At 44.3% G+C, this 143,129-nt stretch overlaps 7 protein-coding genes and 1 long non-coding RNA gene across 12 annotated transcripts; 5 read left to right on the plus strand and 3 right to left on the minus strand.

Annotated features, from left to right (window-relative positions):
- Window positions 1–14,217: 14,217 nt before the first annotated feature.
- LOC115178509 (ATP-sensitive inward rectifier potassium channel 12-like) lies at window positions 14,218–22,463 on the minus strand. Its single transcript, XM_029739724.1, has 4 exons — window positions 22,211–22,463; window positions 16,402–16,603; window positions 16,127–16,194; window positions 14,218–16,042 (listed from the first exon to the last, which is right to left on the minus strand). The coding sequence occupies exons 2-4, from the start codon at window positions 16,491–16,493 to the stop codon at window positions 14,568–14,570; spliced, it is 1,635 nt and encodes a 544-aa protein (XP_029595584.1). The 5' UTR covers window positions 16,494–16,603; window positions 22,211–22,463; the 3' UTR covers window positions 14,218–14,567.
- Window positions 22,464–31,114: 8,651 nt separating this feature from the next.
- Window positions 31,115–42,488, plus strand: LOC115177924 (TRIO and F-actin-binding protein-like). Its single transcript, XM_029738918.1, has 17 exons — window positions 31,115–31,231; window positions 32,856–32,992; window positions 33,218–33,396; window positions 33,592–34,207; window positions 34,805–35,131; window positions 36,337–36,502; window positions 36,611–36,736; window positions 36,883–36,951; window positions 37,053–37,142; window positions 38,056–38,165; window positions 38,706–39,177; window positions 39,590–39,824; window positions 40,019–40,130; window positions 40,315–40,474; window positions 40,811–40,924; window positions 41,678–41,764; window positions 42,018–42,488. The coding sequence occupies exons 1-17, from the start codon at window positions 31,115–31,117 to the stop codon at window positions 42,162–42,164; spliced, it is 3,264 nt and encodes a 1,087-aa protein (XP_029594778.1). The 3' UTR covers window positions 42,165–42,488.
- A 10-nt stretch (window positions 42,489–42,498) lies between these two features.
- LOC115178744 (uncharacterized) lies at window positions 42,499–43,971 on the minus strand. The gene is made up of 3 exons (XR_003872692.1): window positions 43,773–43,971; window positions 43,012–43,155; window positions 42,499–42,753 (listed from the first exon to the last, which is right to left on the minus strand). It is a non-coding gene; the product is annotated as an uncharacterized LOC115178744 (long non-coding RNA).
- Window positions 43,972–44,393: 422 nt separating this feature from the next.
- LOC115178740 (putative RNA-binding protein Luc7-like 2) lies at window positions 44,394–49,918 on the plus strand. Its single transcript, XM_029740018.1, has 9 exons — window positions 44,394–44,971; window positions 45,458–45,552; window positions 46,215–46,313; window positions 46,534–46,644; window positions 46,893–47,036; window positions 47,381–47,557; window positions 47,720–47,913; window positions 48,020–48,202; window positions 48,655–49,918. The coding sequence occupies exons 1-9, from the start codon at window positions 44,911–44,913 to the stop codon at window positions 48,959–48,961; spliced, it is 1,371 nt and encodes a 456-aa protein (XP_029595878.1). The 5' UTR covers window positions 44,394–44,910; the 3' UTR covers window positions 48,962–49,918.
- A 333-nt stretch (window positions 49,919–50,251) lies between these two features.
- LOC115178741 (centromere protein M) lies at window positions 50,252–63,418 on the plus strand. Of its 2 annotated transcripts, none has more exons than XM_029740020.1 (6): window positions 50,252–50,600; window positions 50,822–50,901; window positions 51,140–51,235; window positions 51,346–51,425; window positions 61,299–61,390; window positions 62,539–63,418. In XM_029740020.1, the coding sequence occupies exons 1-6, from the start codon at window positions 50,544–50,546 to the stop codon at window positions 62,686–62,688; spliced, it is 555 nt and encodes a 184-aa protein (XP_029595880.1). In that variant the 5' UTR covers window positions 50,252–50,543; the 3' UTR covers window positions 62,689–63,418. The 2 variants fall into 2 exon arrangements, with proteins under 2 accessions (XP_029595880.1, XP_029595879.1); XM_029740019.1 differs by having other exon boundaries at window positions 50,258–50,600; window positions 51,137–51,235.
- A 3,350-nt stretch (window positions 63,419–66,768) lies between these two features.
- Window positions 66,769–70,039, minus strand: mb (myoglobin). Of its 2 annotated transcripts, XM_029739596.1 has the most exons (5): window positions 69,960–70,009; window positions 69,387–69,545; window positions 67,965–68,050; window positions 67,420–67,639; window positions 66,769–67,212 (listed from the first exon to the last, which is right to left on the minus strand). In XM_029739596.1, exons 3-5 carry the CDS (start codon window positions 68,045–68,047, stop codon window positions 67,072–67,074), a joined length of 444 nt encoding a protein of 147 aa, XP_029595456.1. In that variant the 5' UTR covers window positions 68,048–68,050; window positions 69,387–69,545; window positions 69,960–70,009; the 3' UTR covers window positions 66,769–67,071. The 2 variants fall into 2 exon arrangements, with proteins under 2 accessions (XP_029595456.1, XP_029595455.1); XM_029739595.1 differs by lacking the exon at window positions 69,387–69,545 and having other exon boundaries at window positions 69,960–70,039.
- Window positions 70,040–73,275: 3,236 nt separating this feature from the next.
- Window positions 73,276–76,032, plus strand: LOC115178053 (serine hydrolase-like protein). Its single transcript, XM_029739078.1, has 8 exons — window positions 73,276–73,329; window positions 73,442–73,461; window positions 73,591–73,860; window positions 73,984–74,063; window positions 74,234–74,268; window positions 74,375–74,451; window positions 74,605–74,692; window positions 75,065–76,032. The coding sequence occupies exons 3-8, from the start codon at window positions 73,790–73,792 to the stop codon at window positions 75,203–75,205; spliced, it is 492 nt and encodes a 163-aa protein (XP_029594938.1). The 5' UTR covers window positions 73,276–73,329; window positions 73,442–73,461; window positions 73,591–73,789; the 3' UTR covers window positions 75,206–76,032.
- A 5,155-nt stretch (window positions 76,033–81,187) lies between these two features.
- LOC115178301 (neuronal-specific septin-3) lies at window positions 81,188–102,120 on the plus strand. Of its 3 annotated transcripts, none has more exons than XM_029739416.1 (10): window positions 81,188–81,323; window positions 89,910–90,173; window positions 92,874–93,002; window positions 93,613–93,694; window positions 93,980–94,117; window positions 94,904–95,021; window positions 99,109–99,204; window positions 99,615–99,711; window positions 99,913–99,964; window positions 100,139–102,120. In XM_029739416.1, the coding sequence occupies exons 2-10, from the start codon at window positions 89,912–89,914 to the stop codon at window positions 100,266–100,268; spliced, it is 1,104 nt and encodes a 367-aa protein (XP_029595276.1). In that variant the 5' UTR covers window positions 81,188–81,323; window positions 89,910–89,911; the 3' UTR covers window positions 100,269–102,120. The 3 variants fall into 3 exon arrangements, with proteins under 3 accessions (XP_029595276.1, XP_029595274.1, XP_029595277.1); XM_029739414.1 differs by lacking the exon at window positions 81,188–81,323 and adding an exon at window positions 82,276–82,334; XM_029739417.1 differs by lacking the exon at window positions 81,188–81,323 and adding an exon at window positions 82,343–82,484.
- The last annotated feature ends 41,009 nt before the right edge of the window (window positions 102,121–143,129 follow it).

A 143,129-nucleotide genomic window follows, 5' to 3' on the forward strand; every position in this document is an offset into this window, starting at 1 on the left:
GCGTGCTGATGGTGAAATGATAGAGGAGAAAAAGAAAAAGAAAGAACGAGAGAAGGAAATAGAGAGAGATGGCTGCCCTTTTGTGTTGGCCTCAGTCCATAGAAGAGTTTCACTGGGAAATTCCTGAAATCTGACGAGAGAGAGAGAGAGAGAGAGAGAACAAGGGAACATGGACAGCGGTCAACATATTCATGCAGTGGGTCACATTCTGCGTTCGACTGTCGTGTGTATAATTGAGGGAAAGACAGTCATTCCCATGTCGATGGACACGTAGGGCTGATGTGAATGGTGCTGTTTGTTCAGAATGATGACGCACTCAATAGAAGCACAGAAATCATTTGACAAGGAGGGACTGTGTATATTAGCACGTTTGTATTTGACAACCTATTACTTCCTGAGTGATGGAAATATTCTGACCTTACAGTCAGAGTTAGCTTATACTTGTTTGGGGTTTTCCCCCATTAATTGCGACGCTTTGTTGACACTTCAATTTTACAGTTAGCAACAGGTAAAAATATGTAGTTCAAAATCATTTCATCAAATACCTATTGGCCAGAACATCTGTAAACAGGTTTGATGTCAATCAGGGTTCAGGACAATTCAGGAATGAAACTGTTCTCACGGACAAATTTCACATCCAAAGCAACTAACAGGAATTCAAACATAATCAACCCTCTCCAACTGTGACCCAAATCTCTACAGCTTTTTAACAACTCTAATTGATTAATATCACTTCTAAAAGGAGAATTACATAACACCATAAACAACCAGGCCATGTGAGTGACAACATGGTATCATTCATGCTGGGAAATGGAGAATGTGGATGGAAGGCCCCAGCCCACGTCTCCATGGTTCACATGTAGCCTTTACCCTCCATGGTTCAGATGTAGCCTTTACCCTCCATGGTTCAGATGTAGCCTTTACCCTCCATGGTTCAGATGTAGCCTTTACCCTCCATGGTTCAGATGTAGCCTTTACCCTCCATGGTTCAGATGTAGCCTTTACCCTCCATGGTTCAGATGTAGCCTTTACCCTCCACGGTTCAGATGTAGCCTTTACCCTCCACGGTTCAGATGTAGCCTTTACCCTCCATGGTTCAGATGTAGCCTTTACCCTCCACGGTTCAGATGTAGCCTTTACCCTCCACGGTTCAGATGTAGCCTTTACCCTCCATGGTTCAGATGTAGCCTTTACCCTCCATGGTTCAGATGTAGCCTTTACCCTCCATGGTTCAGGTGTAGCCTTTACCCTCCACGGTTCAGATGTAGCCTTTACCCTCCATGGTTCAGATGTAGCCTTTACCCTCCACGGTTCAGATGTAGCCTTTACCCTCCATGGTTCAGATGTAGCCTTTACCCTCCATGGTTCAGGTGTAGCCTTTACCCTCCATGGTTCAGATGTAGCCTTTACCCTCCATGGTTCAGATGTAGCCTTTACCCTCCATGGTTCAGATGTAGCCTTTACCCTCCATGGTTCAGATGTAGCCTTTACCCTCCATGGTTCAGATGTAGCCTTTACCCTCCATGGTTCAGGTGTAGCCTTTACCCTCCATGGTTCAGATGTAGCCTTTACCCTCCATGGTTCAGATGTAGCCTTTACCCTCCATGGTTCAGATGTAGCCTTTACCCTCCATGGTTCAGGTGTAGCCTTTACCCTCCATGGTTCAGATGTAGCCTTTACCCTCCATGGTTCAGATGTAGCCTTTACCCTCCCATGGTTCAGGTGTAGCCTTTACCCTCCATGGTTCAGATGTAGCCTTTACCCTCCATGGTTCAGATGTAGCCTTTACCCTCCATGGTTCAGATGTAGCCTTTACCCTCCATGGTTCAGATGTAGCCTTTACCCTCCATGGTTCAGGTGTAGCCTTTACCCTCCATGGTTCAGATGTAGCCTTTACCCTCCATGGTTCAGATGTAGCCTTTACCCTCCATGGTTCAGATGTAGCCTTTACCCTCCATGGTTCAGATGTAGCCTTTACCCTCCATGGTTCAGATGTAGCCTTTACCCTCCATGGTTCACATATTTACTCCTTGTTACATTATGACACTCAGCCTGCCCTGGACACCATCTTAGTAATTATAGTTTTTACCCCCAAGCCATAAGACTCCTGAACAGGTAATCAAATGGCTACCTGGACTATTTGCATTGTGTGCCCCCCCAACCCCTCTTTTACGCTGCTGCTACTCTCTGTTTATCATATATGCATAGTCACTTTAACTATACATTCATGTACATACTACCTCAATCAGCCTGACTATCCAGTGCCTGTATATAGCCTTGTTACTGTTATAGCCTCGCTACTGTATATAGCCTCGCTACTGTTATTTTTAACTGTCTTTTTACTGTCGTTTTTATTTCTTTACTAACCTATTGTTCACCTAATACCTTTTTTGCACTGTTGGTTAGAGTCTGTAAGTAAGCATTTCACTGTAAGGTCTACACCTGTTGTATTCGGCGCACGTGACAAATACACTTTGATTTGATATATCCTGGGACTAACATTCAGATGTATTTTATACCACGTCATACAGGATATATTTTATTAGTAGATCATGTCCAGATATACAATTTGCTCTGATTAATTGAAACAGTGTTCTTATTGATGCCAGATGCAGTGCATTCGCAGAGTAGTCAGACCCCTTGACTTTTTCCACATTTTGTTACGTTACAGCCTTATTCTCAAATGGATCTAATTCTTTTTTCCCCTCATCAATCTACACACAATACCCCATATTGTCAAAGCGAAAACAGGTTTTTAGAAATGATGGCACATTTATAAAAAACAAAAACAGAAATACCTTATTTACATAAGTATTCAGACCCTTTGCTATGAGACTCGCAATTGAGCTCAGGTGCATCCTGTTTCCATTGATCATCCTTTAGAGGTTTATACAACTTGATTGAAGTCCACCTGTGGTGAATTCAATTGATTGGACATGATTTGGAAAGGCACACACCTGTCGATATAAGGTCTCACAGTTGACAGTGCATGTCAGAGCAAAAAACAAGCCATGAGGTCAAAGGAATTGTCCGTAGAGCTTAGAGACAGGATTGTGTCGAGGCACAGATCTGACAACCATCTCTGCAGCACTCCACCAATCAGGCCTTTATGGTAGAGTGGCCAGACGGAAGCCGTTCTTCAGTAAAAGGCACATGACAGCCCACTTGGAGTTGCCAAAAGGCACCTAAAGAATCTCAGACCATGAGAAGCAAGATTCTCTAGTCGGATTAAACCAAGATTGAGCTCTTTGGCCTGAATGCCAAGCATCACGTCTTGAGGAAACCTGGCACCATCGCTACGGTGAAGCATGGTGGTAGCAGCAGCATGCTGTGGGGATGATTTTCAGTGGCAGGGACTGGGAGACTAGTCAGGATTGAGGGAAAGATGAACGGAGCAAAGTACAGAGAGATCCTTGATGAAAAACTGCTCCAGAGCGCTCAGGACCTCAGATTGGGGCGAAGGTTCACCTTCCAACAGGACAACGACCCTAAGCACACAGCCAAGACAATGCAGGAGTGGCTTCGGGACAGGTCTCTGAATGTCCTTGAGTGGCCCAGCAGGAGCCCGTACTTGAACCCGATCAAACATCTCTGGATAGACCTGAAAATAGCTGTGCAGCGACGCTCCCCATCCAACCTGACAGAGCTTGAGAGGAGCTGCAGAGAAGAATGGGAGAAACTCCCCAAATACAGGTGTGCCAAGCTTGTAGCGTCATACCCAAGAAGACTCAAGGCTGTAATCGCTGCCAAAGGTGCTTCAAACAAAGTACTGAGTAAAGGCTCTGAATACTTATGTAAATGTAATATTTAAGTTTTTAGGTTTTGAAAAATTTGCAAACATTTCTAAAAACCTATTTTTGCTTTGTCATTAAGGGGTATTTTGTGTAGATTGATGAGGGGGTAAACTCTTTAATCCATTTCAGAATAAGGCTGTAATGTAACAAAATGTGGAAAAAGTCAAGGGGTCTGGTTAATTTCCAAATGCACTGTCTATGCCCTTCAGCAGACACTTTTTGTAAAGAGACTATTAGTAGTAGTACGTACATACATTTTCATATGGGTGGCCTCAGTGGGAATCTAACCTACAATCCTGACACTGCAAGTGCCATGCTCTACCAACTCAGCCACCCAGGACCACTGTCAGACCATACTGATGCCATATCATACTGATGCCATGGCTCCCTGTGATTCATAGTTTAGTGATTTAGTGATATAGTGATTTAATGTGCACGGCCTCATGCAGATTCCACAAGGATGAATAAAAAATGATGCTGCTTGCTGACCTTTGTCTCTCCTCACCCATTTTTTGCAATGAATCAGTGCAGCTGCGCAACACTTAAATGGGTCCCCCTCTCTTCCCGTGAGTGTCTGTGACTAAAGCCATGAATCCTCTCTTTGTGTTCCATCTGCAGAATTGCCCATTTCTTGCCCTCTCTCTTTTTATTTGGGAAGGGGGTTGAGGTTGGCTTCGGTTGCGATAGTGGTGAGGGTGGAAGTTTGGGGGGGGGGACTGTGTGGAGGGGAGGGGGGGACTTGTTGGACCGCATTCCTGTGCAGCTGTGGAGGCTGGTGGAGGTTGGGGAGGAGGGGGGCGCGGGGGGGGGGGGGGTTAGAGAGAGCAGGATCATCATTGCATTTGCAAGGCATCATGAATGGCCTATTGTTCGCCCCTGGGTCCGTATCTACACTGGCCCGAGTTACCTCAATTGTGATGGAGGGATGGAGAGAGAGAGAGAGAGAGAGAGAGATGGGACTAGAAAACAAGATATCGAGAAATTGAGAGAACGAAAGAACGAGAGAAAGAAGAGAAAGAGAGATGGGGAGAGATGGGTAGAGTGAGACAACTAGAGAGAGAGATGGAATTATGGGACTGAGTCATTAGCAGGAGGTTGAAAATGATGGTATTAAAATAATGTGAAGGTGGACAATGGCATCTGTGACTGGCTGGCAGTGGCCCCTCAGTCATAGTGTCAGCACCGGGCTAGTCATGGCATTTTGTCACACAGACATGTAGGATGTTGACTGTTTATTTAGCTTAGCCATTCGTACAATGTATCTCTCAGTGTTGCTACATCTGAAATGATTAATAATCAAAGATATCCCAATTACCAACAAGGAAGGAACTGGGTTTCATGTTTTGTCATAATATTGTAGTCTGAGCACTTAAAGCAGCAATCAGCAATTGAAATAATAACAAAGCGATCTCGCTTTCAGTAAAAAGCTGAGGGATGTGGCTGGGGAAATGTAACCGCTCTCAAATTCATAGACACTGGTATGGATGCAAGGACTGACCATCCACAATATCAAAATTATAGTTTTAACCTTGTTTTCAGGCACATTTCCTTTGTTTACAAACAAAACCTCATTCCGTCAGTACAGGATGCCTGGTTATTCTTTAAAAGTAATTTCCTCACCATCTTATATAAGCATGCCCCATTCAAACATTTTTGAACTAAGAACAGATATAGCCCTTGGTTCACTCCAGACTTGACTGCCCTTGACCAGCACAAAAACATCCTGTGGCATACTGCATTAGCATCGAATAGCACCCGCGATATGAAACCTTTCAGGGAAGTTAGGAAAGCAAAGGCTAGCTTTTTCAAACAGAAATTTGCATCCTGTAGCACAAACTCCAAAAAGTCCTGGGACACTGTAAAGTCCACGGAGAATAAGAGCACCTCCTCCCAGCTGCCCACTGCACTGAAGCTAGGAAACACTTTCACCACCGATAAATCTCCGATAATCGAGACATTCAATAAGCATTTTTCTACAGCTGGCCATGCTTTCCACCTGGCTACCCCTACCCTGGTCAACAGCTTTGCACCCCCCATAGCAACTTGCCCAAGCCTCCCCCATTTCTCCTTCACCCAAATCCAGATAGCTGATGTTCTGAAAGAGCTGCAAAATCTGGACCCCTACAAATCAGCCGGGCTAGACAATCTGGACCCTCTCTTTCTAAAATTGTCCGCCGTAATTGTTGCAACCCCATATTACTAGCCTGTTAAGCCTCTCTTTCGTATCATCTGAGATCCCCAAAGATTGGAAAGCTGCCGCGGTCATCCCCCTCTTCAAAGGGGGAGACGCTCTAGACCCAAACTGTTACAGACCTATATCTATCCTACCCTGCCTTTCTAAAGTCTTCGAAAGCCAAGTTAACAAACAGATCACCGAACATTTCGAATCGCACCGTACCTTCTCCGCTATGCAATCTGGTTTCCGAGCTGGTCATGGGTGCACCTCAGCCACGCTTAAGGACCTAAACGATACCATAACCGCCATTGATAAAAGACAATACTGTGCAGCCATCTTCATCGACCTTGCCAAGGCTTTCGACTCTGTCAATCCCCGCATTCTTATCGGCAGACTCAACAGCCTTGGTTTCTCAAATGACTGTCTCACCTGGTTCACCAACTACTTCTCAGATAGAGTTCAGTGTGTCAAATCGGAGGGCCTGTTGTCCAGACCTCTGGCAGTCTGTATGGGGGTGCCACAGGGTTCAATTCTCGGGCCGACTCTTTTCTCTGTATAAATCAATGATGTCGCTCTTGCTGCGGGGGATTCTCTGATCCACCTCTACACAGACGACACCATTCTGTATACTTCTGGCCCTTCTTTGGACACTGTGTTAAGAAACCTCCAGACGAGCTTCAATGCCGTACAAAACACCTTCCGTGGCCTCCAACTGTTCTTAAATACAAGTAAAACTAAATGCATGCTCTTCAACCGATAGCTGCCCGCACCTGCCCGCCCGCTCCAGGTCATCTATAAGTCTTTGCTAGGTAAAGCCCTGCCTTATCTCAGCTCACTGATCACCATAGCAGCACCCACCCATAGCACGCGCTCCAGCAGGTATATTTCACTGGTTATCCCCAAAGCCAACTCCTCCTTTGGCCGCAGTTCCTTCCAGTTCTCTGCTGCCAGTGACTGGAACAAATTGCAAAAATCACTGAAGCTGGAGTCTAATATCGCCCTCACTAACTTTAAGCATCAGCTGTCAGAGCAGCTTACTGATCATTGCACCTGTACACAGCCCATCTGTAAATAGCCCACCCAACTACCTCATCCCCATATTGTTATTTTTTTGTTGTTGCTCCTCTACTTGCACATTCATCTTCTGCTCATGTATCGCTCCAGTGTTTAATTCCTAATTGTAATTATTTCGCCACTATGGACTATTTATTGACTTACCTCCCTAATCTTACTACATTTGCACACACTGTATATAGATTTTTGTATTGTGTTATTGACTGTACGTTTGTACGTTTGTTTATCCCATGTGTTACTCTATGTTTGTGTCGCGCTGCTTTGCTTTATCTTGGCCAGGTCGCAGTTGTAAATGAGAACTTCTTCTCAACTGGCCTACCTGGTTAAATAAAGGTTAAATATATATTTTTTTTAAAGTTCATTGGAGTAAAACAAGCTTATATTTTGGGTTCTGATGGAGTACGACAGTTGAACTAAGATCCTGAGGCATTTCTAAGTTATATTCTCCACGAATCAATGGGTACATATCCTTAATTTATGTCCAAAAATGGACGAACAACTGCAGATTGCCCCTTTTGTCATAATTTCACCATAGATAAAGAAACCTATGTTTTTCTATCTGTCCCTATTCAAATACACAATGAATAGATAAGTCAAATATTTACGAAAAATGTGAAGATTTGTCTCAAATAGAAAAATGTATTACATATTAAGTAAACTACACTATATGTACAATAAATAAATAAAATGTATGAAATGTATGCATTCACTACTGTAAGTCGCTCTGGATAAGAGTGTCTGCTAAATGACTAAAATGTAAATGTAAATGTAAATGTACAAAAGTATGTGGACACACCTTCAAATTAGTGGATTCGGCTATTGCTGACAGGTGTATAAAATCGAGCACACAGCCATGCAATCTCCTTAGACTCCATAGAAAATTTGCCTGTAGAATGGCCTTACTGTAGAGTTCAGTGATGATGCCACCTTTCCAACAAGTCAGTTCGTCATATTTCTGACCTGCTAGAGCTTCCCCGGTCAACTGTAAGTGCTGTTATTGTGAAGTGGAAATGTCTAGGAGCAACAACGGCTCAGCCGTGAGGTGGTAGGCCACACAAGCTCACAGAGCGGGACCACCGAGAGGTGAAGCGTGTAGCGCGTAAAAATCATCTGTCCTCTGTTGCAACACTCACTATCAAGTTCCAAACTGCCTCTGGAAGCAATGTCAGCACAAGAACTATTCGTCGGGAGCTTCATGAAATATGTTTCCATGGCCGAGCAGCCACACACAAGCCTAAGAGCACCATGTGCAATGCCAAACGTCGGCTGGAGTGGTGTAAAGTTTGCCGCCATTGGGTTCTTGACTAGTGGAAACGCATTCTCTGGAGTGAGGAATCACGCTTCACTATCTGGCAGTCCGACGGACGAATCAGGGTTTGGCGGATGCCAGGAGAACGCTACCTGCCCCAATACATAGTGCCAACTGTAAAGTTTGGTGGAGGTGGAATAATGGTCCATTGGCTGAATGGAAGCAAGACCCCGCAGCAACATTCCAACATCTAGTGTAAATCCTTCCCAGAAGAGTGGATTCTGTTACAGCAGCAAATGGGGGACCAACCCCATATTAATGCCCATAATTTTGGAATGAGTTGTTCGACGAGCAGGTGTCCACTTACTTTTGGTCATGTAGTGTATAATCAGGGGTAACCCCAGATTACTATCCCAGCCTCCCATAATAATAACCTCTGAGGTCTCCCTCAATCAGCAGTGATCCAATTAACCAATTAGGGCTTATAGCAGTGGTGGTATGAGAGGCTGCAGACAGCACCACTTTCAGCCCCAGGCCTCCCCCTACCTTCCCCCCTCTCATTAAGACAGTGCTGAGTTTGGGTGTCATGTGGTTTTGGGTGGAGGGGTGGCATCATTAGACCGATAACCACCTGTATGGTTGCCCAGGACTCCTGTGGATTCCTGTGTTATTGAGCAAAGGAGTTCAACGCAAACATAGTTATGTTGTCTATATAGATCATAGTAAGTAGACTTGTGAGAGCCAGAACAGCTCATAGGAGCAGATCTCCTGTTTCTGTAGCATGAGGCAGCTTGACGTGCCAGTACACCCCCTGGACAGGACACTGGTCTATCGCAGGGCCTTACCCCCAATCCATCTCCTTAATGCTGAGTGGCAAGCAGAGACGTATCGGGTCCCATTTTTTACAGCCTTTGGTATGACTCGGCCGGCGATCGAACTCCCAAACTTCCAATCTCAGGGCAGACGTTCTAACCACAAGGTGTTGGTGCAGATGTGCTTTTTCTGTAACATTTAATTGAACCAGGAAGTCCTATTGAGTTCAGAAGACCTCCTTCCCAAGAGAGACCTGGCTGTATAGCTATGGATACAGAGGGAAAGAGGTTCATCCAGCAGAGTACTCACTTGCAAAACGTAGTTTACTTCTCAGGGAAATGTCTTTCTGATGCTGATCAGAGGGGTAAAAGGAAGATGCATGGGAAAATCAATGGGAAATTGGCCTGAGGGATGAGAGAGGAGAGGAGAGAAGGGACTAGTCACTTTCCAATCATGAGTTTTCCTCAGAACATTTAATTAAGCTGAGTGAACAGCAGAGGGCCTGAGGGCCTGAGGCGGCCGCTGAGATGCCCGAATGAAAGACTCTGTTGTTGGCGGAGAGGAGGAAGACATGAAAGGGGGAAGAAAGAGAGGAAAGGAAAGAGAAATAGGGGGATTTTCAGTATTCTTCATTCGTGGTGTCAATGTTTTCCTCAGCAAACATAAACAGTCTTGTATATTCACGCACCGAGACAATAACGGATGATCTGCATGTGGTTACAGCAGCACGCGTTGATACATGTGATATTTACAGGTGTTCCTCACAAGCTAGACACCTCACCTGATCTCAGAGTCTCAAACAGACAGACAGACAGACAGACAGACAGACAGACAGACAGACAGACAGGCAGGCAGGCAGGCAGGCAGGCAGACAGAAACAAAAGCACACACACACTCATGCACACACACACACACACACACACACACACACACACACACACACTTACCCCAACCACCCCACACACACACGGCCTGTGGTGGTTCTCAGTGGTGTAGCCAGTGTGGGCAGCCCAGTGTAACACAATGCCTCTCTGTCCTCCGACGAATGGTTCACAGCTCCACAACACACAACAGGTCATTATGGGCCCCAGGACCCCCAACCCTCCACCACTTAGTCCCCAATACTGTCCCCTACTGAGCACACACACTAGCCCCTATTCCCTAACACTAGCCCCACTGCCCCACACAGCCCCACACAACCTCAGGGCAGAAACCAACAGCAGCAGAGGAGGTCTACAAAGCATTAAAGCAGCCCCCTGCCAGAGAGCCCAGATCCTAGATCCTCTAGTCAGCCATTATGACTGACGGAGTCTGGAGAAAGGTCACCAAAGGTCACCCAGCTGGTCGTTTTTATGGATGTTGATGACAAGGGGGTGTGACACAGTGGCTAATTAACCGACATCAGTAGATAGGGAGGGAGGGAGGGAGGGAAGGAGGGAGGGAAGGAGGGAAGAACGGAGAGACGACAGAGAGATAGCGTATGAGATGAGGAAATGGCTCGTTTGAACTGACATCAGTAGAGGAAGGAGAGAATGATGGAAGGATGAGAAGGAGAGAGAGAAAGCGATAGAGATGGGGAAGTGGCTTGTTAGAGCAGGAGAACACATTTAATACAATTAAAGATGGGAATGATTTGATTACAGGAGAGGAAGATGTTGGGGAGACATATGATATTACTGGAGTTTCCCCTGTCAGAGCTCAGCAACACTGACTGCTGAAGATGTGTAGAAGAATGTTTGTTTTTACTCTTGAAAATAGAGTTTAAAAGGTTATAGCTTTTACTTATAGGTACCTCACCACATCAAGAGATTAAATGAAGAGTTTATTTCCAAAACATTATATACACCAATTTCACATTTGTGTTTTTTAATCAGTGATTGCTTATGGGTTTGATGTGTGTGTTTTCAAAATGCTATACTGTAAATCCATTGTTTAGCTTGAATGTTCCTATCCTGTATATTTGACTGTGATATGTGGTTGTCTCACCGGGCTGTCTTATAATGATTGCACTTACTGTAAGTGGTTCTGGATAAGAGCGTCTGCTAAATGTCAAATGTTTTACATACAGATCTCCTGTTACTGTATTGCATTTTTATTTGATTTTTTATTTAAACATTGATTTCATAAATGCATAATTTGTACAGTTCTCTATGAAAAATGTAGTTATTTGTTACATTTGACTGTGTAAAACCTAGCAGTACTACTTATTTCTCTGAGAATGAGGCGGATATATAGCATTTTGTCTCTCTGAAACGAAACCATCAAGTGATAGATTTTAAACAAATAGATGTCTGTCATTGAACAACCCCATGCCATGATTAGACAGTGAAAAAACACACCAATCTCTTTCAGAAGTTCTTTAAACAATAAAAGTTGATTTACTAACATTTCTGAAAATGGATATTGTTTTGGAATGAAATTCTTCATATACAGAAAATAGAGGGTTACGGTGGGCCTTAGCACTTCAGAAAATAAAGGTTTTGTGACTAGTCGTCTTTAAAATAAATGATGTTACGGGTGACTGATCATTTACCACATGAGGGAGCTGGTATACCATACTCTCTCTTCCATTGGTCTGTTGTGGTGGAGCAGTCTTCACTGCCCCCTAGTGGTGAACAGGGTATGTACAGTAAACGACTGTGTGGTGTAAGCAAGCTGTTCCTCCTCTCCCTCTTTCTCTCTCCTCTCCCCTCTCTCTCTATCTCTCCCTCCCCACTGCCCCTCGGCCTAGTATGTCCTCCAGTCTGTGTCTATTTCTATTTCTATCTAACCCTCTCTCCCACACTCTCTGGGACGTTTTAAAAGACAACCTGCCAAATAATAACTCTCTGTACTGAGCTATTTGAGTTTGACACAGATTTGGGGTGATACCCCAGTTTTGGTTCAGAAAGAGAGAATCGTGAGAAAGACAGGTGTGTGTATGGGATTACCTCTGAGTCACTGAGCTAGAGAACAACAACCCCCTGCCTTCACATCACACACACACTTCCCCAAACCAGGCCAACCAATGAGCAGTCAGAAACAGGTGGACATCAACATGGGGTCAGTTTGACCTTTGACCTTTGGGACTGATGGGAAAAATTGTGTGAGAACAGAGCAGAGTGTGTCAACCAGAACAGCTACTGCTGCTTGTTTATTATTATTATTATCAGACATTTATTAATTCATACAAAACAGCAATTCAAATATATATATATATATATATATATTTTTTTTTTAGATATTCCTTTTGATAAAATACAGAATAAAGTGCTCATTATTCTTTATCTGGACAATACATGTTATTTCCAACTCAGTTTCTGTTCAGATTCATTGTTTTTCCATCATTTATTTTTCCGTCATAAAATATTTTCTAATTTTGGAATACATAGCTCATGTATCAAACATTAACAGTAATATACCTTAAGCAGGAAGACACAATTACCATGGTTTCTAATAGGTCTGTGATGTTACCAGTATTGCAATATTCATTGGAAACACAAAGCAGACCAAACTCTTTGGTTCTTAAAAAATGTATGTAAATTATTGGGTGCTATAGCTTGGAAAATAAATAAATGTGACTCTGAATGACAACATAATGACGTTTGTTTCCAACATTACGGATGTTTTTCTGAAGAAGTTAAATCCGCTTGTCACGTCCTGACCAGTAAAAGGGGTTGTTTGTTATTGTAGTTTGGTCAGGGCGTGGCAGGGGGTGTTTGTTTAGTGTGTTTCGGGGTTTTGGTTTAGTTCTATGTTATGTATTTCTATGTTTGATATTCTAGTATTCTATTTCTATGTGGTAATTGTTTGGGATTGGCCTCTAATTGGAGGCAGCTGAAACTCGTTGCCTCTGATTAGAGGCCATATTTAAGTAGGGGTTTTTGTCTTGTGTTTTGTGGGTGGTTGTTTCCTTTGTACAGTGTGAGCACCTTACAGGACTGTTGTTTGTGTTCTTGTTTTGTTTAGTGTTCACGTTTAAAAAAATAAAAGTATAAGTATGGACACTTACCACGCTGCGTATTGGTCCGATGATTTCTCCTCATCAGAAGACGAAGATTATGACACCGCTTCATGCTTTGTTTCCTTGCCACAATATTAACGAGTATCGTGATATTGGTATCATCCCGGCCCTAGTTTCTAAGCATGAAAAATTATATATTTACAAACAGAAAATACTTTTTTAATACCACATCAACTTAATTTGTGGTTTTGAAAGTATTAATGACTCATGACAGCTATCTGTAAATGAAAAAAACTGTACCAAGATTTGGTTGAATGGAACCAAAAGTCACTTCACAAAGAATATTATTCCAAAGAATATATACAACTGAATATTGAATACAATAAGAATGCATTTAAGTCTTGCGCTGTAAAATGCAAATTTAGACCCATGTACTGAACACAACTATGTTTCAAAACAAATAGAAACTCAAGAGAATAATAAGGTCATTCAACCTTCCTTCATCGTTGTGCTGCAGAATTCTTTCCTTCTCTCTCTGAGGACTTTGGTTGGATACACAAAAAGCAGAGGAACTGTACCAAGGGCACATAGTTCATTCGGGACACTAGACATGAGAGTCTTCTATGACTGATTCACACTACAGGGCAGAGCCAAACCACAATGTGCTGGCTTCAGGGCTGTAGCCAGGGTCTGCGTGTTAGTGAGGACATTTTACTGCATTTCTATACAATTAAAAAACTCTAAAATGCTATTTGGAGAAGAGCAAAAAAAAGGACCTAAGCCATTATCACTATAGTTTCTGTAGCTTCATTCACCTCAGTCGATCTACAAACGCATAGCCTAGCTATACAATTAGCCGCTACACATTAACTCAGCACCAGGATTAAAAACGATCCTTTATTAGGTACTGAGGGATCTGTTAGCAGAAAGTATTTAATTAACAAATGGTAAAGCATTAAAAAAAAGTTTTGAAATGTTCCTGCAATTCTACACATTTTGACATGACTTATGGTTAATATGATATCTGAGTGAGAGTGACTAACAAAATCAATGGGGGGCCCCTGGAGGTCAGGGCCCCTGGGCACGTGCCCTATGTGCCCAGTCAGTCATTTGGTCATGATTACTACAAGTTTAGTCTAGACTAACTAGACTAATTTACCTATTTTTATTTTATTTTTAATGACATGGGCTAATTGAGTGACTGTCAGTGAGTGACAGAGGAAATCTGGGGCAGCCAAGTTTCAAAATTGCACCTTGTGTATTCTACTATTCTAACTCTCAACAGTAAGTTGAGACCCCGAATGTGTTCCCCAAAATACATATTTATTTTAATTTGAAAAAAATTAACTAGGTCTGGACCGCGGTGTCCTCATATGTAGCTACGGCCCTGACTGGCTTGGACATTTTCCTCTCACAATATATCCTTTCTAGCACAGTTCCAGCAACTATAGTGGATGCGTAACCAAGCCAGTGCAGGATTGTCTTGTCTCAGTTTGACTCTATAGTGTGAATCAGTCACTACACTCCTGATTCCCTCCTGAAGCCCAGCGCATCAAGAGCTATAGCCGGCTGCAGCCTGTCAATCTGATTGTCCATGTCCAGCACACACAGCATGTTCATGTCCACCGCTACCTGGTCCTGAAATCTCTCCTGGAAGATGTCTAGTTGTACGTCCCTCTCCTCCCCCTCCCCGTCGTCCCTCCCTCCCAGCATCACACCCATCTCCCCTACCTCCTCCCCCTCCTCCTCCCCGCAGCACAGGGCCACCTCGTTCTCGTAGCAGAAGGCGCTGGGGGAGTGTGGAGGCAAGAGGTGTAGGCCGGAGGACTTGGGACCGAGAGGGGACACTGACCGGGTAGAACTAGAGCCGGAGGCAGACGAGGGGGAGCGGGATCGGCCCGTCATCTCCCGGAGCTCCCTGGCGCTGCAGTGCGGAGTAGCTGGCACCTCGTAGGTCTTGTGGAAGCGGGAGTAGTCTACCTGGTAGCGGTGCTCCTTCTCGAAGACCACGGGCTCGAAGCGGTGGCCCCACAGGATCTCCCTGGCCAGGTAGGAGGAGCGGGCCTGGGTGGTCATGGCCGTGGCCTCCACCATCCCCTCCAGTATCACCACGATCTCAAAGTCCTCCGTCGTCAGGTCGGCGCTACTCATGCAGTACAGCGGGCTGTTCTCGTTGATCTCGTGGACCACGACCAGCGGAGACACCAGGAAGAGGCGATCCAGGCCCTCGTCGTAGCCCACGTCGATGTCCGTCTGCTCCATGGGGAGGTACTCGCCTTCGGCGGTGACGTGCGGCCGGATGAGCTGCGCCCGGACGTGAGCCTCCACGATGTGGCTTTTCCTCATGTTCCCCAGGCGAAACATCAGGCACAGCTTCCCGTCCCGCATGGAGATTACCGCATGGTGCGAGAACAGCAAGGTCTGCGCCCGCTTCTTAGGTCGAACCATCTTGGCCATGATGGTTCCGATCATGAAGGAGTCGATGATGCAGCCCACAATGGACTGGACCACCACCGTAGCCACCGCCGCCGGACACTCCTCGGTGACGCAGCGGAACCCATACCCAATGGTGGTCTGGGTCTCTATGGAGAAGAGAAACGCCCCTACGAAGCCTTGGACGTGTAGGATGCAGGGCTTCCACTCCACCCCTCCTCCCTCCAAGCCGGCCAGAGGCCCCTCTCCCAGGCCGGGTCGAAGGTCGAAGTCCCCATGGGCCAGGGCCACTCCCCAGAAGACCACACCGAAGAGGAACCAGGACAGCAGGAAGGTAGAGGTGAAGAGGAGCAGCATGTAACGCCAGCGGATGTCCACGCAGGTGGTAAATATGTCGGCCAGGTAGTGTTTCGTCTTGTCTTCCATGTTGTGGAAAACCACGTTGCACTGGCCGTTCTTCTTCACGAAGCGGCTCCGGACATGGTTGGGCCCCGTCGTGGAGATCTGGCGGCCGTTGTGGACAGGCTCTGTTGCTCGCAGGGTTAACGAGCTGCCGCCTCCTCCTCCTTCTGACCCTCCTCCTCCTCCACCACCTCCTCCTCCCCCCATACCCCTCCCAGTCATATTGTGGTGCATCAGGGGACCATGGCCATTGTGGAGGCCCAGGGTGGAGATCTTGAAGTGGTCTTCATCGGTGGCTACGATGCTGTATCTGATGGGAAACAAAAACCCAAACAAAATACATGAGTTTAGAGAGGAGGGTGAAGGAGACATGGCAGGTTTAAGAGTTAAAGGCCCAGTGCAGTCAAAAACATGATTTCCCTGTGTTTTATAGACCAAGAATAGACAACAAGGACAGGCTTTTAGAGGCAGGAAAAGGGGGAGAAAAGGAGCTGATTGTCCTATTCCCCAGTCCTACCTGTTGACTCGCACCGCTCCCATGGCACCAGTGATCATCAGGCTGTGTCTGTGTGGGCAGTAATCAGGGCCGCGGTGGCCAGTGCCAACCATTAAAAGAGACCAGCTTGGTAGGAGGCTGTGGGCAGAGGGGCAATAGGACAACAGCCTCAGGTCTAAGGACCCCTTGGAGATATCAGCGTTGCCTCCTTCTGATGCATTTCCTGGAATGACAGCAAATCAGAGAACAGTATGAATTTGTAAGGTCATTCAGAATCACAGCACCCAATGCACAGTATTCCTACATCTACACATGTCATGCAGGAGGAGGGTGGGATAGTCAACTCTCTTCATGCGTGAAGAAAAAAGACAAATATTCATCATGATGGTTATAGATTGAGTCCCTCGTAGCCGGTCGCCCGAGGCCCCTTTATGTCAGCATGGGGTGGAACACACTAGCAGTCATAGGAGGGGCCAAAGGTCTGAAAGAGAGGGGAATCTGTGCTGAACTACTGTTAAGGGAACAATTGATCTGGTGTTTGGCTTGATGACAGGGTTAGTGGCCGGGTGACGTAGTGGGTTAGAGCTAGTACCCATTATGTGATCGCTAGACTATCAGGGCAACCAAGGGAAAGCATTGCATAACAGCTGTAACAGGTTTGTAGCTGCACGCTATAGAACAGCAGCACTGGATGGTTTGAAGTGAGGTGTGGAGTTAGCTATGTGTAGAAAAATACATGTCCAACTGCAGTAGCTTACTAAGGCGCTGTGACATCACTGTTGGGTCAACGAAACTGACACGCCGACACACGTCAGCACGGATTTATTAAAACACACAGACTTGAGTGCGAGTGCACACACATACACACGCGCATGCACGCACAGACACACACACACACACACACACACACAGCAGCAGATGGACAGATGTTGCTCCTGCCGTGTGCTTATTGGCCGGATTAAGGATCCAGGATCCTTCCCAATTTAAATCCTCAGTAAGAGGCTGGGATAGATTATGTCAGCATTGTTACATATCAATCAAAGGGCAGCTGGACCAAAGGGGCTGAGAGAAAGAGAGAGGGAGAGGGAGAGGGAGAGGGAGAGGGAGAGAGAGAGAGAGAGAGAGAGAGAGAGAGAGAGAGAGAGAGAGAGAGAGAGAGAGAGAGAGAGAGAGAGAGACAGATATCCAGGGGGCTGACATGACATTATTGACAACATCACACCAGTGCCACTGTGTCTTACGGAGTGTTTAGTGTACACAGTGTTAACCAGGGTCACACGTATCAGGTCTTTTCATACCACTTCCCGAGGATCCTGGGAGTTTGATTGGACAAAAATGCGTATCTGAGTTAGGTTGGAGGAGAAGAATAATGCATATGAATGGAAGACTGTGACAGCTTGAGATTCTCAGTCTGAGAGTCTATGGGATAATGTCAGATCATAATGAATCCATCACCACAGACTGAGGAAACAGTAGTCTTTTCCAGTCAACCTGATTCCCATTGAGACGTGAAACTCAGAATGTAGCCATACTGTTAACCATATCAGCATCGGAGGCATCGGAGGCTTCCAAGACATATAGATGTACTACAGATCTAGAACATTTTGTAGAATATACAGTACCAGTCAAAAGTTTGGACACACCTACTCATTCAAGGGTTTTCTTTATTTTTACTATTTTCTACATTGTAGCATAATAGTGAAGACATCAAATCTATGAAATAACACATATGGAATCATGTAGTAACCAAAAAAGTGTTAAACAAATCAACATATATTTTATATTTGAGATACTTCAAAGTAGCCACCCTTTGCCTTGATGACAGCTTTGCACACTTGTCATTCTCTCAACCAGATTCACCTGGAATGCTTTTCCAACAGTCTTGAAGGAGTTCCCACATATGCTGAGCACTTGTTGACTGCTTTTCCTTCACTCTGTGGTCCAACTCATTCCAAACCATCTGAATTGGGTTGAGGTCGGGTGATTGTGGAGGCCAGGTCATCTGATGCAGCACTCCATCACTCTCATTCTTAGTCAAATAGCCCTTACACAACCTGGATGTGTGTTGGGTCCTTGTCCTGTTAAAAAACAAATGATTGTCCCGCTAAGCGCAAACCAGATGGGATGGCGTATCACTGCAGAATTCTGTGGTAGCCATGCTGGTTAAGTGTGCCTTGAATTCTAAATAAATCACTGACAGTGTCACCAGCAAAGCACCCCCACATCATCACACCTCCTGCTCCACGGTGGGAACCACACATGCGGAGATCATCCACTCACCTACTATGTGTCTCACAAAGATACGGCGGTTGGAACCAAAAATCTCACATTTGGACTCATTGGACTAAAGGACAGATTTCCACCGGTCTAATGTCCATTGCTTGTGTTTCTTGGCCCAAGCAAGTCTCTTTTTCTTATTGGTGTCCTTTAGTAGTGGTTTGCAGCAACCATGAAGGCCTGATACACGCAGTCTCCTCTGAACAGTTGACGTTGAGATGTGTCTGTTACTTGAACTCTGTGAAGCATTTATTTGGGCTGCAATTTCTGAGGCTGGTAACTCTAATGAACTTATCCTCTGCAGCAGAGGTAACTCTGGGTCTTCCATTCCTGTGGCGTTTCTCATGAGAGCCAGTTTCATCATAGCGCTTGATTGTTTTTGTGACTGCACTTGAAGAAACTTTAAAAGTTCTTGAAATTTTCCGGATTGACTGATCTTCATGTCTTAAACTAATCATGGATTTTCATATATCTTTGCTTATTTGAGCTGTTCTTGCCATAATATGGACTTGGTATTTTACCAAATAGGGCTATCTTCTGTATACCCCCCCTACCTTGTCACAACACAACTGATTGGCTCAAACACATTAAGAAAATTCCACAAATTATCTTTTAACCAGGCACACCTGTTAATGGAAACATAATCCAGGTGACTACCTCATGAAGTTGTTTGAGAGAATGCCAAGTGTGCAAAGCTGTCATCAAGGCAAAGGGTGGCTACTTTGAAGGATCTCAAATATAAAATATTTACTTTTTTGGTTACTACATTATTCCATATGTGTTATTTCATAGTTTTGATGTCTTCACTATTATTCTACAATGTTGAAAATAGTAAAACATAAAGCAAAACCCTTGAATGAGTATGTGTGTCCAAACTTTTGACTGGTACTGTATGTAGAGAGTAGGAAGAAAATGGCTCCCTATTCTCTACATAGTGCACTACTTTTGATCACATCTCATATGGCTCTGGTCAAAAGTAGTGCACTATATGGGGAATAGGGTGTCACTTAGGACGCAGCCAGAGACAGTCAGGAAGCACTAGTCCCTGAGGGAGAGCAGGAGTAATTAAATGTTGATGATAGTTATTAGCGTTTCCATAGGAACCTCTTTTCCCTCCTCGACGCTCTGATTTGCCGTGTCGAGCGGGGATGATTTAGCACGAGGCACCGCCGCCGAGGTGAAGCGAAAGGGTAGAGACACCAGAAGTGTAAGTGCTCTCCTGAGTGACTGAGTCACATACAGGACTGATTCACTTTAATGTGGGTAAAACTGAATCACACAGAACAGAGACAAACACACAGATATTTCAGCGCATTTACATTTAGGCAGACGCTCTCATCCAGAGCGATTTACAGTAGTGAATACATACATTTTCATACTGGTCCCCCGTGGGAATAGAACCCACAACCCTGGTGCTTCAAGCGCCATGCTCTACTTACTAAGCACACCGACCATAACCTACTCCACACCATAACCTACTCCACACCATAACCTACTCCACAACAGAACCTACTCCACACCATAACCTACTCCACACCTTAACCTACTCCACAACAGAACCTACTCCACACCATAACCTACTCCACAACAGAACCTACTCCACCCCATAACCTACTCCACACCATAACCTACTCCGCACCATAACCTACTCCACACCATAACCTACGCCACAACAGAACCTACTCCACACCATAACCTACTCCACAACAGAACCTACTCCACACCATAACCTACTCCACACCATAACCTACTCCACACCATAACCTACTCCACATCATAACCTACTCCACACCATAACCTACTCCATATCATAACCTACTCCATATCATAACCTACTCCATATCATAACCTACTCCACACCATAACCTACTCCACACCATAACCTACTCCATATCATAACCTACTCCATATCATAACCTACTCAACACCATAACCTACTCCACACCATAACCTACTCCATATCATAACCTACTCCACACCATAACCTACTCCATATCATAACCTACTCCATATCATAACCTACTCCATATCATAACCTACTCCATATCATAACCTACTCCACAACAGAACCTACTCCACAACAGAACTCTACACAACACAATACATTTAGGGCCTGAAATTGTCAATATGTATATGCAGCTCAGATATGCCTTGAATCCGGAAACACTTAATCCCAGGGGAAATTAATATGAATGGATGAAAGTTTGTTTGTGTGTGTGTGTGTGTGTGTGTGTGTGTGTGTGTGTGTGTGTGTGTGTGTGTGTGTGTGTGTGTGTGTGTGTGTGTGTGTGTGTGTGTGTGTATGTGAGCGCCGCTCGCTCGTGTGTGTATGCATGTGCGTTGGCGTTTGCATGTGCATGTGTGGTAATCTCCTAATCCAAACTGTGATATGAAAGGTGGATGCAGTCAAGCGACCTGGCTTAAATGTCCTTCTTTAATCTGAGACTGACATTAAAAGGAGAGAAATAAAGGAAAAAGAAAGTGAAGAGTTTAGGTCACAGGGCAGGGCAGGACATGCGCTTGTCAGGGATGGATGGATGAAGGTAAGAAAGAACCGGGGGTATAGAGATTATGACATCAGAGGATGGGGTGTTACTTTTGATCCGGTTTGGTGGCGTTGTGGCGTCGTCATCACTGAATAAAGCATTGTTATACATGATTATGGCAGACGTTATTGTAGGCAAGTAATAGGGAGGGGGGAAAGTTATGTCCGTCTTTTTTTAATGGCTTTGATGGCAGCTCTATGAACACAGTATCTCATTCAAATATGCACGATCTGCACGTCTATCATGAATGCACATGATTGTGTAAAAAAACATGTCCTTCCCATATCTATGAAAAAATATGGGATGACGAGATATCCCATTCTTTGAATAGCCAATGATAAACTAAAATTAGACTTTTTTTTATAACACAGTGCAGGGTAGGCCTACGCACTTGCTAAACTATATCAAAGTTGACGCTGACGTGTAGAGGTGTCCAGTGCTGAAATCTATTCCCGCGCATATAGGAAATAAGAACGTCTGATTATAGGAATTATGTGTCCATATCTGATCTAATTTCAAGTCTTGCAAATCAAACCTCTCAGGATATCCAAACTGGCATGCCACATCGCCTACGGCCTAGTCAATAAAATATGTCACACAATTAGGATTTGCCTGCGCATCATTTACAGTTGATTGACATTATAGGCCAGAACAATGCGTTACGTTAGAGGATTCATTGATCCTTTTACAGTGTTTGTCTGAAGGACAGTGAACAGCAGAAAATAACAGGTTTCACTGGGCTCTACAAGGCGAGGAGTTCATGTCGTGACATAATACTGGTGAAAACAGACAAGATTACTCTGCAGTTTATTTCGGGGCCGTAACCAGTGTATGAAGTGAGCTTCGTCGAAACGCTCCATGTTAAAAACAACAAAGACTCTTCGACTAGCCAACCTAAAAACCAACCAATCTAAAAGAAAAACAGGTCAAGTTCATGACAACTTGTCCTGTCAATGGAAGTGTTTTTGCCTATGAAAAAACGGTCAACTATTAGAATAAATACTCACCTTTTGTATGGCAATGTTGTTAGCTACTTGAAAAACAACGTTGACATCCTCTCCAAAATAAAAAATAAAACACATCCTTAATGTTCTGTCCTCTCTCTACGGATTCCTTTTTGCAGCCCGTTTCATTGTCTCATAACGTTCATTTTGAAACTTTTTGTCTTTAAATCCTACTATTCTTCCAATGTTCTGTTTTATTGCTTCATTGCATCCCACTCAACTGCTCGCATTCGCTCTCTCTGTTGGACTCGCACTTGACTCAATAAGCGCTCGAACCCTGTGTATGTGAGGTGCGCACGGCACATCTCTCTGTCCCTAGCTAGCTGTGGGTGGGAGAGTGAGGGCGGGCGGGAGGGATGGAGCGCTTGTCACTTTGATTATGTCCCCGTTTACGTGGAGTTGTGTTCCTGAGAGTGTAGGTGTGCTTCCCTATTATTTACCGCCCGCGCCACGGATTTTTATTAGACTGGCCTCCGGAGAAGAAAACAGGTTGCTATGCATTTTCAGTGAATTTAGATCAGTGTTAGGCTGTACATGTGAGCTGTCTTTGTGCGAGTTTGAAGCTGTATTATTGAACTGTGAATAGATTTATAGAAATAGGCCTAATAAAAAAAGTTAATGACAAGAAAGTGGTTGATTAAATATCCCTGTTGTCGACAAATACAGGCATCATGTAATGTTAGAGTCGCATTTACAAATGCAGATTCTTAATTTGATCACTCTTTTGTGGCTGAGAATTTTCTTGCACCGCAGGAAATCCAGTTGAGCTTCGTGATTTACATAAATCCACTGAACACCCACACTAACACACTGTTATATTAAGAGTATTTCACTTTTCATGTAGCCTACTTTTAGCCAGCTAATGTCCTAACCACCGATCCAACAACATTATGGACTAAACGTTCAAACCCCGTTGCTGCAGGATTATTTTGTTGCGACATAATTGGTCAAATGATGATTCTACATACATACGTAACAAACCAACTGAAGAGGGGGTGTCGGGTAAGAAACAAAGGCTCCCTAGTAACCTAGTGTGAACAGGCAATTGAAATCGGATCCCAGTGTTGCATTGTGGAGCTGTCCAGAGCAGAGGTGCTGAAAACTACTAAAACGGAAAACGGATACTCCTCGAACTACCACCACCCTACCGTGGCCTGCCTGGCTGTCACATACATTTAGCCTCCAGACCAGTCTCAGCACCCTGCTAACAACCGCCACCTCATTTGCTTTGTCATTGAACTAGCGATGGAGACCTGCAGAACTTTCTGCTAGCTGCGCTAAGTTCATCCAACTTTCTAATTTCCATCAAAGACACTACTGTTCATAGTTTAATTTATAATTAATATTTGTATTGGCATCAGCAATGTCTCTTTTTTGCAGGGAAATATAGTTAGTTATAGTATTTCAGACAGACACAATTATATGCAACTCCATAGTTTCTATGGATACCTTTCTTATTTCCTCTCTCTCTCTCTCTCTCTCTCTCTCTCTCTCTCTCTCTCTCTCTCTCTCACTTGTCTCAAGCAAACATTTATCTGAAATTATACAGTTGTGAAACAATTTATTTTTAAAACCGAAGTTCTCTTCAGCCAGACGCGGTGGGCGTTCAATGTACCAAGAGAGATGGATAAAGAAAGACATAGATAGATAGATAGATAGATGATAGATAGATAGATAGATAGATAGATAGATGATAGATAGATAGATGATAGATAGATAGATAGATAGATAGATAGATAGATGATAGATGATAGATAGATAGATGATAGATAGATAGATAGATAGATAGATGATAGATAGATAGATAGATAGATAGATAGATAGATAGATAGGGAGAGAAAGGTGGGAGACAGAGAGAGGAAGAGAGAGAAAGAGAACGAGAGAGAGATGGAGAGCGAGACAGAAAAACGGGGTGAATCAACAGTGTAGGTCAAGGTCAAGAGGGATTATGGGTTCTATTCAATCTGTATTGCTGAACCGTTACAGATTGTGTGATAGAAATGTAAAGGCAATTTCCTATTGAGCTGACATATTCAGCCTTTACTGTGAATGCAGGCACAGCTAATGCGAGACAATCATGTTGCAAGTCAATGCGAGTCAACCAAGCTGCGAGTCGACCACGCTTTAACACTGAAATTCTGCGATATGGATTGAATAGAGCCCTAAATGGGGTGGGAGTGGGGAAGAAATGTGTGGGTGGGTTTAGATTCTAGAAGACAAGGATGCTGCAACTAATGAAAAGAGGGGAGTTATCTTGCTGTTTGTTTACTGTTGTTTTGAGTGGTAGTAGTTAGGCCTAAAAAATTGTGGAAAGTCACAAGGAAAAGTTACAGTAGGGATACAGTAGGTGGATTTTGATTTGTTGATCGAATCCAGGTAATTCTACTCTACTCTACCATACCCTATCCAACTCTGTATTCTGCACTACTCTATTTTACTCTACTCTATGATATTCTGACTGAAACAAAGAGAAAGGAAGGTTGGAGACTGCTTCCATTCCACCTGCCCCACTGACAGAAATGAAATGACCATCTTTATGTCTGTGTATTAATAACCATAATCTGTCTGACTGAGGCTGGCTGGAGTAAGATATCACATAAGATATTAACTCTTTTTCATAAGCACACCTTGCTCAAGGCATCAAACCACTGCTCCTGCATCTCTCTCTCTCTCTCTCTCTCTCTCTCTCTCTCTGTCTCTCTCTCTCTCTCTCTCTCGCTCTCTCTCTCCCTCCATCCACCTTTCTCTCCTTCACCTCCATCTATTTCTCTATTTTCACCTGGACCTGCTTTTGGGAGATTTTTAGGTCAGCAACATGAATACAAATTTGACCTGCGGCCAAAATAATAAACAATATCCTTAAAAAGCTGTATTAGTTTCATTATTAAATGTAAATGTAGTGTTTGAACTGACACAAGCTATTTTGTGTTTTCCTTCGACTCTGCTCCAGTCCTGACGACTCCCTCCCGTATGCGGTGAGAGCCAATTTACTAAGAAACAGGAGGCCGCCTCATTCCTCACAGCCAGCAGATCCAGGTCAATATGTTTTTAAGAAATGAGGCTGAAGAAAAGAGAGGGACAGAATGGCCTGTATTACTCCACAAGGGTGAATACATTACAGGCATATAGTTGTGTAATAATTACATAACTAAGTCTATATTGATTTCAAATTAGGAAGAAAGACAGACTAGGAATTGAAGGCAAGTGATGCTGCATGCATATGAAGATCAGGCATGCTAAATTAACTCCCATCGAATTTAGAACAAACTGCAAAATAGGTACAGATCTCTGTGTGAAAATGAGGGGGAATGAGGCACTTGGGTGGTGGATAGTAGTTTTATATATAGTTCAAATACTGGGCACAGCGGGACTCATGATGTAACCTCAGCGGGGATGTTAGTCGAAATCTATCTCACTAAGTTCAGAGCAATGCGAAGGGACATTTGGTGACCTGCAAAAGAGCTGTCTCTCAGATTTCTCCAGTGCTTCAAGAAACCAAGGCATTGAGGCGTGTGGGTTCCACTTGAGTTTAATAAAGGCAAAACCCTGGTCCTCTGTGATTGGTCAGCTAGTCTAGGCCATTAGATGGGCAATGCAGTGCCATAAAAGATAAGTATGTTTCAAATGCTCTCAGTTTGCTCAGTAGCCAATAAAAACTTCGTATTGCACTGAATTGGTACTGGTCCATCCCTTTTAAGCTAGACTCAATGTCAGCGCCCCGCAGATATATAATTAGCATAATAATACAAATCCCCATCAAAATCTGTCTGTTTAAGATAGAGATATCTGCTTTTTTTTAGCTTGAGCTGCATGTCAATCCACAGCAACCACCAATGGTGGTTTTCAGTGTCTAAGGTGACCAAGCTACAGCGGTGTTTGTCAGACCATGAGACATCCTGAAGATCGGTCTACTCATGAAAACTTCTGTAATGTCTGAACTAATACGACCATTCTATGGAAAGATGAGACTTTTACGAACAGGATGGTGTTCTCCGTTTTACTCTATGACCGCATCACAGGACTCGTCTGACGTTGGTACCGCTAATCTGCCAACTTCTGTCTGTAGCGTCCGAATAGTTTGGGCTACACACTAAGATGGAAAGGTGTGACAAACACAAACGCTACCGTTCAAGAGTTTGGGGACACTTAGAAATGTCCTTGTTTTTGAAAGAAAAGCAAATTTTTTGTCCATTAAAATAACATCAAATTGATCAGAAATACAGCCGAGGAAGGCTCCGGCCATGGAGCTGAGTTGGACGCCGTGCCTGGACTGGGCATCGGCACAGAGGAAGTCTCCGGCCTTGGAGCTGGACTGGACGCCGTGCCCGGACTGGGCACCGGTGCAGAAGAAGACTCTGGCCTTGGAGCTGGACTGGACGCCGTGCATGCACTGGGCATCGGCACAGGGGAAGGCTCCGGCCTTGGAGCTGGACTGGACACCGTGCCTGAACTGGACACTGGCGCAGAGGGAGGCTCCTGCCCTGGAGCAGGACTGGACACCTTGCCTGGAAGCTCCGGAACGTTGACCGTCGCAGGAGGTTCCAGACTGTGGACCGTCGCAGGGGGTTCCGGACTGTGGACTGTCGCAGGGGGTTCCGGGCTGTGGACCGTCGCAGGGGGTTCTGGACTGTGGACCGTCGCAGGGGGTTCTGGTTTGGGGACCGTCGCAGGGGGTTCTGGACTGGGGACCTTCGCCGGAGGCTCTGGACTGGGGACACGCAGGACTGGACGCCTTGCCTGGAAGCTCCGGAACGTTGACCGTCACAGGAGGTTCCGGACTGTGGACCGTCGCAGGGGGTCTGTGGACCGTCGCAGGGGGTTCCGGACTGTGGACCGTCGCAGGGGGTTCTGGACTGGGGACCGTCGCAGGGGGTTCTGGACTGGGGACCGTCGCCGGAGGCTCTGGACTGGGGACTGTCGCCAGAGGCTCTGGGCTGGTGAAACGCTCTCCAGGGCGAGTGCGGGGAGCAGGCACAGGACGTACTGGACTGGGGAGGCGCACTGGAGGCCTGATGCGTGGGGCCGGCACAGGTTGCACCGGACTGGTGACACACACTTCAGGGCGAGTGCGTGGAGGAGACACAGGAAGTACCGGGCTGGAGAGGCGCACTGGAGGCCAGATGCGTGAAACCGGTGCAGATGACACCAGACTGGTGTCACGCTCCTCAGCACGCCCGCACTGCAGCACTCTCATCGCCGCCACCTCTCTCCGGAATCTTTCATCGAGTTCCTCCTTCGACTCCCTGACGATCTCTGCCTCATTCCTTGGCTCCGCCGACCACCCCGTGTGCCGCCCCCCCCCAAAAAAATTGGGCTGTCTTTTGGGCTGTCTTTGTGGCCGCGAACCCCGGCATCGTCACCGTCCTCCCTTCTCTCCTTGCGTCTGCTTCCACGGCAGGCTTTCGTGTCTTGCCAAGATTTCCTCCCAAGTCCAGGATATTTTCTCCTCGATCTCCTCCCAAGTCCAGGATGCCATCTCCTCCTGGGCACGCTGCTTGGTCTTGTTGTGGTGGGATCTTCTGTCACGCTCGTCGTACAAACTGAAAGCATACTCGGACAAACGTGCAGCGTGATCTGGGTTCCACATCTTTATTAGTGACGAGTTTCAGAAGAAAGTTTTTTTTTTCTGGCCATTTCGAGCCTGTAATCGAACCCACAAATACTGATGCTCCAGATACTCAACTAGTCTAAAGAAGGCCAGTTTTATTGCTTCTTTAATCAGAACAACAGTTTTCAGCTGTGCTAACATAATTGCAAAAGGATTTTGTAATGATTAATTAGCCTTTTAAAATGATAAACTTAGATTAGCTAACACAACATGCCATTGGAACACAGGAGTGATGGTTGCTGATAATGGGCCTCTGTACACCTATGTAGATATTCCATAAAAAATCAGCTGTTTCCAGCTACAATAGTCATTTACAACAAACAATGTCTACACTGTATTTCTGATCAATTTGATGTTATTTTAATGGACAAAAAATTTGCTTTTCTTTCAAAAACAAGGGCATTTCTAAGTGACCCCAAACTTTTGAATGGTAGTGTACATGTCGGTTGTTAAGCTCTAGGACGTCCAAAAGCTTCACAAGACTGAAGGTAGCCCATACCAGTTGAATACATGAATGGAGGTATATATGGAAGTAGTTCAGTGCCAAAAGCATTTGGTAAATATGGGTAACAAACTAAGAAGAACTTCCTGATCATTCTTATATTTCTCAGATATAGGACATACACTTTAAAACAAACTTCGTTTAGATTTGTTTCCATGAATTCATCTGTTATTCAATGTATTTCCTTGGGCTAATAGCAGTAAGACCAAATTCAATGTTTGATCAAATAATTTTTTCAATATATTTTTCTGATACCTAAAGGGTTCCTAAAATTCCAAATCAAATAGCTAAATGATCCATGGTATGACCATGTTAAAAAATTCCATATGTTATCTCAGTAGAAGCCCCACACCCTCTCCCCCTAGACTCTTAATGAAGTTGATGCTTGAAATGTCATTTCGGAGAATTACATTTTCTCTGAAAGCTTTTATATGGTACTTACAATATTGTCTTTTGATGATCTGGTTCTATTTCACCCTTGCGTGTGACCTGTATGAGTCATTCTACTACCAAAGATATGCATATTTAAGAACGTTTAATCACTCTATGATACATTCATGAAAATACAGTCTATTTACATTTATAGAAGTCAGTCATGCCAACTTCAAGTTGGTGGGATGCTGAACTTTTCTTTGGCGATCATATTTCCATGGTTACTAAATCTCCTCTCACCATGGCAACTGTCGCCTGAGCAACAGAGTGTATCTATGCAACTAGGACGCTCAGCGGAAAAAGGATTTGGGCAGAAATAACTCCCTGCAACATTTTCTTGCCAAACATGCTGTTATTAATATCCTGAGGGTGACATTTCATTTGAAAGATTTTTTTGTGGTTAATATTCTCTGAGAATAGTATTACAGGTAAACTTTTCAAAACTACAATTTCTGAGAGTGCAATTAATCATACCCAACCTTGGTACAGCTAATTTGAGCTTGAATTGAGACTATTCCACACAGTAATAAATTGGCCCTGTTACAGGATCCAGAGCAGTCAGTGTTCACTTCACCTATTTAAACATACAGTACATCTATAAATACACAGCCTTTATAGTCTACAGTCTACGCTGAGCATGCAGCGTGCACCACAAGTGAGAGTATATGATCCACTGTGGAAATAGTCTGTCTTTGTCAATGTGTATGTGTTCTCCTGTATGCGTGTGTGTGGCTGTGTGTGCTACCTGGCCTTCCAGTAAGATCCTGATGACACTGCTGGCCCCTCTGCTGGCTTCTCTGGACACTGCTGTCCCCCAGTGGACGAGAGATATAATTGACTGTATATCTATGGAAACAGCTGTTTTCAGCATAGCACAGCTGATATTATATTCTATACACACACAAAGGGCCCCTAGACAGGTTCCATATGTGAGGCTAGATGCTGTAAATACTCCTTTTCCTCAGGTAGGTAGTGACATAGATACTCTACTAGCCGACCTGCCCTGCAACATTAAGGACCCACCTGGCTTTTAAAAAAAGATACGTCCAATGGTTTCGACTCATTTTGTACCGTGTTTCTTTTTTCACTATACAATTTAAACTGGTTTGTTTTTCATCGGTTAACCTTGTATTTGAATAAAGTTGAATGTCAACTCAAGATTCAACATGTATTTCTTGTTCCCCAGAAGATGGCCACTCTATGGTCCAATCTATGTCTGTCCAACCATGCAGTGCCTGTTCTAGTAAACAGTGTTTTACAGGTGACCGCTCGCACTTGTCTGAAACCCTCAGAGGAGCCATCTGTAAAACAGGCCCACCACATGACATCTGTCCAATGGAGCCAGTTGCATATTTCCCTCTCTAAAGCTGATGACATCTGATACACACCTTTGGGGCCAGTGGGCCATGTTGGCTCCAATGAGAGTCAATTGATGTATTAACATGACAAAAGACAGAGCCACAATGGCAGTTATACCCACGCCAGTTTCACCCAGACTTGGATGAGTTCTGAGAGTATGAAGTGTATGACCTGTGCTGGTTACTTTGCAGATAAAAATGAACTTGGAGTTAACAGTCATAAGGTATTTAAAAATTCTAGAAATACCTTTGAAGTGTTTTTAATATCATAATACCAGCATGGCAAAGACAGATTATGCTTTTAAGTCTTTGTGTTTCTTTCATTAACAAAATGGCTGTGAGTTACTGTGTTATGGTTATAGTATTGTGTGTCAAACTATTTTTGTACAGAGCTGTAAAGGTATAGCCTAGCATCAGCGGTGGTTTTTGTTTCACTCAGTCGCTGTCTTAAGTAATTGTTGCTTCACCTCAAGGAACCCAGAGGATGTTGTTTGGCCACAATCAAGAGATGAAGTTACCTCCTACCTGAAGCATTTCATTGAATTACATTACAGTGTAAAGACCGCTACAGGTCAATGCATGCAAATTACTGATATGGTCCATATTCTGCTGCAGAATGCAATTCTAAAGATGTAAGATCTTAATTTGATCAGTTAGTAATTTCCACTTTGAAATTTCAGACTAGATTTGCCCTAAGGAAAAATGTATCAACCACTACAAAACTGTCCATTAATTATAATCCACATAATAATTCACATTTCCTGTTGCTGCAGGATTATTTTCCTGCTGTAGTAAACTGACAAATGAAGTTCCTACGTCTGTATAGTGTTGCTCTTGACATACTGCATTACTATGTGCTATCTATACTGTATATGATTTGATTGGTTATCCCACCCCTAATCAGAATGTATCACCTTTGTGTAGGTTGATTTTGTAATAACACATCATTGCACTGGGCCGTACCATCAGAGTAAAATAGGGGTGTTCACCTGATCTGAAGATCCATCATGTCGCTCTGTGCTGACGACTTTTACTGCCACCATTTCCAACCCAACACCTTTGACCCCTCCCGCTGTGGTTCGTGCCTGCGCCCGGGACACATGCACCTGAACAGTACCTCACAGGTGAGCCAGGCAGGAGGGGCTAGTGTTGAGGGAAATGGACGATGGACGGCTAATGACTGTTAATAAGGGTTATTGGGTTTGGAAAAGGTCCGGATTATTACCGTTGCTGTACAGTAAATTGTGGTATATGTTTGAAACACTTCCAAAATCGTTCATTTTATCTTCCAAAGTGGCAGTATGAGGAGTAACCATTTCTGAATGAAACAAAGGAGCATATTAAACAACATAATGATGCAATGAACACAAATAAAGCCACCAAGTGGGATAATTATAATATAAGCTATACTGTAGGTGTGATGAGGACTGACGAACACACAGGTTGGCGTTTGATTAGATTATTATTCTATCATTAATTAATGAAAAGCTCATTTGCATCCCTTGGGGGAAAGATAGTAATCTAATCCGCTCACATAACACATTGCACACAAGCACCCACACACACACAAGCACACACACAACACATACACAAGCACACACAAGCAGGCACACACACACACACACACACACACACACACACACACACACACACACACACACACACACACACACACAACACCAGCCCACTCAACTGAACTCTAAGGATGGACCTGTACCAGAAATACAATTCTACTAATCTTCACTGTCATTGGAGTAATCTAATATGCTCAAACAACACATGCACACAAGCACCCACACTCACAACACCAGATCTATGGATGAACCTGGACCATAAATACACTTCTACTAATCTTTATTTTCATTTGAATAATCCTTTCATTTCAAAATAACAGAATATTCTAGATAGAAACCTACGCCTGCTCACAACACAACATGGAGATCAAAGGTTAAAAGAGAAGAAAGGCTTTGTGTGTTGTAGGGAGGGCAAGAAATGAAAGAGGGATCAAGAAAGGTTGAGAGGAGGATGGGTGGATTCTGGTTGTGGAAGAGCAGCAGACCAATGAAATAATGATGAGCAAGGCCAGGGAGAGGTTGTGTTACCGTCGTTCTTGCCGGCCTAATGTATTAGCTCAGGTAGATAAGGTGAAGAGAGGAGAGGTAGATGGGAGAGGAGAGGAGGGGGGGGGGGGAGAGGGAGGAGAGAAGTTGTTGTTGCCACTTGCAGCCTGTCTTAACAGCAGATTTGTAAAGGGACGTCCAAGGAAGCTCTGCAAGCAGGTGTAGTAAGAAGTTAACATTTTGTTTTAGTTGTGATGAGTTATACGGAAAGTTAGCTTCTTTTCATTTATTCCACAGGCAGCCATTTTGTCTGAGGTTTGTTTACTTTACTTGTTGGTGCTTTATCACATGCTTGTTGAACTGACCTTGAGAGTGGTTGCAACTCATTCATTTAATTCATCTTTAAGCATTGTAATGTCATTGGTCACACTAGGTAATGACTGTCTTGCCATAGAGATACCTGTACACTGCAGCATGTTTGAATTTGTTTGATTTGTCTCCAACTTTATTTTCACATTACTATGCAACTTTCTGTAAACACAACAGAATTACATTCTTTGTGTACCAAGCCTTAAAAGTGACTTTTACACATCTCAGATGGTTTGCTGAATATACAAAGCCATTGACCAGTTTGACATTCTCTAAATTATTAACGATTGGACGAAATGTGTCCCGTTCCACGAATCAGGACAACCATGACTTCCTGTCGGAGGTGACCAGCTACAGTGATGTCACAAGGAGCGTCTGGACCTATCAGGAGAGCCTAACTCATACTCTGAGCCCTGACTGGAAACTCAATATCTGTGACTCTGACACGGTACACAGGTGAGTGTGAGTGTCATTGGCAGTTGACTTTAGTAACACTACATTAAGGTATACTTAAAGTGATTTATACAACTTTAATAAACAGTTAGAAAACATTATATTTGAATGAAATTCTACAATCAGGTAGTGATTTCTCTTAAACTAGTTCTACAGTACATTGTGCCAAACTCATAGTGTGTACTCCTACCAATGCCCCTCATGCCCTCCCTCTATATCTCCACCCAGCAGTCAGGAGGACCAGTGGGACTTCCTGACAGACCCAGGGAGGAGTGGCTCTAGCAGCCCAGCAGGGTGCTGTGTGACGGGGCCAGAGATGACCCGGGTGGACCCCTCTCCCCACAGACCACCACACAGCTCACTGATGGAGGAGAAGAGAGGCCGGGAGAGGTTCAGGCGACCCTCAGGTCAGACCAGCTCACAGTATTACAGACAGACATTTTGTCTGGGACTGCTGCTACAATTTTCATTCAATTCAATTTTAATTCAAAATGTTATTGTCATTTTTCAGTTAACATTTAAATGTGTCTTTGCTTTCCATTTGAGTGGGGCTCAATCAAATGGATGATCTACCATGCCATGTTCCTACTCCTCACTTCTAGGATCAAGAGGAGAAAGCGGTTACTTCTCTCCGGACAGGAAAGCCTTATTTGATGGTGGTCCCCACGCTCAGGTGGAGGGTGTATCCAAACGGCCTTACCGGCACTATGAGAGGGGCCATCCACTCCCCACAAACCACAGCCCAGAACCCAAAGCCTGCATCCCCTACCGGAACGTGAATCTCGGAATTCCCTCCCAGAGGAGAAGCGATGAAACGTTCCAGCAGGAGACCTGGAGGAGCGAGTCTCCACAGAGGTACACCTATCATTCCAACTTCAGACATGGTGGCACTGATTCTCCAGATCAGTCTCCTAGCCCTCGCTCCCCATGCCCAAACCGGTATAAACATGTGGAATCTCGATCTGCGTCCTCCCAACCTAGAAGCTCCCACACCAAAAGTCACGCTCCGTCTCACTCATCTCGCTCCTCATCTCGCCTTCCGTCAGGACGGTCCAGTCCCTCTCACAGACGAGGGTCTGTCATGGCTCGCCACCCCTCCCCGTCTCAAAACATGGCCTCCTACAAACACACTGACTCCTCCCACGTAAGAAATGGTAAAACAGAGCATTACGCCAATGGGTGTGATCAAGATTCAAGGGAGTCAAGAGAGTCAAGAGAGTCAAGAGAGTCAAGAGAGTCAAGAGAGTCAAGAGGATCAAGAGAGTCAAGGGAGTCAAGGGAGCCAAGAGAGTCAAGAGAGTCAAGAGAGTCAAGAGAGTCAAGAGGATCAAGAGAGTCAAGAGAGTCAAGGGAGTCAAGGGAGCCAAGAGGATCAAGAGAGTCAAGAGAGTCAAGGGAGTCAAGACGTCCCTCCCACAACTCAAACAGTCACAGTTTGGACTCTGAAAAACTGTACAAAAATCTTGACTCCATCTCTCGACGTGACTCTCCAGCCTTGCAGCCAAACTCCTACGAAGGGTCTCGAAGCCCCCGGCTCAGAACAGATAAAAACCCTTCTCCAACCACTCGCAGTCGTGATAGTCGGGAATGCTCTCCCCCTATAAGTAGCTATGGTACACACAGCCATTCACCCCAAAGAGAAACCAAGCATAGCGACACCAGACCTGACACAGCACAGAGCTACTCAAGGAGACCAGAGAGGGTTGCTAGAGAGGAACGGACAGAGATGCACCCCCCTAAAACCAACCCCAGCCTCCCTCCAGGCTCCTGGCGTGGCTCCTCCCACTCCCTTCTAAGCCCTTCCCTCTCTTGTAGCTCCTCCCCACCACGACTAGGCATCGACTCCCAGCTGCTTGCCAATTCGTTGAAACCCCACGCTGCGACCATGGAAATGAATGACAGGCCAATCAGTGACAGAAGTAATATAAGGCGGGGCCTGGAGTACCTGTTGACCCGAGAGGAGCCCAAGAGAACCGCCTCAGTGGACTCCCAGGGGATGACCATAGAGGACTACGTCATTCTGGCCGACATCCCCAGACTGGACCTGGGGTCAGAGGGAGAGGGGGCGGAGGTGCTACTGGGCCCGAGGAGGAGGACCCAGAGCCCCAGCCCACGTAGAGACCAGAGGCACAGGACACCCAGGTGAGTGGAGAGACTGGAGAGGCGACAGGAGGGACATTATAGAGAGAGAGGGGGGAGCGAGGGCAGAGGAAGCATGATGAATTGCTATGCATATTGTAAGGACCTACTGGATGTACAGTGTATTGTAAGGGCCTACTGGATGTACAGCATATTGTAAGGACCTACTGGATGTACAGTGTATTGTAAGGGCCTACTGGATGTACAGCATATTGTAAGGGGCTACTGGATGTACAGCGTATTGTAAGGACCTACTGGATGTACAACGTTTTGTAAGGGCCTACTGGATGTACAGCGTATTGTAAGGGCCTACTGGATGTACAGCGTATTGTAAGGGCCTACTGGATGTACAACGTTTTGTAAGGGCCTACTGGATGTACAGCGTATTGTAAGGACCTACTGGATGTACAGCATATTGTAAGGACCTACTGGATGTACAGTGTATTGTAAGGGCCTACTTGATGTACAGCATATTGTAAGGGCCTACTGGATGTACAGCGTATTGTAAGGGCCTACTGGATGTACAGCGTATTGTAAGGGCCTACTGGATGTACAGTATATTGTAAGGGCCTACTGAATGTGCAGCATATTGTAAGGGCCTACTGGATGTACAGTGTATTGTAAGGACCTACTGGAGGTACAGTGTATTGTAAAGGCCTACTGGATGTACAGCGTATTGTAAGGGCCTACTGGATGTACAGTGTATTGTAAGGACCTACTGGATATACAGTGTATTGTAAAGGCCTACTGAATGTACAGCGTATTGTAAGGGCCTACTGGATGTACAGCATATTGTAAGGACCTGCTGGATGTACAGCATATTATAAGGGCCTACTGGATGTACAGCATATTGTAAGGGCCTACTGAATGTACAGCATATTGTAAGGGCCTACTGAATGTACAGCATATTGTAAGGGCCTACTGGATGTACAGTGTATTGTAAGGGCCTACTGGATGTACAGCATATTGTAAGGACCTACTGGATGTACAATGTATTGTAAGGGCCTACTGGATGTACAGCATATTGTAAGGGCCTACTGGATGTACAGCATAATGTAAGGGCCTACTGGATGTACAGCGTATTGAAAGGGCCTACTGGATGTATAGCATATTGTAAAGGCCTACTGGATGTACAGTATATTGGGTCAGGATTTTCTCTCATTGTCTCTCTATTGGTCTCTATTTCTCTAACTTTTCTTCTATTGTAGGTATGTAGAGGAATCTGATAGCTGCAGTACGAGGGTTGAGTCTGATGAGAGAGGGAGAGGCAGAGAGAGGGGGAGAGACAGGAGGGAGAAAGAGAAGGAGAAATATTGCGACTCAGAGGACGGACGACTGTCCCGAACCCAGTCCACAACTGCGCTTCAGCCACAGGTGATACGCTTGATACCTTTGAATACTTTAAAAACAGGTCTGCCATCAAGTCACTCATACTGTAAGTACCATCATATAACAATTATTCATATAATCCATTTGTTACAGAGGTCAGACAATCAAACTAGAAAGGGCCTCAGATCTTCTAAACCACGGCAGAGAGTTCTACCTGAAAATACTCAAACACAGTCTGACCAAAAGGGCTGGATGTCAAAACTGGATGAATATGGGGAGGTAACACTGCAAATGACACACGTGACCATGTGTTAGAACAAACTGGCACAGATAGAGGAAAGCATCATTCAAAACAATAGCAGTGTTTTGAATATTTTGAAGTGTCACTGGTTTGACTGAGTCTATTTGGCTTGTGTTTCTAACAGTGGAGGAGACACTGGTTTGTGATGAGGGACGCTGCACTGAGTTTCTACATGGACTCTGAGGCTGAGGAGGTGACACCATTTCATACGTCTGCAATATCAGTTTTCCAATTATATACCCATAGAAGTATTTTTGAGTCTGTATCACGCCAGTTCCTCCATGTCTGTTGTAGTCAGATGACCTGGATGGAGAGATAGACCTGACGTCCTGTATGAACGTCCAAGACTTTGACGTGGAGAAGAACTATGGATTCCAGATACATGTGTGTTCTTCCTGGTTTTTCTCTCATTGAACATCTACTACCAATACAAATACTACTACTACTACTACTACTATTTCTGCTACTACTGCTACTAATAATACTACTACTACTGCTGCTGCTGCTACTACTACAGATGCCGTATCCTAACTTGAGCCAGTTTTCTACAGCAGGACAATAGTCCTGCAGCAAAAGGAAATGTGAATTATTGTGTGGATTATAATTATTTGACATTTTTTGTAGGGGTTGATACAAGTCTGACATTTTAAAGTGGACATTACAAACTTTAGAAGCCTTTTGAAACCTTGAATACATTACAAGTTTGCGTTTGCTACTACTGCTACTACTACTGTTACTACTACTACCACTAATACTGCTACTAATACTACTGCTGCTACTGCTACTACTACTACTACTACTGGCTACTACTACTACTACTGGCTACTACTACTACTACTACTACTACCACTGGCTATTACTACTACTACCACTAATACTACTACTACTACTACTGCTGCTACTACTACTACTACTAGTAATACTACTACTACTACTACTGGCTACTACCACTACTGCTGCTACTACTACTACTGCTACTGCTGCTACTACTACTACTACTGCTGCTGCTACTACTACTACTGCTGCTACTACTACTACTACTACTGCTGCTACTACTACTACTACTGCTGCTACTACTACTACTACTACTACAGTCTTGGGCTGCATCTGAAATGGCATCCTAGTCCATCCATAAATAATGCACTACTTTTGACCAGGGCCCATAAAGTAGTGCACTATATATCGTGTAGGGTGTCATTTTGGATGCAGTCTTGGTGTCAATATGCTTTAGTTCCTTCCTGTTTGTAACCCCTCAGACATGGCTTTTCTCTGATCTTTATCTCTTGATCTCAATCAGACAAAGAAAGCAGTGTTCACTCTGTCAGCCTCGACCTCCAGGATCAGGAGGAAGTGGGTTAATGTGCTGAGACGGACTATCCAACCCAGACACTCTGCAGACATCACACCGTGAGTGTTTCTATTGACTGTGTCTGAAATGGCACTGTGTCAGAAATGGCACTGCGTCTAAAATGGCACTGTGTCTAAAATGACGCTGTGTCTGAAATTGCATTCCATTCATTATGTTGTAAAGTAATTATGTGCATTTCTGTTGTGATCTTAGGCCACACCAGTCTAAGTGCAGGACTTTGTTTCTTTAATGGAACTGTGTCTGAAGTGGAACTGTGTCTGAAATGGCGCTGTGTCTGAAATGGCACCCTATTCCCTATTTACTGCACTACTTTGGATCAAAGCTCCTATTAGCCCTGGTCCAAACTTATGTACATTACAGGGAATAGAATAGGGTACCATTTCAGACGCAGACAAAGTCCTGCACTTAGACTGGTGTGGCCTAAGATCACAACAGAAATGCACATAATTACTTTACGACATAATGAATGGAATTGGAGGCAGCAAGAAGACAATTAGACAAATGTAATAATATACAAGAGTAAAAAATGTGACTATATCTGAAACACTTTTCCTATGGTCCCCATTATTATACCACAGACGGTCAGACAGTGAAAGAGAAAATCCTCAGCCTGTGTCGTCTCGCCAGCCTCCCTCTGTGCTCACCTGTGAAGACTCCGACCCTCAGACCACTAACTCCACCTCCAACCTTCGTCAAATGGACTCTGTGGCCACGGATCGAAATGACACCTCCCCCAACATGTCATCAGACAGTCAGAGAGAGGCAGGAGAGGGCTGGGACAGAGAGCAAGCCAAGCGATTGGAGGAGAGGAACAGATGGTTTGAGGGGGGGATCCCCTTTAGAGAGATGGGCAGCAGATGGGACTCTCTGGATCTGAAGAAACCCAGCATACCTGTCACTCACACCATGGACGTGGACGTCAACAATAAGTGGGTGGAGTTCGAGAGTCTAACATTCAGGGAGATGAGTGCGTTGTCTCTGATTGGGGCACAGACTAATCAGACCAATCAGACGATTCAGATGACCAGTGCAACGGCCCTACAGAGGGAGGTAGCGTGAGAATTATTTTCCACTCAAAATCCTAAATGCAAAACAGTTATTTGTTCATTTGAGTGTTTAACATTTAACAATCATAACATTTAGAACTGTCTTGTAAAGGTATTGTGGAAACAGAGAGGATGTTTTTAATATACATAATGAATAATTTAGGGAATCTTTCCTCACCCTTCTCACATGTCCTCTCTCTCTATCTCATTCTCTTTCTCTCTCTTTTTCTCTCGCTCTCGCTCTCTCTATCTCCCTCTCGATCTCTCTCTCTCCTCTCTCCCACTTTCTTCCCCCCTCCTTCCCACTATTTTCTCTCTCCATCTCTCTCAACCCTCTTCCCTTTCCTCTTCCCGCTCTCTCTTTCTTCCTCCCCTCTCTATTCCCCTCTTTACCCCCTCCTCTCCCTCTCTCTCAGGCGCTATCACTCAGGCAGCAGGTGGAGTGTCTGCGTAAGGAGCGTGTGGAGATGGGGATGGAGGTGGACAGTCTGTGTGGCCCCTGGGCCCCCTGCGGCCAGCGTCTGGAGAGTATGGAAGCGGCCCACCGCAGGGCCCTGATGGAGCTCCAGGAGAGCCACGCCAGGGAGGTTCAAGAGCTGCAGAGACAGAGAGAGAGACTGCTGCAGGAGGAGAGCCAGGCCACGGCACAAGGTGAGAAGGAGAGACCTGTTGGGAATAGTGTGTAATATTATGTAGGGTGTTATGTGAATAATTCTGGGGATGATGTCACAAAGCAACTTTTGTTGTGGAACAGATTACCTACCCACCTGTGTCCTGTCCTTCCCCTTTTCATTTCAATGTTTTCTCTTTTCCTTGTCATGTTATGCCACTTCTGTGCTCAATAGCAGTTGAGGCCCTGAAGGAGGCTCACAGGGAGGAGCTGGAGAGGGAGGTGGAGAAAGCCAGAAGGATGACTGAAGGGGGTGGCCATATGGATACTATGTACAGAGGACAGACGTGAGATCCATTCGCTTTAAGACATCAAAGTGAAAGGCACCAAAAGAATGTGGAAGAGAAAGTTTTCTCTAATGGGATAACTATCCACCCTGTTCTTTTGTATCAGTGTGGTTGTGCATTCATGCATCTGTGCGGGCATGCCCACATGCATGTGTGTTAAACATGTGTTCTTGGTTCTCTACAGGCCCCAGGCTGATGCCCTCCACAGTGAGTTGGACGTTCTGTCAGAGAGATATTCCCAGAAGTGCCTGGAGCTGAACCGGGCCGAGCAGAGCGGAGGAGACAGAGAAACAGAGCTGAGCTGGAAGGACAGAGAGATGGAACTGCTCCGCAGAGAGAACCAGGTCAGAGGTCAGAGAGCAGAGAGAAGAAGGAGGGAGAGAGTGAGCAGAGAGAAAGAGCAGAGAGAGACAGAAAGAGAAAGAGCAGAGAGAGGAGAGAGGGAGAAAGAAAGAGCAGAGAGAGAAAGAAGAAGGAGAGAGGGGGAGAGAGAGCAGAGAGAAAGAGCAGAAAGAAAGAGCAGGAGAGAGAGAAAGAAAGAGTGAGAGCGAGCAGAGTTTGTCATGAGAGACTAATTAACAACAAATTAATTATCTAATTAACAATTTAAGCAATGTACCATACTGTCACACAGTGCAATAGTAATAAGTATTTTTATTTCTTCTTCATGTTTGTCTCAGGAACTGCAGGCTCGTCTGACTGAGGAGATCAGCCACATGCGCCACTTCATCACAGGTCAGAGGTCAGGAAACGTCTCCCCTGGCAGCTGTGAGCGCAGTCCCTCGGAATTGGAAGTAAGAATAAAGTTTGACATTCTGATTAGTTGTATTGGAAGCAGAACCAGATTCAAGTACATGTTGTATTTGACCATTTGTTATTTAAATGCCTTCTGTGTATTTGACTATTTTCAAATTCACAGCCTAAAACAAGTATTTCTATTTGAGTATTTGAAATGGTTATTTGTAAAAACCAAATAATCGGCCCAATTGTATTTGAAAGTATTTTCAAATACATATTTCAAATACCTGGGTTAAATGCATTATGCATTGGAGTGTATTTGAGTATTTTCAAACACTTTCCAAGTGTATTTCCAAACACATTTGAATACTCAACTGCATGTTTTTTCAAATAAAGATGATCTGAATACTTGTTTTGAAGTGTATTGAATAGTAATGGAAATTCCAAAATTAGTATTTAGGTCTGATTGGAAGCAAGGCTTACATCGGAGTTGCTCTATTGATTGGTGTGTAGATTAGTGTCGGCCATTGGTGATTGGTCATGTTGTAATGTTGTCCTCCAGATGCTACCATCTATTGGCTGGACCAGATTCATTCAAATTGTGAAAAACTCACCTCAATGACATGCTGCTGGGGTCCTAAAAAGAACCATGTAGAACAACTAGTCCTGGTCATCAGTGACATCAGTGCACTATTCGTTCATTGACACAATACTGGTGAAAGAATTGTGGAATAATCTTCATATTGATGAGTATTGCATCACTAAAATGACCAAAAATACTAAACTGATGTATCTGTGTTTCCCTCCAGATGCTGCTACGAGCAAAGGAGATTGAGGCCGAGTACCTACAAAAAGAGATTGGCTGTCTAAGGAATGAAGTGCAGTCTCTAACTAAGGTACTACTGGTATATTCTGTATCCACATGATCAACCCTTACAAAATCCTGATAGCACACCATAAACACAAATACTAATCTTTAGTCAAATTTCCCTCATCATCTTGTCCTAAGGTACTTGCATATGCCGTTTCTACTGTTCCACTCCAGACCAACCATTCAACCACCATACGCGTTTACACACACAACAGAATATGGATAAGAAATGTCACTACTGGTCTCCTCCGTGTTGGTCTATGACCCCCCCCCCCTAGGAGAAGCAGAGTTTGTGTGACCGCTACAAGGAGGTGTACGTGGAGCTGATCGGGATGAAGGGTCGCAGTGAGCTGGAGATCAGGGACCTCAGGGAGCACCTCAGACTGGCTAACGCAGCGCTGCATGAGGGAAGAAGAGACACCTGAAACTGGCCAACGCAGCACTGCAGGAGGGGAGACGAGACACCTGAGACTGGCCAACGCAGCGCTGCAGGAAGGGGGAATAAATAGAGTTGGTGGATAGATAGTTGTGAAGAGCCAAGAAGCCATACTGTGTTTAGCCTGGAATTCTCCAAACTGATATGCTCAGTTTCAACATATAGCAAAGTGAAACCGTGGTGAAATAGAGCACATCAATCTGGATTCCAGGCTAGGCTGTGGTTGGAGTTATAAGACCAAAGAATGCATGTTTTATAGAATGACAGGGACAACCACGAAATAACACCAAAGAACATACAAAAATAACAACACATTTGTTGGGGTATTTATTTTTACACACGTACTCTTTATTGAGTAATTAATAAGACACATGCAAGAGTGAAGTCTTACTGTGCTGTGACCTCACAATGATATCAAATAATATGTAGTAATCTGTGGCAAGGAGGTGAAAGTGGGACTAAAAGGGAGGAGAGAGAAAAGGCAATGGAGAGGTGGATCATGATGAGGGCAATCTTCTCCTGTAGGGGGGTATCTCTCTCTCCCTCATATTGGCATGCCATCATTATTGCAAAGCACCCTGGGAAGGAATGAAAATGCAAGCAATGTCAATGGTCATTAATTCTCACAGTTGTATTATTTCTCTTCATTCTCTTTTAGATAATCATTGGTACCATTTCAACAAGTTCCAACATTACTGTTTGGATTAGGTACAATAGTATATTAAAGAGATGTTTTATTTTAGGGTAGGTAGCCTGTGTGTCACCCTGGGACTAGTAATGATATTAGCCTTTTATACATCAAAAGCTGTATCAATACATCTCTTCTCATAACTGACCTAGGTTCAGTCGTCATCGTCATCATCCTCAGGGACGAAGATGTCATGCTCCTCAAGTAGAGCCGCAAAGTTCTTGCTGATCAGAGTTCCCACGTACAGGAAGGGAATCACTACAGCGGTCATGCGGATAAGGCCGAAGGATATCTGGGTGATAGGGGCGAAAGAAAGAAATTCAGAATATCTACAATCTAAAACCGCTAATATCATACAGAAACATGACCACATCAAGTAACATACACAGTATATGGTTCAAAGCCTCATATAAGATAACATGGGATTTTTCAGAATGCATAAATCCGCAATAATTTCCTTGATTCACATAATAAATACAGATGCTCAGGGTGCCATACTCATAATACAATAAATTATGGATCTGAAATGTTTATTTCCCACAACAGGCTAATTCAATTGATATGGACTTTGACCTAAAAATGGACACTCCAATACCCCAAGGTATTTATAGTTGTGTTAATATGTTACACTGGTATATTCTGTGTAAGCCAATACCTTATTACATAAAACATTCACATATTAGCTTTATAGTATAATTTTTCGACGAAAAGTGGCTAAAATAATGACACATTACTTCCGTATCAAACATTCACAAGTTAATTGGCTTCCGCAGTCGTCTCTCCAAATTCCATAAAATGTGACTGGCAAAAACTGCTGTCAATCTGCTCCAAGAGTCAGGAACCTCCCACATTATGTGTAAGGTTACCCAGCCTGCTTACTAACCGACTTGACAATGCATGAAAACTCACTTTATCCGGCTTTGGTTGAACACCGCCATTTGCTGTTGATACCGCATTTCGACATTGGTTCAGTCTCGTTGTGTTAGACGGTTTCAAGACGATGTTACGGCTTACTACCCCCGTATTCCTCGATACGAGGTTCCGTGAGAGCCACAGGACAGCTGTCGCCATTTTTCCAGTTTGGGGTGGACGGGATAGCAATGTTTATGGGTGGGTTCAGGGCGTATGTCTATCCGTGGTGTTGGCCGAATGCCAAATGCATTTTATGACGACAGCAAAGATCAAACAACAAGACATTAATAAATACATGTAATGCACAATGTATGAACAGTCATATATAGAATAGATAATTCCAGACTTTTTGTGTTATGTGCTTCTCACACACTGTCTTTGTCCATATAATCCAGTTTAGGCCTATGTGCATTCATACGCCATCTATGCTACAATTTCATTGCGCTTGTACTTGTACTCAGTTGTACTTGCGCTAACATTGACTAACATTTATTATAGCGCTTTTTTATTTAAAAAAAATATAGAAACGCGTATAATATCTGACGACAGAGCGATCAAATGACGTTATGTGCCATTCAGCCAACCAGCGCGCGAGGACTGCAGCATTTTGTGTCGTTCAGCCAACCAGCATTTCCTTCGAGGCAGAGCGCGCTCGGAAAGAGGAGGAAGTCGAAAAATAAAGGACACCGAATTAATAAATACGTTAGAATATGTCTATGATATCTACGGTCTAACAAGGGACTGTGGTTGGTCTCACAACTGCCTAAAAACCTTCGGGTTTACCTCAATAATCCGAATTTGAAATTACACTACCCGCCACTCAGCATACTGTCACCTCGCCATACTTCGAGTTGAGAGACGAACGGGGACGGGAAACATTTCGGAATAGGCTTAGCTACCTAATATTTACATTGTAAATTGGTATTACAAACTTGATAATTATAAACGTTAAGGTGGTGGAAGGTCTCAAGAAAAGCTTTTAGCGAGCTAGTTTGTTTCAAACTATTCGTCACGAGAACTTGAGGTTCTCTCTGAGAAAAGTTGTTCGACGTCCACGAGCCGTCAGAGGCCTGTGGTTGAGGCTGCATGCAGCAGACACCATCGGCGTGTAGTGTCGGTGACATAAACAAGAAACATGTCGGCTCAAGCGCAAATGCGAGCGATGTTGGACCAGTTGATGGGCACAAGTAGAGATGGTGAGTAAACGACAAGCTACATTGTTTCAGTGTCGCTCGATGTTTCAGAGGAAATGTTTTTAACTAGTTGTTATCATGCTAGTTGACGTTAGCTAGCTAAGCTACCTTAGCCTGGGGACCAATGGCTGAATGCTAACGACGGCTAACTACTTGTTGTGTTCACGGTAAAGTAAACACAAGGAACATTCCGTTTCAGACCTTGTCACATTGTTGATGTTTGCTAGCTGGGATATTGTTGGCCCACGAGATGCTACTGACTGGCTGCAGCTAGCGTTGGACAGATAGCTAGTTTATTCTTTAGCAAGCTAATCTAGTTTTGGTTTCAGGAATGAATGATCCACATGGGCATCCGCACCCACCGTAATCACAATTTTGGATAATAGGAAGGTGGTGTCTGGTATGCACACAGCTATTGCCTCTTGCGATTGACATGGACATTGCTCACCTCACTAACTCTCTCCCCTTCTCTGATTTATTTTCGTGTAGGGGACACCATGCGCCAGAGAATCAAATTTACAGATGAGCGGGTCTGCAAGAGTCATTTGCTGGACTCCTGTCCTCACGACATTCTCTCCGGCACTGTGAGTACATGACATATTACTTAATCCAGGGGATCCCAAACTTTTTTGGCCTGCGACCATATTTTGATATATATATTTGGAAATCATTGTGGCTAAGACAGTCTATTACAAATCAGTACTTTTGACAGTATTTCAATCTGAAGAAAGTATGGTTTGAAATATTGGGGCGTTCAGAAGATCATCAGGCAATCATTTTGTATGATCTTCTGTGTAGAAAAAAACATCTTCATTGATTTCAGTGCCTGGTCTTGTCCACTCTGTTCTAATGTGTCCTGCCATTGTAGACGGAAACAGAAGAAGCGTACGTGTTCTTGAGAGTCTTATCTTTCAGTGATGGGATCATAATATTTTGTAGCTTAAACAGTTCTAAAGATAGATTCACATTTTGTAGGAAGTAAACAGAAACCACTCTGTTTATTACAAGTTTACTGATGTAACCCAGGTTCTATGAACCAAGCACAATTAATTTATTGTATTTCGGAGTTCTCTCGTGACCCCATTTTTAAATTAAGCGACCCCTAGTTTGGGAAACACCGTCTTTGTCACAATGGTTGTGTGCAGTAGTGTTTATAGAACACAATGTCAGTTGCACTCCTGAGTACAGGACTTGTAGGTACAGCTTTGAGTGAATGATTTAATGGATGTTTCTTGTCGTCGTATAGAGAATGGACCTGGGAGAGTGTGTGAAGGTCCACGACCTGGCCCTCAGGGCTGACTTCGAGATCGCCTCCAAGCAACAGGAGTACTTCTTTGAGCTTGACGTGAGTCACGTTGGACTGTCACGTACCTAGTATACATGTTTACCACACATACACACACACATTTCCTCTGCATGCAAACTCCATGTGATCTGTTGATCAATGGATTGTCTCTTTCTCTTTTTTTCTGTTTTGTCTCCATGTGATATCTATTTATCTATTGATGTTTTCTCTCTGATCTGGCGACTTTAAACTCTCTCCTTGTCATCCCCTGTCACCGCAGGCAGCTGAGCACCTTCAGTCGTTCATCGCTGACTGTGACCGCAGGACTGAGCTAGCAAAAAAGAGACTAGCTGAGACGCAGGATGAGATCAGCGCTGAGGTTGCCGCCAAGGTGACCGACCCCTGTTGTTTGTCTTACTTAGATAGTTCCCCACATGCTCATTAGGTGAATTGACACTGTGTAGTTGGAATCCAATTCCATGGTATGTGTTGTTGTTCTAGATGAATGGATCTGATTCATTTCAGAAAATGACATTTCAACCATGTATAAGAAACTGTAATTCAAATGACATTATGTCACTTTGTTGCTCTGGTTGTCACTGTGTCATAATTCTAACCCTTTCTCCCTGGTATCAACAGGCTGAGCGGGTCCACGAGCTGAACGAGGAGATCGGTAAGCTGCTGGCCCGGGCGGAGCAGCTCGGGGGCGAGGGGAATGTGGAAGAGGCACAGGAGGTCCTGGAGAAGGTGGAGAAGACTCGCGCAATGAAGAAGGAGGCAGAGGTCAGTTGGCAGGGATGGTTGTGGTCACAACCAATCGTAGGAGCAAGGAATTGTACTGTGATTAAATAAAGATGAACTTGTTTTTTAAAAAGTGTATTTGTATGTATATACAGACCAGTTTCAGCAAGGCCTCTTACATGTTTAACAGCCAGGTATAATAGGAATTTCACATGTGCACTCAAAATAAATCCCAAAGGTCAGTCGATCAGTCATTTGAAAGTGGGTCAGGCATTTGTGTACTATGTCCTAATTAACGTTAGTCTTCAACACCGCAGCATACGCACTAAGAACTTTGCAGTGTCCTAGTTCTAACGTCAGTCTGGTTTACTGTTGCTTTCTCCCAGGACGTATACAGGAACTCGATGCCGGCGTCCAGCTTCCAGCAGCAGAAGCTCCGGGTGTGCGAGGTGTGCTCCGCCTACCTAGGTCTCCATGACAACGACCGCCGCCTAGCTGACCACTTCGGAGGCAAACTGCATCTGGGATTCATTGAGATCCGGGAGAAGCTGGAAAGGCTACGGGTGAGACACACCATATATCAGTAGTCAGAGCCTAGTAGGATATCACTAGTTATGTAGATGTTTACCTTGCTTTTCAGGAAGTGTAAAACCTGAGCTGTCTGAGCACAGTTGTTGCGATAGATTTGTGTACTTCGTTACATGGTTTGATTTTTCCTGCTACAGAAAGCCGTTGTGGAGAAGCAAGAAGGAATGCGAATGAGAAGAAGGGAGGAGCGTGAAAAGGAGGAAGAGAGAGCAAAGGAGTGGGAGCTGGAGCGAGAACAAGAGAGGGAAAAGGAGAGAGAGCGTGAAACTGAACGTGTACGGGAGAGGGAGAGGGAGAGAGAAAGAGAGAGGGGGGAGAGAGATCGCCGGAGGTGAGCTAAATCTGACTTGTTCACATCAGTTCAGACGTCAAAGAAATGCTTCAAAATGCTCGTTCTCTTGTATTTTAACAATCCTCTTTGATGTATTTTTTCACAGGACAAGATCAAGAAGCGGTGAACGATACAGGGAGGGAGGCAGCTCATCCTCCCATCGCTCGAGACGACACCGCTCCTCTCGTCCCCGGGAGGAGGGAGGAGGAGAGCGGGACAGGGAACGTAAGCATAGACACAAGGACGGGCATCGCTCGCGCTCCCACTCTCACAGGAGCAAGAGGAAGAGGTGAGGCCCGAACAGAGACAGGAACCATGATGTGATACTTAGAAAATGGCAGATAGCCCTTATGTCACTAAAATCAAGCACCAACTAGAAGACAACTGAATGAAATCAGGAGGTACTACTACCTTTTTTATTTTACCAGGTTGCCTGAACAACAAAAAACTTGATGTTTTCTTTTTCCGTTGCAAAATGTTTTTCTACGTACCTTGTGCCCTAATGAACACGACCCACATAGCCCTTATGTCATTAAAATCAGGCAGCAACTAGATTAAAACAGGGAGGTACAACTACCTTTTTATTTTGCCAGTTTTTATATTGTAAAATGTTTTGCTATACTGTGCCCAAATGAATATGAACCAGCTCTTTTCAAACAGTTTGTCTGGGTTTAATTTTGTTTGTCTATCATCGGGGTGCTTGATCTTTTACCAATTCCTTATCTGTTTCCTTCTACCCAGGTCTTCCAGGGACAGATCCTCACACACCCGAGACAGAGAACCCCGCTCACCATCTCAGCGCTCTCCGTCTGGGCGTTCACCCTCAGGGCGCTCCCCTTCCCAGGAGAGATGGAGGGAGAGTGGAGGAGAGGGACCACCCCGCTCCCGGGAGCAAGACGACAGACCCGAGCCCATGACGAGGGAAGACCGGGAGAGGTCCACCTCTCCAGAGATGATGGCCAGGGGGAGAGAAAGAGAGAGATCTCTGTCGCTAGAGAGGGATAGACGTTCCAGCTCAGATGGGGAGAGGGAGTCGGGGGAGATATGATACAGAGGGGGACATCCGAGGTCATGTTAGAGCAGGGGGTTTTTAGAAAGATGGAGCAACAGCCCATTCTCATGGGCTCCTTACCCCTTCACCTGAACCATAACCCTTAGATGTTTGCAGATCTATAAGATGGAAGCAATATGGTGGAAGCTACACTGCTTATACCTATCTAGACCTTTCAGATCCGCAATCATCAAACGTTTATGGCTAGGTGGGAGGGAGTGAATTGGGACTGGCTGGAAGGGTCCAGGAGGGTGGTGAGTATGTGTGTTCATTCATGTTGAAGTGGGACATATAAATTGGGCGGAGAGGAAACATTGGGACAAAGAAATCAGGATGGGAGCATGCAAAGATAGTTGGTGGAGCTTTCGATTGGGATGAATGGGAAAGACCTTGAACGAAAGGTAGGAAGTTGGACTCGGAGCAACACTTTATTTCATGTAATAATTGGATATTGGGACAGGGTTAGTAGAGGGAGATGGAAGTTCTACCCATTTAAACGTTTTATTTTAGAAATGCTGTTCTGTTTTTTTTTAATCATCATTATGATTGACAATGTTGATGCGGTCGTCATTTCCTGGGTTCCAACATGGATCCAAAGATCGGTTTCATATGGGGGAGTGCGTATAGTGTGTACAACTAAGATTTAAACACAAACAGTGATGAACAACCACATCCTTTGAAAGATAAGTGGTACTCTCAAGTATGTTTAAGACTTCACACTAATATGGACATGTAGAATTCAATATAGTTGGCAACGTACACAAGCATTTTACATACTGTAATTTTATTGGTATTCAGCTGAAAACCATGAATAGATGCATACATTTCGGCAGAAACCCATGAACAGACACACACACACACACAGTCTTTTTGCTGTCAAGGTGGATGTTTTGGGGGCTCTACCTTGCTGTGCCATCTACTACAAAGTTAATAAAAGTCCTGCTTCCATTGTGACTCATGTTTCCTGTCCATTCTTAATGCTGGAATCCTTAGTTGAAACAACAAAGCAGACACCCCGCCTGCGTTTTGGTAAAAAGCTGAGGGATGGGCCTGGAGAACTGTAACCTTCAAATTAATAGTCAGCTATGGATGCCAGGACTGACCATCCATGATATAAACAATTATGTTAACAATATATAACCTCAAAACAGTTAACATTTAGTTTATTAACATTGGAGTATAACAAGCTTATACTTGCTCATGAGGCATTTATACATTACATTCAAGAATCAATGGGTATATATTCATTTATAAGTTCAAAAATGGATGTAGCAACTATGGTTTCTAGCTTTAATTTACTGTTTATCAAAGAAATATCCAATTTATTGTGCAAAGTGGAGGTAGCAGCAGGATTACATTTGTGTAGTTACACTTTTTAGACAGTAGATGGCAGTCGTGCTCCTTAAGAAAATGGCAGCAGAAGAAGACGTCATGACGTTTAACGGAAGTTTGAAATTACGCGCCACAAAAGTCATGGATGGAAATTATTTTATTCCACCATAACATTGGAGTTGTCTATGAATTTTAGCGACAGGATTGTTGAACGCTTTATAACACAATTTTACTTTTTGGAAGTAAAATGTCTTTACTCAAACCATTTAGTAAACTTCCTGGACTAAACACGGCCAACATTATGGTAAGTGGTCCTGTAAGTAACGTTGGCCTAGGTAGCTAGCAAACATAACTAATTACCAAAGATTCTTATCACTCTAAACCAATTGTGACATTACTGCTATCCAGATTATTGATACATTTACATACACAGAAGTTAATATTTGTATCTATGTTTAGTTAGATAACTGACACAACACCGCTAACTCACCCGTTGTTACTCAATGAATGTGTTTATTATTTTAGCTGGTGGAGAACGAAGAGCAATTTCAGCAGAAGTTAGCTGACACTGTTGTTCTTCAAGAGAAGACTGTCAACGTCAACGTGTAAGTACTGAATTGAGTTCTCAACTAGCGAGCTAGGTAGGGGTTTTGACTAGATGGTATACAGCTACGGACGGAAGTGACTTTTCGTAGCATGTTAGGAGAATTAGGTTAAAAAAAGGATTGGGGTTAGCTAAAATGCTCTCCTACCTGCTACGAAAAGTAATTTGACGAAAGTAGCTGTATACCATCTAGTCACAGCCCTTCTAACAGTCTTGTCTTCTTCTTTCTGTACCAGAAGGTTGGCCAGAAGCCTCCCGCTACCCGTGGAAAACGAGGAGTCTCGGCCGCGGATAGATCTGGTGGTTTTCATCATTCACCTAACCTCAGAGCTCAGGTACATTCACATACAGACAATAAGAACCATCCATAGGGAGATGGACCTATTGTGTGGCTTTACTGGCCTCTTCTTCCAGTGGTAATGCTACTGCTTTTCTCTCTCCTCAGCTTCCAGTCAGCAGAGACCTCCCTCAAGTATTTAGACCCAGGTTACTTCCAGGGCAAAGTCTGCTTCCTGGTTACCAATGGTAAGGAAATGAACTCGCCTGTCTATCCTTCTCCTTTATCCATCTTTCATCAACACATCACAATTATATATATATATATATATATATATTTTTTTTTTGTGTGTGTACTTTTATCCCGTTTTCTCCCCAATTTCATGGTATCCAATTGGTAGTTAGTCTTGTCTCATCGCTGCAACTCCAGTACGGAGTCCCCCGAAACACAACCCAGCCAAGCCATACTGCTTCTTGACACAATGCCCGCTTAACCCGAAAGCCAGCCGCACCCATGTGTCTGAGGAAACGAAGTTTACGTATGTAACCACGGTTATGTGAGCAATATGAATCACTCCAATATATTGGTATCACTCCGCGGCGGAGGGATACATCCGAGGTGAGGATTTACAGATTTACTCCCGTGTACACCTGTGTCACAGCTGGGGTCCGCCCCTATATATAGACCCCATGGCTGCGACACACGTTCTCCACATCATTTTTGAGGTGCCTCCTATTTATTCTTATTTTTTTAAGTTCACCTTTATTTAACCAGGTAGGCCAGTTGAGAAGAAGTTCTCATTTACAACTGCGACCTGGCCAAGATGAAGCAAAGCAGTGCAACAAAAACACAGAGTTACACATGGAATAAACAAACGTACAGTCAATTACATAAAATAAACCTCTGTATACAGTGTGTGCAAATGAAGTAAGGAGGTAAGGCAATAAATAGGCCAATAGTGGCGAAGTAATTACAATTTATCAATTTACACTGGAGTAAGATATGTGCAGATGAGGATGTGCAAGTAGAAATACTGGTGTGCAAAAGAGCAGAAAAACAAAAACATATGGGGATGAGGTAGGTAGTTGGATGGGCTATTTACAGATGGGCTGTGTACAGCTGCAGTGATCGGTAAGCTGCTCTGACAGCTGACACTTAAAGTTAGTGAGGGAAATATAAGTCTCCAACTTCAGTGATTTTTGCAATTTGTTCCAGTCATTGGTAGCAGAGACCTGGAAGGAAAGGTGGCCAAAGGAAGTGTTGGCTTTGGGGATGACCAGTGAAATATACCTGCTGGAGCGCGTGCTACGGGTGGGTGTTGCTATGGTGACCAGTGAGCTGAGATAAGGCAGAGCTTAACCTAGAAAAGACTTATAGATGACTTGGAGTCAGTGGGTTTGGCGATGAATGTGTAGCAAGGACCAGCCAACGAGAGCATACAGGTCGCAGTGCTGGGTAGTATATGGGGCTTTGGTGACAAAACGGATGGCACTGTGATAGACTGCATCCAATTTGCTGAGTAGAGTGTTGGGGGCTATTTTGTAAATGACATCTCCAAAGTCAATGATCGGTAGGATAGTCAGTTTTACGAGGGTATGTTTGGCAGCATGAGTGAAGGATGCTTTGTTGTGAAATAGGAAGCCGATTCTAGATGCTTAATGTGAGTCTGGAAGGAAAGTTTACAGTCTAACCAGGCACCTAGGTATTTGTAGTTGTCCACATATTCTAAGTCAGAGCTGTCCAGAGTAGTGATGCTAGTCAGGGGGGCGGGTCTGGGCAGCGATCGATTGAAGAGCATGTGTTTTGTTTTACGAGCTTTTAAGAGCAGTTGGAGGCCACGGAAGGAGTGGTGTATGGTGTTGAAGCTCGTTTTGGAGGTTTGTTAACACAGTGTCTAAAGAAGGGCCAGAAGTATACAGAATGGTGTCGTCTGCGTAGAGGTGGATCAAATAATCACCCGCAGCAAGAGCGACATAATTGATATATACGGAGAAAATAGTCCGCCTGAGAATTGAACCCTGTGGCACCCCCATAGAGACTGCCAGAGGTCCCTCCGGTTTGACACACTGAACTCTGAGAAGTAGTTGGTGAACCAGACGAGGCAGTCATTAGAGAAACCAAGGCTGTTGAGTCTGCCGATAAGAATTCGGTGATTGACAGAGTCGAAAGCCTTGGCCAGGTCGATGAAGACGGCTGCACAGTACTGTCTTTTATTGATGACGGTTATGATATCCTTTAGGACCTTGAGCGTGGCTGAGGTGCACCCGTGACCAGCTCGGAAACCAGATTGCATAGCGGAGAAGGTACGGTGGGATTCGAAATAGTCGGTGATCTGTTTGTTCACTTGGCTTTCGAAGACCTTAGAAAGGCAGGGCAGGATGGATATAGGTCTGTAACAGTTTGGGTCTAGTGTCTTCCCCTTTGAAGAGGGGGATGACCGCGGCCGCTTTCCAATCTTTAGGAATCTCAGGCGATGCGAAAGAGAGGTTGAACAGACTAGTAATAGGGGTTGCAACAATTGCGGCAGATAATTTTAGAAAGAGAAGGTCCAGATTGTTTAACCCAGCTGATTTGTAGGGATCTAGATTTTGCAGCTCTTTCAGAACATCAGCTGTCTGTATTTGGGTGAAAGAGAAGTGGGGGGGTGCAGAACTGCGGGGGGTGCAGAACTGTTGGCCGGGGTTGGGGTAGCCAGGTGTAATGCATGGGCAGCCGTAGAGAGATGCTTATTGAAATTCTTGATTATTGTGTATTTATCAGTGGTGACAGTGTTTCCTAGCTTCAGTGCAGTGGGCAGCTGGGAGGAGGTGCTCTTATTCTCCATGGACTTTAGTGTCTCTAGCACCGTAGAGGATTGGAGTGATCCGTATAGCTCACATAATCGTGGTTACATATGTAACCTTCGTTATGAATCACTATATTGGATGACTCCAATATATTGGTATACCCGTACCAGATTAGTTGGTGCTCGAGGGACCTGGCCAGCCAGCGGCGAAGTCCCAGTGCGGGAACAAGACGCAGGGACCGTCAATGTGGAAGGGGTTCCCGACACAGTCCCCGGAAGGGGAGGTGACGCCCAGGACCGTTGAACCCACCGCAGAGGGAGGTGCCACATTTACCTGATAGTTCCTAGCAAAGGTGCAAGAGGAAGCCCAGCTGGCCACAGCACAGTTCTTAGTGAGGGGCACTCCTCTCAGTAGAGCCCAGGATGCAGCCACACCTCGTGTTGAGTGTGCCACCACAGATCCCAGCACTGGCATGCCAGCCAGGCGGTATGCTGTCGTAATCGTGTCCACGATCCAGTGAGAGAGCCTCTGCTTTGATAGCCCCTGCCCCCAGGACTCTCTCACCATAACAGACAAAGAGCTGGTCTGTTGTTCTCACTGACAGTGTCCGCTCCACATAGGCAGCCAGTGCCCTCACAGGGCATAGCATGCCGGAGGGAGGCCCAGACTCCCTCGCCACTGCCGGGAGGTCATAAGCAGACAGGATAAAAGGGATGTTCACATGCCTGTCTGACAACCTTCGGGAGGAATGAAGAGTTGGGGCGGAGAGATATACTCCTCCCCTGGTGTCCATGGACCATTGGTACCGTTCAACGGCCCATCCCACAGACTGAAGCGGTGTGGCCTCGGATGCCACAGAGTTCTCCGGCCTGAGACAGCAGGTCTGGTCTCAGGGGAATTGCCAAGGTGTCTCAGACAACAGGGACAGGAGAAGGCTGAACCAGGGTCATCTGGGCCAGTATGGGACCACCAGAAGCAGACGATGCTCTTCCATCCTGGTCCTGTCCAGCACAGCCTGGATCAGGGGAAAGGGGGAATACGTAAAGCTCCAGTCCTGGCCAATCGTGAGCCAGAGCATCCAAGCCCAGAGGCCCTGGTGGCTCCAACATGGAGTACCACAGGGGGCAGTGTGCATTGTCCAGGGAGGCAAACAGGTCCCCTTGCACCCTCCTGAACTTGTCCCACAGGTGCTGCACCACCTGGGGATGTAGGCTCCAGTCCCAAGGTGGCGGGCCCTCCCTCGAGAGCATATCCGCTGTCACACTCAGGATGTCAGATACGTGCGCTGCGCATAGACACTTGATGTACCTGAGCCCAGAGGAGCTCCTGTGCTATAAGATTGAGGCAGTGTGACCTCAGTCCACCCTGATGATTGATGTAAGCCACCACTGTGGTGTTGTCTGTTCTCACCAGGACATGTCTTCCTTTCAGATGTGTAAGGAAAGACCGCAGGGCCAGCAGTACAGCTCAGCGTTCTAGTGTATTGATGTGCCTGCTGCTCCAAGGGGGTAGCCAACAGCCGCTGGCCAACCTGCCCTTGGTCACACACACCCCCCCCCCCCCCCCCCCCCCCCCGAGCCGATCTGGGAGGCGTCTGTGCCCGGCGGTACATCCTCAGCATCTCCACCCCACCTGAGAGAAAGGAGCGACAGCGCCACCTCAACAATGCCCTGAGGCCGTGTGCGGTCACTCGCAGCTGGCGGTGACGGTGGCGCTTCGGCTGCAGCCGGTGAGAGTTGAACCACCGTTGAAGAGGCTGGAGGAATCATCAACGAGGCCGCCATCAGCAAGCCCAACAGGCGTTGTCAGGGCAGATACCACCCGCCCCTGCCGAAAGTGGTCGATAAGATTGCCTGAACCCTTCTGATGGACAGGTGTGCTCTCATGAGTACTGAGTCCAGTTCCATGCCAATGAAGGCCACCCTTTGGGTGGGTGTCAGATGACTTTTGTCGTTTACTGTAATGCCCAGCCTGCCGATGTGGATCAGGAGTATGTCTCTGTCTGACAGGACCTGGGTCCTGGTCGGTGCACAAATCAGCCAATTGTCCAGGTAATTGAGGATCAACAATCCTCTGGACGTGGACAGCGTCCATGCACTTTGTGAAAGTGCGGGGTGCCAAGGAGAGGCCGAAGTGAAGAACCATGAATTTGTAAGCCGTACCTTTTGAAAGTGAATCGGAGGTACTGCCAATGAGCTGGGTCAACAGGAACATGAAGCATCCCCAAGGTCCAGCATCACAAACCACTGGTCCCTGGACACGGCCTGCAACACACGGCTGGGGACAGCATGTGGAACCTCTACCTTCAAGTACCAATTGAGTTTGCGGAAGTCCAGAATCGATCAAAACCCTTATTCTCTTTTTGAGACCACAAAATAAGCGGAGTAGAACCCACCTAGCCGTTCTGATGTCTCGATCCTGCAGATGGCACTCTTGTCGAGGAGTGAGGATGGTTTTCTTCAGGGGGTTGGCCACCGTGGTGACACGAAAGGCACCTAAAGGACGGGGGCCGACACCGGAATTGGAGTCGGTACCCCTCGAGCGTTATGGACAACACCCAGGGGGACTCCACACCCTCCTCCCACTTTCGCACGCTGTGTTGCTCCCGTTGTCGTCCCTTAGCACAAGGCGATGGGGCAGAAGAGGGACCCCACCTTCTGGAGCAGGGAAAGCAGACAAGACAGGCTGCGTTGGTAAGGCAGCCAAGAGAGAAGAGGGACCCATGTGTGGCTTTCAAGTCCGCATCAAATACTCTGGGGGGTGGGGGTCCCGCCCTGGGAGAACTCTCCTGCAAGGGGAACAGGGAACAGCTGTTGTTGCCTCATGCCCCCGTCCAGGACTGGCAGCAGATGGGCTCTGCCTGCGGTGGCTCCGGCCTCGCTTCCTGGGAAGGGTACTGGGCCCAGTAGAGGGACTAACAGCTTGCTGCTGCACCACTCCTGCGGGAGGGAGCTCGTCCCCTGGCCGACCCACTCGCGCATGGCCTCCAATCACGCCAGGTGCAGGCATTTTGAGAACACCACACAAAACAGGCATCCAGTAGGGTGTTCCATCGCCCTCTCTCTGCGTGGCTCAAACCCAGGCAGTGCATACGAGGTATGTGGATGCCCAGGAGGGATGCCACATCACTCCTGTCACGAAGGGAAGCCCTAAGCTCAGCCAAGCCAACAAGGCCACGGAGCAGGGGTCCGACGCCCTGGGAGAGCTATGTTGTGACACGCTTGGAGGAATAGGAACCCGGCGAGGGATAAATTACCCAGTACCGCTGCAAACACTGGGTAGACCCCTGTTGGGGAAAAACAGGCAGACAAAAAAACAGCAACCAGTTAATGGATTTGATTTATGCCAATATTACCTACCGGTTTCATATCCAAGCAGTAAAAACAAAACCCTATGGAGTAACACCCGTTAAGGAACTCTAAAGTTAATGTCTCAACGAGGTGGAAAGCCCACTACGATACTCTTACGCTCTGCAGGGGAAAGAAAATGCAGGATAATTAAGAGAACCAGCAGCATGTTAACCTGTTGCGGAAAGACGTTCCGCTAGCGGAACCCCGTTTGCCAACAGCCAATGAAATAGCAGGACGCCAAATTCAAAACAACACAAATCTCATAATTCAAATTTCTCAAAACATACATGTATTATACACCATTTTAAAGAAACTTCTCGTTAATCCAACCACAGTGTCTGATTTTCAAAAAGGCTTTACAGCGAAAGCATACCATTAGATTGTTAGGACAGCGCCTAGACAAGAAAAACCACACAGCCATTTTCCAAGCAAGGAGAGGTGTCACAAAAACCAGAAATACAGCTAGAATTAATCACTAACCTTTGACGAACTTCTTCAGATGACACTCCCAGGACTCAATGTTACACAATACATGTATGTTTTGTTCGATAAAGTTCATATTTATATCCAAAAAACCCATTTTACATTGGCGCGTAATGTTTAGGAATGTTTTGCCTCCAAAACTTTCGGTGAATGAGCACATCAATTTACAGAAATATACATCATAAACTTTGATTAAAGATACAAGTGTTTTACATTGGATTAAAGATAAACTTCTCCTTAATGCAACCGCTTTGTCAGATTTCAAAACAGCTTTACGGCGCAAGCACATTGGTCAGTATTTTGAGTACAGCGCTCAGCCATCAAAGCAAGCTATACAGTTACCAGCCAAGTTGTGGAGTCAACAAAAGTCAGAAACAGCGTTATAAATCTTTACTGATCTTCGGCGGAATGCACTCGAAAGACTCCCAGTTCCACAAGAAATGTTTTGTTTTGTTCGATAAAGTCCATATTTATGTCCAAATACCTCCGTTTTGTTCGCATGTTTACTTCAGTTTAGCTCACTAATCAAAATTCGCGGGCGCAAAGGCTAGACGAAAAGTCAAAGTTCCCTTACAGTTCGTAGAAACATGTCAAACGATGTCCATAATCAACATTTAGGATATTTTTGTCATAAATGTTCAATAATATTCCAACCGGACAATAGCGTATTGAATACAGAAGAAAAAGAAAGAACGGCGTGTTTCACGTGACCGCGCACTAATATTTTTCGGGAAGCCTGTTGTTTTGAGAGCTCTTATTCGATTCCCTGTCAAATTACAAGCCTGAAACAATTTCTAAAGACTTGACATCTGCTGGAAGCATTAGGAAGTGCAATTTGACCCCACAGACACAGCATATTAGAAAGGCAATCACTTAAACTACAACCCTCAAAATCTCCCACTTCCTGGTTGGATTTTCCTCATGTTTTTGCTTGCCATATGAGTTCTGTTATACTCAGACATTATTTTAACAGTTTTGGAAACTTTAGTGTTTTCTAATCTACATTTTATGCATATCATAGCTTCTGGGCCTGAGTAACAGGTAGTTTACTTTGGGCACCTCATTCATCCAAATACTGCCCCCTAACCCTTAGGGCAATTCACAACACACACACGGAACAAGCCAGTCGGCAAGTTGTGTAAGGTAAATTACAGTTTGTGGCAGCAAGAGCCACCAATATATTAATGCGCAAGGAGTCGTAGTGTAATGCTAATGAAACGCAAGCATGACAAACCAGGGGCGGAAGATACAGATCAACCACGCACAGCGAGTGGAGCACTGAAGAGGGGCTTCCATGTGGCCAACTGCTCCAGGCTGCAAACAGCCAGTGAGTATACTGCCACGCAAGATATTACACTTACCAGTGACTTACCAAGCGAACTTCAGAAAGTTTGTACCTCAAAACATACAGACGTCTGCCGATAAAATGAAAGAGAACGTGACGTGACCAAGGGGTCTATACAGTGGGGAGAACAAGTATTTGATACACTGCCGATTTTGCAGGTTTTCCTACTTACAAAGCATGTAGAGGTCTGTAGTTTTTTATCATAGGTACACTTCAACTGTGAGGGACGGAATCTAAAACAAAAATCCAGAAAATCACATTTGTAGGATTTTTAAGTAATTAAATTGCATTTTATTGCATGACAAGTATTTGATACATCAGAAAAGCAGAACTTAATATTTGGTACAGAAAACTTTGTTTGCAATTACAGAGATCATACGTTTCCTGTAGTTCTTGACCAGGTTTGCACACACTGCAGCAGGGATTTTGGCCCACTCCTCCATACAGACATTCAGGTTTCGGGGCTGTCGCTGGGCAATACGGACTTTCAGCTCCCTCCAAAGATTTTCTATTGGGATCAGGTCTGGAGACTGGCTAGGCCACTCCAGGACCTTGAGATGCTTCTTACGGAGCCACTCCTTAGTTGCCCTGGCTGTGTGTTTTGGGTCGTTGTCATGCTGGAAGACCCAGCCACGACCCATCTTCAATGCTCTTACTGAGGGAAGGAGGTTGTTGGCCAAGATCTCGCGATACATGGCCCCATCCATCCTCCCCTCAATACGGTGCAGTCGTCCTGTCCCCTTTGCAGAAAAGCATCCCCAAAGAATGATGTTTCCCCCTCCATGCTTCACGGTTGGGATGGTGTTCTTGGGATTGTACTCATCCTTCTTCTTCCTCCAAACACGGCGAGTGGAGTTTAGACCAAAAAGCTCTATTTTTGTCTCATCAGACCACATGACCTTCTCCCATTCCTCCTCTGGATCATCCAGATGGTCATTGGCAAACTTCAGACGGGCCTGGACATGTGCTGGCTTGAGCAGGGGGACCTTGCATGCGCTGCAGGATTTTAATCCATGACGGCGTAGTGTGTTACTAATGGTTTTCTTTGAGACTGTGGTCCCAGCTCTCTTCAGGTCATTGACCAGGTCCTGCCGTGTAGTTCTGGGCTGATCCCTCACCTTCCTCATGATCATTGATGCCCCACGAGGTGAGATCTTGCATGGAGCCCCAGACCGAGGGTGATTGACCGTCATCTTGAACTTGTTCCATTTTCTAATAATTGCGCCAACAGTTGTTGCCTTCTCACCAAGCTGCTTGCCTATTGTCCTGTAGCCCATCCCAGCCTTGTGCAGGTCTACAATTTTATCCCTGATGTACTTACACAGCTCTCTGGTCTTGGCCATTGTGGAGAGGTTGGAGTCTGTTTGATTGAGTGTGTAGACAGGTGTCTTTTATACAGGTAACGAGTTCAAACAGGTGCAGTTAATACAGGTAATGAGTGGAGAACAGGAGGGCTTCTTAAAGAAAAACTAACAGGTCTGTGAGAGCCGGAATTCTTACTGGTTGGTAGGTGATCAAATACTTATGTCATGCAATAAAATGCAAATTAATTACTTAATCATACAATGTGATTTTCTGGATTTTTGTTTTAGATTCCGTCTCTCACAGTTGAAGTGTACCTATGATAAAAAATTACAGCCCTCTACATGCTTTGTAAGTAGGAAAACCTGCAAAATCGGCAGTGTATCAAATACTTGTTCTCCCCACTGTATATAGGGGCGGACCCCAGCTGTGACACAGGTGTACACAGAAGTAAATCTCTAAATCCTCACCTGGGATGTGAGTGATACCAATATATTGGAGTGATCCAATATAGTGAAACATAATACTGTACACCTGGCGACCGTGTCAGCATGCATTGCGCCTGGCCCGCCACAAGAGTTGCTAGAGCGCGATGGGACAAGAACATCCCTGCCGGCAAAACACTCCCCTAACCCGGACGACGCTGGGCCAATTGTGTGCTGCCCCATGGGTCTCCCAGTCACGACAGAGCCTGGACTCGATCCAGGATCTCTAGTGGCACAGCTAGCACTGTGATGCTGTGCCTTAGACCACTGCGCCACTCGGGAGGCCCTCACTGATCACATTCTATCATCATTATGTTGAAAGATTTCTATCATCTGTGTGTTTGTGGTGTGTCTGTGTCTCCTCCTCCAGCTCGTAATGTGTCAGTGCCCCCTGAGCGGCTGGTCTCTGTGAGGAAGCTGGCTGCATCCCTCCACTGCCCCTTACTGTGTGCAGAGGATCAGGTATGAGTCAACTGTATAAGTTAATGCATAGACATGATTGACAGGCAAAACACTATGTATTTATTATGCATCACCATTAGCTGCTACCAAGGCAGAAGCTACTCTTCCTGTGGTCTGGCAAAATTAAGGCAGTTATACAATTTTAAAAACATGATTTATTTGTATTTAACCTTTATTTAACTAGGCAAGTCAGTTAAGAACAAATTCTTATTTACAATGACGGCCTACCCCGGCCAAACCCGGACGACACTGGGCCAATTGTGTGCCGCCCTTAGGGTCTCCCAATCACGTCCGGATGTGATACAGCCTGGAATCGAACCAGGGTCTGTAGTGGTACCACTAGCACTGAAATGCAGTGCCTTAGACTGCTGTGCCACTCGGAAGCCCAAAATACATACATTACAATACATTTATAAGAGAATTCACAATAAACTGTGTGCCCTCAGGCCCATACTCCACTACCACATATCTACAACACAAAATCTATGTGTACATGTGCGTATGTTATCGTGTGTATGCATGCATGTCTGTGCCTATGTTTTGTGTTGCTTCACAGTCCCCGCTGTTCCATAAGGTGTATTTTTATGTTTAAAAAAATTATAATCTGATTATACTGCTTGTATCAGTTACCTGATGTGGAATAGAGTTCCATGTAGTCATGGCTCTATGTAGTACTGTGCGACTCCCATAGTCTATTCTGGACTTGGACTGTGAAGAGACCATGTCTTGTGGGGTATGAATGGTTGTCTGAGCTGTGTGCTAATCGTTTAAACAGACAGCTCGGTGCTTTCAACATGTCAATACCTCTCACAAATACAAGTAGTGATGAAGTCAATCTCTCCTCTACTTTGAGCCATCCAAGGGCCAGCCGTGCTGCCCTGTTCTGAGCCAATTGCAATTTTCCCTATGTCCTTCTTGGTGGCACGCGACTGAACAGTAGTCCAGATGTGACAAAACTAGAGCCTGTAGGACCTGCCTTGTTGATAGTGCTGTGAGTTTGTTTGTTTATTTCATGAAGCTTGTGTTATGAATAGACTGACAGGTAATACAAACTCATTATCTTTTATAAGTGTGTCAATCTGTTATTTCATGAAATTAGTTTTTTCCCATTATTTATTTCCTCCATCTTCCTTTCTTTCTCCACTCAGACAACAGAGGGGGTGACCACGGCAGCACACCGATTACTGGCCATTCTCAAGGTAGCGGCAGGTCTTGTCCCTATGGCAACTGGTCTCTACTTGTCCACCTTGACCCGCTGCACTGTGCCCTCTGACATTGACCAGCAGAACTTTGAGTGATCTTTGACCTTTAACCCAGAACATCACCCGGACGAGCCAAGTCTGGTTGACCAGGTAGTTACATGGACTGTTACTTGTGCTCAATAGCTATTGCGGTCTCTAAAACCGAATAATGTAACAGGTTTATATAGAGTGGACTGCATGTCATATTGTAATTTTTTTTTCATATACAGTATGTTTACCATGCACTTAGTACCTTTTTTTTAAATACATTTTTGGTTTTGTTCACATTGTAAACCTTTAACAATTTACAAAAAATTCTGCTTTGATCTCATTTGTAAAGAAATTGTCTGGTATCTTTGTAAATATAATTGAGGTTACACACTAAACTTACTTTTTAGAATGCCACTTGTTGCTGTGTCAATATACTGACATTAGGTGGAGTGCCTGCTGCCTGACGAAAGCCATTGGTTCAATGCCTCCAAATTGCTTTCTGGTTGCTATAGAAACAGGATGATAGAAAGGACGTGGTTTTCTGGGTTACGCCCAACATGGTGACGAAATTGAACCATGCAATTGATATCCCCTTATCTTTCATTATGTAGTGTTTCTTTGACCTATGTGAGAAATAAATGGCTTATCTAGTTGATACAATCTTAAAGATACTTTTTATAAAGGTTTTGTAAAATTTCAGCCAATAGTTTTGAACGTGCTCACGAGGCAAAACGGGTTCCTGAAAATTGTGTTCAACGTCAACCTTTTTGTATAAAAAATCCTGCAATTCGTACAATATGTTGCAAATGTGTATGTGCTTAAGATCCTGTTAAACCTCTTTAATTGTGAACCAGCTGTTTGAAGACTCCTGACCTCCTCACCCCTACCTGTCTCCTTCCTCCCACCTATTTCCTCTATCCCTAAACTCTTAAGTTCACATCCCCTTCCTGTTCAGATCAGGTTTTTTGATAACCCTTGGTTGAAGATCTCCAGTGTGCTATCCCACTGGATAAAGACATCAGTTCAATGTCATTTGATTGAGTTTTCAACTAACATAAATTCAACGTGAAATTAACATATTTGAACCATGTAATTGAATTTAGGTTAAAAGTTGGGTGAAAAAAAGAAACATTCCCGAAATCCCTTTACAGTGAATAATTTTTTGCAAATCCAAGTTTTCCACATTGATTCAACATCATCAAATGTATTTTGTTGTATTTGAAATGGCGTGGAAACAACATTGATTCAACCAGTTGGTGCCTAGTGGGATATACATTCTCTCCTCATCATCGTTCTCTCCCTTTCATCTCTTAAGGTGTCTCTGTCCATCTCGTGGGTGTCTTCCTCTTGCTCTTTACCCCAGTTCTCTACTGCTCTTCAGGGTGATTCAGTGTGTGTGTGTGTGTGTGTGTGTGTGTGTGTGTGTGTGTGTGTGTGTGTGTGTGTGTCTCGTGACTGGTTTAAACATCTTGTTGACGTCTATGTCGGCCATTGTTGGCTCTAGAGAATGAGGGATCTGTTGCCAAGTCTTTTCTGCGCTGTAGAACATGACAAAATGAATACTGCATTTCAGAAGGGTTTTGCATTCTGCCATCTGAAATGGAGATGTCTGCACAGTGTAACACACACAATCTGCCACATGTAGACATACATACACACACTCTGTGCTAAATCATTCAGTATGTAGTAAGTATGCAGGGGGTGACTGCTGACAGACAGGCTCAGGTGGAGACACGAGGATGCACACGTATCTTCCTCTCGCTGATCAGGGCTGGGCAAAAGGAATAACCAGCAGCTAGGTAGAGAAGTTGAATGGTGTTTCTCGCTGTTATCATGTGAACCATAATCTGTTATCCATAAAAAAGTGTTAATGGATACATTTTGTGGAGTGTTCAGAAAAATTATAGGTTGGGAAGCTGCTTGAGACTTGGTCCTGGTTAGAAAATATTGGGGACACAGGTTTGGGATCCACTGTGTTAATGCTGATTAAAGAGGTTTAAGGTATCCTGTTTCCTCACTGATAGATAATGTTGTTGGACACCATGAGAGGTATCCTGTTTCCTCACTGATAGATAATGCTGTTGGACACCATGAGAGGTATCCTGTTTCCTCACTGATAGATAATGTTGTTGGACACCATGAGAGGTATCCTGTTTCCTCACTGATAGATAATGTTGTTGGACACCATGAGAGGTATCCTGTTTCCTCACTGATAGATAATGCTGTTGGACACCATGAGAGGTATCCTGTTTCCTCACTGATAGATAATGCCGTTGGACACCTATGCTAGTGGTCAGTCATGTGTGAAAAATACAATTCTATTTTAACTTGGCAAGTCAGTTAAGAACAAATTCTTATTTACGATGACAGCCTAGGAACAGCGAGTTAACTGCCTTGTTCAGGGGCAGAACGACAGATTTTTACCTTGTCAGCTCGGGGATTCGATCCACCAACCTTTCTGTTACTGGCCCAACGCTCTAACCACTAGGCTACCTCCATTAGGGCACATCAATCAGTTTGCAGGTGCATATTGAATTCAGGGAAATGTCCTAAAGAAACGGGGGTGGGGATTAATGTGTGTGTGTGTGCCTGCTGGTGAGTGTGTATGTAGCACTTAGGTGTGTTGAGAGAGTGCAAGAGCGATCATGCACGTGTTTTAGTCAGAGGAGGGGGTGGGGATAGATCGCTGACTGACTGCTTGCTGACCTGCACAACAGAAACCTCTATTAGGGCACATCAATCAGTTTGCAGGTGCATATTGAATTCACCATAAACCTGAAGTGGCTAAGATGGGGGAGCACCTGAGCCCAATGGATGCTTTACTTCTTGATAGTTACAGAATGAGTAACCTATAAAATGACTTTCACACGTCTCCCGTGGGTTTTTTCATATGGTTGACTCTAATGCCCCTGGCCTGGGGTCAGCCGGTCCGGTGGTCTGGTCGGTGGAGACCGGCTGTCCTTGGCGACGGGTCAGCAGAAAGAAAGAGACGGATAAAGAGAGATAAAGGCAGGCCGGTCACACGAGATGAGAGGGTGTCACAGTGTCTGTCACATCTGCAGTGCAGTGAGTGACACAGCCAGCCTATTAATAGTTGTTCCTTCAGCAGGGCAATTAACCACAGCTTTGGCAATCAGCTCAATGCCAGCCAGGCTAATGCCAAAACACCACTTTTCATTTGACTGGAGACAATGGAAAAAATGTTAAAGTTTTACCATTACCATTTTGCCCCTAGGCAAATGTCAATTTATTACAAATCATGTGGACTTATGTAGATTCAAGCAGCACCACAAAGAAATTGCTGAATCCAGAATTAAGCATAGTATGTTTGAATACAACTTTGATTTCTTGCGCTAGTACGTGTATTGTAGTCATTTAAGATATCCGTATTAAGCCTATTGAACCAATTATTTCATTCACTAGTGCGGCTTAACCAATCAGCGGCACTCTAGACATGCACTTCATGTGAGGAATGCACTGGGCAATCTCCATAGCGCCCAAGCTAACGGGCACAGCCTGGTCTGAGGGGGGATCTGAACTCAGAGCCCCGCCTGAGATGCTGCTCTGTGGAGAGTGTCACGTCCACACTGACCGATAAGACTGCAGGAATGGGAAAGGACAGAGCCAGGGAAATGTCCAAAAGTAACAGGGTGGTGGGGATTAATGTGTGTGTGTGTGCCTGCTGGTGAGTGTGTATGTAGCACTTGTGTGTTGAGTGCAAGAGACATCATGCACGTGTTTTAGTCAAAGGGGGAGGGGCGAGGATAGAACACTGACTGACCGCTTGCTGACCTGCACTGGAACACAGAAACCGGACAGTCATCCAAGATAGAGGGCAGGAGAGGTGACTACCAGAATAGACCCCCCCACGCCAAATGTGTGCAAGAGAGGATTTGAGCCAGTCTAGAGGCAATAAACAGGTGTGTCACAGAGCAATAATTAACTTCAACCCTTCTGTCCTAATCAGACCTAACCACAATTCAGCTTTTAACTGTTAATGTGAAAAATATCAAATCAACCTTACTATATAGAACAGGTATGAGAAGAAACAAATCTCGTATCCTCCTCAGAAAATACATCTGTCCATGTCACTGGGTGAATGTTTGAAATTAAGCAAAAAGATAGAAAGGCAGGACACTTTAAACACTTATTTGCAGCTGATGGAAGGTTTATTGGTTTAGTGCAAAGAGGAACAGTTCACATTCAGTAAGCAAACTACATTGAAAAGGCAGATTAAGGCAATATACTGTATAGAGAGATGTAGAATTTGCACAAATGCTTTGCCTCATACACCTCCTGTACTTTTCCTATAAGTCATAAGCAAACCAGCACTTAGAATTTACTGTATAAACACTAGTAGCAACTCTGCTTCAAATGTACGTTTCCAGTTCTTGTCCCATCCCTGTGACCTCTCGAGAACTGTTGGGGGGGGTCGTTGAGGTAAACCGTTTAGCCAGCAAAGCCCAGCTCCTTGTAGGTGACGTTGATGTCAGCTATGATCACGACCATCACCTGCCTCAGAGCTTCCTGCCCTGCCTCGTCCAGCCCTGCCTCCTCACCCATCACTTTGCAGATGATCTCGGTGATGAGCTGGTGAGCAGCAAGAGATGTTAATGTTTAGTTTCATACTGAATAAAAGCACTTTATAAAGGATATTTTTCACTCAGCATTTTAGTAAACTAAGCATGACAGTCATGGTAAAGCTGGAGTGAATGCAACAAATGTATGAATAGAAGGAAAAACGGATAGTTTCAGATAAAGAGAGAAGGGAGGGAGACTGGAATCATTCATCCTCACCGTGAAGTTGTTGAGGGGAATCTTGTGCTTATTGGCGTGGGTGGTTGCCAGGGGTTTGAGGATGGCAGCGTGGTCACCTCTCGCATTCAGCAGCTCACCCAGCTGCCTAAGCACAGTGGCCCCGTGGGCAGCTACTGCCGCGTTCCCTGACAGGTCGCCCGCTGCGATGCCTGCGAACTTAGGGAACAACGTCAGGGTTTCTGGGCGCTCTGCAAACAGACTAGAGGTAAGGAGAGAGAGGAAGAGAGATTTGTAAGGAGAGTTCTGTGAGCCTCTACAGTACACAGACAGCATACTTTTTAAAAAACTCATTCCTGATTACTATATCTACACATTGGCATCAACCCATTTCTTAGCATTACATTCAACACAACAGTCTAGTAGTTGATGGCCAGAACCATTCTCCAGAAAATTGCTTAGCCAACTCAGTAAAGTCTGACTCTGGTCCATGGCATTTCGTGCATCTTGCTGATGTGTCTAAGCAGCAGAAAGAAAACGTAACGCGCTGGGCTAGAGCAAAGTACAGACCAATATTGTCCACTGACCGGCTCAGAACTAGTCCTCCGTGTTTGTTGTAGTCAGCCTCCACTGGCCCCCAGCACTGCAGAACCATGTCATAGTTAGCCATGATCTGAAGAAGACAGACAGGGAAACTGAGTGACATAACATACAGTACAAATCAGGGCTGGGGTCTTAATAAAAAGGCATCCATTTTCAGAAGTGTCACGTTTACGCGCGCTCGTTGTCGCCAGTTTATTCATTATTACGCACACCTGCTGCTAGCATCGTTACGTTCACCTGCGCCTCATGAGACTCACCTGGACGACATCGCCTTCCTGATTACCTCCACTATATATCCGTCACTCCCTTCGGTTCTTTCCCCAGGTGTTATTGTTTCTGTTTTATGTCTGTACGCTACTCATGTTTCGTTCCATGTTCTTTTATTTGTCAAATTCGCTGCCTGTACTTGCTTCCCGCTTATTAACGTGCACGTTACAAGCAGCTTTTTATTCCCAACATGTTTCCTTTTTTTCCAATTCAAATTGACCCCAGCCCTGTTAAAAATGCTTACAGTAGGAAAGCTAATATTTTCTGTGGCAAGAAGTCAGTGGGTTAGTAATAGACATACTGAAGCTGAGTAGAGGAACAGATTAATATCAGATTGAACAGGACCAATGACAGAGGGAATTATATCGTTTTTATTTACATCATACCAATTCAGTAATGCATTAATCTAATCTAACATATGGCAAATCTACTCAGCATCAGAGGTGGTAAATGTTAGGTGGGTAGTAGGGGAGAGTTGAAGTAACTGACTGAAGACATTCGTCAGTGAGTCAGCAGCACCACCACCTCAGTCAAAGCACTCTAGAAATGATACATTACATTGATTTGTTTACTGACTTAAATACATGGCATGCAACATTGATAGTTGAACGTGCCAATACAGTAATAAAATATGAAATCCAGATGTTTTTATCTATTAAAATGTTCTCTTTTCAAAGGCAACAATGTAGTAATTAAGTCAAAGGTCATTTCCCAATAGCTTTTCATTGACCTTGTCCTCATAGGATTCTATACCCACAGGTCAAAAATGGTCAGACCACACAGACATCAGCCATAAAATTAGTACAGCCCCGTCAGCTCGGCCACACGGTCTTTACTAGCTAATTGTTAGATATTAATGCACTGTTGGAGCTAGGAACACAAGCATTTCGCTACACCCGCAATAACATATGCTAAATATGTGTATCCGACTAACAAAATTTGATTTTCTACTCTGAACAAGATAGCTTGATGTAGAGGCAGCAGACTTGTTCTCTCAGGACATGTTCCAGCATCAGTGCACCATAAGTCCACCTGTTGCATTGGCTTTGCATAGCCTCTAGACCAGGGGTATTCAACTCTTACCCTACGAGGTCCGGAGCCTGCTGGTTCTGTTCTACCGTATAGTTAATTGCACCAACCTGGTGTTCCAGGTCTAAATCAGTCCCTGATGAGTGGAACAATGAACAAACGCAGTGGAACTGGCTTCGAGGTCCAGAGTGTAGGTTGAGAGCTCTGGACTATGGGCCTTCTGTGTACATGTATGTGTTGGTTTCTCTTCGAAGACACTGACAGTCAAGCTGATGACAGGATTAGATGTCATACAGTTCAAATAGTTTACTGAAATTAATTTTGGGTTACAATATCAGCTCACCCAAACTCTCACTCATGATTATAATGCTGTAATGTGCTTTTGCAGCCTCAACACTAATGCTAGGTAAAAACTATAAACATTGTTTTTTAAAGTGAATAAACATTTGATCCAAAAATGTATTTCTAAAGCAGGGTTATCCAACCCTCTTCCTGGAGATCTACCACACTGTGGGTTTTCAGTCCAACCCTAATTTAACACACCTGATTCTACTAATTAGCTGCTCAACAAGACCTTAACTAGGTGAGTCAGATATGCTAAATTAGGGTAGGACTGAAAGCCTACAGGAAGAGGGTTGGGCAGCCCTGTTCTAAAGCATGACATAGAAGCATTGATACTGTACCAGTAAAGCAGGTAAACGTCCCGTGTCAATATTTCAAACTCCAAAATACTTTATAGTCAAACCCATCCCCAAACCATACCTTTTATACTTCCTCCTCCCTCTCACGCACTCATCCCAGACCAATCATCAATCTCTCTCTCCATGTTAACTCCACCTCTAACCCTTCTAGCCCGCCCTCCCGTTAGGTTACCAAATTATGATACCATACCAGTTAGATTCCTTTCTGTCCCTCACTGCATTGTGAATTCTATTGTCTCATAGTTCATAAGAAAAGAAGGTTCCAAAATCAAGATTTCCAACAGTCTATCAAATTCTGATTAGAAATGATTTCCACAGTTGGTAAGGTAATGCTGTATTGCTACAGTTCTTCAGAACTCTAAACCGTTTACAGGCTCGGCTTAGTATGACCATTTAATAACATACATAAATCTCTCAATTGTTCATAATGTGTAAGAAATGCCATTTGACTCAATCCTATGACCGTTAGTATACGACAATAGCAGTGGTGTGATACCAACATCATTGCTTGTTTTATGACACACTCATTGTTTTTAACAGGGCGAAAGAGCATCTGCCCTTTACAAATACATTATTGGCATGGTCAAAGACAAATGCTGCCAAAAGTCAGCAAATGAGAAAAACAGTTGTTACACTGCAATGACAGAAACTTTTGAACCTAAGGCCAAACAGGACTGTGACTCTCATATATGTCCATGAATAGGCTATACATTGTCACAATCTAGATTCCTTCCTCTCTCTCTCTCTCCTTTATCTCACACCTCTGTCTGTTTTTGCCATTATCCCCATCTCTTTCTCCTCTCCAATCTTTCTCCCTCTTCAGTCACCATGTAGCTTTCTCCTCTCCTATCTTTCTCTCTCTTCAGTCACCATGTAGCTTTATAAATAACTGCTGGCAGCAGCCAGGACCACTAGACAATTTTGCCAGAGCATTTAAGCATGGATATGTTTAGTCACTAGCCCTTTTCCCTCCTTTACTGTGGTTCAAGTTCAGGTCAAGTTTAAACCCTGCCGGTTTGGGATATAACCGACTGACGGTGTTCTTTATTTTGTTCTACTGAGCTATATGGAATTGTTTTAAGGTCACACCAAGGATCATTTAGCTATTTGATTTTGAATTTTAAGACCCCTTGAATTATCCCAAAAATATATTTTTAGCCTTACTGCTATTAGCCTATACAAATGCATTGAATAACAGATTCACTACATGGAACAACAGATAGTCCCTAAAAAATATCAAAAAGGAAGTTTGTTCTGAAGTGTCTCTCCTATATCTATTCTCAAACAATTGTAGGCTTAGGGTTTTACCATTTCTGCCACCTGGTGACATTTTGCAGATACAACAGCATCCACTTTGTCTGTTTAAAAGGCCTTGTAGTCCACCTCTAGAATGTTTCGAAGGCTGGAATTTCCTCACTAGTTTTCAAAATTATTTTTGTTTTTCATGCCGATAGGCTAAATGTCATGAAATGGTTGGAACAGACAAATTCTGCAACAAACTCTAGGCCAATGCCATGAGCTATACTTAGATGGTAAAAATATATATTGGGGACAAAGACACGTTGGTCGTAGTCTTGACCACTTGTTTGGTTTATTGCTAGAATTATATAATGCTGGATACTTTGTGACCGCACCTTGTCTTGTTAACGCCTTGTGTTAACCCGCCCTGTTCTCCTGACAAAGAATGTGATTGGACAATGTCTGACATAGAATTGGTGCGCGCACTTGTCAATCATTTAACCGGCCGCTAGATGTCCAATGTTATTCGCTAAGGGGGAGACGCATTCACATTTCATTGGTCAAAATAACATGTAATCACTTCACCCGGAAGTAATGGAGAAGCGTTTCGTAGGTTACGTAAGCGTGAATAGTTGTTGTAATTTCATAGCTAACGTTTTATTATATATATATTTAATATATCAATGCTGTGGACGTATAATGCTTATGTTTAGTTAACAACCCGATTTTGAAGTTGGTCTTTCAGAATAATGCAAACTTTGAAAGGAGTCAGACACTTGATGACATCAGCTACCATGAAACAAGCAGGTAAGAATGAATCCTTTCTTGATCACCTAAACTTATGGGAGCTGTCTTGACATGAACTTAGTGAACTCATTAGTGTGTTTGTTTGTTGAGCTTCTTATAACACTTCCTCATGCACTATTACTGATTGTCGTGTCATGTTAAATGCTTAGTAATGCGTCTTAACAGTAATTGCCCTTCAGTGTCAGAGTTCAATATGCCAGTGCCATGGGGAGAGATAAGGGGCAAGGTCTGGGGTCCTGACCATGGTCGACCAATACTCTGCCTGCACGGCTGGGCAGACAACTGTGGCACTTTCAACACTCTCATTCCACTGCTGCCAAAAGGTGTGTACGCTGTCTGCCTGCTAGATCAGCACAGAGAATTCTACAATAGATTCATGAGAACTTGTCAATGGAATTGGAAGGACATTCAGTTGCATAGTTGTTCAGTACGGAGTGAGTCAGGCTCTTACAGTCTCTCTCTCTCTCTCTCTCTCTCTCTCTCTCTCTCTCTCTCTCTCTCTCTCTCTCTCTCTCTCTCTTATTTATATATATATATACATATATATACATATATACACACACACACACACACACACACACACACAGAGTGGAAGTATGTAGCTGTGGATATGGCTGGCCATGGCCTCTCCTCCCATAGACCTCCTGGAGTCTTCTACAGCTTTCCTGCTTATGTGGCCGACATACAGCGAGTCATTGGAGGTATTAATAATTATTGAAATTAATTTAGTGGATGCATATATTTGTCCTATTTCACACATGCACAAGTGTGTATTAATACATATGTGTGAATGGGAAATGTGTTTTTTGCATATCCCACTCTCTCTGAGACACCCTCTGAGAATGGGGTCACGGCCAGTGTCTGCCTGGGGGCGACCCTGGAGCAATTAGGGTTAAGTGCCGACCTTTTGGTTACTGGCCCAATGCTCAAACCGCTAGGCTACCTGCTGGTTTGAGCGTATTCAGACCAGTGTGATCTTTGCTCCAGTAAGAGCTGAAAAGCAATGATTGAAAGTAAAGTGAAGTTAGACACAGCTATATGAGGTTTCCTCATTCTTTCTCTCCTCGGTAGGTGTAATTTAAAGTATGAAGCTACATTTAGCAGATTATCTATCTATCTATCTATCTATCTATCTATCTATCTCTATCTATCTATCTATCTATCTATCTATCTATCTATCTATTCTATCTATCTATCTATCTATCTATCTATCTATCCTATCTATCTATCTATCTATCTATCTAATCCATTGAAATGGTTTGCAGCTCTCCATGGAAGAGATTCTCTATTATCGGACACAGTATGGGTGAGTGACTGTTCATCTTCATGTTATCTCTCTTCCACTCATTGTGTTCTGATCTGACATTGTTGTTTTCCTGTCTGTACAGACATCTGATCATGTGCTCTCCATTGTACAGGTGGCAATGTAGCTGGAATGGTAAGCATCTTCAAAAAAGAAGCATGTTAATGCTGTTTCATATCTGTGTGTCTCTTCGCAATTAACAATATCCAGAGACAGTACCTGTGTATGCTGTGTATGTAACCATGTCCTGTTGTCTTTGTCCAGTTCAGTGCCCTGTATCCAGAGATGGTGGAGTCAGTGGTTCTCCTGGACTCCTATGGATTCTTACCCACAGAAGCGCGGTTACTGAAACACTCACCACTCTTTTATCATTTGGACATCCACATTTTATAATGTCTCTCTACCATTGTGTCTCTTACCCTAGAAAGAATTGCATACTGTGATAAGACAGGGATTTGAAGGAATGCTTGAGTTTGAGAAGAAGAAAGATGAGAAGAAAGAGAAGGTTTACACCTATGAGAACGCATTGATGAGGTAAGACCACACTTCCTTGTTTTACAATGACACTTCTGTTATGTTGGGCTGTCTGGCCATAATCTCTCTCCTCTGATAATCATAGTCATTGCGTCACTCCTATGATGTGTTAATCACTTCCAGGCTTTTGGCAGCAAACCCCTCTCTCTCGGAGCAGTCAGCCCACATTCTTCTAGAACGAGGACTCGCTCAGGTTGAAGGAGGTAAAATGATAATTCTCTCTCTCTCTCTCTCTCGCTCTCCCCCTCTCGCTCTATCTCACATTGTCACATTTTTTTTCTCTTTTCACTTTGTTTCTCCTTCTTGTCATCTTTCGTACTCATATCATTGTAATATAATAGTAATCCTAACGCTTTCTATTTTTATTTCATAGGGGTGGTGTTCACCCGAGACTTTAGAATCAATCTGGTAAGACTCATCTTTTTGTGTCAATAGTCCTCATAAAAAAAGAGGTACTTGAGTTGATTTGCATATTTGATCTGTTTTATAGGAATGCTAATGTGTTCTGTTTCAGAAAAATGTTGTGCGTGTCAGCCTGGAGCAGAGTCTCGAGTTACAGTCCAGGATTCAGGCCAGAGTTCTAGTAGTACTGTAGGACACTCTCCCATCATTACACTATTTCACAATTATTACAGGATTATTACACAGTTTCTATTGTAAACTACACTTTACCATACCGTCAATCACCATTTTTTTTTACTGCTAATATGTTTTACTTGAAGATCTCTCTAATTCTCCTGATAGGGCGGAGGAGGGGTTTGAGAAGATGTTTTCTGAACCACAACAGAAGACGTTTACCTCAACGCTACTTCAAGGGTATAAAGACAAAAGCGTGAGTACACTTACGTATACACCTGTTTACAAGAAACAATGTCCTACTCACATTTAATGTCACTTTTTATAGTTGCGACTGAAACATTTTAGCAGAATATTTGTATGTTGTTACTACAGTCATATTGTGCTCTGCTCCTTGCAGCTACAGTACTGTATAGATAACTAATCAGAGACAGTGGTAAAAGCTCAGCATCACAGAGAGACAGTAAGAATAGTTTTAGCTGCAAACACTGACCTACATACTGGCACTCACATTGGTCAAATGCAGGGTTTTTGAGAAGGAATAGTTTATATGTATTTGTTTTCAATCTCTCTCTCTCTCTCTCTTCCCCTCTCTCTGTCTGTGTCTCTCTCTCTGTCTGTCTCTCAGGGCATGGTGGTTGACGTACCTGGTGATCATCATGTCCACCTGAACACCCCTGAGACTGTGGCCCAAATCGTCACTGACTTCCTCCAGGAAGAAGCTCCTTCACACAGCACTGCAGAGGTTACACAGGCAGCCAAGTTATAATCCCCCGCCCCTCCCCCACTGTGTTAGTTAGTATTTACAACTCTCAAATACATGCAGTGTGCCTGTAGCCTTCCTGGTGCCTTCCATCCATTCATAATATGAGCAGTATCGAAGGTAGACTCAGCGATATGATGCAGAAAGTAAATCATTCCTGGTGAACTCGTGAACTGAACTGTGTGTGACTGTGTGAGAGCGAAGTCTTGCATCTCGCTCATTATAATATCTGCGGTGCTGCCCGTGGCAACGTCATTCTGCTGAATCTACCCATAATATGAGACTGGATCAGTTTACAAACCTGTAGACACAGAATATATTGCTACTTGTGCAAATAGACAACTGCTACATAAACAGATATTTAAAGACTTTGAAACCCTAATATTTATTTTATTGTGCTGTATCTAAAACACACCATTACTTTTTAACGGTAGTCTGTCGAGCTAGAATACTTGATATTTACCAGTTGCTGTATGTCATGTCTTTTTAGATCTGGGCTGTTTAGAACTGGCATGTTTTCTCCCAACTGATGACACGGTGATGCCTTACAGTGCCTTGCTACTGGTCAGAACCTATTGAAATGCATTCAGATTTTAATAAATCACACATTTTTATAAAAAAATAATTGTGTAGGGTTCGGGTTCACACCAATCAGATGCAGACCTACATGTTCACTTCCTGGATGTGGCCCAATGAGAAGTGGATTAGAGGTTGATCTATCAAGTTTATCTTCCCTTCATATGGTCCTAGAGCTGAGTAACAATCATTCAACTAATTGGACAAAGGCTTCTTCCTGGTACAGTTTGACAATAAATAAGTTATCCTTCCTGCTCTTCAGTCTTATTTTAGTCATTGTCTCAGATAAAAGTAATTGTCTCAGACGTCAAGAGAAAAAAACATGACATGTTTTGCTTTGTAGATGAGCAGTCTCCCTATAAGGAAAGCATATTGCTTCTGCCTGAGTGACTGATATGAAGGAGAACATTACCCTCTTACTCTGTGATGGTTTGTGCGTTAAATGGACTGGAATCGATTTCATGCAGAGGATGGAGGAGGCGACCGGAGACATCTGAAGTGTCCTGGCCCAAAAAAAACACCACAATAACCATTGCATAACATCCGCCTCCACCCATCACTAGGGCTGTTGTCATAGCAATGCCCCCCCTCCTCCCCTCCCTTTGAATGTGACGTCAGAACCCAGAGCAGTATGATGAACCTCTCTGTCGTCTGTACAGAGAGATCACCTTGGATTATATTATACCATCCAGCTGATGGTTGTGCTGCATTAGACCAATACATCATCTGATTAGTGACTCCATTGCTCCTCCATTTTACACAACCACCATATTCAGAGGAAGGCAGGCACAGCAGAGACTACAGGTATGTGCCGAAACCTGCTAGCTACTGTGGGGTGATATTTTTTGTCATGATCAGGTGCAGTTACTCTAGCAGCTAATGTGTGCAATCAGTTACAGTGGACATAATCTATTGATACAGTAAAAGGATGGCGAAGCATGTTAGAGTATTTGAATGGCAATAGCCTGCCACAACTAATAAACGTTAACACAGAGGACCATGTTATAGGCTATTTTGATAGGGCAGATGCTTGCACATAGTATTTGACTTGAGATTGTGAGTATGTAGTATGTTTACAGGTAAAGCTGCACCATGTGTACAATAAGTAGATTGTGTTGGTATTTCATCATCAGCTCACAATCTAATGTCTCCCTCCTCCTGTACCGCTCCGTACAGTACCATGTCCTGGATGTTCCTGGACTGGTTCGTCCCCGTCTACTTGCTGGTGTCGGTCCTGGTGCTGGCCGGCTTCGGAGCCTGTCTCTACTTCCTCGAGCCAGGGCTTCAGGACGCACACAAGTGGAGCAACAAGACTGTGAAGCACCATCCGCTGGTGGTCAGCTTGAACAGCAAAGACGAAGATAGCAATGCCCTCATATGATATGACCACACACCTACAGGAAGGACAGAGGCTGACCATATGGAGTGGGACTGGGACTGGAGGACCGCAGGATGGTAGACAGACACAGACACCTCCTGAGAGGTTTGGGACGTGAGAGGCCTGACTGGGAAGAAACAGCATTGAGAGGAGGGCACTGTGGTCAGGTGGTGTCACCCTTTGAAATGTGAAATAACGTTTTCATAGAGAGGGGAAACAAAAATGAGGTCATTTGAACAAAGTGATAGTTCCTGTTTTCATGTTCATATTTGTGCCATTTCATGATTGTGCCAATTTTTGCATATATTTTGTAACCAGACATTCACTACATTTATCATGATGTTTATGTATCTTACTGCATTTGAAGCTGACTAATAAAGTGCAATAAATTACTAAATGTTGAAACCCAAAATCAGTTTTCTGAAAATGTCAATATGCCAGCTGCTATCAAGATGTCTCTTGTTTGGAAGTATTTGTAAAGGTGTTTGAATGAAACTGTAAATTGCTTTCAGTAATGATATCAGTTATGTGCCAAATAGATTGATGATTAAATTGTTCAAGATGCCAAAATAATCCATTCAGAGGTCGATCCTAAGAAAACATTTGTATTTTATTCTCAACACACTGTCCTTTTTTACTGAAGGGTGGTGGAAAAAAGTATGTACGTATCATTGTGCACTTTTGACCATGTTACCATAATTATATATTCATAAGAAATAACAAAATAAATGGTTTTATCACCACTTGAATACCCAGTGTTATGCACTAATTCTCAGCCCTGAAAAAAGAAAAACACAAAAAGATGAACATTTTTCAAAGATTTGTTTCAAGATTCTCCACCGGGAAGCATTGTAGTCGTTTACCCACAGACACATTTATGTTTCCCATAGACAAACAAAATGAGGAGGGTGGGAGTGGGTGAGTGAAACAGTGCAGCTTTAGATGAGAGGAATGGGGAGAATGTAACTTTGGTACACACAACTTCCAGCTGTTCTCCCTGTCTCTCCCTCTCCCCCCTCTCTCTCTCTCTCTCTCTCTCACTGTCTCTCACTTGTTTTCTCTCTTACTCCATGTCAACAACCCAGATAGAGCCTATCGCATACACTCAGGTCAGTGCTTGTTTAATTGTATACTCATCTTTATGTTTATTTGTAGTTGATCAGGCTTGCAGTCTTCTGTAACGCAACGTAATGCAGATGACTATTTGAGTATGCAAGTTTTCTGCTATGCTTTTTACATGAAAGTTGTTTCTTACAGACTTACTGCCAATGTACAATAAAATATATAACATAACATTTTTTAAATTAACGTAAAATGTAATTCTCCCATTTACCTTCTCTCACTCCCTACTCATGAAAACTGCCAGGCTTTGCAGATATTCATCATTTCTCTTTGCAATGAGTTTTGATAACCAACTTGCAACTTGCACCCCAAACAACCCAAAAAACACCTACTAGTCCCATCGCCCCTTCCTCTCCAGCTCTCACCTATTGTCACTAAGAAACCCATCCAGATCTCCTCCTTTGACGGCCAGGGACTCCATCTTCATTCAGAGAGGACTCTTGGCAACAGAAGGACAACACATCCTATTCTAAAGCTCAAACCTGGTGTCTCTCCAACACTTCCTACTCCGAAGGTCAGGCTAGGCCCATCCCCAACACTTCCTACTCCAAAGCCTATTTGGAAAGTTCCTATTCCAAATCCTAGCATCTCTCCAAAAGTTTCTATTCCAAATCCTAGTGTTTCGCCACCACTTATCATTACAAACCCAGACCTCTCTCCAAGCCTTTCCATCCCAAAGATCCGGCTTGGCCCATCTCCAAAACTGTACTGTCAAATAATGCCATTGGAGAGCCAAGGCACAAAACAGACCTCCCCGGTGGCCAAAGAAAGATGGGCCCGTTCAATCCCTATCTCTAGTACTAGAGGTCAGGCTGAGCATCGTAACCAGTGTTCCCCTAAACCAGCAACCCATGACATACTTGACCAAGAGGTTCTGATGGACTTTGTAACACGTTCTGGGTTGATGAAACCTATACCAACATCTTATTCTAGAGGTGTAGGCACACCGCCTGATACGTACACCCATTCCTCTCCACAATCTCAACAGCCAGGGGCCTACAGGACAAAAGGCATGAAGTCTCAGGACCTGAACTTGTTGCAGGCCAGGCTCAGACTAAGGAAAACAGGAATGATAACAAAATCCAGTCCTGGGTTTCTTCTAGGTAAGGATGGTATTTCCAAGCAAAAGGTTGCTGACACAATATCTGAACCAAGACCAAATGACCTGGTAACCCCATCAGGTACTGCTCTGTCAGGAGGTGTGGCAGCCAGACAAAATGTTGTCTCAAGGAGGAAAGTCCCAATTATTGTTGAGAATGATTCTCAATCAATTCATTTTCAGTTTAACTCAAAGAGGGGTGGACAGGGTTCCCAATGTGGCCTTGCTTCACCAAAAACATTAAAACACATTGGACATCTTCAGAAGGGACTTCAGTCTCAGGCTGCCAGCGTATATGCTGGTCGACTACCTTCCAGTCAAAAGGAATACTGTAAAAGTGCTTCTCCTCCTATGCCTCCCAAGACACCATCTTGGAAAGAACACCTAAGTCAATCAACATCTGCAGCAGTTACAGAACTCAAAAGAAGCAGCTATGACCTCAACCCTTGGGCAAAGAAGGGAGCAACATTCATAAAGGACTTTACCACCAAAGAGTCTCATCTGGAAGAGTCTACAAAAGACAATCTTAGATGCTGCATCTCAACCTTTAGCACAAGCCAGCCCTAGTAGAAAATACAAGAACCTCCAAAGACCCAAATTCTGGACTAGACCTCAGTGTCAAAGTCTACCGACCGATACACAAACCATTGAGAGGAAACGGAATCAATCTAACCATTCAAATAGCAGCATTTTGATGGGTAGGTGTCTTTTAGAAGTCAGTCAGAAACAGGAAGCCCTTCAGTCTGGGGTGAAAAGGTCAAACAGCGACAACTCCCAGACATGTCTGGTGGTACCTCTGACACAGGGGTCCTCCCTCACACCCTCTACCCTGTCAGAGGCCCCTGAGAGATCAACTATTAAACATGGACAGGGCTTGGATTTGGACCATTACCAAAATATCAATAGTGGTCAAGTTACAGAATCCACCAAACCCAATTTAGATGAATGTGTGCTGCAAAGTGGAACCGTTCCCAAAATGTTCAGCCAATCACAGAAACCTAATTTACATCCTGTCCAATCGGCTTTACGATTGGTGAAGAGCAACGACAGCAATCACAAAGGAGTCAAAGGACTAAGGCCAGTTCATCTAAAACCCACCCAAACAGGTCCACCTCCACCACCTGACCATGAGAGGCCCAACATAAACCCACCAGAATATTCCTCAGAAGAATGGACTGTGCACTGGCTCCTGTCCATGGAGCACAACCAGCAGCACAAAACATCACAGGTTGGCCCAGATTCAACAGAGGTCGCTGAACAACCATCCCAACCCCAGAGCCAGGGTATAGACTGCTACATACCAGGAGAGATGGATATCTCACCATCACATAAATTGGATCACCCTCTTTCAAGCATGACATTTGTTGATGAAGAGGCAGAGCAATTACATGATGACATCACCACAACTCCTGGAGTGTATTTGTCAATGGGTGAGTAATGAGAACAAGTTTCAATGAAGGCCATGCACATGATAGTGTAAACAAAATCGCATTTGTTGGTTATAATTTCTCTTTATTCAGACTTAACATATTACTCTGAAAGTCAGGATGAGAGAGATGGCAGAAAAGAGAGAGAGAAAGAGAGAGAAAGGGAGAGAGAGAGAGAGGAGAGAGAGAGAGAGAGAGAGAGAGAGAGAAGAGAAAGAGAAAGAGAAGAGAAAGAGAGAGAGAGAGAGAGAGAGAGAGAGAGAGAGAGAGAAAGAGGAGGGGGGTCAGAGAAGGCACTGGAGGGAATTTGAGACATGGCTCCTTATCAGAAGAGTAACAGACATGCAAAACTGTGTGATAAAACCAAGTTTGGGGGAACAGTGGGGTAAAGTGAGTGACACATGACACAACGCAAAAAGTCTGCACACCATGTAGACTAGAGAGAACAAACAAACTCAGACAACATGAACACAAAAGACAGCAGTGCGAGAACCTAAGAGCTAACAACAAAACGCCATATATGTGAGTATGGTACTATTTGATCATTGGATGCAAATGCTTCTCCTTTCAATTTTGTGGTGTGCTGTGACTGATTCAATGCATTTCGAAATATGGAATGTTGTAGTTAGGCCCAGGGTTGGGGAGTAACTGATTACATGTAAACTGTAACTGTAATCAGTTACATTACCAGCAAAAATATTGTAAAGAAATTACAGATACTTTTGAAAAAAGGATTACTTTTAAATTCAGAAAGGATGTTTGCGGAAAAAATACATTATGACACCTTTCAGCATTTAAAAAAGGCGCAAGTTTAGGTTTGTTCCACCTGAGAGAGTCTGACCACAAGTCAGAGACCACTATGATGACACACCAAATGTGTTTGATGGATCCTTTTCTCTTCTTCTAATGTCTCTTAAGGGGAAAGGAGGCTAATCCAAAAGTAATTAAAAGTAATCAGATTACGCTTTGGGTAATCCAACAGTTACTTTACTGATTACAATTTTGGACAGGTAACTAGTAACGGATTACATTTAGAAAGTAACCTACCCAACCCTGGTTAGGGCTCCAGTGAATTATACAATACCAATGAAATTGTGTTTGGTTGTTGCTTTTTAGTTTACGCACAACAATTTGATATTTTTTTTTATCATTCATGTATACAGACTTGCTATTAAGCATTTCATGAGAATTGTCTCTCATGACTTTAAATTACCAAAATGCAAATGAAAGAAATTATGAAACATGAGACATGACTAATCTCGATAAATAGGTTACATGGGTCAATATATTTTTCATGCAGATTTTTTATAGATTTTTGTCAATTACAATTTGGTCAAATCAAATACTGATTGGTTGTGCAAAAATGACAAAAAATACTCAGGTGATGGCAAAAAGGTTCCCTAGGGGCAAAGTTCTGTTTGAGCATGCGTTCTGCATCACCTCTCTCTCATCTTGTCGCCTTGGTAACGGAAAGGGGGGGCTCTCGACTAGAGAGAGCGAGAGAGAGTGGAAGAGAGGGACGGAGGGAAAGAGGTACTCAGACAAATCACATGACCCGTTTCCTACATCTTTGCTTCCCTATGTTGGACATCCATCGTTTATTCTTGAGCATTGGGTTGAAAGACTAGTCGAAATTTCACTAGCGCGGAACAAAACTATTTGGGAAATTGAATACAGGAATCGGTAAGTCGCGCAACAATCAACATCACAGCAGACGAATGCGGACAGCTAGCATACCTAACGTTAGCTAGCTAACTTAGCATCATTTATCCAGCATGGATGGAGCCGGGACAATGGGTTGGTTAAACAGGTTTTGGGATGTAGGTAATCAGCTGCTATCGTGCATCTTGTGAGGTTAAACATGATCGGGGTTATTGTTCAGGATATTTATGATCAAGCTAGCGAATTGATCTGGCTAGCCTTCAGTCAGACCGTAGAAACGACGTTAAAACGTAAAATAACCACCCTCAGCTTGCGGGAGCACAGTGGGAAATATGGCCTTAATTGTCGCCATCAGAAATCACACAAAGATACAATGTGGATGCTCTAACATCATCATTGTAGTCTATCTTTGATGGGATGACAGACCACACATTCAGCCAGAGAATTTAGATTTACATTTGAGATATGATTTATGACAAAAAAAAGAGAGGTAAAACCAGGTGAAATAACATAGGGGGAGCTTAGTAGAGAGCCCAAATATGTATTTTTGCATTATTTTGTGCAGATCTAGCTATTATTTGTGATACCACTTCAAATTTTGAGCAGGCTTAGCATAATCTGTCAGAAGCCTATTTGATGTTGTGTATGCCTGTTTGATGTGTAGACTATTTATGTGTGTGTGTGTGTGTGTGTGTGTGTGTGTGTGTGTGTGTGTGTGTGTGTGTATGGGTGTGTGTGTGTGTGTGTGTGAGCAAGAGAGAGACAGCAAGCGACAGAATATGGTTATTCATTGATGCTCTAAATTCAGGTGACAGACTGCTTTTCTGACCTGTGATCTACAGTACCAGTCAAAAGTTTGAACACACCTACTCATTCCAGGGTTTTTCTTAATTTTTTAAACTATTTTCTACATTGTAGAATAATAGTGAAGACATCAAAACTATGAAATAACACATATGGAATCATGTAGTAACAAAAAAAGTGTTAAACAATAGATTATATATTTGAGATTCATCAAAGTAACCACCCTTTGACTTGATGAAAGCTTTGCACACTTTTGGCATTCTCTCAACCAGCTTCATGAAGTAGTCACCTGGAATACATTTCAATTAACAGGTGTGCCTTGTTAAAAGTTAATTTGTGGAATTTATTTCCTTAATGCGTTTGAGCCAATCAGTTGTGTTGTGACAAGGTAGGGTAGTATACAGAAGATAGTAGAGGTCGACCGATTAATCGGCATGGCCGATTAATTAGGGCCGATTTCAAGTTTTCATAACAATCAGTACTCTGCATTTTTGGACGCCAATTACATTGCACTCCACGAGGAGACTGCGTGGCAGGCTGACCACCTGTTACACGAGTGCAGCAAGGAGCCAAGGTAAGTTGCTAGCTAGCATTAAACTTATCTTATAAAAAACAATCAATTTTAACATAATCACTAGTTTACTACACATGGTTGATGATATTACTAGTTTAACTAGCTTGTCCTGCGTTGCAAATAATCAATGCAGTGCCTGTTAATTTATCATCGAATCACAGCCTACTTCGCCAAACGGGTGATGATTTAACAAGCGCATTCGCAAAAAAAGCACTGTCGTTGCACCATTGTACCCAACCATAGCTCGTAAGCATTGTACCCAACCAGGCTCGTAAGCATTCATTCAAACAGCACTGCGTTTGCCTGCAGCTCTTCGCAATGCTTGAAGCACAGCGCTGTTTATGACTTCAAGCTAATCAACTCCCAAGATTAGGCTGGCAATACTATAGTGCCTATAAGAACATCCAATAGTCAAAGGTATATGAAATACAAATGATATAGAGAGAAATAGTCCTATAATTTCCATAATAGCTACAACCTAAAACTTCTTAACTGGGAATATTGAAGAATCATGTTAAAAGGAACCACCAGCTTTCATATGTTCTCATGTTCTGAGCAAGGAACTTAAACGTTATCTTTTTTACATGGCACATATTGCATTTTTACTTTCTTCTCCAACACTGTTTTTGCATTATTTTGTTAAATTATTTATTTGAGAACAAATGTATTTTTATTTATGTATTAAGTTAAAATAAAAGTGTTCATTCAGTATTGTTGTAATTGTCATTATTACAAATATATAGATAAAAATTGGCTGATTAATCGGTATCGTCTTTTTTTGGTCCTCCAATAATCGGCATCGGTGTTGAAAAATCATAATCGGTCGACCTCTAGAAGATAGCCCTATTTGGTAGAAGACCAAGTCCATGTTATAGCAATAACAGCTCAAGTAAGCAAAGAGAAACGACAGTTGATCATTACTTTAAAACATGGTCAGTCAATCCGGAAAATCTCAAGAACTTTTAAAGTTTCTTCAAGTGCAGTCGCAAAAACCATCAAGCGCTATGATTAAACTGGCTCTCATGAGGACCTTCATGGTTGAATTGCTGCAAAGAAATAACTACTAAAGGACACCAATAAGAAGAAAAGACTTGCTTAGGCCAACAAACAAGAGCAATGAACATTAGACTGATGGAAATCTGTCCTTTAGTCTGATGAGTCCAAATTTGAGACTTTTTGTTCCAACTGCTGTGTCTTTTTGAGACGCATAGTAGGTGAACAGATGATCTCCGCATGTGTGGTTCCCACCGTGAAGCATGGAGGAGGAGGTGTGGGGGTGCTTTGCTGGTGACACTGTCTGTGATTTGTTTAGAATTCAAGGCACACTTAACCAGCATGGCTACCACAGCATTCTGCAGCAATACGCCATCCCATCTGGTTTGTGCTTAGTGGGACTATCATTGTTTTTTTTAAAGGTCAATGACCCAACACAACTCCAGGCTGTTTAAGTGCTATTTGACCAAGAAGGAGAGTGATGGAGTGTTGCATCAGATGACCTGGCCTCCACAATCATCAACCTCAACCCAATTGAGATGGTTTGGGATGAGTTGGACCGCAGAGTGTGGCTCAGTTGGTAGAGCATGGTGTTTGCAACGCCAGGGTTGTGGGTTCGATTCCCACGGGGGACCAGTGCGGGAACAAAAAATGTATGAAATGAAATGTATGCATTCACTACTGTAAGTCGCTCTGGATAAGAGCGTCTGCTAAATGACTAAAATGTAAATGTAAAAGCAGCCAACAAGTGCTCAGCATATGTGGGAACTCCTTCAAGACTGTTGGAAAAGCATTCCAGGTGAATCTGGTTGAGAGAATGCCAAAAGTGTGCAAAGCTGTCATCAAGGAAAAGGGTGGCTACTTTGAAGAATATAAAATATATTTTAATTTGTTGAACACTTTTTTGGTTACTACATGATTCCATATGTGTTATTTCATAGTTTTGATGTCTTCACAATTTTCTACAATGTAGAAAATAGTAAAAAATAAAGAAAAACCCTTGAATGAGTTGGTGTGTCCAAGCTTTTGACTGGTATTATGTCAAGGCTTATGGATGATCTCATACTCATGCACAGAAGCAGCTAAATTTGTATGCCCTGTAGTGTCCTAGGCTCAAATTGCGCATGCATAGCCATATGTTTGTTTTCATCACCATCTGTTGTACAGTAGTGCACTATTTACTGTGGTAAACCAGTCTGCTACAGGTATCATTTTCTTTACAGTGCCTTCAGAAATTTGCCATACCTGTTGATTTATTCTACATTTTGTTGTGTTACAGTCTAAATTCAAAATGGATTAAATATTTAAAAAATCTCAGTCATCTACACACAATACCCCATATTGACAAAGTAAAAATATGTCTTTCAAAATGTTTGCAAATGTATTGAAAATTAAATAAATATCTAATTTACGTAAGTATTCACACCCCTGAGTGTTAGAATCACCTTTGGGAGCGATTACGGCTGTGAGTCTTTCTGGGTAAGTCTCTAAGAGCTTTGCACACCTGGATTTCACAATATTGCACTAGAGCTCGACCGATTAATCGGCACGGCCAATTAATTAGGGCCGATCTCAAGGTTTCATAACAATCGGTAATCGGCATTTTTGGATGCCGATTATGACCAATTACATTGCAATCCACGAGGAAACTGTTACGTGAGTGAAGCAAGGAGCCAAGGTAAGTTGCTAGCTAACATTAAACTTAACTTATAAAAAACAATCAATCTTCACATAAGCACTAGTTAACTACACATGGTTGATGATATTACTAGGCTAACTAGCTTGTCCTGCGTTGCATATAATCAACGGGGTGGCTTTTAATTTATCATCGAATCACAGCCTACTTCGCCAAACGGGTGATGATTTAGCAAGCGCATTCGCAAATAAAGCACTGTCGTTGCACCAATGTACCTAACCATAAACATCAATGCCTTTCTTAAAATCAATACACAGAAGTATATTTTTTTAAACCTGCATATTTAGTTAAAATAAATTTATGTTAGCAGGCAATATTAACTTGGGAAATTGTGTCATTTCTCTCAGTCAGGGTATATGCAACAGTTTGGGCTGCCTGGCTCGTTGCGAACGAATTTGCCAGAATTTTACATAATTATGACATAACATTGAAGGTTGTGCAATGTAACAGCAATATTTAGACTTAGGGTTGTCACCCGTTCGATAAAATACGGAACGGTTCCGTATTTCACTGAAAAAATAAACATTTTGTTTTCGAAATGATAGTTTCCGGATTTGACCAAATTATGACCAAAGGCTCATATTTCAGTGTTTATTATATTATAATTAAGTCTATGATTTGATATTTGAAAGCGCAGTCTGACTGAGCGGTGGTAGGCAGCAGCAGGTTTGTAAGCATTCATTCAAACTACTGCGTTTGCCAGCAGCTCTTCGCAATGCTTGAAGCACAGCGCTGTTTATGACTTCAAGCCTATCAACTCCTGAGATTAGGCTGGCAATACTATAGTGCCTATAAGAACATCCAATAGTCAAAAGTATATGAAATACATATGGTATAGAGAGAAATAGTCGACACGTCATAATTCCTATAACAACTACAACCTAAAACTTCTTAACTGGGAATATTGAAGAACTGGGAATATTAAACGTTAGCTTTTTACATGGCACATATTGCACTTTTACTTTCTTCTCCAACACTGTGTTTTTGCATTATTTAAACCAAATTGAGCATGTTTCATTATTGATTTGAGACTAAATAGATTTTATTTATGTATTTTAAGTAAAAATAAAAGTGTTCATTGTTCATTCAGTATTGTTGTAATTGTCATTATTACAAATATATATATAAAAATCAGCCGATAAATCAGTATCAGCTTTTTTTGGTCCTCCAATAAACAGTATCGGTATCGGTATCGGCGTTGAAAAATCATAATCGGTCGACCTCTAATTTGCACATTTATACAAAAAAAATAATCTTCAAGCCATTTTCAAGTCTTGCCATAGATTTTCAAGCCGCTTTAAGTCAAAACTGTCACTCAGTTTACTGTCGTCTTGGTCAGCAAGTCCAGTGTATATTTGTGTTTTAGGTTATTGTCCTGCTGAAAGGTGAATTTGTCTCCCAGTGTTTGTTGGAAAGCAGACTGAACCTGGTTTTCCTCTAGGATTTTGCCTGTGATTAGCTGTATTCCATTTCTTTATATGGATAAACCAGAGTAGTGGGACAAAGGTACGGGACGGTAGGCAGGCTTAGAGTCAGGGCAGGCAGAAAGGTCAAAACCGGGAAAACTAGGAAATAGGCACTATGGACAGGACAGGAGCAAGGGGAAAAACAGGAGACAAAGGGCTGTGAGACGTGTTAACTCTGGACACATGAAAGGTAGGATGTATACGAAGGGTCTGGGGCAACAGAAGACGAACAGCAGAGGGGCTAATGATTTTGGAGATGGGAAACGGGCCGATAAACCGGGGGAAGAGTTTGCAGGATTCCACCCGGAGGAGCAGATCCCAGGTGGACAGCCATACCTTCTGCCCGAGATGATACCGGGGAGCCGGGGTCCGGTGGCGATCCGCTTGTTGTCAATACCTGGAGGTGGTCTTGAGGATGGCCGACTGGCCTCCAAACATCTGGGCAGAAGGTATGCCGACCTCCTTCGGCTGGGAACGATGCACCTCCCGGACCCGTTTCCCTATTCTCCAGCTGTGTGCCGTTGCCAGGCCGGTTGCCAGGCCAGGTTGCCAGGCACGAGGTGGGAAGGATGGTCTCAGGCTCCGGGGTAATAGCCGTGGGGCTATAACGGCGAGACAATGCATCCGGCTTGACATTCTTGGATCCTGGCCAATATGAGAGGGAGAAGTTGAACTGTGTGAACAGCAGGGCCCATTTAGCTTGCCTGGAGTTGAGGCATTTGGCGGTGCGGAGATACTCCAGATTTTTGTGGTCGGTCCATACGATGAACGGGTGTTCCGCTCCTTCCAGCCAGTGCTTCCATTCCTCCAATGCTATCTTCACTGTGAGAAGCTCACGATTTCCCACATCGTAGTTTTTCTCCGTGGCGTTGAGGCGATGGGAGAAGAAGGCGCAGGGATGTAGCTTCAGGTCCAGGGCAGAAAACTAGGAAACAGGCACTATAGACAGGACAGGAGCAAGGGTAAAAACGCTGGTAGGTCTGAATGAACAAAACAAACTGGCAACAGACAAATAGAGAACTTAGGTATAAATACACAGGGGATAATGGGGAAGATGGGCGACACCTGGAGGGGGTTGGAGACAATCACAAAGACAGGTGAAACAGCTCAGGGTGTGACAGATGACAAGCATACCGATAACATGATGCAGCCACCATCATGCTTAAAAATATGAAGAGTGGTACTCAGTGATGTGTTGTGTTGGATTTGCCCCAAACATAACGCTTTGTATTCAGGAGATAAAGTTAATTTCTTCCTTCTTTTCACTCTCATTTAGGTTAGTATTTTGGAGTAACTACAATGTTGTTGGTCCATCCTCAGTTTTCTCATATCACAGCCATTAAACTCTGTAACTGTTTTAAAGTCACTATTGGCCTCATGGTGAAATCCCTGAGAGGTTTCCTTCCTTTCCGGCAACTGAGTTAGAAAGAATGCCTGTATCTTTGTTGTGCCTTGGTGTATTAATTCACCATCACTGCCTGACTGAGGCACCTTACAGATAATTGTATGTGTAGAGTACAGAGATGAGGTAGTCATTCAAAATTAATGTTAAACACTATTATTGCAGACAGAGTGAGTCCATGCAACTTATTATATGACTAGTTAAGTATATTCTTACTACAGAACTTATTTAAGCTTGCCGTAACAAAGGGGTTGATTACTTATTGACTCAAGACATTTCAGCTTTTCATTTTTAATAAATGTATAAACATGTATAAAAACATAATTCCACTTTGACATAATGGGATATTATGAGTAGGCCAGTGACACAACATCTCAATTGAATCCCTTTAAAATTCAGGCTGTAACACAACGATATGTGGAAAGTCAAGGGGTATGAATCATTTCTGAAGGTACTGTACAGTATATAGCCCAATGAAATAGGCCTAATTAAAGCATATTTTACCCTCCAGACATGTCAGAGTCCATTGTTCCCCCTGAAGTGAGACCCAAACCTGCTGTCCCTGCCAAGCCCCCTCATGTGGCAGCACCATCCCCCACAGCACCCCATGGACCATCAGGGCTAGGGGGCAGGGTCGGGGTTGATCGAGTTCCAGGGTTGGGACACTCTGGCGGTGGATCCGCGTTGCTGGGATACATTGGGATTGACACCATCATCGAGCAGATGAGGAAGAAGACCATGAAGGCTGGTTTCGACTTCAATATTATGATAGTGGGTAAGTAAGGAAGGACATCCTCTTCTGTTTGTGTCTGGTATGATTGATATATTTAGTGTCTTTCTGAAGAGTGCGTGAACCCATGGTGTGCTAGCAAACACAGAGACATGAAACATGAAATGAAGTCGTGCCTCTCCCTTGTTCTGTCTCTGTCACGACTTCCACCGAAGTCGGTTCCTCCTTGTTCGGGCGGCGGGCGGCGTCACCGGTCTTCTAGCCATCGTTCCATTACCTCACTGCTGAAGGGGGGACCGGTACGTTTGTAGTGGTCGGCTGAGGCGGACAGGGCTTTTGGTCACCTGAGGGCTCTGTTTACCTCGGCTCCCGTGCTGGCCCATCCGGATCCCTCTTTGGCGTTCATAGTGGAGGTGGAAGCGTCCGAGGCTGGGATAGGAGCCGTGCTCTCTCAGCGCTCGGGTACGCCACCAAAGCTCCGCCCCTGTGCCTTCTTCTCGAGGAAGCTCAGCCTGGCGGAGCGAAACTATGACGTGGGGGACCGGGAGCTGTTGGCTGTCATCAAGGCCTTGAAGGCGTGGAGACATTGGCTTGAGGGGCCTAAACACCCTTTTCTCATCTGGACTGACCACCGCAATCTGGAGTACATCCGGGCGGCGAGGAGACTGAACCCTCGCCAGGCAAGGTGGACCTTGTTTTTTACCCGTTTTGTTTTCAACCTTTCTGACAGACCAGGCTCCCAGAACGCTAAGGCAGACACACTGTCCCGGCTGTATGACACAGAGGAGCGGCCCATGGATCCCACCCCCATACTCCCCGCCTGCTGCCTGGTGGCGCCGGTAGTGTGGGAGCTGGACGTGGACATTGAGCAGGTGCTACGTGCAGAGCCCACTCCCCTCCAGTGTCCCGCTGGGCGTCTGTACATTCCGTCTGCTGTCCGTGACCGGCTGATCTATTGGGCCCACACGTCACCCTCCTCTGGTCATCCGGACATCGGTTGGACGGTGCGCTGTCTGAGTGGGAATTACTGGTGGTCTACCTTGGCTCAGGACGTGAGGGTTTATGTTTCCTCCTGCTCGGTGTGCGCCCAGTGTAAGGCTCCTAGGCACCTGCCCAGAGGTAAGTTACAACCCTTACCCGTTCCACAACGGCCGTGGTCGCACCTGTCGGTGGATTTCCTTACTTATCTTTCTCCCACACCTGGTAACACCACAATCCTGGTCGTTGTGGACCGTTTTTCTCCCAACGGCCCTACAGACTACGGAGGCCTTGTTTACACACGTCTTCCGGCACTACGGGGTGCCTGAGGACATAGTGTCTGTTCGGGGTCCGCAGTTCACTTCGAGGGTCTGGAGGGCGTTCATGGAATGTCTGGGGGTCTCGATCAGCCTTACCTCGGGTTTTCTGAGGTCTTATTGCCAGGACCGTCCGGGGGAGTGGGCGGCGTTCGTGCCCTGGGCAGAGATGGCCCAGAACTCGCTCCGCCACTCCACTTCTCCCCCTTCCAGTGCGTACTGGGGTATCAGCCGGTTCTGGCTCCTTGGCATCAGAGTCAGACCGAGGCTCCTGCGGTGGACGACTGGTTCCGGCGCGCGGAGGAGACATGGGACGTCACTCATGTTCACCTTCAGCGTGCCGTGCTGCGCCAGAAAGCCAGTGCAGACCGTCACCGCAGTGAGGCCCCGGTGTTTGCACCAGGGGACCGGGTCTGGCTCTCGACCCGAAACCTGCCCCTCCGCCTGCCCTGCCGGAAGCTGGGTCCGCGGTTTGTGGGGCCATTTAAAGTCCTGAGGAGACTGAACGAGGTGAGTTACAGGTTACAGCTTCCCCCTGATTACCATATTAACCTCTCGTTCCATGTGTCTCTCCTCAGGCCGGTGGTGGCTGGCCTGCTCCAGGAGTCTGAGGTGCGGGAGGTTCCTCTGCCCCCTCTGGACATCGAGGGGGCCCCGGCGTACTCCGTTCAATCCATACTGGATTCGAGGCGTCGGGCGAGGGGCCTTCAGTACCTCGTGGACTGGGAGGGGTACGGTCTGGAGGAGAGATGCTGGGTTCCGGTGGAGGATGTGTTGGACCCTTCAATGCTGCGGGAGTTCCACCGTCTCCGTCCGGATCACCCTGCACCTCGCCCTCCGGGTCGTCCCTTGGGCCGTCCTTCCTCTCCTTGTTCGGGCGGCGGTCGGCGTCACCGGTCTTCTAGCCATTGTCGATCCACTTTTCATTTTCCATTTGTTTTGTCTTGTTTTCCTACACACCTGGTTTTCATTTCCCTCATTAATTGTTGTGTATTTAACCCTCTGTTCCCCCCATGTCTTTGTGTGGAATTGTTTGTTGTAAGTGCTTGTGCACATGTTTACTGGTGTGCGTCGGGCTTTGTACCCATGTTGGTTATTTCTTTATGCCGTTGGTTTTGCAATTAAACTGCTCCGGCTATTACCTAGTTCTGCTCTCCTGCGTCTGACTTCCCTGCCACCAGTTACAGTCTCTCTTCCTCAACAACATCATGCCTCAAACCATGCTCTCTCTCTCTCTCTCTCTCTCTCTCTCTCTCTCTCTCTCTCTCTCTCTCTCTCTCTCTCTCCTCTCTCGTCTCTCTCTCTCTCTCTCCTCTCGCTCTCTCTCCGCTCTCTCTCAGTCTCTATCTCTCTCTCTCTCTCTATCTTTCTCCCTCTCTCTCATCTCTCGCTCCTCTCTCTCTTCTCTCCTCATCTCCTCGTCTCTCTCTCTCATCTCTCTCTCTCTCAGGTCACAGCGGGCTGGGGAAGTCAACGCTGGTAAACACGCTGTTCAAGTCCCAGGTCAGCAGGTGGAGCTCAGGATGGGGCGGCGAGCATAAGATCCCCAAGACAGTGGAGATCAAGGCTGTGTCCCACGGTGAGAGAGACATTTCCTCTAAGCTCTGTGTGTGTGTGTGTGTGAGCAAGAGAGAGGGATAGAGTGTGTGTGCATGCGTGCGTGGGAGTGTTTGTGTGTGAGTATGTGTGTATCTTCTACTGTTGATATGTGATTAGAGCTGTCATTTGCTTGGTTCGGTTGTTTGGTTAGCTTTCAGAGGCCAATTCATGTTATAATGTTGTAGTGATGGCATTTGTAACCGTACACTAGGTTGTGTTGACTGCAGGGGCTGCCGTGTTGCACTGCCATGCGCAGAGCCGCGGGCATAGAAAGACTTGACAGAATATGCCCTGAGGTGTCTCAGACTGGCACAGCTGGCACGTGCAGCCCACCTGGCATCCCAGACAGACACAGAGGCAGAGAAGACCTTCTGTCTTTTTCTGTCTGGCCAAAACCACTGTACTGCTAGCTTTATTTCTGCATCGTTGCACATTTGTCATCCTCACTGACATCAAAGAAAAATCCCCTTCAACGAGACAAGGAAAAAGCATACATATAATTTATTGACTGCTTGCTTGCATGTTTAACTTTTTGTCACCTGATTTTGGCAAAAGTACTTACAGTATGAATGTTGTATTGAATGTTGCAGTGATCGAGGAGGGCGGAGTGAAGATGAAGTTGACAGTAATCGACACACCAGGTTTTGGTGATCAGATCAACAATGAAAACTGGTGAGTATGTGGGAAGAATGTTCATTATTGTGCGCTTACACAGTCTATTTCTTGTTTGGGGTCACTACATTTTTCAATTAGTTAAGCACAATGATATTTGTAGGATTTAGATTGAACCGTGCATATGATTCAGATAGAAATAGAACTGCCAAACTATAATAGATGTTTACATACTGTACATTCTCCTTATCCTGACCGTACCCAACTACCCACCACTGCTATAACGGTTTTGTGTGTATTTATACTGTATAGTCCTAACACCCACCTTGTTCCATCCATCTGCAGCTGGGATCCCATCTCCAAGTACATCAACGAGCAGTATGAGAAGTTCCTGAAGGAAGAGGTCAATATTGCTCGAAAGAAGCGAATCCCTGACACCAGAGTTCACTGCTGCCTCTACTTCATCTCCCCAACGGGACACTCGTGAGTTAAAAATACATCATGTGATTCAGGAATAGAAATGTCCTAATTTAGAACATACTCAATTGTATGCACGAGTTACAGCCACTTCCTAGTATCTCTCATTGACATCTGATTGGCGTTCACGTGCGCACGCATACATGGAAGCTCACGCACACACACAGACTCTCTCTCAGTTCTCTATCTCATTTCTAATGAGTTTACTTCCAGCTGTACTGACGTTTAATTTGAGATGTAAACACATTCTTGAGCTACATCACAACCACAACACAACCAGGCAACATGGTTCGCTCCAACAGATGAAGCCAACTCATCTGAACTGTGAAATTGCCCTTTACATAAACAGTTAGTCTTCTGTGTGCCATGTTCTTTTTCTTGCGTTGATCATTGCGACTAACGGGATGTTTTCTGTTAACGGGATGTTTTCTGTGCTGTCACCTACACCCAAGGACCTCAGTCAGGGACAGAACTGTTGTTCAATGAGCCTGTCTAGAAAAAAGAAACGCACACCTATAAAGGCGAGGTGCTGGCTAGCGGAGTAGAACACTAGAAAATAAAGGAAAGCCGCACACTCTAAGAGCTCAGATGCCTCTATCTGTCCTAAAGTCGGGAGACAGACATAGAACTGTTCTGAAAAGACTGGGTTTTGGGTTGAAATTGGGAAGCTTTTGAAAAGATTTGTTCACTGGTTGTAGAATGACGAATGCATGCCAGCCCTGCTGTAGGATTGCTAATTGTTTCTATCCCAGCTGACAAAGTAATGTCTCTCTTTGTCTCTCTCTCTCTCAGTCTTCGACAGCTGGACATTGAGTTTATGAAGCACCTAAGTCGTGTGGTGAACATCATCCCCGTCATCGCCAAGTCTGACACCATGACCCCTGACGAGAAGAATGAGTTTAAACATAGGGTGAGGGATAAGAGCCCTTGACCCTTGACCTTGATTAACCCTAATACATGGCTGTTGACTTCTATGGCATGAAGGAAAAAGGAAACAGCACACTGCTCTTGATAGTATCACTGATATTTAATAAGCTTACGTATCGGCCTCACGGCCTTCGTCAGAGCCTTGACCTTGATTAACCCTAATACATGGCTGTTGACTTCTATGGCATCAAAGGAGACAACAGCCATGTATCTGGGAGAGACCTTTATGGATGATACTGTTTATGTGTAACTACAGTCTAGATCAGGGGTCTTCAACCAGGGACCCCAGCCAAGGCAAACCAGGGACCCCCATGATAGCAAAAACAGTTGTATCATCAGGTGAATAATAATGGCAAAAGAACTAATCAATGTTTTAAAATGAATAGATTTAGCTGATAGTTTTTCATTATTTTGACATCCCCACATTATAATTGGAAGAGTGTAAAACAGGGGTCCCCAATCGTGAGCTACCAGTAGCTCACAGCCCACCAATGAGTAGCTCACCAAACAATTCTGAAAGTACGTGCAATTTTCAGGTGTTCCACCGCAAACTGTCATAAACAAATCTCACAATTATCAGACATCGCAAGCTCTCTCAGCTACTATCTAATCAACATGGACATGAATTCACCCCTGGTTAGCCACTATTGGGTTAAAAAGCCAAACCTGACACAATATCTGCCAATGAATTTCCAGCAATATTGCCCGTCTGTCTGTGTGGTGCGCACGTTTGTTTATCACTGGGTTTTGCCAGTTATTGTGATAACCGTCTTGTTGGTTGACAGAAATACCTGTCCCAAAACCTTCTCAATTAAATGTTAACTGCAAAGTAGGCTTACCTGGCAGAAGTACTGTATATCATGAGTAAGTACAGTACCAGTCAAAGGTTTAGACACGCCTACTCATTCCAGGGTTTCACTTTATTTGTACTATTTTCGCCATTGTAGAATAATAGTGAAGACATCAAAACTATTAAATAACACATATGGAATCATGTAATAACCAAAAAAGTGTTAAATAATATATTTTATATTTGAGAATCTTCAAAGTAGCCACCCTTTGCCTTGACGACAGCTTTGCACACGCTTGGCATTCTTTCAACCAGCTTCACCTGGAATGCTTTTCCAACAGTCTTGAAGGAGTTCCCACATATGCTGAGCACTTGTTGGCTGCTTTTCCTTCACTCTGCGATACAACTCATCCCAAACCATCTCAATTGGGTTGAGGTTGGGTGATTGTGGAGGCCAGGTCATCTGATTTAGCACTCCATCACTCTCCTTCTTGGTCAAATAGCCCTTACACAGCCTGGAGGTGTGTTGGGTATTTGTCCTGTTGAAAAACAAATCATAGTCCCACTAAGCGCAAACCAGATGGGATGGCATATTGCTGCAGAATGCTGTGGTAGCCATGCTGGTTAAGTGTGCCTTGAATTCTAAATAAATCACTGACAGTGTCACTAGCAAAGCACCCCCACACCATCACACCTCCTCCTCAATGCTTCATGGTGGGAACCACACATGCGGTGATCATTCGTTCACCTACTCTGCGTCTCACAAAGACACTGCGGTTGGAACCAAAAATCTCAAATGTGGATTCCTCAGACCAAAGGACAGATTTCCACTGGTCTAATGTCCATTGCTTGTGTTTCTTGGCCCAAGCAAGTCTCTTCTTATTTTGGTGTCCTTTAGTAGTGGTTTCTTTGCAGCAATTCGACCATGAAGGCCTGATTCACACAGTCTCCTCTGAACAGTTGATGTTGGGATGTGTCTGTTACTTGAACTCTATGAGGTGCAATCTGAGGTGCAGTTAGTTGCTGCTTTCTGAGGCTGGTAACTCTAATGAACTTATCCTCTGCAGCAGAGGTAACTCTTGGTCTTCTTTTCATGTGGTGGCCCTCATGAGAGCAAGTTTAATCATAGCCCTTGATGGTTTTTGCGACTGCACTTGAAGAAACTTTCAAAGTTCTTGAAATCTTCCGGATTGACTGACCTTCATGTCTTAAATGGGGCGGCAGGTAGCCTAGTGGTTAGAGCGTTGGGTCAGTAACCGAAAGGTTGCTGGACCAAATCCCAGGGCTGACAAGGTAAAAATCTGTCGTTCTGCCCCTGAACAAGGCAGTTAACCCACTGTTCCCTGGTAGGCCGTCATTGTAAATAAGAATTTGTTCTTAACTGACTTGCCTAGTTAAATATAAAAAAAGTAATGATGGACTGTCATCTCTCTTTGCTTATTTGAGCTGTTCTTGCCATAATATGGACTTTTATTTTACTATATAGGGCTATCTTCTGTATACCAACCTGACCTTGTCACAACACAACTGATTGGCTCAAACGCATTAAGAAGGAAAGAAATTCCACAAATTAACTTTTAACAAGGCACACCTGTTAATTGAAATGTATTCCAGGTGACTACCTCATGAAGCTGGTTGAGAGAATGCCAAGAGTGTGCAAAGCTTTCATCAAGTCAAAGGGTGGTTACTTTGAAGAATCTCAAATATAAAATATATATATTTTTTGTTACTACATGATTCCATGTGTTATTTCATAGTTTTGATGTCTTCACTATTATTCTACAATGTAGAAAATAGTAAAAATAAACAAAAACCCTGGAATGAGTAGCTGTGTCCAAACTTTTGACTTTTACTGTATATTGACAGAAAACATAGTGCACTACTTTCTTTTGTACACTAAGGACCTGGGTAAGAGTTGCAGGGGAGAAGAGTAGATTGTGCCTATTTGAAAGCTAGAAAGAAATGAGTAGCTCGCGACTTTTCATTTTTTTTAATGCTAGAAAAGGTTGGAGACCCCTGGTGTAAAATCTAACATAGCCTATTAGCTAAAAATGTAACTCCAAACACATTTTTTGATAATAGTAGCTGTTTAGCTGGTTAAACAAAGGTTTGCCATGTGTTGGCAAAAATGTATGTCCATGTCAAGAAAGCTTACGAACAGCCAGCGGCACTTGCTGCAACTGATACTTGCGGGTGCTTTTTCAAAGCCTATGTAAGATATTCCAGTGAGTGTAATTAGCTCCAATGAGTGTAATTAGCTCAATATTAGGAGTTGAGAAATAATGTTGACAAAGAAGATATATTCCTCTTTTCTACTGTAGATATGTAATTAAAAAAATATATATTCTGTTTCGCTAACGATATTCATAAAAACATTGGAATAAAAAATTTTTTCCCCACTTTTTTATATACAGTGGGATCTGAAACTATTTATACCCTTGTTAAAGATTAGCAAAAATGAGAAAGTAATACTTTTTTTCTCAAAAAGGTAGTGGTCGAAATTATTGACACCCCTGTTTTCAATACTTTTTAATACCTCACCTTGCGAGGATAACGGCACTGAGCCTTTTTCTAAAATGTTTTATAAGTTGGAGAACACATTGGAAGGGATCTTAGACCATTCCTCTATATAGAATCCTCCCGAATCCTTGATTTCCTTTGTCTGCGCTTATGGACTGCCCTCTTCAATTCGAACCACAGGTTTTGAATGGGTTTCAAGTCCGGAGACTGAGGTTGCCATTGCAAGATTATGATTTTGTGGCAAATTAACAATTTCTTTGTGGATTTTGATGTTTTTGGCAAAAATGTCCTGGTACTGGGTAAAGTTAATGATGCTGTTGAACTTAACAAGGGCCCCAGGACCAGTGGAAGCAAAATAGCCCCATAACATCAAAGATCTACCACCATATTTTACAGTAGGTATGGGGTTCTTTTCTGCTTATGCATTCTTTTTTAGACACCAAACCCACCACTGGTGTGCGTGGCCAAAGAGCACTATTTTCATGTCATCTGACCAAAGCACCGGCTCCAACCCAAGTACCAATGCCGGTGAGTAAACTCCAGGCGTTTAGATTTGTTGGATGACATGAAAATGGAGCTCTTTGGTATCTATATTTTCGCAGACCCCCAGCAGTACTAGGGGCCACGGACCCCAGGTTGAATATCCCTGGTCTAGATAGAAGTCATGGTAGAACTTGTTATGGATAACCAAGTCATGAGGGAACACATTATTCTAGTGCACATTAGGATATGTAACCTCTGCCTCCTCTTCGTCCCTTAGGTGAGGAAGGAGCTGGAGACGTATGGGATTGAGTACTACCCGCAGAATGAGTTTGATGATGACATGGAGGATAAGAATGAAAATGACAAGATTAGGGTAAGGGCCTTTGTTCCAATTTTTGAAATCCACAACCTTACATCATACTGTAAAGGACTCAATCACTTCAATTGAATAATACTCTTCCTCTCAAGTGGAATAATGTGAACTCGAGATAAATTTGTACCTCCCTCTTTTTCTCCCATGCCTCAATAGTATGAGCATACAAAATAGCGATTGCCAAAATGATTAGGCAATTCAAATATTTGAATTAATTTCATATGAATATCAGACTATTTCTCTTATTCTATCTTTCCGGTTCTTTGTCATTTTAACTCTCTTTCTGACACCCCTCAGAATAATAATAACTCCTAACTCCTGTCTATTGCTCCTGTCTATTGCACAGGATTCGTACATTTCTTATGTTTTCCTCGTCCAATTGAACCCTGTTTAAACGAGTCTGTTCACAGGAGGCCATGCCCTTTGCAGTGGTGGGCAGCGACAAGGAGTTCCAAGTGAACGGCAAACGGGTTCTGGGGAGGAAGACAGCCTGGGGTGTGGTAGAAGGTAGGTTTATTTATAACCTCAATATAATTAATTAGGTCCTATATTAATGCCAAGCGTATTATGTTGACCTTTCTCCTCAGAGAGGCAGAAGGAATGGATTTATTGAGGTTGTTATACTGTAGTTGGGCCCAGGCTCAGACATGTGAAGCAAATGTGATTTAGATTTTTTTATGCTAAATGGGTTCTTGTATTTTGTTGCAGTTGAAAATCCCAATCACTGCGAATTTGCTCTGCTACGAGATTTCCTCATCAGGTAAAGCAATCAATTGTACATTGATCTATCTTTTACTAATGCTTTATAGCTTTCCTATTCTTACAATACAATTACAGATGAGTCTCTTATGGCTTTGAAGTTGACTTTAGTGACCAAATCCAACTGTATGTAGCTATCAGCTAATGCCCGCCCTTTCTCCACTCTCCCTCCCAGGTCTCACCTCCAGGACCTGAAGGAGGTCACCCACAACATCCACTATGAAACCTACCGCGCCAGGAGACTCAACGACAACGGAGGTCTGCACCCCATCTCGGCCAACAACACTCAAGAGAGCAACCTTTAAATTTAGGACTAGGGATTAAGGAAAGAGAGAGATAAACAGAGAGATCAAAAGATATTGATAGACAAGTCTATGTTGTGATATGAGCATCACTGCATGCTTTGGAGAACATTATAGATGTGGAATTCATTGTCACTCAAAATATCATGTTAGGAGAGCTTTCATTCCAAAACACGTCCTACGTCTCCCTTTCCTCCGCCCATCGTCCTAATCCACGCACACTCACATCCCAGTTACACCTGGGATTAACTTTTGATCCTGCAATCCAAAACAAGGCCAACCCCAATGTTTCCCCTATATGCATTTAGCATCGGCGCAATAAATAGTGGCCGCCACTGCAAATTTATTTAGTTATTTTTGTTATAATGTAGATGTGTAGATGTATGCCCCAGGAAGAACCCATCTGCAGCCCCCTGCAGGAAGACCCAAGGAAGACCCCAACCGCCACCCCCAGCTAAATCTGCAACCCAAAGCATTTTGGGATTGAAGGGAATGAATCAAATGAAGTACTTCAAATTTGAGGGAATTCCCTTTATTCATAAAAAATGGATTTCCTATTTCCGCTCACCTTGTGCTCTACTCATCCTTGCCCTGTAAGTATACAGTATGTTATGTAGCTGCCACTATAAGAATTGATTTTGTGCTGAAATGCTTTATGAAGGGGCTTGTAAATGAGCACCTCAACTTCCACGGAAGCATTGTGACGTAAATATAAATTGACAAAGGGCTTTATTTATTTACAATATAGCTATTTTGTCACTTTAGCTTTACATTGCACAAAATATAGAAATCACAGTCTGAAATGTTCTTTGCCATTCACAACTTTTGTGGGCTTTTTTGAAAGCTCTGATGTCAAAGTGACGTGCCAATTCCCTTTAATGCTTTAATGCCGGCTTTCCTTCTCTCTGCCACACGAGGGCAGTGCTTCCCTGCGCATACTCACCCTGTGACAGGAAATAGTTTACTCATAGACTTAGATAGATCTCTCTTTTTAGTCCTGTATCTATCTCTATAGTTTACTTCCCTCCCTCCTATTCACTCCCTCCACTTCATCTGGTGACCCATGCCCAGTGCATGTTTACAAGAAGTCCTCCATTACCAGAGTAATCATTCCAAATATAACCGATCAGTTATGACATGGTAATGTTTACCAAGGTTTCTCATGGAAATCACCCTTCGATAGAGCACAGGTATTCCAGAAGTAGCCTACAAGCAATTAAGTTTCACTATATTTATCAAACAATTCACTTTTGATCTAAACTGTATCCTAAAAGGGGTTTCCCTGCCAAATTTGTATACAATCATACAGCGTGTGTGTGTTTGTATGTGTGTGTGAGTGAGAAGTGACTCAATTTGGTGTCTAACGTTTGGAAATGTGTAGTCGTATATCATTAGTGTGGTATTAGTGAAGACGTTTTTCAAGGAACAATTTAAATAATACAAAAAAACAATTCTCACTCTTGTTTCTATACAATGTTTTTATGTGTGCATGTCAGGAAACATCTCTCCTAGTCCTTCTGTCATTTTCATTTAAGGATATCCCCAGCTCACATATCAATGCACAGTAATTTCAATACATTAACCATTTTTGAACATGGTGTGTACATCAACCAACTGCTAATAACAATGCATCACCAAAACTCCAGTAACTCAAATCATTCCACATCTCTTAAAAACAGCAGTGAAACTTTTGGCTGTGAATTTCCTGTTATTGTTTCATTTAAAACCCATTTTTCTTAAAAGTTGTTCTGATATGCTGAGATGTCATTTCAGTATTGCATTCATTATTTATATATTCATGTATTATTTATAGTAATTTATTGTTTGTTTAATAAAAGTACTTTTGCCATCTCGAGTAGTGTATTGACTCGTTTTCTTATCCGTTCTTTATTATCTCTGTATTGCCTCTACTTGACGATAGTTCACATTTGGAAATACAGTACATTTTTTATTTACTTACAGAGAGGGACTACTGGTTCTCCTGTTTCAATACAATTTCAATGTATGAATCACAAATGTGTACATTTTCCCCTCCCAGGAACTATGGAGACAATTATGCTTGTAAATTAATCAGTGGTGTAGAGTACTGAAATAAAACTACTTAAAAGTACTTCTTAAGTAGTTTTTTGGGGTTTATATTTTTTACAACTTTTACTTTATTCCTAAAGAAAATAATGTACTTTTTACTCCATACAGTGCATTCGGAAAGTATTCAGACCCCTTTACTTTTTCAAATTTTGTTACGTTACAGTCTTATTCTAAAATGTATTATATTTGTTTTTTTCCCCTCAAATGTACACACAATACCCCATAATGACAAAGAAAAACAGGTTTTCAGAATTTTTTTCAAACGTATTAAAAATACAAACTGAAATATTACATTTACATAAGTATTCAGACCCTATACTCGGTACTTTGTTGAGCACCTTTGGCAGTGATACAGCCTTGAGTCTTGGGTAGCACACTACAAGCTTGACACACCTGTATTTGGTGCGTTTCTCCCATTCTCTGCAGATCAAGCTATGTCAGGTCGGACTGGGAGCGTCGCCGCACAGCTATTTTCAGGTCTCTCCAGAGATGTTAGATCGGGTTCAAGTCCGGGCTCTGGATGGGCCACTCAAGGCTTGTCCAGAAGCTACTGCTGCGTAGTCTTGGCTGTGTGCTTAGGGTCGATGTCCTTTTGGAAGGTGAACCTTAAACCAAGTCTGAGGTCCTGAGCGCTCTGGAGCAGGTTTTCATCGAAGATCTCTGTACTTTGCTCCGTTCATCTTTCCCTCGATCCTGACTCTCCCAGTCTCTGCCGCTGAAAAACATCCCCACAGCATGATGCTGCCACTGTAACAGCTGTCATAGAGAGGGGACCAAGATGCAGCGTGGCACGTGTTCATGATCTTTTATTTGAATCTAACAAACACTCGAACAAAAATAACAAAGGGAAAACGAAAGCGCACAGTTCTGTCAGGTACAGAAAACTAAACAGAAAACAACTACCCACAAACACAGGTGGAAAAACCCCCTACTTAAGTATGATCTCCAATTAGAGACAACGAGGACCAGTTGCCTCTAATTGGAGATCATCCCAAAAAACAACAACATAGAAATAGAAAACTAGAACCTAAACATAGAAATACAAAACATAGAAAAACACCCCCTGTCACACCCTGACCACTCTACCATAGAAAATAACAGCTTACCATGGTCAGGACGTGACAGCCACCACCATGCTTCACCGTAGGGATGGTGCCAGGTTTCCACCAGACGTAACGCTTGGTATTCAGGCCAAAGGGTTCGATCTTGGTTTCATCAGACCAAAGAATCTTGCTTCTCATTGTCTAAGAGTCCTTTAGACGTCTTTTGGCAAACTCCAAATGAGCTGTCATGTGCCTTTTACTGAGGAGTGGCTTCTATCTGGCCACTCTACCATAAAGGCCTGATTGGTGGAGTGCTGCAGAGATGTTTGTCCTTCTAGCAGGTTCTCCCATCTCCACCAAGGCCCTTCTCCCCCGATTTGCTCAGTTTGGCCGGGCAGCCAGCTCTAGAAAGAGCCTTGGTGGTTTCAAACTTCTTCCATTTAAGAATTATGTAGGTAACTGTGTTCTTGGCGACCTTCAATGCTGCAGAAGTATTTTGGTACCCTTCCCCAGCTCTGTGCCTCGACACAATCCTGTCTCGTATTCCTTCGACCTCATGGCTTGGTTTTGCTCTGACATGCACTGTCAACTGTGGGACCTCATATGGACAAATGTGTGCCTTTCCAAATCATGTCCAATCAATTGAATTTACCACAGGTGGACTCCAATCAAGTTGAAGAAAAATCTCAATGGAAACAGGATGCACCTGAGCTCAATTTTGAGTCTCATAGCAAAGGGTCTGAATACATGTAAATAAGATATTTCTGTTTTTTATTTTTAATACATTTGAAAACATTTCGTAAAACCTGTTTTCACATTGTCATTATGGGGTATTGCGTGTAGATTGATGAGGATTTAAAAAAAAATACATTTTAGAATAAGGCTGTAGCGTAACAGCCTTACGGCTGAACACACAACTGAACAGTAGTCCAGGTGCGACAAAACTAGGTTGTGTAGGACCTGCCTTGTTGATAGTGCTGTTAAGAAGGCAGCACTACGCTTTATTATTAACAGACTTCTCCCCATCTTAGCTACTGTTGTATCAATATGTTTTACAATCCAAAGTTTACAATCCAGGGTTACTCCAAGCAGTTTAGTCACCCCAACTTGCTCAACTTGCTCAATTTCCACATTATAAGATTTAGTTGAGGTTTCTAGTTTAGTGAATGATTTTTCCCAAATACAATGTTTTTAGTTTTTGAAATATTTAGGACTAACCTATTCCTTGCCACCCATTCTGAAACTAATTGCAACTCTTTGTTCAGTGTTGCAGTGTTGAGTTATCTGCATACATAGACACATTGACTTTACTCAAAGCCAGTGGCACGTCGTTTGTAAATTGAAAAAAGTAAAGGGGCCTAGACAGCTGCCCTGGGGAATTCCTGGATTATGTTGGGGAGGCTTCCATTAACAGGTTCTGTTAGACAGGTAACTCTTTCTCCACAATATAGCAGGGTGTCACGTCCTGACCATAGTAAGTTGTTATTTTCTATGGTAGAGTAGGTCAGGGCGTGACAGGGGGTGTTTGTCCGTTTTTGTATTTCTATGTTTAGATTGTAGTTTTGTATTTCTAGGTTGGTTTTTGTTTGGCATGACATCCAATTAGAGGCAGCCGGTTGTCGTTGTCTCTAATTGGAGGTCATATTTAAGTTGATGTTTGTCCCACTTGTGTTTTGTGGGTGATTATATTTTGTGAGTGTGTTTGTTCCTCCTGCTTCACGGTTTGTTGTTTTGTCCTTAAGTTTATTTTGATATTGCATTAAGTTTCACGGTCTAATAAATATGTGGAACGAAACAGACACTGCATTTTGGTCCGTTCATTTAAACAGCCGTGACACAGGATGTGTAAAGCCATAACACATACGTTTTTCCAGCAGCAGACTATGATCTATAATGTCAAAAGCCGCACTGAAGTCTAACAAAACAGCCCCCACAATCTGATTATCATCAATTTCTCTCAGCCAATCAAGTGCTGTGCTTGTTGAATGTTCTTCCATATAAGCGTGATGAAAATCTGTTGTCAATTTGTTTACTGTAAAATAGCATTGTATCTGGTCAAACACCATTTTTTCCCAAAAGTTTACTATGGGTTGATAACAGGCTGATTGGTCAGCTATTTGAGCCAGTAAAGGGGGCTTTACTATTCTTAAGTAACGAAATGACTTTTGCTTCCCTCCAGGCCTGAGGGCACAAATTTCTAGTAGGCTTAAATTGAAGATATGGCAAAAGGAGTGGCAATATCATCTGGTATTATCCTCAGTAATTTTCCAAGTTGTCAGACCCCGGTGGCTTGTCATTGTTGATAGACAACTATTTTTTCACCTCTTCCACACTAATTTTACGGAATTCAAAATTACAATTCTTGTTTTTCATAATTTGGTCAGATATACAGTACCAGTCAAAAGTTTGGACACACCTACGTATTCAAGGGTTTTTCTTTATTTTTTAATATTTTCTACATTGTAGAATAGTGAAGACATCAAAACTATGAAATAACACATATGGAATCATGTAGTACCCAAAAAATGGTTAAACAAATCTAAATATATTTTAGATTCTTCAAAGTAGCCACCCTTTGGCTTTATGATAGCTTTGCACACTCTTAAGATTCTAGCAATCAGCTTCATGAGGTAGTCACCTGGAATGCATTTCAATTAACAGGTGTGCCTTGTTAAAAGTTAATTTGTGGAATTTCTTTCCTTCTTAATGCGTTTAAGCCAATCAGTTGTGTTGTGACAAGGTAGGGGTGATATACAGAAGATAGCCCTATTTGGTAAAAGACCAGTAATTGGCAATATCAGTGGGTTTTGTGATGAATGAGCCATCTGATTCAATCAATGATGGAGCTGAGTTTGCCTTTTTGCCCAAAATTTAATTAATTAATCTTTGTTTCATGGTGTAGTTTATTTTTCTTCAGTTTAGTCACATGATTTCTCAATTTGTAGAATGTTTGCCAATTGATTGTGCAGCCAGACTTATTTGCCTTTCCATTTGCGTCATCCCTCTCAACCATACAATTTTTCAATTCCTCATCAGTCCACAGGGATTTAACAGTTTTTACAGTAATTTTCTTAATGGGTGCATCTTTATTAGAAACTGGGATAAGCAATTTCATAAATGTGTGAAGTGCAGCATCTGGTTACTCCTCATTATACACACCATGGACCAACAAATATTCTTTACATCAACAACATGGAATCACTACAAAACTTATTGTATGACCTTTTATATACTATATTAGGCACAGCCTTTTGAACTCTGGTTTTCCTAGATATGGCTACTATATTGTAATCGCTACTATATTGTGATCAGTACATCCGATGGATTTGGATACTGCTTTAAAGCAAATTTCTGCAGCATTAGTAAAGATGTGATCAATACATGTTGATGATTTCATTCCTGTGTAGGTTGACTGATAACCTGAACCAGGTTGCAGGCACTAATTATAGTTTGAAACTTTCTCTTGAGTGGGCAGCCTGAATGAAAGCCATTCAATCTTTAAATCACCCAGAAAGTAAACATATGTAGATATCACATACAGTGGCTTGCGAAAGTATTCACCCCCCTTGGCATTTTTCCTAATTTGTTGCCTTACAACCTGGAATTACAACTGATTTTTGGGGGGTTTGTATCATTTGATTTACACAACACTTTGAAGATGGAAAATATTTTTTATTGTGAAACAAACAAGAAATAAGACAAAAAAAGAAAACTTGAGTGTGCATAACTATTCACCCCCCCCCCCCCCCCCAAATGCAATACTTTGAAGAGTCACCTTTTGCAACAATTACAGCTGCAAGTCTCTTGGGGTGTCTCTATAAGCTTGCCACCTCTAGCCACTGAGCTTTTTGCCCATTCTTCAAAAAAAACGCTCCAGCTCCTTCAAGTTGGATGGGTTCCGCTGGTGTAGAGCAATCTTTAATTCATACCACAGATTCTCAATTGAATTGAGGTCTGGGCTTTTACTGGGCCATTCCAAGACATTTAAATGTTTCCCCTTAAACCCCTCGAGTGTTGCATTAGTAGTATGCTTAGGTTCATTGTCCTGCTGGAAGGTGAACCTCCGTCCCAGTCTCACATCTCTGGACGACTGAAACAGGTTTCCCTCAAGAATTTCCCTGTATTTAGCGCCATCCATCATTCCTTCAATTCTGACCAGTTTCCCAGTCCCTGCCGATGAAAAACATCCCCACAGCATGCTGCTACCACCATGCTTCACTGTGGGGATGGTGTTCTCAGGGTGATGAGAGGTGTTGGGTTTGCGCCAGACATAGCATTTTCCTTGATGGCCAAAAAACTCAATTTTAGTTTCATCTGGCCAGAGTACCTTCTTCCGTATGTTTGGGGAGTCTCCCACATGCCTTTTGGCAAGCACCAAACATGTTTGCTTATTTTTTTCTTTAAGCAATGGCTTTTTTCTGGCCACTGTTCCGTAAAGCCCAGCTCTGTGGAGTGTACGGCTTAAAGTGGTCCTATGAACAGATACTCAGGGTTAGGTGGGCGGCCCTCTCTTGGCAGGTTTGTTGTAATGCCATATTCTTTCAATTTTTTAATAACGGATTTAATGGTGCTCCGTGGGATGTTCAAAGTTTCAGATATTTTTCACCAATTTGGATTATTTTGTGTATGCCAATTACATGAAATCCAAATAAAAATCAATTTAAATTGCAGGTTGTAATGCAACTGTCACAAAAAATGTCATACTGGAGAGAAGAGGACCAAGACGCAGCGGGAATATGGATACTCATATTTTAATTTCAAAGAAAAGGAGTAAAGCATCCACTTGACAAAACAATAAGCTCAGTTGGTAGAGCATGGTGTTTGCAACGCCAGGGTTGTGGGTTCGATTCCCACGGGGGGCCAGCACAGAAAAAAAAAGTATGAAATGTATGCATTCACTATGTATGCATTCACTACTGTAAGTCACTCTGGATAAGAGCGTCTGCTAAATGACTAAAATGAAAAAAACTAAGAGATACTCACGACAGTGCAACAGTTCTGCAGGCTATTAAACGCAGTGCAAAAACAACTACCCACAACCCCAAAGAAAAACACACACTCCTATATAGGACTCCCAATCAAAGACAACTCAACACACCTGCCTTCAATTGGGAGTCCAATCACCCACACAACATTTAACAAACACAAACCACCTGCCACATCCTGACCAAGACTAACACAATTACGCCCTCTGCTGGTCAGGACGTGACAGCAACAAAATAGGAAAAACACCATGGGGGGTGAATACTTTTGCAAGGCACTGTACATTATCGAGCATTTCAAAAATGTTATCCTGATACTGACTATTAGCACTGTAATGTAGACGCAGGGAGTCAGGAAGCAGGTGCAGTTAGTGAGTTTAATGATAACGTATATGGAATTATACAAAACAAGAGAAGCTTCTGACGTGGAAACAAACAATACTACCTGATGACTGAAAAAACAGAGTGCTAGATAAATAAACTCAGCAAAAAAAGAAATGTCCTCTCACTGTCAACTGCATTTATTTTCAGCAAACTTAACATGTGTAAATATTTGTATGAACATAACAAGATTCAACAACTGAGACAGGCATGTGAAATTTAATAATGTGTCCCTGAACAAAGGGAGGGTCAAAATCAAAAGTAACAGTCAGTATCTGGTCTGGTAAGTACTGCAGTGCATCTCCTCCTCATGGACTGCACCAGATTTGCCAGTTCTTGCTGTGAGATGTTACCCTACTCTTCCACCAAGGCACCTGCAAGTTCCCGGACATTTCTGGGGGGGAATGGCCCTAGCCCTCACCCTCCGATCCAACAGGTCCCAGACGTGTTCAATGGGATTGAGATCCGAGCTCTTCGCTGGCCATGGTAGAACACTGACATTCCTGTCTTGCAGGAAATCACGCACAGAACGAGCAGTATGGCTGGTGGCATTGTCATGCTGGAGGGTCATGTCAGGATGAGCCTGCAGGAAGGGTACCACATGAGGGAGGAGGATGTCTTCCCTGTAACGCACAGCATTGAGATTGCCTGCAATGACAACAAGCTCAGTCTGATGATGCTGTGACACACTGCCACAGACCATGACGGACCCTCAACCTCCAAATCGATCCCGCTCCAGAGTACAGGCCTCGGTGTAATGCTCATTCCTTCGATGATAAACACAAATCCGACCATCACCCCTGGTGAGACAAAACCGCGACTCGTCAGTGAAGAGCACTTTTTGCCAGTCCTGTCTGGTCCAGCGATGGTGGGTTTGTGCCCATAGGCAACGTTGTTGCCGGTGATGTCTCGTGAGGACCTGCCTTACAACAGGCCTACAAGCCCTCAGTCCAGCCTCTCTCGGCCTATTGCAGACAGTCTGAGGACTGATGGAGGGATTGTGTGTTCCTGGTGTAACTCGGGCAGTTGTTGTTGCCATCCTGTACCTGTCCCGCAGGTGTGATGTTCGGATGTACCGATCCTGTGCAGGTGTTGTTACACGTGGTCGATCACTGCGAGGACGATCAGCTGTCCTTCCTGTCTCCCTGTAGCGCTGTCGTAGGCGTCTCACAGTACGGACATTGCAATTTATTGCCCTGGCCACATCTGCAGTCCTCATGCCTCCTTGCAGCATGCCTAAGGCACATTCAAGCAGATGAGCATGGACTCATCTTTCTTTTGGTGTTTTTCAGAGTCAGTAGAAAGGCCTCTTTAGTGTCCTAAGTTTTCATAACTGTGACCTTAATTGCCTACCGTCTGTAAGCTGTTAGTGTCTTAACAACCGTTCCACAGGTGCATGTTCATTAATTGTTTATGGTTCATTGAACATGCATGGGAAACAGTGTTTAAACCCTTTACAAGGAAGATCTGTGTTTGGATTTTTATGAATTATCTTTGAAAGACATGCTCCTGAAAAAGGGACGTTTTTTGTTGTTGCTGAGTTTAGTAAGTAATGAAGGTAGTAATGAAGTTCAGGTGTGACTGATGATGGGGCGCAGGTTGCCAGGTTCGGTGGCTAGTAGAGCGGAGACTTCGAGCACCGGAGCAGGAGTAGATGTAACAGTACCCCCCCCTCTTCTCCCGATGGACTACACCGGCCAGGGGAACGTCCCCGAGGGCGAGTAGCGGGCTGGTCCGAACAACGAAGGTGGAAATCTCAGATGATGTTGGGATCTAGCATTTTGCTACCGGAACAGAACACGGCTCCTCTAGACCATACCTCTCCCAGTCCACCAGTTACTGGAGCCAACCCCCACGATGTCGGGCTGATGGCACAGGAGGGGCTCCCCTCAATGTCCAAGGGAGACGGAGGGGTGTCGTGTGGGACAGCATCAGCAAGGGAACCAGGAACCACCGGCCTGAGGAGGGAAACATGAAAAGATGGTGAGATCTGGTAGTTAGTATGGAGTTGTAATCAGTAAGTTACCTCGTTGACCCTCCGGAACTTGAACGGACCCACAAACCAGGGACTCAGCTTCTTACAGGGCAGGCGGAACAGAAGGTTCCTGGTGGAGAGCCAGACGCGATCACCAGGATGGAACACGGGAGCCTCACTGCGGTGGCGATCCGCCTGCTCTTTCTAACACAGGACGGCGTGCTGGAGTCTCACGTGGGCATCGTTCCATACCTCTTCTGCATGTCTGAACCACTTGTCCACTGCAGGAGCTTCGGTCTGGCTCGAAGTTCACACAGCCAGGGGCTGGCTGATAACCCAGAACACACTGGAAGGGAGTCAGCCCAGTGGAAAAGTGTTGCAATGAATTCTGGGCGTATTCATCCCCTGCCAGTCCTGGCAGTGGCTCCTTAGAAAACTCCCCAGCTCCTGGGTCATCCTCTCCACCTGCCCGTTAGACTGAGGCCGGTACCTGGAAGTGAGGCTGACTGTGACCCCCAGCTTTTCCATGAAGGCCTTCCATACACGTGATGTGAATTGGGGGCCACGATCGGAGATGATATCCTCCAGGCCATAGTACCGGAAGACCTGCTGGAACAGTGCCTCAGCAACCTGGATAGCAATAAGGAGACCAGAGAGGGGGATGAAACAACATGATTTTGAGAATCTGTCCACTATCATAAAAATTGTGGTAAAACCATCAGAAGAGGGGAGATCATTGACCAAATCAATGGACAGATGAGACCAGAGATGCTGAGGCACAGGAAGGGGAAGGAAGTTATCTACTGGAGCATTCCGGGGATAATTGGATTGGGCACATACGGAACAGGAGTTGACATAACAATTGACGTCCTGCGTCTTGATGGGCCACCAGTACTTTCCAGAGATGGACTGAATAGGTCGGGTGATACCTGGATGTCCAGCGGCGACAGCTGTGTGCACCCAGGTCAACAACCAATCCCTTATCCCCGTGGGAACGTAGGTGCACTCAGGAGGACAGGCTAGCATGTGCGGGTTCCCTCTCCAGGACCTGGTGAATGTCCACATCAACATCCCAGAGCACAGGGGCTACGACTCGAGAGGGTGAAATTATGGATGCACTCAAGATAAGAACCTCTCCTGAATCATAGAGATGGGACAGGGCATCGGCTTTAATGTTTTTTGACCCTGGGCGATTTGTCAGCGGGAAATCGAATGTGGTGAAGAAAATGCCCCACCTGGCTTGGTGCGGGTTCAGTCGCCTCACTGTCCGTATGTACTCCAGGTTCCGATGGTAGGTGAGAATGATAAATGGGTCCTGGGCACCCTCCAGCCAGTGTCTCTACACTTCTAATGCCAACTTCGCTGACAGGAGCTCCCGATAGCCAACATCGTAGTCCTCTCTGCAGGAGACAACTTTTTTAAGTAATATGCACATGGTTACCATTTCTGTGGATTACCTTGATGTTGGGACAGGACAGCCCCCACACCTACTTCTGAAGCATCCACCTCCACCATAAAGGGCAGCGTAGGATCTGGATGTTTGAGCAACAAAGGCGGAGGTGAAATGTCCCTTCAGTAGGCAGAAGGCTTTGTCAGCTGCAGGATTCCACCCCAACTTCCCGAGGACCACCCTTGAGGAGAGAAGTGAGAGGACAGGTGATCGAGCCAAAGTTCTTAATGAATTGGCAGTAGAAGTTGGCAAATCTCAAAAACCGTTGTAACCCCTTTATGGTGGTTGGGACTCACCAAGACATGACAGCCAGCATCCACCTCCTTCTCATCCATCATGACTCCTTGTGGGCTAATCTGGTAACCCAAAAAGGAGACATCCTCCTGATGGAATTGACACTTCTCCGCTTTGACGTAGAGGTGGTTGGCCAGGAGGCATTCCAGGACTTCTTGGACGTGGGCGATGTGATCCTGCAAGGTAGCCGAGTAGATCAGGATGTCATCGATATACACGACCACCTGGCGTCCAAGCATGTCCCGGAACACCTCGTTGACGAATTCCTGGAACACTGACAGAGCATTGGCTAATCCAAAAAGTTATCACCAAGTACTTGTAGTGACCAGACATCGTGCTGAAGGCAGTCTTCCATTCATCCCCCTCCCGGATGCTGATCAAATTGTTGGCACACCACAGTTCCAACTTGGTAAAAAACCAGGTCATGCGGAGTTGTTCGATCGTGGCCCGGCACCAACGGGAGAAGGTAGCGGTACTTTGTGGTGATGGAATTCAAATTTCTGTAATCGATGCACAGGTGCAACCCTCCATCCTTGTTGTCCATGAAGAAGAAGCCTGCCGATGCAGGGGAGGTGGACGTGCAAATAAAACCCTGCTGGAGCGCCTCCTGGATGTACTCCTCCATAGCCTTGGTTTCAGCCCTCGACAGAGAGTAGATGCGGCCGCACGGAGGCGCAGAGCCTGCAAGCAGGTCGATGGCACAGTCCTGGGGGGGATGAGGAGGGAGACAGGTGGCACGGGTCTTGGAAAAAACTTTCCAAAGTTTCTGGTATACCTCCGGGATGTTGGGCTTAAGGGCAACCACAGGACTCTCAACCGACTTGGAACCACAGGGAAAGGAAAAGCAGGTCTTCTGGCATTCGGGTCCCCAGTCTGGGATTTTCATCCTGGCCATGAGATGGAAGGGTTATGATGTTGAAGCCATGGGAGGCCAAGGATGATCTTGTGTACGGGTGCACTGATGTTGAGGAAGGGAAGGCTTTCTTGATGTACTGATTCCACGGTGAGGGTGAGTGGTGCTGTGATGAGTGGGATTGTCCCGGATCCTAGTTGTTGACAAACAGGACAATGAGAGAAGTGCGGGTATGAGGTGATGTTAAGGAAGGAGGCGAGGGCCTGGTCAATAAAATTCCCCGTGGCACTGGAGTTCACTAGAGCTGTAGAGACAAAACATGAAGGACAGCCAGCAGGTGAAATTGATACTAGGAAAGGTTTGGCGGAAAATGATGATGATGGAATCCTAACCCAGGAGACGGATGATCATATGGCTGTCCCTCTGCTCTCGTGGATCCCCGGTTAGAACGTACTGGACACTGTTGAAGCTGGTGCCCCTCCTGTCTGCAATAAGGATAGAGCACCAGCTGTCTACGACGTCATCGCTCAGCTGCAGAGAGGCGTGTGGCCCCCACCTCCAAGGGTTCAGGCTCTGACTCAGAATGATCAACGGAGGAGGGAGAGGGGTGATGGGGGTACCGACGCTCCCGAAGCAGGTTATCTAGACGGATGGCCATTGCGATGAGGGCGTCCAAGGATAGGTTATCGTCTCGGCACGCCAACTACATCTGGACTTCTCCACACAATCTTCTGAATAGGCTGCTGAGCGCCGGTTCATTCCATCCGCTGGATGCTGCCACTGTCCGAAAGGTGAGCACGTACTCCGACGCGGTCTGGCCATCCTGCTGTAGTTGGAGTAGGTGCTGACCCCCCTCTCTGCCCTCTGGTGGATGGTTGAAGACCCCCCTGAATAGAGCCATGAACCCCACATAGGAACCCAGATCCTCCTCTCCTCTCTCCCAGACGGCCGTGGCCAATTCCAACACCTGTCTGGTCAGCAGAGAAATAACAGTGGAAACCTTGGACCTCTCGGTGGTGGGGGCTCCAATCTGATGAGCGAAAATAGAGGGAGCACTGGAGTAGGAAGCCACGGCATTTCGATCGAGATCCATCATATTTGTCTGGGAGGGACAATCGGGCATCGCTGACCAGGACGGACTGCTGGATGGACTGGGGTTCTGGCTCGATGGGTCGACTTGTGGTAGAGAATCCTCCGCTGTTTGAAGATGATGCCCCTAGTTGAAGAACGAGTAGGACCTCATCCATTCCAAAATGAGCCAGCTGGTCATGGTGTTGACGAAGTAGGTGTCCCTGTTCATGTTCACCGACCATCTGGTTAACCTCTTACATCTAGATGTTCTGCTAGAATTAAACTCCTAAAAAATCCCAAAACTTCAATTTTTCAAACATATGACTATTTTACACCATTTTAGAGACAAGACCTCTCCTTTATCTAAACACATTGTCCGATTTCAAAAAGGCTTTACAACGAAAGCAAAACATTAGATTATGTCAGGAGAGTACCCAGCCAGAAATAATCACACACCCATTTTTCAAGCTAGCATATAATGTCACAAAAACCAAAACCACAGCTAAATGCAGCACTAACCTTTGATGATCTTCATCAGATGACACTCCTAGGACATTATGTTATACAATACATGCATGTTTTGTTCAATCAAGTATTTATATCAAAAACCAGCTTTTTACATTAGCATGTGATGTTCAGAACTAGCATACCCACCGAAACTTCCGGTGAATTTACTAAATTACTCACGATAAACGTTCACAAAAAACATAACAATTATTTTAAGAATTATAGATACAGAACTCCTTTATGCAATCGCGGTGTCCGATTTTAAAAAATGGCTTTTCGGTGAAAGCACATTTTGCAATATTCTGAGTAGATAGCCCGGCCATCATGGCTAGCTATTTTGACACCCACCAAGTTTGGCACTCACCAAACTCAGATTTACTATAAGAAAAATTGGATTACCTTTGCTGTTCTTCGTCAGAATGCACTCCCAGGACTTCTACTTCAACACCCAATGTTGTTTTGGTTCCAAATAATCCATAGTTATATCCAAATAGCGGCGTTTTGTTCTTGCGTTCAAGACACTATCCGAAGGGTGACGCGCCAGCGCGTATCGTGACAATTTTTTTTCAAAATATCCCATTACCATACTTCGAAGCATGTCAAACGCTGTTTAAAATCAATTTTTATGCGATTTCTCTCGTAAAATAGCGATTATATTCCGACCGGGAGACGTTATCATTCAAAGACTGAGAGGAGAAAATGGTGTCTTCACGTGCACGCGTGCACCCGTGTCATTGTTCTCAGATCGACCACTATCCAAATCCCCTACTGTTTTCCGCCCAGGGACTGCAGAGTCATCATTCCCCGTTCTGGCGCCTTCTGAGAGCCTATGGGAGCCTTAGAAAATGTCACGTTACAGCAGAGATCCTCTGTTTTCCATAAAAAGGCTATAGAAGAACAAGAAATGGTCAGAGGGCACTTCCTGTATGGAATCTTCTCAGGTTTTGGCCTGCCATATGAGTTCTGTTATACTCACAGACACCATTCAAACAGTTTTAGAAACTTTAGAGTGTTTTCTATCCAAATCTACTAATTATATGCATATTCTAGTTACTGGGCAGGAGTAGTAACCAGATTAAATCGGGTACGTTTTTTATCCGGCCGTGCAAATACTGCCCCCTATCCCCAACAGGTTTTAACATGAGGTCCTCTCTAAGCTTAACAGGAATGTGGTTCTGAATATAAAACGGCAACACCACCACCTTTGGCATTTCTGTATTTTCTGTAGCTCTTCTAACCATGTATTGCTACCACTGTATCCTTAAAGGTATTACCGAAGTTAGTTTTATAGAATATGAATGTCATCTGTTACTAGCAAATTGTTGATTTCATGAAGCTTGTTTCTTAAGCTACATATGTTAACGTGGGCAAGTTTTTGCACTTTTCTGGGATGCTTGATTGTTTCCATTGCTTTACTGGGAAGCTTAGCAGAGGTAGACATGCTCATGTTATTTATGTTAGTGCAGGGTAAGCTGCACACAGTGGACTTCCTACTAGGGCATACCACCTCATTGCGAACAGTATAACTCTTGTTCATAGGCACATTATTACTGCATACAATAGCTGTGGGATCAGGAGAGGCATTCGGGGCAGTAAGAGGTACATAAATTAGGTTACTTACATTACTTCCAACGCCCCTGGGATAATGTACATTTGCTGAAGAATTATGACAACTCAGTGACACAATGGTAGGGATTAACTGAGCTGGGCTTCATTGATAAGTCATTGTCTCAATGCAGCCTTATAATGAGCCTTATAATGCTGTGAAAGGATCCAGGAATCCAAATGATTTGGGTGGATCCCATCCTCCTTATAAAACAAGCTTTGTTTCCAGAAGGTATCATGTTAAATGTTACACCCACAGAGCTGCAGTAGTCTCGTAGCCAGTTATGGAGGGTAAAAGTCTGCTGAACCATTCAATGCCATGATTTAGGGAGGGTAGAGGGACAGATATTATGGGGCGTTTGTTGATGTCAAGCAGTGGCCCAATCAGTTCTTTAAAATTCATCTTCAGCTGTTCTGAGCTGCCCTTCATAGTGTCACTGAATCCCATATGAACTCTGATAGACTCAATTTCCTGATGCTGGTTTAAAATATTTGGGAGCGGCCTCCCGACTGGCACAGTGGTCTCAGGCACTGCATCGCAGTGCTTGAGGCGTCACTACAGACCTGGGTTCAATCCCGGGCTATGACGTAGCCGGCCGCAACCGGGAGACCCATGAGGCGGCACACAATTGGCCCAGCATCGTCCAGGTTAGGGGAGGGTTTGGCCGGCCGGGATGTCCTTGTCCCATCGCGCTCTAGCGACTCCTTGTGGTGGGCCGGGTGCATGCACGCTGACACGGTTGCCTGTTGTACAGTGTTTCCTTTGACACATTGGTGACGGTGGCTTCCGGGTTAAGCGAGCAGTGTGTCAAGAAGCAGTGCAGGTTGGCAGGGTTGTGTTTTGGAGGAAGCATGGCTCTCGACCTTCGCCTCTCCCGAAACCGTACCGGAGTTGCAGTGATTAGACAAGACGGTAACTATCAATTGGATATCACAAAATTGGGGAGAAAATGGGTAAAATGTCTGGGAGCAGCTTATTGATGTCCTGTACACGTGCTCCTGGATAGCACACCGTTTTTTCTCCAGGGACTGAGACATTTCTCACCATTGAACTGCCCAATACAACGGCCAGAGAAGGGAATGGAGAAATCCGCCCACCCTTTACACAATTTGTTGAATCTTTCACGGGCCCACGAAAAGCTGGATAGAGTTTGCCCGCTGCTCCCAGCGATAGGCCGAGACCTCCCATAGCAGGCAGTGCCCCATCAGATCCAGAGAGAGGGAAAGGAGCCAAACTCAATGACGAAGCCGATGCTGGAGTCAGCGTAGTTAGAGTCATTACAGCCATCGCAGACACAGGCAATCCCAACGATGAAGGCGCAGGCACCAGTGCAGCGAAGCTATTCCTCTTGTCAATCTGCTACGAACCTCTCACAGTCACTCCCGTCCGATTAGTAGCATGCCGCTGCCTTCGGTGTTCACGAGTAGAGACATGGGACCAGCGCTGATTGGAACATTTCTCTTGCTGTTCAACATCTACTTCACTACAGGATGGAGGAGGAGAAGCAGATTGAGATGACTTCCTTGGTAGGCAAGTTCCAGTTAGCGCAGGCCATTTGGATAGTGACAGATGACAAGGCAGGGAAAATTCCATCAGGCCCGAGCGTCATCCAGCCATAGGAGTTGAGAACGAGAAAGTTCCAATTTGCATTGTCCCCATAAATTCGTGCAAAATTGAGATTAGTTTGCTAAACTTAACCACCTCATTCCTGTAATTCTCCGCCAGCAAACAATTGCCGCATTGGAACTCCAGATTGTCAATATTGTCCCGGACAAGAGTGTAATAAACACAGCTCTACAGCGCTGGAAATGTTCATTAGCTATTCCAGGCGAAGCAGGCTCCATTGCAACCTAGCTAGCTAGATGGCTAGTTGGTAGCAGGTGTTGACACAAGTATGCAAGTTTGTGTCTGTGTCAAGTCAGTGACAGCAGCTGGCGGGGAAACACAAGAAGCATAAGGAGCTATACTGGTCACAATTGGGAAACTCACTCACACACTGGAAATAAGCACTTTCCTGCTATTGCGAGCATTGTACAACCCTTTGGTAGTATAGCTCGGTGAAGTCTGGCTTGGCCGGCTGAGTGGTAAGGCTGAAGCAATCGAGCAATCTGCAGTTGACTGGGGCAGCTCTAGCAGGGCAGAAATTTTATGAACTGACTTGTTGGAAAAAGTGATGTGATCAGGCACGTGCATAGATAGGGGTCAACTCGTGGCCAAGCACTTGCCCTCCTACGAAAAATTGCCCTCGCAACTCGGTGGATTTGTATTTATTTCATGAATTAGCCTATATGGTATTTTTTCATGTGAATTTGAAATGTAACTAATTGCACATCAAATTAGCAAATTTCATAAGCTCTTGAATCGCCTAAAATACCCCCTCCCCCACCCTCCAAGAGTGCACTTTGCATGCAGTGGCTGCGGGCACTGGGCAGGGAGACTTGAATACTGGTAGGAGACTACTTTTGAGTTGGATCTTTCTCTCACTGTTAGGGACAAAGAATGGGGCAATTGTTAGTAAGGGGCAGATGTCAGCAGGAGAACAAACTCAAATCAAGTAAAAACTAGTTTGTTTCGACAGCATAGCTAACTAGAGCACTAGCTAACATATTTACATCATCATTTGCTCTGATCAGATGATAGCCACTCTTCCTGATGTCAATCATCTCTGGTCCTCTCTAGGCCTAGGAGGCACTGGCTTGCTTACAATTTGTGATGAGTGAGTGTATTGTTGCAGAAAATAAATAAGACTTTATGAAATTTTGGCTACAGAGGCAGTTGGCATGTTATGAATTTCGTGTGAATGAATTATGAAAGGCGATTATTTTTTATTTCTGCCCTTTTTTATTTTGAGCACCTGCCCCCCAAATGTCTGTGCACGGCCCTGCATGTGATCAAATGTCATGCAGTTTTTGATTAAGTCGCCGCTGTTGCTTTTTTCCAACTGCACAATGCAGCCATCACCTGCATTGTGGGAGGCACTATTTGTCAACCAATCATTTGGTTGTTTTTGCCTGACCCAAAGCGAACTTGACCTGAAACAGGAACCAACTTTGCTGCGATTCTAACACCACTACGGGGGATACAAATTAAAGTGATATTTGAGACCTATGTTTTTAGTTTTTGAGTGTGTGATATGGGGGTATAGAAAACTTTAGACATTTATAAAGAAAAACCTTTATAAACAATAGAAGCTATGTTCACACTGCCATGGTGATCTGAGCCTTGCTGTTGGAAAACCACTGCAGTGTCTAACTTTCAGCTGTCGCAGATGTACCTCCCCTGACTTTCATCTATTGCCGACTTTTATCGACAGTTGGCTTTGCTAGCCTTATTGCTCAAACACACCCATTGCTTACACCTCCAATCCTTTCAGATCACTCACAAGGGCAGCGTCTTAGAATTCAGCCTATATTAAGGCAATCAGAGAACACTCCTGTCACTCCTCACCCTAACTAGTCTGTCTAATGATCACACCTGCTTCCAATCATCTAGTTAAACTGTGGCGCCTCCATGGCTTTCAGGGACAGTATAAAAGCCCCAGTCATTCATACAGCATCAAGCATTGCAGTCAGATAGTTTTGGTTGTGTGGTAAGCCTTCAAGATGGAGCAGTTAACAGTTAGGTCGTGTTTACACAGGCAGCCCAACTCTGATCTTTTTTCACTAATTGGTCTTTAGACCAATCAGATCAGCTCTGAATAAGATCTGATGTGATTGTTCAAAAATACCCATTTGTGAAAAAATATCAGAATTGGGCTACATGTCTAAACGCACCCTACCTAGCTTTTGCTAGAAAATGGCAAAATCCTTTGGATATGGTATGAGGTAATGTCTTTTCAACAACTACCTTTTAAAATGTTGATTCTTAATTGATATAACTTGTCTAGAATACCACTAGATTATGGTGAGTGGTTTCAATAAAAAAATGTTGTGGCTTAAATGTTAAACTGAGGTTTTCTTCCTTACTGCACTGGGGGTATATTGTTGTAATTTATGCTTACATTGACCATTTGCTGTTTTTGGTTTTGTAGCCTACCCATACCAACAGCCCAAGTCAGCTGAGCAGCCCCAGACTAGCTTCCAGCCCCAGTCAATTCGGCAGCCGAGCTTCCGGGCAGCCGAGCTTCCGGGCAGCCGAGCTTCCGGGCAGCCGAGCTTCCGGGCAGCCGAGCTTCCGGGCAGCCGAGCTTCCGGGCAGCCGAGCTTCCGGGCAGCCGAGCCATCCGACCTATAGTGCTCTGCTATCCGAGCTCGATGGGCCCTGACATTATAGAGTACATTGGTTTAGGGCAGGATAGGGCCTGTTTTTTTTGTTTTTAATCAATAACTAGGATACTGGCAGGGCTCTGGAATCACTAAATTCAAAACTAACATTTGGAAGCTGAGCCATTTACTCGTGTTCTGCTGCTCAGTACTGTCATATCCGACTAAAATAGTAACATGGTTTATGAAGTGCTTCAACCTCATCAAATATAAAACAGGAGAGATTATTTCACAAAAAATGTGTTTTGTTGGAGTTTAGGGTGATAAAGTAGTTACCAGCTAACTGCTCTCATGTCTTGTCATTGAGCAGCCCAAGTGGAGCCATTGCTATGGATACTCAGACCCAGAACCGACATGAGCAGCGCTCAAGGAGCGAGTGACAGAACGAGAGGAACAGCTAATGGATTCACTATGGCGCAAGTTATTTCTGATTTTATGTTTCATGCAGAGCCACCCCGAGCATCCCATTGGTTCCTGCATGAACGGCCCCCCGAGCATGCCATTTTCATGCTTGTGTGACACTTGATATTCTGGAATTCCCTTGATTTGTCTATGTGATTAAACTGTGGGTCAAAAGGGAAATAAAAGTATTATCAGATTTTCTTTGGGGGGAGGGTGAATCCCACTGTACCGGTGTCCTAGACAGCTGTAGTCCTAGTTAGCTAGCTACCGTTGTCACCCCAACCTCTTCTGTGGGGTTTATCGGCGGTTGGTATCCAACCTAATGGTGCATTTCCGCCTCCCGCCTGTGTACCAGAGTCCTAGCTTAAAAATTGACCAATAGAAATATAAAGGGTTGTTGCAGGAATGCAATCATGCCGGAATGCCCGAATTGCCAGCTGCAATCGTACCCTTCTTGACCAAGCAGCCAACTTACCAGCAGACGAGCTCCCTGCAGACCAAGCCATTTGAGCAGCCTTCAGACTAGTTCTCTTTCAGCCAACTTGGTTTGACATCTCACTATGGGACCCGCCCTCTCTAGCGTGTCATTGGTTGAAGCCTTATTCAATCGCTCTTAACAGGCCAATCAATCAAATATATTTATAAAGCCCTTTTTACATCAGCCGATGTCACAAAGTGCTATACAGAAACCCAGCCTAAAACCCCAAACAGCAAGCAATGCTGATGTAGAAGCACTGTGACTAGGAAAAACTCCCTAGAAAGGCCAGAACCTAGGAAGAAACCTAGAGAGGAACCAGGCTCTGAGGGGTGGCCAGTCCTCTTCTGGCTGTGCCGGGTGGAGATTATAACAGAACATGGCCAAGATGTTCAAACGTTCATAGATGACCAGCAGGGTCAGATAATAATAATCACAGTGGTTGTAGAGGGTGCAACAGGTCAGCAGCTCTGGAGTAAATGACAGTTGGCTTTTCATAGCCGATCATTCAGAGTTAGAGACAGCAGGTGGGGTAGAGTGAGAGTCCAAAACAGCAGGTCCGGGACAAGGTAGCACATCCAGTGAACAGGTCACAGTTCCATAGCCGCAGGCAGAACAGTTGAAACTGGAGCAGCAGCATGACCAGGTGGACTGGGGACAGCAAGGAGTCATCAGGCCAGGTAGTCCTGAGGCATGGTCCTAGGGCTCAGGTCCTCAGAGAGAAGAGTGAAAGAGAGAGAAAAAGAGAGAATTAGAGGGAGCATACTTAAATTCACACAGGACACTGGATGAGACAGGAGAAATACTCCAGATATAACAGACTGACCCTAGCCCCCCGACACAAACTATTGCAGCATAAATACTGGAGGGTGAGACAGGAGGGGTCGGGACACACTGTGGCCCAGAAAATATTTTCTGGGACAAGGTTTGGCTTTTTCAAGAGAGGCTTATTACTGCCACTTTTACTGAATTTGGTACACATCCGGTGGATAGGGAGCCATTTATTATATTCAACATAGGAGGGCCAAGCACAGGAAGCAGCTCTTTCAGTAGTTGATTTTTGTACTCTGACGTCCTTGGGTAGGTGGAGGGAGTCTGGAAGGGCATCTAGGAATCTTTGGGTTGTCTGAGAATTTATAGCACGACTTTTGAAGATCCTTGGTTGGGGTCTGAGCAGATTAGTTGTTGCGATTGCAAACGTAATAAAATGGTGGTCCGATAGTCCAGGATTATGAGGAAAAACATTAAGATCCACAATATTTATTCCACAGGACAAAACTAAGTCCGGAGTATGACTGTGGCAGTGAGTAGGTCCGGAGACATGTTGGACAAAACCCACTGAGTCGATGATGGCTCCGAAAGCCTTTTGGAGTGGGTCTGTGGACTTTTCCATGTGAATATTAAAGTCACCAAATATTTGAATATTATCTGCCATGACTACAAGGTCTGATAGGAATTCAGGGAACTGAGTGAGGAACGCTGTATACGGCCCAGGAGGCCTGTAAACAGTAGCTATAAAAAGTGATTGAGTAGGCTGCATAGATTTCATGACTAAAAGCTGAAAAGACGAAAACGCAGTCATTTTTTTTGTAAATTGAAATTTGCTAACGTAAATGTTAGCAACACCTCCACCTTTGCAGGATGCGTGGGGGATATGGTTACTAGTGTAACCAGGAGAGGCCTCATTTAACACAATAAATTAATCAGGCTTAAGCCATGTTTCAGTCAGGCCAATCACATCAAGATTATGATCAGTGATTAGTTCATTGACTATAACTGCCTTGGAAGTGAGAGATCTAACATTAAGTAGCCCTATTTTGAGATGTGAGATATCACAATCTCGTTCAATAATGACAGGATTGGAGGTGGTCTTTATTCCAGTGAGATTGCTAAGGCGAACAAGGCCATATTTAGTTTTGCCCAACCTAGATCAAGGCACAGACACTGTCTCAATGGGGATAGCTGAGCTGACTACACTGACTATGCTAGTGGCAGACTCCCCTAAGTTGGCAGGGTGGCTAACAGCCTGCTGCCTGCCCTGCACCCTATCTCATTGTGGAGCTAGAGGAGTTAGAGCCCTGTCTATGTTCATAGATAAGATGGGAGCACCCCTCCAGCTAGGATGGAGTCCGTCACTCCTCAGCAGGCCAGGCTTGGTCCTGTTTGTGGGTGAGTCCAAGAAAGAGGGCCAATTATCTACAAATTCTATCTTTTGGGAGGGACAGAAAACAGTTTTCAACCAGCGATTGAGTTGTGAAACTCTGCTATAGAGCTCATCACTCACCCTAACTGGCAGGGGGCTAGAGACAATTACTTGATGCCGACACATCTTTCTAGCTGATTTACACACTGAATCTATGTTGCGCTTGGTGACCTCTGACGGTTTCATCCTAACATTGTTGGTGCCGACGTGGATAACAATATCCCTATACTCTCTACACTCGCCAGTTTTAGCCTTAGCCAGCATCATCTTCAGATTAGCCTTAACGTCGGTAGCCCTGCCCCCTGGTAAACAGTGTGTGATCGCTGGATTATTATTTTTAAGTCTAATACTACTTAATGGAGAGAACCGGTTGAAAGTTTCTGTCGGCTTTATGGGTGTACGCCCAGCGTGTCTATATAACACCCCACAATGCTCTGGTTTTCTCATTCTTCACCTTTTCAGTCTTTGGTTTACTAGCCCGTTTAGCAGCCTTCATCAGAAAACGTAGCTCTCCATTTAACTTCTATGGGCTACGTGGGCGTCCCACCTGCGGGACACAGCCAGTGAAATATCAGGGCGGCAAATTCAAAAACAACAAAATGTCATAATTCACCTTCCTCAAACATACAACTATTTTACACCATTTTAAAGATACACCTCTCCTTGATGTAACCACATTGTCCGATTTCAAAAAGGGTTTACAGCGAAAGCAAAACATTAGATTATGTTAGGAGAGTACATAGACAAAAATAATCACACACCCATTTTCCAAGCAAGGACATGTCAATAAAACCCAAAACACAGCTAAATGAAGCACTAACCTTTGACGATCTTCATCAGATGACACTCATAGGACATTATGTTACACAATACATGTATGTTTTGTTCGATAAAGTTCATATTTATATCCAAAAACAGCATTTTACATTGGCGCGTGAAGTTCAGAAAATGTATTCCCACCAAAACTCCCGGTGAATGTGCACATCAATTTACAAAAATACTCATCATAAATGTTGACAAAATATATAACAATTATTTAACCTCTCTCGGGTATGTGGGACGAAATCGTCCCACCTAGTCAACAGCCAGTGGAATCGAGTGGCGCGATATTCAAAAACCTTAAAAATGCTATTACTTCAATTTCTCAAACATATGACTATTTTACACCATTTTAAAGACAAGACTCTCGTTAATCTAACCACATTGTCCGATTTCAAAAATGCTTTACAGTGAAAGCAAAACATTAGATTATGTCAGGAGAGTACCCAGCCAGAAATAATCACACACCCATTTTTCAAGCTAGCATATAATGTCACAAAAACCCAAACCACAGCTAAATGCAGCACTAACCTTTGATGATCTTCATCAGATGACACTCCTAGGACATTATGTTATACAATACATGCATGTTTTGTTCAATCAAGTTCATATTTATATCAAAAAACAGCTTTTTACATTGGCATGTGATGTTCAGAACTAGCAAACATACTGAAAACTTCCAGTGAATTTACTAAATTACTCACGATAAACGTTCACAAAAAACATAACAATTATTTTAAGAATTATAGATACAGAACTCCTTTATGAAATCGCGGTGTCAGATTTTAAAATGGCTTTTCGGTAAAAGCACATTTTGCAATATTCTGAGTAGATAGCTCGCCATCACGGGCTAGCTAATTTGACACCCACCAAGTTTGGCGTTCACTAAACTCAGAATTACTATAAGAAAAATTTGATTACCTTTGCTGTTCTTCGTCAGAATGCACTCCCAGGGCTTCTACTTCATCCACAAATGTTGTTTTGGTTCAAAATAATCCATAGTTATGTTCAAATATCCTCTGTTTTGTTCTTGCGTTCAAGACACTATCCGAATGGTGACACGCGGACGCATGTCGTGACAAAAAAATTCAAAATATTCCATTACCGTACTTCGAAGCATGTCAAACGCTGTTTAAATTCAATTTTTATGCGATTTTTCTCGTAAAATAGCAATAATATTCCGACCGGGAGACGTCGTTTTCGTTCAAAGACTCAAAGAAGAAAATGGACTCTTCACGTGCAAGCGCGCCCCCGTTTCATTGTTCTCAGATCGATCACTATCCAAATGCGCTACTGTTTTTCAGCCAGGGACTGCAGAGTCATCATTCAACGTTCTGGCGCCTTCCGAGAGCCTATGGGAGCCTTAGAAAATGTCACGTTACAGCAGAGATCCTCTGTTTTCGATAAAGAGGGTATAGAAGGCCAAGAAATGGTCAGAGAGGGCACTTCCTGTACAGAATCTTCTCAGGTTTTGGCCTGCCATATGAGTTCTGTTATACTCACAGGCACCATTCAAACAGTTTTAGAAACTTTAGGGTGTTTTCTATCCAAATCAAACAATTATATGCATATTCTAGTTTCTGGGCAGGAGTAATAACCAGATTAAATCGGGTACGTTTTTTATCCGGCCGTGAAAATACTGCCCCCTATCCTAAACAGGTTAAACAACCTTTGACTGGACAGGGCCCGTGCTTCGGGTTATTGCGTACTGTGGCGAGGCCAAGTGTTTTTAGGCCGATGTGCGCAGTGCCAGCGCCCCGCATTTGCCAGGGGGAATTGGGCACCCAGCCAGTACGGGCGGTGCCAGTCCTGCGCTCGAGACCACCAGTGCACCTCTACGGTCCAGTGCATCATCCCAGTCCACTATGTCCTGTTCCCGCTCTTCGCACTAGCCTTGAAGTGCGTGTCTCCAGTCTGATACCTCCAGTACCAGCCCCACGCACTAGGCTTCCAGTGCGTCAGCCCAGTCCAGTACATCCTGTTCCCGCTCCTCGCACTAGCCTTGAGGTGCGTATCCATAGTCTGGCGTCTCTTAAACCAGCACCACGCTCCAGGCTTCCAGTGCGTCAGCCCAGTCCAACTCGTCCTGTTCCTGCTCCCCGCACTAGCCCTGAGGTGCGTGTCCCCAGTCTGGTACCTCCACTACCAGCCCCACGCATCAGGCTTCCAGTGCGTCAGCCCAGTCCCGAGCTTCCGACGACAGTGCCTCGTCCAGAACTTCCGGCAACAGTGCCTCGTCCAGCACTTCCGGCAACAATGCCTCGTCTAGAACTTCCGGCAACAGTGCCTCGTCCAGAGTGTCCAGTAACAGTGCCTCGCCCAGAGTGTCCGGTAACAGTGCCTCGTCCAGAGTGTCCGGTAACAGTGCCTCGTCCAGAGTGTCCGTCAACAGTGCCTTGTCCAGACTGTCCGGAACCAAGAGAGACGGCCCACTGTCCGGAACCAGGAGAGACGGCCCACTGTCTGGAACCAGGAGAGGCGGCCCACTGTCTGGAACCAGGAGAGGCGGCCTACGGTCCGGAGCTCCCAGAGTTGCCCTACGGTCCAGAGCTCCCAGAGTCGCCCTACGGTCCGGGGTCAATGGAGAGGGACATCGCTGTAGAGACGTTATGTGAGCGGAGTGAGCCAGGGGTGGAGCAGGGTCTGCGTCCAGCTCCTGAGCCACCTCCTGAGGGGGAAGTATTGGGGAAAGGGGGGGGGGGGTTGCAGGAGCACCGTCGGTGACGGTGGCCACCCTCCCTTCCCTCCAATGTAGTTTTGGGATTTATTTTGTTTTGGGGGTTATTTTTTGTTATTTGTGTGAGGTGCATCCAGGGTATGCACCTTTGGGGGGGGGGGGGGGGGGGGGTGGGGGGGGGGGGGGGGGGGGGGGGGGGGGTACTGTCACGTCCTGACCAGTAAAAGGGGTTATTTGTTCTTATAGTTTGGTCAGGACGTGGCAGGGGGTATTTGTTTTATGTGGTTCAGGGTGTGTTTGTGTATGTGTTCATGTAGAGGGGGTATTTGGTGTATATGGTTCGGGGGGTGGTTGTTTATGTAGAGGGGTATTTGATTTATTAGTCCAGGGTTTTGGTTATTGTTCTATGTTCAGTCTAGTCGTTTGAATTTCGATGTTTAGTTAATTGGTGTTGGGGCCTTCAGTTGGAGGCAGCTGTCTATCGTTGCCTCTGATTGAAGGTCCTATAAATAGGTATGTGTTTGTCATGGGATTTTGTGGGAGATTGTTGCTGTGTATAGCTTTGTGCCTTACCGGCCTGTTCTTTGTCATCGTGTTTTTTTGTATACGTGTTTGTTTTGGTTTTTCCTTCTTTGTCCTTTAATAAAAGAAGATGAGTATACATTTTCCCGCTGCGTTTGGTCTAAACTCTACGACACCCGTGACATGCTCAGGGTAGGGTTTTGTCCAAAGAACAGGTAGTGAGGGCTATTGCCAAGGCATACAGTTGTAGGGGGTTGCAGTCTCCCCTGGGTGTCCAGGCGCATTCCACCGGAAGATTTGCTACATCATGGGCACTGTTCAGGGCCATCTCTCAGAGATTTTTGGGCTTCCCCTCACACCTTTGTTAGGTTCTATCGTCTGAATGTCAATGCACCTTCTCTGGCGCACAAAGTCCTCGATGCTGGAGCTGAGTAGGATGAATCAGGCACATTACCATGTACCACAACAGGCTTCTCAGGAAATGGGGTATTGGCAATCAGGGCGTTTTGCAAGTGTCCCATAGTGAGATGTCGAACCGAGTCGACTGAAAGATAAGTTTGGGTTACGGTATGTAACCCCGGTTCTCTGAAGGAGAGAAGGGAGCCATCTCACCAGATTGCCCCTTTTGCACAACTCTAGAATTAGGAAACCAGAGCATTGCGGGTGCTATATAGGCACGCGGGGTGTACACCCACAAAGCTCTGATTGGCCTGCTAGGTGTGATTCTCCTCCAGAGAATCAGGGTTACATACCGTAGCCAAAGGTTTACGGTCCCAGCCAGTTCAGTCCAAGCCAGTGGTCAGCAGCAGCCCTGGTATGAACTCAAGCAAGCTAATATAATTCATGCTGTTACACAGAGCAAAGGGGTCATGTGGAACATGGGCTCTGAAAAGGGAAGCGGTTTTTGGCCAGCAGTTTTAGCAAGCAGCCGACTTACCAGCAGCCGAGCTCCCAGCAGTCCACCTACAAGCAGCCAAGCGACCAGCAGCCCAAGCAGCCAACCTACCAGCAGCCCAAGCAAGTCGTGTAGCCGACCTACCAGCAGCTGAGATGCCAGAAGCCCAAGCAACTCGTGCAGCGGGCTTACCAGTAGCTGAGATTCCAGCAGCTCAATATCAGGATTAGTGATAAGTTGGAAATGTTCATATTTTTCCAGACTCTACACCTTCCCAAGGGTGACATCCATGGAAGCTCTGACCAGATCAAGAGAGTTTGAAAAACTACACTTGGGTGGGTATAAAGCAATTGCACTATTAACCACTTGAAGGTTTTGGCCTTAGAAATTGTCTATAGCAACTAACATTTGTGCTCTTGCTCTCAGTTTGGGGAAGGCCCGGTCCTGTTTCAGCATGGCAATGCCCGCGTGCACAAAGCAAGGTCCATACAGAAATGGTTTGTCGAGATCAGTGTGGAAGAACTTGACTGGCCAGAGCCCTGAACTCAACCTTAACAAAAACCTTTGGGATGAATTGGAACGCCGACTGCGAACAAGTCCCCACAGCAATGTTCCAACATCCAGTGTAAAGCCTTCCCAGAAGAGTGGAGGCTGGTTTAGCAGCAAAATGAGGACCAACTCCATATTAATGCCCATGATTTTGGAATGAGATGTTCGACAGGCAGGTGTTCACATACTTTTATCATGTAGTGTGTGTAAACAGTGCATTGGGAAAGTAGTCAGTTTTCCCGCCTGATCAATCTACACACAATACCCCATAATGACAAAGCAAAAACAGGTTTAGAAATTTTAGCAAATGTATTAACAATAAACAAGTTAAATATCACATTTACATAAGTATTCAGACCCTTTACTCAACACTTTTGTTGAAGCACCTTTGGCAGCGATTACAGCTTGGAATCTTCTTGTATGACGCTACAAGCTTTGCACACCTGTACTTGTAGAATTTCTCCCATTATTCTCTGCAGATCCTCTCAAACTCTGTCCGGTTGGATGGGGAGCGTCGCTGCCTAGCTATTTTCAGGTCTATCCAGAGATGTTCGATCAGGTTCAAGTCCGGGCTCTGGCTGGACCACTCAAGGACATTCAGAGACTTGTCCCGAAGCCACTCCTACGTTGTTTTGGCTGTGTGTTTATGGTCGTTGTTCTGTTGGAAGGTGAACCTTCTGCCCAGTCAGAGTTCCTGAGCAGGTTTTCAACAAGGATCTCTCAGTACTTTGCTCCGTTCATCTTTCTCTCAATGCTAACTAGTCTCCCAGACCCTGCCACTGAAAAACATCCCCACAGTATGATGCTGGCACCACCATGCTTCACCATAGGGATGGTGCCAGGATTCCTCCAGACGTGACGCTTGGCATTCAGGCCAAAGAGCTCAATCTTGGTTTCATAAGACCAGAGACTCTTGTATCCCATGGTCTGAGAGTCCTCTAGGTGGCTTTTGGCAAACTCCAAGCAGGCTGTCTTCTGCCTTTTACTGAGGGGTGGCTTCAGTCTGGCCACTCTACCATAAAGGCCTGATTGGTGGAGTGCTGCAGAGATGGTTGTCCTTCAGGAAGGTTTTCCCATCTCCACAGAGGAACTCTGGAGCTCTGTCAGAGTCACCATTGGTTTCTTGGTCACCTCCCTGACCAAGGCCCTTCTCCCCCGATTGCTCAGTATGGCCAGGCCGCCAGCTCTAGGAAGAGTCTTGGTGTTTCCAAACTTCTTCCATTTAAGAATGATGGAGGCCACTGTGTTCTTGGGGACCTCAGAACGTTTTTGGTACCCTTCCCCAGATTTGTGCCTCGAAACAATCCTGTCTCGGAGCTCTACGGACAATTCCTTCGATCTCATGGCTTGGTTTTTGCACTGTCAACTGTGGGACCTTATATAGACAGGTGTGTGCCTTTCCAAATCATGTCCAATCAATTACATTTACCACAGGTGAACTCCAAGTTGTAGAAACATCTCAAGGATGATCATTGGAAACAGGATGCACCTGAGCTACATTTCGAGTCTCACAGCAAAGGGTCAGAATACTTACAGCACCAGTCAAAGTTCAGACACGCCTACTTTATTTTTTACTATTTTCTACATTGTTGAATAATAGTGAAGACATCAAAACTATGAAATAACACATATGGAATCATGTAGCAATCAAACAAATATTAAACAAATCAAAATCTATTTTATATTTGAGATTCTCAAAGTAGCCACCCTTTGCCTTGATGACAGCTTAGCACACTGTTGGCATTCTCTCAACCAGCTTCATGAGGTAGTCACCTGGAATGCATGTTAATTAAGAACAGGTGTGCCTTGTTAAAAGTTAATTTGTGGAATTTGTGGAATTTCTTTCCTTAATGCGTTTGACCCAATTAGTTGTGATGTGATAAGGTAGGGGTGGTATACAGAAGATAGCCCTATTTGGTAAAATACCAAATTTATGGTAAAACAGCTCAAATACGCAAAGAGAAACGACAGTCTATCATTACTTTAAGACATGAAGGTCAGTCAATCTGGAAAACATTGGGTTTCCTATTTTTTTAATAAATTAGCAATATTTTTGAAAAATCTGTTTTCAATGTGTCATTATGATGTATTGTGTGTAGATTGAGGAAAAATATTAATTTAATCCATTTTAGAATAAGGCTGTAACGTAACAAAATGTGGAAAAAGTCAAGGATACTTTCCAAATGCACTGCAGATATACACTGCCAACTTGACACAACCGTAGGAAGCATTGGAGCCAACATGGGACATCATCCCTGTGGATCCCTTTCAACACCATGTAGAGACAATTCCCCGACGACTTGAGGCTGTTCTGAGGGCAAAAGGGGTTGCAACTCAATATTAGGAAATGTAACGTGGGTCGTCTAAAGGGGACCAAGGCGCAGCGTGTAGAGTGCTCATATTAACTTTAATGAAAAAACACTTAACAAAACAACAAACGACTGACAACAGTTCCGTCAGGTGACATACACTAAACAGAAAACAACTACCCACAAAGCCCAGGAAGGAAAAACCCCTACTTAAATATGATCTCTAATCAGAGGCAACGAGGATCAGCTGCCTCCAATTAGAGATCAACCCAAAACAATCCCAACATAGAAATAGAAAAACTAGAACTTAAACATAGATATAGAAAACATAGGATCAGGACATGACAGTACCCCCCCCCCCCCCCCCCCCCCCCCCCCCAAAGGTGCAGACTCCGAATGCAACATAATCAAAACCCAACAAAACAACCACAAAACACAAAGGGAGGGTAGGGTGGGTGACAAAAGTCTATGGCGGCTTAAATGCAGTCCACATAACTTCCAGCATAGGAGGCGGCTCCGGTTCTGGGCGTACTCCTCACTCCACCCGCTGATCCTTCTGCTTTATTACCACCTGACCGTGGATCATTGTTGAAGGAACCGGACTGTAGATCATTGCTGGAGGTTCCGGGCTGCGGGCCGCCGCTGGAGGTTCCGGGCTGCGGGCCGCCGTTGAAGGCTCCGGGCTGCGGACCGCCGTTGGAGGCTCCGGGCTGCGGAGCGTCGCTGGAGGCTCCGGACTGGGGAGCGTCACTGGAGGCTCCGGACTGGGGAGCGTCGCTGGAGGCTCCGGACTGGGGAGCGTCGCTGGAGGCTCTGAACTGAGGAGTGTCACTGGAGGCTCCGGATGGAAAAGCGTCGCCGGAGGCTCCGGACTGGGAGGCGTCATAATAGGTTCCGGACTAGTGACCGTTGCTGCTGGCTCAATGCCATGGATCATCTCTACAGGTTCCGCACCAAGGATCATCACTGGAGGCTTCTTACCATGGATTATCTCTACAGGTGCCGGGCCATGGATTATTCCTACAGGCTTTGTGCCATGGTTTATCCCTACAGGCTCCGGACCATTTATAATCCCTCCAGGCTTTTTGCCAAGGATTACTTCTTCAGGTTCCGGGCCATGGATTACCTCTTCAGGCTTCGTGCCATGGAATATCCCTACAGGCGTCGGACCATCGATTATCACGGGAGGCTTTGTACGAGGAGCAGGAACAGGTCTCACCGGACTGGGGAGATGCACTGAGGACCGAGTGCTCAAAGCAGGCACCGGCCGTACTGGGCTATGGATGCACACTGGAGGGAGAGTGCGAAGAACAGGCACAGGACGTACTGGATTCCGGAGGCGCGCTGGAGGGAGAGCGCGAGGAGCAGGCACAGGACGTACTGTGCTATGGAGGCGCACTGGAGAAAGTGCGAGAGGCAGGCACATGCTCACCACAAAAAGCACGGGCAATTAGCTCAGGTCCCAGTCCTGGCCCAGCCAAACTACTCGTGTGCCCCCCCCAAAAAAAAGGTTTTGGGGCTGCCTCTCGTTCTTCCCAGGTAGGCTCCGATATCGGTCGATTACCTGGCCCCAAGTCCAGTCTCTCCTCTCAAACCCCTCCTGATGTGACCTGGTGTCCATTTCTGCCCGGGCACGCCGCTTGATCCAACCATGGTGGGTAGTTCTGTAACGTGGGTCGTCTAAAGGGGACCAAGGCGCAGCGTGTAGAGTGCTCATATTAACTTTAATGAAAAAACACTTAACAAAATAACAAACGACCGACAACAGTTCCGTCAGGTGACATACACTAAACAGAAAACAACTACCCACAAAACCCAGAAAGAAAAACCCCTACTTAAATATGATCTCTAATCAGAGGCAACGAGAATCAGTTGCCTCCAATTAGAGATCAACCCAAAACAATCCCAACATAGAAATAGATAAACTAGAACTTAAACATAGAAATAGAAAACACAGAACAACCCAAAACACCCCCTGACCTACTCTACTATAGAAAATGACATCTTACTAGGATCAGGACGTGACAGGAAAGGGTTCCTAATGTTTGGTATCACAGAAGGTTGTTGGCACCTTAATTGGGGAGAACGGGCTCGTGGAAATGGTTGGAATGGTATCAAATACATTGTTTCCAGGTGTTTGATGCCATTCCATTTACTCTGCTCCAGACATTGTTATGAGCCGTTCTCCCCTCAGCAGCATCCACTGTTTGGTATACTCCAGATTTGTAGCGGCGAAGGAACACAATGTATATTATCCAGGTCAAACTCAAACCCTATAATCTGCATGAATAGTGTTGAATACTTCTCTGGTCACACTTTATGCTCACAAACTAAATGAGTCAGAACCAGCTATTGCACCTTATTCTACCCTATGGTGAATTATGGCATTCTCTGCAGACAAACGTCCTAAAGGGAAGATCAAATCAGGGATTGGAACCTAAATTATTTTCCAATCGTTTCATTCCGATCAGAACCCCTATTTATTTTGTTCCATTCGTGTTTTGACCAGCATAATAAAGTTCTGAACCATTTCTAACCCCCAAAAAGTAACTGTTCGTATAGTCAGAGAGGAAGCGAGAGGCCCAACTCGCCAGAAAATCTGTCTCTCTCCAGCAGGTGGTGTTTTTTCCCCCGTATTTTCGCCCACTAAGCCAGGAGTTTTTGTGTAGAAGTCAATAAAATAGTGTCTAATTTGGTCAACAGAAATGTGCTACGTGAGATTTATTTGATCTAATAGAAGTTTAATAATGCTTTAGTTGTTATGAGTGTACTGATATAAGTAGGACATGTGACATCCTGGCAATTTTGAGAAAAAAACCCTATCGGAGATGTCTAGAGATGGCTACACATATTCATGGCATGAGGCTAGTAGCATAGCATCTCTCTCCATTGAATACAGACTGTTGATGTCAACAAACCTCATTGAATATTCAAAAACGTGAAAAGATCTGATGTGATTGGTCAAAAGACCAACTAGCAGGAAAAAATATCAGAATTGGGCTGCGTTTAAACGCAGCCTGATTTACTACACCAACTAGGGTAGATAGAGCAGCTTGCTATGGAACAGATAAGCTAGTTGTTTACATGTTTGATGGACAGATAAGCGCAGGCCATAGAAGCTACTCAAATTTCACAGGTGGGGATAGAGCGAGAGAGAGAGGGGTGGACATGGAAGCTTCTCTTGAAGCGCTGAGCATCATGAAAAAAAATAGTTTTTGGTTCTGTTCCCTGAACCAGTTCCAAACCCTGTATCAAATTATGATACATCTTTGTATTCTATATTCTCTCCATTTTGTTTTTAATTTTGTTTTTCACTTACTTGTTGTTATCCATCCACAGATCCGTCACTGAATAGACTGGAAACCCATGTGACGATGACTGGAAATTATTAGAGGATGAGTTCCAACTTACCTGCATGTTCAAAGGTGGGTGGGTGCCTTTAGCTTTGCTATATACACTACCGGTCAAAAGTTTTAGAACACCTACTCATTCAAGGGTTTTTCTTTATTTGACTATTTTCTCCACATTACAATGCTTACTTACAAACCCTTAACCAACAATGCAGTTTTAAGAAAAATACCACAACATTTTTTAAATAATTAACAAATAATTAAAGAGCAGCAGTAAAATAACAATAGCGAAGCTATATACAGGGGGTACTGGTACAGAGTCAATGTGCGGGGGCACCAGTTAGCCGAGGTAAATGAGGTAATATGTAGGTAGAGTTAATAAAGTGACTATGCATAGATAATAACAGAGTAGGAGCAGCGTAAAAGAGTGGGGGGGGGGGGTAATGCAAATAGTCTGGATAGCCATTTGATTAGATGTCCAGGAGTCTTATGGCTTGAAGGTAGAAGCTGTTTAGAAGCCTCTTGGACCTAGACTTGGTTGCTCCGGTACCGCTTGCCGTGCGGTAGCAGGGAAAACCGTCTATGACTAGGGTGGCTAGAGTCTTAAACAATTTTTAGGGCCTTCCTCTGACACCGCCTGGTATATAGGTCCTGGATGGCAGGAAGCTTAGCCCCGGTGATGTACTGGGCTTTACGCACTACCCTCTGTCGTGCCTAGCGGTAGGAGGCCGAGCAGTTGCTATAGCAGGCAGTGATGCAACCCGTCAGGATGCTCTCGATGGGGCAACTGTAGAACCTTTTGAGAATATGAGGACCCATGCCAAACTTTTCAGTCTCCTGAGGGGGAATAGGTTTTGTCGTGCCCTCTTCACAACTGTCTTGGTGTGCTTGGACCATGTTAGTTTGTTGGTGATGTGGACGCCAAGGAACTTGGAGCTCTCAACCTGCTCCACTACAGCCCCGTTGATGAGAATGGGGGCGTGCTCGTCCTCCTTTTCCTGTAGTCCACAATCATCTCCTTTGTCTTGATCATGTTGAGAGAAAGGTTGTTGTCCTTGCACTAGAGTGTCAGGTCTCTGACCTCCTCCCTATAGGATGTCTCATCATTGTTGGTGATCAAGCCTACCACTGTGGTGTCATCGGCAAAATTAATGATGGTGTTGGAGTCGTGCTTGGCCGTGCAGTCATGAGTGAACAGGGATTACAAGAGGGGACTGAGCTCGCACCTGGGGGGCCCGTGTTGAGGATCAGCGTGGCGGATGTGTTGTTACCTACCCTTACCAACTGGGGGAGACCCGTCAGGAAGTACAGGATCCAGTTGCAGAGGAAGGTGTTTCGTCCCAAGGTCCTTAGCTTAGTGATGAGCTTTGAGGGCACTATGGTGTTTAACGCTGAGCTGTAGTCAATGAATAGCATTCTCACATAGGTGTTCCTTTTGTCCAGGTGTGAAAGGGCAGTGTGGAGTGCAATAGAGATTGCATCATCTGTGGATTTTTATTTAACCAGGCTAGTTAGATATTAACAAATTCTTATTTACAATGACGGCCTACCCCGGCCAAACCTGGATGACGCTGGGCCAATTGTGCGCCGCCCTATGAGACCCCCAAATACGGCCGGATTTGATTCAGCCTGGATTTGAACCAGGGACTGTAGTGATGACCTCTTGCAGAGGCAATGCCTTGGGGCGGTATGCAAATCTGTTGGGGCGGTATGCAAATTGGAGTGGGTTTAGGGTTTCTGGGATAATGGTGTTTATGTGAGCCATGACCAGCCTTTCAAAGTACTTCATGGCTACAGATGTGAGTGCTACGTGTCTATAATCATTTATGCAGGTTACCTTAGTGTTCTTGGGCACAGGGACTATGGTGGTCTGCTTGAAACATGTTGGTATTACAGACTCAGACAAGGAGAGGTTGAAAATGTCAGTAAAAACACTTGCCAGTTGGTCAGTGCATACTCGGAGTACACGTCCTGGTAATCTGTCTGGCCCTGCGACCTTGTGAATGTTGACCTGTTAAAAGGTCTTTCTCACATCGGATGCGGAAAGCGTGATCACACAGTTGTCCGGAACAGCTGATGCTCTCATGCATGTTTCAGTGTTACTTGCCTCGAAGCAAGCATAGAAGTAATTTAGCTTGTCTGGTAGGCTTGTGTCACTGGGCAGCTCTCGCCTGTGCTTCCCTTTGTAGTCTGTAATAGTTTGCAAGCCCTACCACATCCGACGAGCGTTGGAGCCAGTGTAGTATGATTCGATCTTAGTCCTGTATTGATGCTTTGCCTGTTTGATGGTTCGTCATAGGGCATAGCGGGATTTCTTATACGCTTCCGGGTTTGAGTCCCACTCCTTGAAAGCGACAGCTCTACCCATTAGCTCAGTGCGGATGTTGCCTGTAATCCATGGCTTCTGGTTGGGGTATGTACATACAGTTACTGTGGGGACGACGTCATCGATGCACTTATTGATGAAGCCAGTGACTGATGTGGTGTCCCCTCCTCGCATTCTCCCTGAAGTGTGTGTCACCAGTCTGGTACCATGTGTGCAGGTTCTACGCACCAGGTCTCCAGTGCGCCTCCACAGCCCAGTACGTCCTGTGCCAGCACCTCACACTTGCCGTACGAGGTGTGTCATCGAACCGGTACCATTGATGCCGGTTCTACGCACCAGGTCTCCAGTGCGCCTCCACAGCCCAGTATGTCCTGTGCCAGCTCCTCGCACTTGCCGTGCGAGGTGTGTCATCGAACCGGTACCATTGATGCCGGTTCTACGCACCAGGTCTCCAGTGTGCCTCCATAGCCCAGTACGTCCTATGCCAGCTCCTTGCACTTGCCGTGCGAGGTGTGTCATCGAGTCGGTACCATTGATGCCGGCTATACGCACTAGGTGTCATGTAAGTCTCCACAGCCCAGTACGTCCTGTGCCAGCTCCATGCACCAGGCCTCCAGTGCGCCTCCCCAGTCCGGTACATCCTGTTCCGGCCCCATGCATCAGGTCCGGAGCTTCCGGCGGAGCTTCCGGCGACGGTCCACGGTCCGGAACCTCCTGAGACGGTCCACGGTCCGGAACCTCCTGAGACGGTCCACGGTCAGGAACCTCCTGAGACGGTCCACGGTCCGGAACCTCCTGAGACGGTCCACGGTCAGGAACCTCTTGAGACGGCCCACGGCCCGGAACCTCCTGAGACGGTCAACGGTCTGGAACCTTCAGCGACGGTCAACGGTCCGGAGCTTCCAAACACGGCGTCCAGTCCAGCTCAATAGTAGGAGATCTCCTCTGCGCCGATGCCCAGTCCAGACACGGCGTCCAGTCCAGCTCCATGGCAGGAGCCCTCCTCGGCGCCGATGCCCAGTCCAGACATGGCGTCCAGTCCCGCTCCATGGCAGGAGTCTTCCTCTGCACCGATGTCCAGGCCAGGGCCGGTGTCCAGTCCCGCTCCATAGCAGGAGCCTTCCTCGGCATCGAGATCCAGTCCAGGCACAGTGTTCAGCCTGGGTCCATGGCTGGATCCTTGGGATTAGTGGTTTCTTCGGCCCGCACCAGAGCCACCACCAAAGATGGTGGATCCGCGAGCTGAGCGGGTTCTTAGTCCCGCATCAGAGCTGCCCCCGATGCTGGCGGATCCGCGGGATGAGCGGGTACTTTGTCCCGCACCAGAGCCGCCACCGACACTAATCACCCCCCTACCCTCCCTATTTGGTTTCAGGTTTTGTGGCCGGAGTCCACACCTTTGGGGGGGGGGGGGGGGGTACTGTCACACCCTGACCAGAGAGAGCCATTGTTTCTCTCTATGGTGAAGTAGGTCAGTGCGTGACTGGGGGTATTCTAGTTTATTATTTCTATGTGGGGTTCTAGGTTATTATTTCTATGTTGGTGATTTGTATGATTCCCAATTAGAGGCAGCGGGTAATCTTTGTCTCTAATTGGGGATCATATTTATGTAGCTGTTTTTCCCACCTGTGTTTGTGGGATATTATTTTGTATTTTGTGTTTTGTGCATGTGCACCACCGAGTCACGTTTAGTTTATTCTTTATTGTTTTGTGCGTTTCACTTTAATAAAATATGTGGAACCCAGATCACGCTGCACGTTGGTCCGAGTATGCTTCCAGTTCATACAACGAGCGTGACATGTACATACATTTTAAATGACCACGTTATTGATTTTGATGATATAATTAAAAACATATATTAGAAAACAGTATGGGACTTAAAGCAGGAAGTAGGCGGGACTTTCATATCATATAGACGGGTTGGCTGACAACGTCACAAATTATGCGTAAGCATTGATGGGGCCGGAAGCCGGGCTTAGTTATGATTCTGAATAGTCAGATGCTGTAGCTAGCAACAATGACATGCAGGGAATCGTAGTTGGCTCATTTCAGCTAGTTTTATCTTGTTCTTGATACCATGTCTTGTTTTGAGGTGTTTTGACTGGTTTCATGTCAATGCTAATATGGCAAAAATGTGCTAGCTAACTGTAACGATGTATTTGTGCAAATGTATTTGTTTTCAATAAACATTTGGGGAAGAGTCTTTATAAATGTTTAAATGAACTTTTCATAACCTCACATAACACACTGCTGCTAATCTGTCCTGTTGACAAGTCACTTTATTCCTAGTTATATGTACATATCTACCTCAATTACCTCGTTCCCTACACATCGACTTGATACCTCATGTATATAGTCAAGTTATTGTTACTCATTGTGTATTTACTATTACATTACTATTATTTATCAATTTTCTTTCTATCTGCATTGTTGGGAATGGCCCGTAAGTAAGCGTTTTAGTCTACACCTGTTGTTTATTTAACTAGGAAAGTAAATTCTTATTTACAATGACGGCCTAGGAACAGTGAGTTAACTGCCTTGTTCAGGGGCAGAAAGACAGATTTTTACCTTGACAGCTCGGGGCTTGATCTAGCAACCTTTCGGTTACTGGCCCAATGCTCTAACTACTAGGCTACCTGCCGTTTACAAAGCATGTGACGAATAAAAATGTATTTGATTGAACTTGTTTGCAAATAATTGGTTAGAGATCTCAAATATCACTTTCATTTGTATCTCCTGTGGCTTTAGAATCGTGTCAAAGTTAGTTCCTGTTTCAGTAACGTCTTTGGTCATGTTTGCGTGAGTCAACCAAAAACACCCTATTGATTGGTTGACAAATAGTGCCTCAATGCAGGTTATGGCTGCATGGTGCAGTTGGTTTGAAGCAACAGTGCAGGCGAATGCCTGTAGTTGGTTTGAAGCAACTGCAGCGACTTGAAGACATCTCCATCAAAGACTGTTAGAGAGGATCAAAACCGTAATGTATCATGGGTAAATTGTGACTGACTGACTGATCTACAAATAATAATGAGTAGTTATTAAACAAGGTTCTTTGTAGATCAGTCAGTCGGGATTCGCCTGCACTGTCAGCTGCAATGTTAAACAAGCCCATTACAAAAACCATGTGATGAAAGGGCTTGTTAAAGTTCATGCAGTCCACATGTAGGCGCAAGTCTGACAATTTTTGTCTCCATAATGCAACACACTTGAGCTGCTCGAACCATAGAGAATGATAGAGGCCTCTAGTGGCCAAAAGTCTGTGTTAGCATGGGAAGCACCAATGAGAGCTTCCACCATCTTAATGTAGTCAACTGGGTGGGACTTCCAACTTCATTGGCTGATCCCTCCTGAAGAAGAAGAAAATGTACTACTTCAAAATGGAGATCGCTTCAATGGCGCTCCCAATGCAGTCACAGACGCTATGATGGCAAAGATAAAGATGAGTCCTCTATCTATCTCTATGGCTTGAAGGTGCCCATTGTCTGTCTATTTTTCAATGCCAGTTCTGCTTAAGTTTCTCACACAGCTGGCTAGGGCTGGAAACACCCCCTCCCTTTGTGGAGAAAGGGGAGGAGCATACTACAGTCACTCGCTCACTGATGAACTGAATGTAGCAAGGTGTCTGCTTGTGTGTGTGTGTTTGACTGTATGTATGCGTGTACCCTTTTCTCCAAGTTAATTGTGATGCAGTAAGTTTTAGCAGTGAGGGGGAAAACAGTTATAAAGAATAGGCAGTTTAGTTCTGATTGGTTTTCCCAATTGGGGGGGGGGGGGGGGCTTACATACAATGACTTGAATGTGCGAGACAGATTTTTAACATGGTGATTCAATCAAATAAATCAACCCCCCCCCAAAAAATAAAGTGGTTCGCAGTGGAAAGTGAATATAATCAATTCCAGAAAAACGCACGAACCACAGTAGCTTAACAAGAAAACGTGTTAATATGATAAATAAAATTCCAGACATTTCAGGCATAAACATTTTAATCACATTATATTTTAAAGACCTCTATTGGTCATTGGTGGAACTACAGTGGTACAAGCAGACATTTTAATTGAAAAGGAGTTTGCCTGCAGAGGGGCCAGTGAGACAAAATGGCCGGCCTGAAATTAGCTCATTGGATGTGTGAAAATGAGTAAATGTCAGTAAATGTAACTTTTCTCAATGATGAATAAGTTTGCATATGTTATTTTGGCTCTGGATGTGTTTATTGATCACATACGTTGTACATATAGGCCTGCTAAATCACTTTAACCTATGACCAGAACAATCTGGCACTTGAATCAGTTGAGCACTTTTTTGTTCAGTCTGGCCTAAAACGAGTCTTATTTTTTTTCTCTTTATGATTTAGATCCTAAATTTGAAGCCACAAAACTAACAAATCACCACTGTCTATAGACATTTCGATTTTTAGACACTTATGTTGCTATGCTACTATGAACAACTATAGCTTTTGAACAGTTTAAATGCTTAACAGCTACCAAGAGAGCCCACAGATCACAAGCACTGGAGTTTCATCTAGGATGTGGGATGAATTTAAAAAAAAGTACAATACATAATTTCCACCAAAGATGTAATACAGTTTATAATTATAAGCTGTTATAAGTATATTTGTGTTGCCACCGTTCTTAAACAGACTCCTCCCACTTATGAATTCCACCCCTGCTCCCTTCATACTTCCCTCACCCTTCCCCCATCAGAAAAAGACCACACCCCATCCCCCTCTTCTTGCCTTGTCAGAAAACAGTCTTTAGCTCTTCCACTATGGCGGTCTTGTGACTGATACTGTCTATTCCTCTAATACAGCAGGCGATCAGGTAGTCTGTGAAAGTCTACACAAGTCTTTCTTACCCTCACTGATCTAAGAAAATCACGTTTGACATGGTTCTGTTCTCTCTTCAACATATATCATTTCCTTCAACTTCAACTTACCTTGTTGAATTAAAAAAAACCTTCATAGACGACAGTACTCACACTATACTTGATTCATACCAGCTTTCACGTTGTTTTCTGTCATGGACGACATCTAGTAGGAGGTGCCTAGACTGCTCTCACGCACTCAACCCCCTCCCTTGACTACGAAGGAGGAGGAGCTGGCAACACAGTGGTGGATGACTGACTGTAGTCGCTGAGAACAGTCTGCATGCACAGGTTTTGTTTTGGTGTGGTTTCTAGCCGGTCTGTCCGCGTCACTATCACGCTCATATTTACGTTTTTTCCCTTGGTTCAGTTTGCGATCCTCTGCACATTATAACCCGATATTGTGAGTGAGGAGCACATTCGGCTCGTGCGGATACTGGCTATTTCGCGGGAAACAGGCAGAATTCAGAAGCATCGGTGAGTTAGCTAGCATGCTAGCAGTCTTAACTGTTTTTTACAGATCATTCCAACAGTTTTGTTTTTGTCTATTTAAAATGTGTCACTTTCTCTATAAATAGACGTTTCATTTTCATTTTTTTCTGTCATGTTCTTGAACGAGTAAGTGTAAAACATTAGCTTGCGATGTAGACTGGTCATGGCAGGAACATGGACGTGAAAAGAAAAGTGAGGTGGGGTGAAGGGGGGCGCTCGTTAGCTAACGTTAACTGTTAGCAAAATCATTTTAGATTTTTGGATATTGAGTAGAGAACTACAATTGTTTGTTTATATATAAATTATGTGTGTTTATATATCTACCAAAATATATATTAAAAAAATGTGTGTGTATATACACACATTTTAAAAATATATATATTTATATACAAACACTAAATATATATATTTAAAGATGTGTATATAAATATATATATTTATATATTTAAAAAATGTGTGTATATACACACACA

This window comes from Salmo trutta, chromosome 38, assembly GCF_901001165.1.
Source record: "Salmo trutta chromosome 38, fSalTru1.1, whole genome shotgun sequence".
In the NCBI taxonomy this organism is placed as follows: domain Eukaryota; kingdom Metazoa; phylum Chordata; class Actinopteri; order Salmoniformes; family Salmonidae; genus Salmo; species Salmo trutta.

Excerpts from the sequence above, each read along its gene's own strand:
- LOC115178509 (XM_029739724.1), bottom strand. The coding sequence starts at position 16,493 with ATGGTTGGCACTGGCCACCGCGGCCCTGATTACTGCCCACACAGACAC. Across the intron at positions 16,195-16,401 it reads GGAGCGGTGCGAGTCAACAG|ATACAGCATCGTAGCCACCG; the intron begins GTAGGACTGGGG and ends GTTTCCCATCAG. Across the intron at positions 16,043-16,126 it reads GGGCCTCCACAATGGCCATG|GAGGCGGCAGCTCGTTAACC; the intron begins GTCCCCTGATGC and ends CAGAAGGAGGAG.
- LOC115177924 (XM_029738918.1), top strand. The coding sequence starts at position 31,115 with ATGTCGCTCTGTGCTGACGACTTTTACTGCCACCATTTCCAACCCAAC. Across the intron at positions 36,952-37,052 it reads TGGACTCTGAGGCTGAGGAG|TCAGATGACCTGGATGGAGA; the intron begins GTGACACCATTT and ends TGTCTGTTGTAG. Across the intron at positions 40,475-40,810 it reads TGCTCCGCAGAGAGAACCAG|GAACTGCAGGCTCGTCTGAC; the intron begins GTCAGAGGTCAG and ends TGTTTGTCTCAG.
- LOC115178740 (XM_029740018.1), top strand. The coding sequence starts at position 44,911 with ATGTCGGCTCAAGCGCAAATGCGAGCGATGTTGGACCAGTTGATGGGC. Across the intron at positions 46,314-46,533 it reads AGTACTTCTTTGAGCTTGAC|GCAGCTGAGCACCTTCAGTC; the intron begins GTGAGTCACGTT and ends CTGTCACCGCAG. Across the intron at positions 47,558-47,719 it reads AGAAGCTGGAAAGGCTACGG|AAAGCCGTTGTGGAGAAGCA; the intron begins GTGAGACACACC and ends TTCCTGCTACAG.
- LOC115178741 (XM_029740019.1), top strand. The coding sequence starts at position 50,544 with ATGTCTTTACTCAAACCATTTAGTAAACTTCCTGGACTAAACACGGCC. Across the intron at positions 50,601-50,821 it reads TAAACACGGCCAACATTATG|CTGGTGGAGAACGAAGAGCA; the intron begins GTAAGTGGTCCT and ends TTATTATTTTAG. Across the intron at positions 50,902-51,136 it reads AAGACTGTCAACGTCAACGT|AAGGTTGGCCAGAAGCCTCC; the intron begins GTAAGTACTGAA and ends TTTCTGTACCAG.
- mb (XM_029739595.1), bottom strand. The coding sequence starts at position 68,047 with ATGGCTAACTATGACATGGTTCTGCAGTGCTGGGGGCCAGTGGAGGCT. Across the intron at positions 67,640-67,964 it reads GGAGGACTAGTTCTGAGCCG|TCTGTTTGCAGAGCGCCCAG; the intron begins GTCAGTGGACAA and ends CCTTACCTCTAG. Across the intron at positions 67,213-67,419 it reads TTCCCCTCAACAACTTCACG|CTCATCACCGAGATCATCTG; the intron begins GTGAGGATGAAT and ends GCTGCTCACCAG.
- LOC115178053 (XM_029739078.1), top strand. The coding sequence starts at position 73,790 with ATGCTTGAGTTTGAGAAGAAGAAAGATGAGAAGAAAGAGAAGGTTTAC. Across the intron at positions 74,452-74,604 it reads GCCAGAGTTCTAGTAGTACT|GGCGGAGGAGGGGTTTGAGA; the intron begins GTAGGACACTCT and ends TTCTCCTGATAG. Across the intron at positions 74,693-75,064 it reads AAGGGTATAAAGACAAAAGC|GGCATGGTGGTTGACGTACC; the intron begins GTGAGTACACTT and ends TCTGTCTCTCAG.
- LOC115178301 (XM_029739416.1), top strand. The coding sequence starts at position 89,912 with ATGTCAGAGTCCATTGTTCCCCCTGAAGTGAGACCCAAACCTGCTGTC. Across the intron at positions 90,174-92,873 it reads CTTCAATATTATGATAGTGG|GTCACAGCGGGCTGGGGAAG; the intron begins GTAAGTAAGGAA and ends TCTCTCTCTCAG. Across the intron at positions 93,003-93,612 it reads GATCAAGGCTGTGTCCCACG|TGATCGAGGAGGGCGGAGTG; the intron begins GTGAGAGAGACA and ends TGAATGTTGCAG.